We start from the raw sequence: 144179 nt of genomic DNA on the forward strand, positions 1-144179 counted from the left end.
ATATTTAATGCTCCTGTCTCCATTAATTTAAACAAAGTGGAAGCATTGAATGTTCCGCCGTCACTTTGTTTGCCATATCCACCCACTTCTACTGAAATGAACTTGCAGTTAGCATCAGCTACCCCTTGAAGCACAATCGAAAAATAATGTTTGTAGTTGTAGAACATCGTCCCCGAGTTAGAGGGACATCGAATTCGAATGTGTTTTCCATCGATACTCCCAATGCAATTGGGAAAGTTCCACATTTCCCAGTAGTCCTGCGCAATCTGTTTAAAACACTGCTCGGTCGTTGGTGGCATGTGTATCGGTTGGAGTGTTTCCCATAGTGCAAGGGACGTTTCTTTCACAATTTCCGCTGCCGTCGATCGACCGATGCGAAATGAATACGACAAGGCATAAAACGATACACCTGTAGCAAAGAACCTACAAGTATATTCAAGATGCAAAAGATTGGAAGGATACCAATGTTTTCTTGTTTACCTGAGTGTGATAATCAATTTTTCTCTAGGAAGTATCGGTTGCTGCACAAAGTTTGTCCACTGCTTAGTAAGACGTTCTTCAATAAGTCCCAGTACGTAGTTGAACGTTTCAATCCTCATCCGGGTATAGTTCCGAAATTTAGCGGGGTGTTTCACCAAGTCTGGATACAAATGATGATATTCGCCGTATATTTGCCGTTTCTGGTTGATTGGGTGTACCCCAAACTCTCGATCATCTTCAAAAAAAAATCGTCGCGCAGCATCAGAAGCAAAATATTCTTCATCAGAATCAGAATCAAAATCCATTTCTGTACAATTTTAATTAAACTGAAAACTGAAGTGCGTAGGCAATGACAATGACAATGACATATGAAGACATCCAATGAGGGGTAAACAGGTTATGCCATGTGAATTCGTCGTCTCGTTCGTTCTTTCACTATATTAATCGTTGACGAAATGTGACGTCAAACTCCGTCACCCATGTGAACAGTGGGAGAAGGGAAGTAACGACAAATTCTCTAGGCCACTCCTGTTTGCATCTCATTGCACGATATCGCTTCTGATCGCGTTCACTCTGGCTATCGAGTCGCGTTAAAAATCGCTTCCGCTTCGATCGCTTCGCGTCGCGTCGCGTCGCATCGCGAATCGCGTCTACCCTGGCCGTACCCTAAGAAGGCAAGCGCATAGCGATTAAGCTGGATTACGTTTCTGTCCGCAAGCTTGCGCTGAAGGGGTTTGATGTCATCTTCAAAATGGACCACTGTGAATTCAAGTCTGCTGATGGTGTTGTCGTGGCAGTAGGCGAAACGCATGGCAATCAATATGTGCTCAAGATAGCTGAATCGAGTATGGTTGCGACTGGAAACCATACTGCGCAGTGTCATCATACTTGGCATAGGAGAGTCGCACATCGGGACATGGATGCTGTGAGCGCTATTCAATCGAAGGGATTGGCGGAAGGTTTAAACATTAAGGATTGCGGTGAACGGATTATCTGTGAGTGTTGCCTTAAGGGGGGGAAGCTAGCTCGTAGCCCGTTTCCGCAGGTTACTGAGATGAAATCGAAGCAACCGCTCGACATTATCCATATGGATCTCTGCGGCCCTATGGAGAACGCGACATCGAGCGGGAATAAGTATTTTATGACCATGATCGATGATTATAGTCGTTTCTGTGAGGTGTTTCTGCTTAAGTCTAAAAGTGAAGCGGCTAGCAAGATCGAGGAGTATGTTCGCTGGACGGCGAATATTTCTGGACGGAAGGTTCGCATTGTGCGGTCGGACTGCAGCGGAGAATATATTGCCGAGAGTCTGCAGGAATTTTACAAGGCCGAGGGTATTCATGAACTGTTTTCAACTCCCTACTAGCCGCAATCCAATGGCGTAGCGGAGAGGAAGAACAGGGCTTTGCAGGAGATGGCGAATTGTATGCTGCTGGATGCGGGACTCCCAAAGCGATACTGGGGAGAAGCTGTTCTGATGGCTGCCTTCATTCAGAATCGACTGCCATCAAGAGCCATCGATCGAACGCCGTTTGAATCGTGGACTGGACTGAAGCCGGATCTCTCTCGGATTTCGTGTATTCGGCTGTGAAGCATAGGTTCATATTCCCGAAGTCAAGAGGAAGAAGTTTGACGCAAAATCGAAGAAGATGATCTTCGTAGGTTATTCGGAAAGCCACAAGGGCTACCGATTCGTGAACTGTGAGACCGACCGAGTTACCGTGAGTCGGGATGCACGGTTCATAGCACAAATGAAGTGACAGACGGAGCGGCTCGAAAGCTTTGGTGACGCACCTGCTATTGCAATTTTTCAGTGTACCACATGGCAACACTACTAACGGATTATACCACTTGGCAACACTAAATGTACTAGAATGTTTTGATTCTATCGCTTTCACTCTACTCTAAACTGAAATGCATAAAAAATGACAAAATGATACACTCTTTGCACACTGTCAAAGACCATATTGCACACAAAATCAACTATGTTCAAATCAAAACAAAAATACTAGCCCATCTGGTGGCTGATGGCAGAAGCTTCTAAGAAAATTCTATTACAGCGAACCACATTATTTTAATTGATTTCTTCGCCAGTTAGTCGTCTGTCACTTCGTTTGTGGTTCATAGAGCTGGGGAACGGATCACAACAGGAGGGGGAACGAGTGAAGCAACCGGAAGAGCCTGTGGATCAAGGTGCAGCTGAGATAGAAGAGCCAGTGGAAGCGGATTGTGAAAATGAAGTGATCATTGGACAAAGCGCAGGTAGTGAAGTGGCAGAAAAGCCTGAAGATCCCGAATCAGTATATGAAGATGCAGATGCGCATGAACTTCAGGAAGAAGAAGAGGATGACTTTTACGATATCGAAGAAGTGGAAACGTGGCCTCTGAGAAGAGAAGATCGGCGCAACCCAGACTTGCTGATTACGTTGTGGGGCAAGTCTCTCACGAAGAAGAACCCAGTGATTACCGTGAAGCGATGCGCATTCCGGAGTGGCGAGCAGCTATGCGTGAAGAAATGGAGGCGGACAAGGTGAATACGACCTGGAATCTTGTGAAACTGCCTGCCGGCAAGAATATCATTGGAGCTAAGTGGGTGTTTAAGTTAAAAAGGAACGAAACTGGCGAAGTAGTTAAGCACAAGGCACGGATCGTGGCACAAGACTACACTATGACTATTCGAAAGTATACGCTCCAGTAACCCGACAGTCGACGCTGAGGGCGATGCTTGCAGTGGCCGGGAAGAAAGAGGTGCTGTTGAAAAAGTACGACGTCAAGACGGCATACCTCAACGGGACTATCGACGAGGAGCTGTACATGCGACAGCCTCCAGGATTTGAGACAGTCGAACGAAAAATGGCGTGTAAATTACAAAAGAGCATCTACGGTTTGAGACAATCTGCTCGATGCTGGAATAAGGATTCGTGCATGCAACTCCGATTCCTGTCTGTACGTTTGTCGTTCAGATCGAGCAACCGTCTACTTACTCGTTTATGTGGACTACCTGCTGATAGGATGCACGGATGAAGCGGAAATGGACGAAATCTACCGACGACTACGAGAAAAGTTCAATATTACATCGCTCGGAGCTGTTCGATATTTCTTAGGCTACGAAATTGGACGAGATGGAAAGTATTTTTCATTGCGACTGACTCCATACATCGACTGTTTGATCAAAAGGTTCGGAATGGAGGATGCACATCCAGTGCGTACGCCTATTGATTCGGGATATACGACCTTGAACGAGGAGAGCAAGCCGTTTTCCAACAAGACTATCTACCGTAGCTTGATAGGGGCGGTGCTCTACCTGGCGGTGAACGCTAGACCTGACCTGTCGATTAGCGTCGGACTGCTCGGAAGAAAGGTGAGTGACCCGAATCAGAGCTATTTGATTGCGGCGAAGCCTGTGTTGCAGTACGTGAAGACAACGAAGGAGTATAAGCTGACGTTTGGTCCAGGCGATGGTTAGCACTTGATTGGCTATTCCGACTCGGACTGCGCTGGAGATAAGCGTACCAGGCGTCCTACATCCGGGTACGTGTTCTTTTATGGCGGAGGACCGATTTGCTGGATTAGCAAGGGTCAGGACTGCGTTGCCTTATCGTCACTCGCGGCAGAGTACAACGCGCTTACGGTGACTTGCCAAGAAGCTGTATGGCTGCGACGTTTGCTGGACGATTTGGACGAACGTCAAACCGGCGGGACTACAATGTATGAAGACAATCAAGGATGCTTGTCTTTTGCTAAGGCAGAACGTGTCAGTGGCCGCGTCAAGCACATTGATACAAAGAACCACTACGTTCGTGAACTTTGTGAGCGGAAGATAGTTCAGCTAATCTACTGTCCTACTGTTGAGATGGTGGCAGACGCTTTAACGAAGCCCCTTGGTCCGTCATTGCTGCTGAAGTTTGTAGAAAGAGTAGGGCTATCGACTTAATGAACTAGTAACGAGGTTGGTAGTCATTCAGGAGGACTGTAGGAGTGGAACGACAACCCTATCAACCTAATAGAATTAGCAAGTAATCTTCCAACACTGTATGAACATTTTTACACCGGCACATGTTGTGTGCTTGTTTTCTTTTGTATTTTTCATTCGCACGAGTTGTGCCCTCAATTTCTCAACCCAAGTGTTAACAAGAGAAGATCGAAATAAAACCACTCTTTATTCTTTCACTAAGTTTCGCGTTATTCGTTTTCTGGTGGCTTTTTATCATTTATCCAAATTCCCACGGACTCTGCGGGTGGATTCGATTCATCAAACTCGACCGATCCACAAGATTCTGACTCGATTTGAATGATTGATTCCTTTCAGGTGTGCAGAAACGAAGTCATAACCTGATCGATGGAGGAAGAAATGCCACCGTCATTCTTTGAAATCCGTCGTCGAGTTCCTAGTGCGAAATCAGAGCCATCCGTGCAAGAAGATAACTCGTAATCTCTGGATGAGCCGAATTGGAATCTGGGAATCTGTGTTGCACAGTGTAGTTGGCTCATCTACACGTCCATAGGATCTTGCGAGGCTTTTGCCAAACAGCAAATTGCTTAGGGTCGTCAAGCGGGAACCACCCCCAAGTAACCAAAAGTTCTGATAAAAGGCCATTTGTGGCTTAAGCAGCTTAGTTAGTGATGGTCTTTAGAATTCTAAGCAGCCTCATTTTTAAGTCGTTATAAGAACTTGAAAGTTCCGGTATCATAATTGAAGAGAATTCTAAGCAGCTTCTGGCGGAACTTGAACGGAACTTTTAGAAAATAAATTAAAAAAGGTTTTTGCCCTCTAAACCAATTCTATGTTTAGTTCGCACTTTTATGAAAGTTATTTCTAAAGGCAGGTATTTTTGTTTATTGATTTATCAGCATTAGTAGTTTTGGAGCTGTTTGAAGAATTAAACCCAGTCCTTCTGCGTGAGAGCCCCAGCACGAACCGCTGCGTCATCTGAAATATATTAAAGCGAGCTGTTGTCCCGCCTACTGTTGGAGTTTTCAGTGCCAGCTGACTGACTTGCATACGAAACACAATACCTTGATGAATTTGAAATTGGTATTTGCCCGCATGGTATTCCAACCCATTTGTGGCGCAGTGGTTAGCGTTAGTAGATCGCATGCCGAATACACGGGTTCGAATCCAGGAAATTACTTTTTAATTTTTTTTTTTATGTTTTAACAGAATGTTGATGCACTGCATAAATATAAGAATTATGATTTATTCGGGCCACTGATCATTTAATATTTACGTACATTAAATTTTGTTACTAATAAAGACTTGTGCGGATTGCTTCATGTGGCTTGAAAGTTCTGTCGGAACTTTATTTGAACTTTATGGAACTTGAAAGTTCTGTCGGAACTTTATTTGAACTTTATGGAACTTGAAAGTTCTGTCGGAACTTTATTTGAACTTTATGGAACTTCTGTCGGAACTTTATTTAAACTTTATGGAACTTGAAACTTCTGTTGGAGCTATATGTGAACTTTATGGAACTTGAAAGTTCGGTCGGAACTTTATTTGAACTTTATGGAACTTGATGGTTCGGTTGGAACTTTATTTGAACTTTATGGAACTTGAAAGTTCTGTCGGAACTTTATTTGAACTTTATGGAACTTGAAGGTTCGGTCGGAACTTTATTTGAACTTTACGGAACTTGAAAGTGATTTTAATCGTTGAATGCGGAACTTTTGGTTACTTGGGCCAAAACTCACTCTGCAGCGAGCCAAATTTTCTAAAATCAGCAAGGCCAGTTGACCGATCCGGAAGGCCATCCATCGCACTGGGACTGGGGCCTCTTGCGATGAACAAGTTGAACTATTGAGGTGAACCTCCGTGCATATCAAATAGCGAGTCACCTCACTAGTAGCAGAGAGTCACACGACTCGTAACGGGTGTTCAATAAAAAATGAGAATGATTTCAATACCTTTCTGTAATTAAAGTAAAGAGCGTAATTTTTTTTTCTCTCCAAGAGAATTGCTCTCTGGACCATAGGTGGAAACAGTACATTTTTTGCAAAACCATCGTCCAGAGCAAAACAAAACAGCTAGGACACGAGCAGTCGTATACTTCTACATTACAAGCAAACGGAGGAGATAGAAAATAGGAAAAATGTCGTAGCCCATTATTTTTCAAACAGTTTATTGAAATTACATTTTAGCTGCAAGCTTGCGTGTGACAGTAAATTATCAACTCCCTTATTTACGCATAATTTTAACATCTATGCTTATGAGCGCTTAGTATTCATTCTTATCTTAAAATTCTATGCAATAAACATCAAATAAATGCTATAATTAGCCAGAAATCAGCAACATTCTACATGACATAAATTTATGTCGCACGTGCCGCGGGTCTTGTCTGCTTCATTGTGCAAAAATGTTCTGTCGCCTGCAGATAGTGACGAAGAAGAAGCAAGTGTTGAAAAAGCTGTTCGACAACAAGGACGGAACAAGTTTGCGTGACGCCGGCCGAAAATATCACCTTGATTCACCGAAACCTCAAGATGGAGAGCATCTTCTGTCGGAAGAAGACTCGGTCCCACGAGTACACGGACGAAGCGATAGCGACCATGAAATCGCAGTGCCTGTGGATGACGAAGAACTACCGGGGGACATCGTTCGTGCTGGACGACGAATGTTACTTTCCGCTCTCGAAGACCCACATTCCAGAAAATGACAGCTACTATTCCAGCGGCAAGTCGGCCACACCCCCCGAAGTAAAATATAAGTTTAAGCATAAATTAAAAAAAAAAACTATGCTGTACATCGCCATACCGGACTAATTTGCGTCGTACGGCTGACCAGGGCCCCTTCTCCAATATTCATTGAAGTTTTTTTTTTTTTTTTGAAGAATAAACATTATATTTTTAATAAAAGATACTGAATTCGTTGAAAACATTTTTTTTTTACTAGCTGGCTGACTGAAAAAATTCTCATTTTTTATTGAGCACCCGTTAGAATAGGCCTGGCATAGTCACGAATCACTTTTGTCATATCACAAGAAGTAACAGAGTCACACGATTCGTAGAATATGCCTGAATGACAAGCAATAATATCTGAGGGAACACTCAGGGGAGAACGAGAAAAATTCCATACCGGAAGATCCTCGGTAAAACTGAAACCTGGTCGAAACCCCCTTTGATAATCGTTTCGTCTTTATTGATTATTTGGTGTTGGGCCATTAAGGCGAAGTACGTTAGGCTGGAGGACATTAGGCTGATGTACATTTATCAGTTATTATACATAATAAACTTGTAAATGTAGCTCAATTCTCATAGAATATCCTGCCCTATCCTTCGTTCCAAATGTAAATTTGACCATCGCATGATGCAGGATATATCTTTCCGGCCGTTCCCATTTCGGTTATGGCTTTGTTGTACGTTTTGCGCACCGGTGTCAGGAACATCTCCACTTGTAAGAAATTAATTGCAATGAAAGGCATTATTTTCAAGGGCTATTTGAAATAAAGAATCGAATCTACGTACAGTCACTCTTTCCGGAAGTCTGCTCGACTACCGTTGAAAACAGACTTCTTCAAAATTTCTTCAACAGCCCGCACAAGTTAGTCACCGTTCAGAACAGATTCGTCCCTACATATTGCAAACGTGCATAAATTGACATATTGTTTTTGAACTCCATGTACCTTCCAACCTGTTAACACCAATGGCAAACTCAACGATTTCGCCAATCGCATTCCGAACCAGATCTTCTAGGCATATGACCGACCCTCGTTGGCCTTGACAAAACCACAAGCCGCAGGGTTTTTTCACTGCAAATGAAATTGGAACGACTAAATATTCTTAGTTTGATTGATTTCATGATGCAGATTTTCGAAATGTGACATTGATTGGAGTAAACAAATGATTCATTCTTAGCAACGATTAACAAACGTATGCCCTAACGTGCCGAACAGTGTGCCATGCTGTGTTTCGGCACAGTGTTCAGAGTTAATTACCCCTTGGGCAACGCGTTGTCTTAGTCAGTGCTGTGGTTGGGGGTGGTCGTGGGCAGTGCTGATCAAAATCATTTCTTCTACACTCAAATAAGCTGAAAAAAGAAGGCAACCTTGAAGGATAAACCAACTATCTGCATGAATTTGAATTTTGACATGATAAAATGCTCTTGATCAAGGCAACCGCTGAGTTTCGAGTTCATTCAAAGATTCGTATTCATTAGAGAGGGTCTAGTATAAGAGAGGAGCGGATTCCAAACAAACTGCCTCGGCAACCTATGCCTAGATGATTTCTAGCAACACTGGCAATGCAATCAAGATAGGCACTGCTCGATTGGCTCTGGCTTTGACAATTTGTTTGGCTCAAAACCAGCCAGTCCGCTCCTCTCTTATACTAGACCCTCTCTAATGAATACGAATCTTTGAATGAACTCGAAACTCAGCGGTTGCCTTGATCAAGAGCATTTTATCATGTCAAAATTCAAATTCATGCAGATAGTTGGTTTATCCTTCAAGGTTGCCTTCTTTTTTCAGCTTATTTGAGTGTAGAAGAAATGATTTGATGAATAACTCTCTAGTATTCATTATCGCCTGTTCTGTTGTCATATCAATATTTATAATCAGCTTGGTGGGGATGATTTTGAGTATCAAATGCGAAGTCATTGTTTTCGGTTCACACAAATACACCGTTGTGGAACGTGTTACCGTATGCGTGATAATGTTTGCACCATCGTACAAATAAGGTTCCCGTTACACCTGTGCATACAATGCCTTGGTGGCAGCCTATTCGTGATTTGTCCCACGCGCAAATGTCGCAAAAAGACATTTCAATCGCCGTGGGAGTGTCCCGGTGGACCATCAAAAGGGTCTTAGACCGAGAAAAGAAGGGACAACTATCCGCGAAGGTGGCCACAGGTCTTCCGAGGTCTGCTCGGGTTCCGAGGGTTATCGCTGCGAAGGATATGTGGCCGCCATCCAGCCTCGGTCTTAATCCGCTGGATTACTCAATATGGCGCGTCATGAAGGCCAAGGCCTGTTCTAAACGCCACCCGAGTACAGTAAGTCTCAGCCAAACATTGACCCGTACCTGGAGGGAAATGGATCCAGACTACATTATTAGAACCTGCCGTGCATTCCGGAAGCGTATGGAGGCCGTAATTGCAGCAATTGGAAACTCGATCGATGATTAACATAAAGGGTGATACGGTCAAAATTTGGTCAAGGGAAAACGCGTGTAAATCGGTGAAATCGTTTATTTAAAAAATCAAATTAAATTTCTTTTACAAGTTCAATTAGTATAAAATTCAGGAAAAATATTCAGTTAGGCTTCCGCTTTTCCAAATCCAAATTGCCGGGCCTTACGCTTGACCCCTGCCATCAGATTTTGTACAGCCACCTTGTCCACCTTCTTCGCCGCAGAAAGCCAGTTAGCCTTGAACTGCTGCTCGCCCTTAGCAGTTTTTTTGGTCTTCTTTAGGTTCCGCTTGACAATAGCCAAGTATTTCTCAATTGGGCGGAGCTCTGGCGTGTTGGGAGGGTTCTTGTCCTTGGGAACCACCTGCCCGTTGTTGGCGGCGTACCACTCCAATGGCAAGATGCCAAATCCGGCCAAAACAGTACGGAACAACCGTGTTTCTTCAGGAAAGGCAGCAGACGTTTATTCAAACACTCTTTCACGTAAATTTCTTGGTTGACAGTCCCGGAAGCTATGAAAATGCTGCTTTTCAAGCCACAGGTACAGATGGCTTGCCAAACCAGATATTTCTTTGCGAACTTTGACAGTTTCATGTGCTTGAAAACATCTGCTACTTTTCCCCTTCCTTTTGCCGTATAAAACTCCTGTCCCGGAAGCTGCTTGTAGTCGGCTTTGACGTAGGTTTCGTCGTCCATTACCACGCAGTCAAACTTCGTCAGCATCGTCGTGTACAGCCTCCGGGATCGCGCTTTGGCCGTCGTATTTTGTTTATCATCGCGATTTGGAGTCACTACCTTCTTGTAAGTCGATAGTCCGGCTCGTTTTTTGGCTCGATGCACGGTTGTAGACGATACACCCAGCTTATTTGCGGCATCTCGGAGAGAGAGGTTAGGGTTTCGCTTGAAACTACCGGCAACTCTCTTTGTTGTCTCAGCGGCTTCCGGTTTTCGATTTCCCCCCGATCCAGACTTCCTGGCTGTCGACAAACGTTCCCCAAACACTTTAATTACATTTGTAACGGTTGATTTGGCAACTTTTAGCGATTTTGCCAACTTTGCGTGCGAGTAGCTCGGATTTTCGCGATGCGCGAGCAAAATTTTGATACGCTGCTCTTCTTGCTTGGACGGCATTTTGACAACTGAAGAGTGAATTCCAAAATCAAAATAGGAGCAACATTCTACACACACACACACCTTCAAAATGAGGGGTGTTCAGGTTTTTTAAATACAAAATTGAAAGAAATACGTCAAGTTGATATTGACCAAATTTTGACCGTACCACCCTTTAGTTTTAGTCTCTGAGAAACATCCCCCCTTTGAATAAATAAAAAAAAAACTCGAAAACGAAATTTTTGAGAATTTTTTTAATTTTGACATTGCTCAATGGAGCAAACATTATCACGCATATTGCTTTTAGGCTCTGCAATCGATAATATTCAAAATAATCATTTGTGGCAAAATAATTTAATTTTTATGCTTTTGAGGATCGTTTCCAATTTTGACAATTTTGGGTTGGAAACTCAAGCGTTGATGAATATCAACAAACGCGTATTCTTCGATGGATACTGAACTCATTTGTTCATTTCACTCTTCCGTTGACAGCGAAGATTTTCAAAACAATCGTAATTCATCTACACTGGGTGGAAGCGATTTCCAGTGCGTGTGAGGCTAAATGAGAAATACAGACACTGGTCGTGGTAAGTCATTGATTACTAAGCACAAAAACCAATAAATTATCTATTGCATTGATGCGTGGTATTTTCATGTTCAGATTTAAATCGGGATGTTGATTGTGCAGTAAAACAATTAATGAACGCTACAATAATGCAATCAAGCTTTAGGAATAAATATATTAAAACTTTTTTCTTAAAAACACATTCTATTCATGAATACTGTCTATAATTTCATATAGGGTGTCTTCTTTAACTTTAACGGAGCTTTACAATAAGAAAGCACTTTTTTAAATGCGTTAAAAATACAATATTTTTGGTAAAACAACAAAAGTGGCAATTAACGTAATCGTTTTTAACAATCAAATCCATTGAAGCTTACTAAATTTGATCTGCTGAGCGGGTTACACCTACTTCACTTTTGACTGCCTTGCAGCGGTCCTTGACATTTAACGAGGGGGATGAGCGGGGCTCGTCTGCTGAAACCCCCGGGCGACGTTGGTGACGAATCACCGGATTGCCTACTTGCCGTAGACAACCCCGGCAGACACCGCAGTGTTTCTGCCCACTCGAACTCACCTCTGGGACTGCCTACTTTGTCCTGCTTGACGATTAACTGCGGTGGCGAGAGCTCTACTGACTGAGCCACCGCAGTCAGGACGGCGAGTGTCTTCCGGATCCTTTGTGGTTAGTCGGGGAAGCGATTAGCTCCTTAGTGTTAGCTGGCCTACACTGTGTTGCACTCATAATGTTCATGGCCACGGAGCCGGCTTTCACTCGCGGTGCCCAAACAAATCCTGCGGACTGGCACTCGCGTCGCGGCTGGGCAAACTTTTCCCAGTTAAAGTCTGTTTTCAGGACTAATGGGAAAAAACGTCTCTGATACAAAAAAAACTCGCGTGGACTCCACTTTGGCTCGAATTGTTCTCCTTGCGTATCACAATCCCAAAACAAAACCGCCATCGCTCCTGCAACCGCGCTCGACTGTTATGTTGATTATGTTGTCGCCTTCTTTTGCAGCGGTAGGAGAAACAGGACCTAACTTTATTGAATACGCGAGACAACATGAAACGATAATTTTATTCTTAGCTAACTAAACTAACAACATAAAAATCTAAATTAAATGACGTGAAAAATCTACAAATTAAAATTATTCACGAAAGCATAGTGGTGAGTATGTTGCCGGCCGTGAAATGACAACAAAAACAAAACATAACAAACACGGCACACGCTCGTGTGAAACACGCCTAAATTACACTCGGCGGCAAAACTACACAAAACGGGATTAATTGTAACATGCAAGTTACAATCTTAAGGGCAGTTTCCGTAGCTTCAAAAAACTCAGGCTTTTGAAAGCGTTTAAAAATCTATAAGCGTGAGATTAGATCAATTCAGGACAGTTCCATATCCTTCAGGAAACAAATACGAGAACCCTTAAGATGTATCGAGAATTTCAGGGAAGTATAGAGACCTTCAGAGAAATTATGAAAACATCAGATATATTATGAATATATCAGAGAAATTATGAAAACTTCAGGAATATTTCTAGACCTTCACAGAGGTCCAAAGAACTTCAGGAAAGTTTAAAAGTGTTTAGGAGGGTTTCACTTATTTCAGAGCAGAACCAAGCTATTATAGAATTGTGAGCTTTAGGAACAAGGTCATGGAAATTGCGCAATGATTACAGAAGTTTCGAGGAAATCAGGGAAATTCCGGAATCTTCAGCAAAGCTCCGTGAGAATTTCTAGAATTTCTGACGGTCTGGTGGCGGTTCTGCTGCTACAAAGCACGGAGACTGTGCTGAGCGGTTTACGTCTTTGGCTGCTTAGCAGCTATCCTTGGCAATTAGCGGGGGATGAGCAGGGCTCCTTTGTCGAAACCCCCCGGCGATGTTGGTGACGAATCACCGAATCGCCGTATGCAACCCCGGCCGTCACCGCAGTGTTTCTGCCCAGGCGTACTACCTGCTTCGTCCTGCTTGACGATTAACTGCGGTGCCGAGACTGGCTTGATTGGCTGAGCCACCGCAGTCAGAACGGCGGATTTTTACCGGATCCTTTGTCGTAAGCCGGGGAAGCGAATAGCTCCTTAGCGTTTAGTTACCACAATGGCGATCCGACACCCTTTACATAAACAACTTTCACGGCCACGGAGCCGGCTTTCACTCGTGGTGTACAAAAAAATCTTATGGGCTGGCACTCGCGACCCGATTGGGAATTCTTCCCAATTGGAGATGAGCTGATTCGGGACACACAACTATGGAAAAACGTCTCCGACTCCGAATGGAAAAACAGACGTTCACTCCACCATGGCTCGACTTGTTCTTAATGTTCTTCGCCTTCTTTACAGCGGGAGGAGAAACGGGACCGTATTTTATTATAAACTACATTCTATGACACCTAACATAACTATTTGAATAAAATTAAGACAAAAACTACGTTCAAAAATATATATTAAAACAACAGTGGTGAGTATGTTTCATGACCGTGCGACCAAAATATAAACAAATCATGACAGACAAGACACACGCTCGTGGCAAACACGTTAAAAGGGTGGTTAATAATTGTCACCCTTGATGAGGGTTAAAATCTTCAAGACAGTTTCATTAATTTAAAAAATGCGATATCTTCAAGAAATTCCAGAGATTTTCAAAAAAATATGAAAGTTTCATGTTATTCCCAAGTAAGACAGCTCTATAGAAATATGTTGAGGCAAACAAAACCAGTCATACAAAGGTTATATAAACTGTTATAGAACACGTGTGTTGCTCGTGTTCAGTGAAGTCCCGAGTACAACGAAGACGATCAGATAGCTTCAGAGTAATCCCATTAAATTAAGGAAAATTGCAGAGACTTACAAAAAGTAAGAGGTTGTATCCAAGACAGGACCGTAGATTTGACGTAGGATTACATGCTCGTTCTCTATATTCGGCGACTGTGTCAGGGAAACCACTTTTTCCCATCACGGAAACGCCTGGTTTTCTGATGACAAAATTACGAATTTCCGTGCACAAACGAACGGAATTTTCGGTTTATTAAATAGATAATAAAAAGCGAAATTGATACGAAGATTTTTTTTTAAATTTAACATGGGCGAGATATAAATTCGATAAAATCGGTGGTCATGAAAATAACCGTTTTGTCGTAATGGTTGAGTAATGCTGGACTATTAGGGTTTTCAACACGGATGAGGCTGGCGAGCTGTATGTTGTTTGGAACGAGGGTGATGCGCTCGGCATAGATGGCCCACTGCGGTTCACGACGAGCAACTGAATTTGATCAGTAGCCATGCGGCTTCTTCCTCCTACTTCGGTGAATGGACGCTCATGTGAGCAGCAACTTGCTGCTGCGGCCAGCTTTTCGTTGTGTACTGGAAAACAATGTTCAACGTCGCGCTCCGAAAGCTGCTACTGATGACCGAACGGACACCACCACACCCGGTGATTGAAAAAGCACCGTTCGGCGAGACCGGAAGGAACTCGATATTGAAATCTGTGTTAGGGGGGAGGGGCGACCCCGGCGTAGTGGTTAACATCCTTACCTCTCACGCCAAAGTCACGAGTTCAAATCTCACCCCGGACAAGTTACGAATAACCCAAGAGTGTTATATTTCATCCGCTATTGACAGAGTTATAAGTGGTCAAAACCTGACCACTTTTCGTAACGCGGTCGGTTTTGCTTTTTTGAAATTGTACCCCCCAATTGCGCCGAAAAACGTAATCCTACGTCAAAATCCTAAAGTTTTGTGATACACTTTTCTGAAATTCTGCGAACAAGTTTCCCTAACAGCATACTTGGTGCAAAACAATTGAGACGACTTTTTCAGTCAAATCAATTTGCTGCAAGATCCTACCACAGCTTTGTGCTGCTTGGGTTTCTGATTTTCTGAGAAGAACTTCCTTAGAGTTTTGAGAAAAACTTCCATCAAGCTCTGGGATGAGCTTCCCTTAAGTTCTGAGAAAAAAAATCCATAAATTACTGGGAAGAACATCCCTGAAGTCATTGGAAAATTTTCCTAAAGTTCCTTGAAGAATTTCTCTAAAGTTCTGGGAAGAACTTCTTCTCAAGTTCTGGGAAGACATTTCTGAGGCTTTGGGAAGACAAAAGTAACGGGAAGAACATCCTTTAAGTTCTGTTGCATGAGCTTCCCTAGAGTTTTGGGAAGAAGTTCCATGAAAGTTTGAGAAAAACTTCCTTTATGTTCTGGGAAGAGCTTTTCTGAAGTTCCAAGAAGAACTTCCCTATAGGTCTGGGTAGAGCTTCCCTAAAGTTCTGGGAAGAACTTCACTGAATTTTTCTTCAGTTCTGAGTGGTCTTATATAATAAATCTTATTTGTTAACTGCAGCAGGAGGTTGTGTTTTGTGTAGGAAAAGAAATATGAGCGGGGTTCTCTCTGTGTATACTCTTTAGTATGACGCGCTTGACATAGATGGCCCACAGAAACTCACGAAGAGCTACTGATTCCGATCAATAGTGGTGCGGCTTCTTGATCCTTCTATGGATGCTCATGTGGGCTGCATTTTGCTGCTTGCAGGCAGCCTTTCGTTGTGTACTGGAGAACAATGTTCAACACCACGCGCCGAAAGCACTACTGCTGCTGCTGATGATGCCGATGACCTGACACCACCACGCACGGTAATTGGAACTGAATCCGATCAGCGGTTGAGACCATCCTTGATAGCTGCTTGCGGGGAGGCTCGTTGTGTACTGGAGAACACTACCACTCACCACGCGGTGATTGAATAAACACCGTTTGGTGAGAGCGGATGGAATTCAACTTTGAAATCTGTGTTGGGAAAATCGCCTTTCGCATGCAATCCGCGATAATATCAATTATCATAGCAACAGTTGCACATTTGTGCAATTTTCAATAATGACATTTTGAGAAATGATAAAGTCTTAAATTTAAAAGATGCGTCGATTGGTGAAAAAATCATTGAAATTGATTCAGGGGCAGTTGAGTTATAAGCGTTCAAAATCTTTCATAATTTTGTTACATGTTCCATTTTCGATTTTCACAAAGTGTACCCCCATATAGAAATCACGGACGTAGTCCTATGTCAAAAGTTCCGTGAAATAACGGAATATTTCTAGAATTCTATGAATGATCCGAAAACTTCATAAGCGTCAGGGAATTTGTAAATAATTAGGGAACCTCAGAGAAGCATAGAAAGCTTCAGGGATGTCCAGAGAAGTTCAGGTAAAATTAGTTATTCAAGCCAAAGTTCTGTGAGCGTTTATGAAGTTTAGACAACTTTAGGAATATTATGTTATTTTAAGGGTAATTCAATCAACTTCAGTAAAATTGCAGGTACTTGATACTAAAATACTGAGAAATTCAGCAATCTTTTGGACAGTTTTAATAACTTCAGGAAAGTTCTAGACTAAAGCCTGTCCACGTTAAACTTCGGATGATTTTCTGTCAGTGTAGTTTTTGAAATATTTCACGAACCGTTGAAACGGTTATCTTATATGACAGCTGCAATTCTCCACTTCATTTCGTGGTACAACGTTGTCGGTACGCGATCTCGCCAAAAAGCATGTTTGCAAATTCGGTTGCTACCATTTATCAGAAGACACGACACTCCAGCTCTGTTGTGGCCTGTTTTAGCCTCTTGTCACTATGTAAAATCCTGTCGTGGAATGGTATAATACACAAGAGGTCAAATACGTACCAAAAACAGCCAATCCGCCAAACTGTCCAGAACTTCGCCCAGTTTAAAGGTACTGGGCTCTGGTTAAGCGGAAACTATTCGAAACAAAGAGGAAAGCAAATGGCATCAATGATTTCAAGAGGAGATGGAGGCACGCCGCCAATCAGGCAAGAACCGTTGCATTGTTTTAATATTACTGATTAATATTACGGCAGAACTTTTAATATCAGCGGTTCCTGTACGATGTCTATGTCATTTTCCCACTGATATTAAGGCGGATGACATAGATATTCTAACTAAATATGTCAACTGATTCAGGCTGTGCTCCATTTGGAAATGTTTCACTAAAATTTGACACTTCGAAAATAAATTAAGATGTTCGAAAAATGTTGTTGATCGATCGATTTTCGAGAAAGCGTCTGTCAAAGTTGATTTTTTGTAGGTCAGAAATAAGTCTGCTGGAATAGACTTCTCTGACGTTTGTGAAATGCACAAGTATTAGTGCAGTACTTTGGGTAAATTATAAGTATTAGTGCAAGAAAACCTTTGAATTTACCCAAAGTTCTGCACTAATACTTATGCAATTCACAAATGTCAGAGAAGCCTATAGCAGGTTTATTTGAAAAAAATCCATCTGTCAAATTAAAGTGAAAATTTACCAAATGGAACACAGCCTCAGCATTTTGTAGGAATTGATATTGATATTTTGCAGCACTGAATCCAGCACAAACATAGTTCATTGCCCCTAGTGAATAAATTATGCGAATTTTTCATGAAATTCATTAACAGGTTGCTTCGATATTCTATCAACATGTTGGTTTCAAAATGTGCTTCAGTAATGGCCCTCTGATTTTCATCACAGCTTATAATCAATTCAGATCAACAATGCGTGTTGAACATTGCAATATATATATATGGGGGAAATGGATGTAATGTCGGCGTAAACGCCCCTAATTTGGACCCATACATAAAAACAGCAATCGACCAAATTTTCAATAGCGACCAAAAATATCCATTAGTACCGTTCCAATGACAGCAAAAAAATAATTTTAATATTACATCCATGAGGATGCACTTCAATTATGTCGAAAATCTCATGTATTTTTTATGGCCACAACAATAAACAAATGCAGTAAAAGCAGCGTAATGTCAGTTCATGCACTGTATTAATGATAATTTTGTCCTTTTTGGCAAGTAATATTACACCATATTTTCGACACCATTGAAGTGCATCCACTTTGATGTGATATTAAAATTATTTTTTTGCTGTGTAGATAAAATTGATAAATAGCTGATTGAGATAGACATTTCTCCAATTTAAGGGTACTGAAAGCGGCATGACGCAATTGCCAATCAATTACGCCTCTTCCCTCGTACGCCGTTTATTCAACCTATTGATTGCATTCATAAAAGGCAAAAGTCATTCACCGCAAGCAAGTCCGAAAATACACGCTGACAGTTTTAAAAATAAAACTATTTCCTTTCGTCTTCAATGAGTAGGATCACGGCGACCGAACGGAAATACATTTTAATTGGAAAAGATTACACTTCCGTCCCCAAACAATGGGCACCACATTAAGGCGAACAATGTTTACAACCAACCAACCAGCGTCGATATAATGGGAAAGCACAGCTTCGCAGAAATTGACGCACGTTTTGAAGAAGCACAAACAGAAACGGCAAGGAAAGAAATAAAAAAGTACAAGCTCGTGTTCATAGAAGCACGTTGTGAAATAGAAGTTTATTGTGCAGGATATTGCAGAATTGCTTCGATGAATAAACACACCTAAAGCGAACCCCACACGTATCAATATATTGACGCAAAGGGTAATTATTGACGATAATATTGATGATGTTAATACAGAAATACTGTCAATATCGGTGTATTGACGTCAATATAGAATGTCACGATTATTGTCAATAAAAGCAATCGTGTAGGGCCCACTTAACGTAAACTGAGTATCAATGAGTGGTTCAATTTCCATTGCATTTCTCTGGCAGTTTCAATTAATCAGTTTATAGCCTTCAGTTGCGTCTATTTACTACAAGCTGCATACGACAAACAGTAGGCTGCGAAATATATCAGATTCAGAGGCATCTAGAATGTCGGTACCCGGCAAAAACGAGACAGCTGGATTTCAATCTGGTTTAATTATTTAATTTAACAAGCGAATTAGTCAAAACAAATCCTAGCAATATAAGCTGTCAGTGCTAAATCCAATCCAAGGACAAGGACAAGGACAAGTTTTAACAGCAATCTTATGGTTTTGTTGATTCTGTACAAAAGCTCATTTTAGACTGTGACTCGCGTCTGATTGCAAGTCTTCCGCATTCGTGTTTTTCTAGAAAACTTTGATTTACGTTTCGTTTTACAACTCGGTTAGCTTTATTGGTTTTCAACCTTTGTCGTTGCGCTGTTTTTTGTACAAAATTGTAAGCGAACGGTTTTCTCTCAAATGATCTTTCCGCAATTACAACTTCTTGGAGTCGGTCACAGATGTGTCCCAATACTGTTGGCAACATGCAACATTTTCGCCAGCTTTAAATATAGAACTTTGCTTGTAACTGTACAACATAATTATAAGCGGAGACGTTTCTAGCACTAGTCCCCTAGTTTCATATTGTTACGCAAATAAGTGCAGAACAGGCACACGTCTATGATCGGATGAAGAGTATATTACAGATGTCCCGTTTTCAGCAGGTACAGACCGAAATGCCTGTTAAAACTTAATGGGGTTTATCAAGCATACATTTATATTCACCGCAGCAGGCGTTTACTTTCCGTTATGAGAAGTAAATATGTTTCATGCTTGCTGCGATTGATTTCGTATTATGATGTATGAAATGCTGCATTCGCAAGAAGTCGATAACGATAATTGCACTTATGAGGAGCTTCTGAGATTAGATCTGATCCATCGGTATATTAATTAATAGAGTACACAATAATACAATGATACACATGGTTGGATAACCGCTGCTAAATTACTCATAGAAATCGATAAGCAAACAACAGGCATAATGAACCACAAGGAATGTTCTTCTTCTTCTTCTTGGCTATTACGACCCCTACCAGTGTTGGAAAGTTCATTTTCAAAGAAAGTTCTTTCGCTGTTCTTTGGAGAATCATTTCGCTGAAGAACTTGCTATGCAAAAAATCACGAACGAAATTGGGAATAGAAGTTCCCGAACGAGATGGCCAAAACAAACAATTTCGGAAGAGAATTCCCAACCCTTGCTTTACGCGGTCTTACGTTTTCTTTTTTCCGATGTTCAAATACAAGTTTGATGCAACTGGTGTCAAAAAATCCTAGAAAAATATGGTAGGGTTTTTGATCTAATTTCCGTCCTACTAAGGACATCCCGCACTTTACCACGCTTTTTGGAAAAGGATTGAACAAAACATGGAATGTTTTCATCAAAGATAACTTCTAAATTTATCCACCTTTCCATACGTACCGTTGGATTTGATAAAGAGTCAAACAATGTTGAGATATTATTAAAAATCTAACACTGCTTCTTGCTTCTAAATTCGTTCTACGCGTTTCAATTCCGTCCAAACGCATTGAAACGCCATTAGATTTTCTTCGTCCTACGGATAAACGGAGAAAAAGGGGATGCGCTAGGAGCGCTTCTTTTGTTTTGAGAACAATGAGCGTAAATATGCATACAATGCGCTCTAATAGGATTTATGTTGTAGCTAATGAACTAACGCATCGGAACAAACGTATTATTGTTTTGTGCATTGTGAAATCATTGATATTATTGATGATTTCTGCTCGATAGAACGGAAATGGGCGATTACGACGAAGTAGCGCTCTTCCCTACCTCCAGTAATCGAAAAAGAAAATAGGAAAAATGTACCGGGGAAAAAAAGAGTTTGGTATAGTTTGACATGTGATATATCTCGAGATCCTAACCAGATAGAAACTTACTGTCTTGAACAAAGTTGTTCAGGAGGCTAAAGCCTAGAATTTGTGAGAAAATTCTGAACTACTGTTCGCCAGCCAAAATACCTTGACCTCCTGAACAACTTTGTCGTAGACAGTAACTTTCATCAAGATCTCGAGATATAGCATATGCGAGAAGTATACATGTATACTAACGCCACGTGGTGAGAAAATTCTTAACTACTGTTTACCAGCCAAAAAGGCTTTAACCTCCTGAACAACTTTGTCGAAGACAGTAACTTTCTATCTGGTCAGGATCTCGAAACAAGCCACATGCGAGAATTTCACTTGTATTCTAGCGCTACGTAGTGAGAAAATTTTGAACTACTGTCCACTAGCGAAAATTTTGTCACGTAGTGTGAAAATTCTGAACTATTGTGCACCAAGCAATAGACATTGACCGCATAAACAACTTTTTCGAAGACAGACGGCAGGAAACATTTGTGAAGCCGAGTTATTTACGAAAGAGAGTGTCGATGAAGAGAATCGATCAATGTAGATAGGACCTATTGAAAAGTGACGCGAGATTTGTTTTCCGTACTGAGCTCCAATGCTACCGACGCCAGGGAGGCAGCTCCCACACCTGGACCCATCAACTCAACCGGAGACCAACGGCTTTACTTCCCGAAGGAAGGCGTGATCAGAGATGTTATGCCTTAGAACATGCCGGTGGCGCCGACTGAGATTGGACCCAGGCCTGTTGGGGTGAGAGGTAATCACGCTCACCACCGGCGCCGATATCTTTCAAGGTATTATCACGGCGAATGAGAACGACCCAAATTTGAGATTATTTCTTTTTTCCTTTATTTAACGTCGGTCTCTGTTCCGCAATCTAGTGCCAATCACCGACGGACATCGATTGCCATCCATTGACGGCAACCGAATGTGCAGGAAGGCAGCTTCCACACCTGCGTAGAATATCGCACCCATTCACATCACACATTTGCCGGGACCAACGGCTTTACTTCCCTTCCGAAGGAAGACGTGACCAGAGATTTTAATGCCTCAGAACATCCCGGCGGCGCCGACTGGGATTGAACCCAGGCCAGCTGGGGTGAGAGGCAATCACGTTTACCACTACACCACCGGCGCCGCTAAAAATTTGAGATTAGTTATCTCAGAAATAAGAAATAAGGTGCAGGAACTCAGCGATGAGTAAATTTGTCTCATGGTTTACTGTGGAAAGTACAAAGTACAACGCGCGAGTACTCGTGTTACAAAAGTTGGCGCGAGTAACGGAGGGTTAAGCATGATTACATTTAGGTTGCATACATGTAGGAGTAACGCGTTATTATTGATGAAAGTATACATTTAGGTGGCATATAATACACTTGTATGAGGTTGTCGCTTTCTATAACTCTTGCTTTACGTTACTCATATCAGCAATTCAAACTATAACGGCTGTTTAAGTGTTGCGACAGGAATGAAAGGCAACACTGATTTTCTCAGCTATATTGACGTATGCTTCAAAACTGTAACAATTGTTTTAATTTAGTGAACGGTTAATTTTAGTAATTCAATGCAAACTTACATTTCGGTGGCCCTATAGAATTAATCCTTTCTATTCACCGTCCAACTTCTAGGTTACGTTTTGGTCCTAAGTAGGTTTAAGATTAATTTAGCCCCGTAACGTGGGTAGATCACCTTTTCGTGGTACGTTACGGGATGTAAGATCTACCATCGATTCCTAGTCCTGACTACTTCAAACTAGGGGAACAGGTTTTTTCAGTAATCAAAGGAACACATCTTAGTCCTTGTTACTTTTTATGCCTTGTTGATAGTGATGAGTCCTCGGGTTGCCTGGACCGAGGATGATCTTGAAACAAGGAAAAAATGAGTTAGTTAGTCTTCACCTATGTATGTGACTCCTAATCTTCTATTCGTTGTTCCCTAGTTTGAAGTGGTTAAGACTAGGGTTCTGATGCATGGTCATTATCGGTTTCATAGCTTGTTTTTGTTGTTAAGGAATCCAAATTTGACTGACAAAGGGGCGCGCCTTTGGAGGGTGTTTCGACACTCCGAAGGGTATAAATAGCGGAACCTTTCGGTTAGAATCGATTCCGTGCGATGAAGGCAAGAATGACAACTGTATCAAAACCGAATACTTCATCATTTCTCAATAGTGATGGAGTAATACGACATGCACTAAACTAAGGACACGGGATATACTACAATAGATCAAATTACTGGTCGCAGTGGTGTTATGTCCCGAACAGAGGAAAAAAAAAAAGATTAATTTAACGTTCAGGGTCTAATTTTAAGATTTCACTAAGCGTTCTTACCTTCACTAGTTTTAAGTATGTAAAGGAATGTAAATTTAGGCACTTATGCAAATAATTCATTTGCAGAACAACTGATTTTTAGTAGACTATTGAAATAGACTCCACCTAGTCTATCTGTATTGTTTATCTGTTTACTATTCTACATTTGTTTACTCGTTCTCATCGTTGCCATCAGCTTGTCAGTCAACCGGTGGAACCGGTTGAGGGTAGGGTGACCAACTCGACGGTACCGGTGTTCACATTCTCCCCCCGGTGCTTCCCACCGTATGCTGGGACAGCACCACGATCATCTACGTCGAGCACAGCAAGTCTTGATGTCGGTCGCCTGAAGGTTCCCTGTCGTGTCTGCACAGCTGCTTGGTGAACTCTGCCATCGGCTCCTTGGAAGATCTGGATCACCTTGCCTCGAACCCACTCATTACGCTTACCGTCGTCCACGACCAGTACAAGGTCTCCGATCTGCAAGGGTTTGGTTTCGCTGAACCACTTCGGTTGTCTTCTGATGACTGGTAGATACTCCACCAGAAACCGTTGCCAGAATTTGTCCAGCTGTCGTTGAATTCCTCCCCAGGTTTCCCGCAGGTTCTTCTGGGATTCTCCAACGTCGACACCACCCTGCTTTGCTCCGCTCGAGTTTCCCAGAAGGAAGTGATTTGGCGTCAAAGCTTCAGACCCCTCCGAGTCCAAGGGTAAATATGTCAGAGGCCTTGAATTAACAATGCTCTCTGCTTCTACAACCAGCGTTAACAACTCCTCATCGTGCAACTTTCCCTCTGTGTATGCATCCTTCATAGCCGCTTTGATAGACTGTACCAACCTTTCCCAAGCACCTCCCATATGCGGTGCTCCAGGAGGAATGAAACTCCATTTCGTACTTGTGTTGGTGAACGTCACCGACAGCTCCTTGCCTATCTTTTCTCGAAGAATGCGTTCTGCCCCTTGAAAGTTCGTTCCATTGTCGCTGAAGATTTCGATCGGCGATCCTCGGCGCCCGATGAATCGTCGTACACAGGATATGCAGGAAGCCGTTGACAAACTGTACGCTACCTCGAGGTGTGAGAGCGTACAGTGAGACACGTAAAGAGAGCGATCCATCTCTTCACGTTTGATCTTCCCACTTTTGTTAGAAGAGGATCAAAATAATCCAGACCCACGTAGCTAAACGGACGAACGTGCATCGCAAGACGAGCTGGAGGAAGTGCAGCCATCGGTGGATTTCTAGGAAGAGCCTTGCGGATCTTGCACAGCTGGCAGGTATACGCGACCTTCTTCACAAGCTGACGTAAGTTGGGGATGTTGTAGCGCTGACGAAGTTCGTTAACGACGGTTTCGCTATTCGCATGCCGGTAACGGCGATGATAATCTTCTATTAGAAGGTTCACCGCCCGGTGCTTTGAGGGCAAAATAATCGGAAACCGGGCATCTTAGGTCACATCCGTCGCGGCTACTATACGGCTCCGTTGTCGCATCAAACCGACGTCGTCTACTTCAGGCATCAACTTGAACAGCTTGCTTTTCCGTTCAAGGGGCACCTGGTTGTCGTTCGGCTCGGATTTATTCCGTTCGAGGGTGGCCGTTTCATCGGGATAACTCTCCCGCTGTACGAGTTTCAAAATCGTGTGCTCAGCGCCGAGTACCTCAGCTTTTGTAAGCGGTCCAAGCAACTTCTGCTCCGGTGTTATAGAGGAAACGTAAGACGTATGCTGTGATGCGTAGCATCCTCTTCCACGACGAAAATCGTTCGAAGTCCAGTACTGGTTCAACTACGATATGGAACAACACGGACGGTCTGACATCTTCGGAAGTAGATTCAGTTGACTCGGCCGCCTTTGGCCAGGCTTCTTCTGGAAGTCGCAAGAATTCTGGCCCGTCAAACCATTGGCTATTCTGGTCGAAGTAAGGTCCTCGGCCCCACTTGGTTGCCTCATCTGCTGGGTTAAGCTTGGACGGAACCCATCTCCACTCGCTTACATCTGTACTCTCCAGTATCTCTCCTACTCGATGAGCTACGAAGGGCTTGTAGCGTCGTGGGTCCGACCGGATCCATGATCACGCTGTCGTAGAGTCCGTCCAGAGGAACCTTTTAGAGAAAGTGATTGGATGATTGTTTTCTACGAATATTAGTAGACGTGTACCGAGAACGCATCCTTGCAGCTCCAACCTTGGAATGGACATCGGTTTGAGCGGTGCCACCTTGGTTTTGCCGGAAACCAGAACACAAGCAGGTGCTCCATCTCCTACGGTCGTTCGAATGTAAGCTGCACACGAGTAAGCAATCTCACTGGCGTCGACGAATACGTGAAGTTGAGCATCCTTGTACGTTTCTGTGGTGGATCTGGGAAAATAACACCTCGGTATCTTCACGGTTGAAATGAACTCGATCATCCTTGTCCAGCGATTCCAGTGCTCAAACACTTCATGGCCTACCGCTTCATCCCAGTCTGTTCCAGCCCGCCACAAATCCTGGATTAACACCTTCCCGTGAATTATGAACGGTGCGAGTAATCCCAGCGGGTCAAACAGTGACATTACGCATCGTAATACTTGACGTTTGGTCGGCCGAGCGCCGCTGTCCAGGAGGTTCCTAACTTCATCACTCATACGGGTGGAGAAACTCAATTCGTCCGATCTTGATGACCACAGCATGCCGAGTACTCGATCCACTTGTTCACCGCAATCAACATACAGGTTCTTGCTGTCGACCACCGCTGATTCCCCAAGTTTCGCCAAGACTTTTCCGCTGTTCGATCTCCAATTTCGTAGATGGAATCCTCCGTTGTGATGAACCAGTCGCACCTCTGCTGAAACCTTCTCCGCTTCACTTTCACTGCCAAAGCTGTCGAGGTAATCGTCGACGTAGTGACTCTTCAATATCCCTTCGACGGCCCTTGGGTACTGCTGGATGTGTTCCTTGGCATTCAAATTTTTCACATACTGTGTAGACGCAGGCGAGCAAGTGGCACCGAACGTCGCAACGTCCATCAGGTAAATCTCTACCGGTCCATCGGGTGTTTCACTCCACAGGAAGCGCAGCGAGTTCCTATCGGATAATCGAATGCCTAACTGATGGAACATTTGCTCTATATCTGCACTGACAGCTACGTAGTACAGACGAAAACGGAAGAGTACGGCAGGCAAGAGCGTTAGTTGGTCCGGCCCTTTCAGTAACACACTATTCAGCGATTCACCAGAAACTTTAGCCGCCGCGTCCCATACAAGTCGCACCTTTCCAGGTTTGTTTGGATTCGTAACTGCTTCCAATGGTAAGAACCAAACTTTCCTGGGATCCGCATTGTTCAAATCAGCAGGAGTTGCTTTATGTGCGAATCCTTTTTCCACGTACTCTCGGATTTGACGGCTGATGTTTTCTCGTAGAGCTGGGTTGCGAACCATCCTCCGTTGGAGACACTGATGTCTTCGCAATGCCATACCGTAGCTATCGGGTAGCTCAATCTCACCCTTCTTCCACAGTAGGCCCGTCTCGAAGTGTCTACCGACACGCTTCGTTGTTTTTTTTTTCCAATAATTCTTGAGCACGCTTTTCCTCCGCAGTGAGAGTGGTCCCGAGTTGCTGTACCCCATTCTCTTCCACAGCGAAAAACTGTTTAACACTCTCGTGCAACGCTTCGTTACTCGTAAGGGAGAACAGCCCATAATGCACCCCTGGGGTAAAATGCCCACTTATAGAAAAACAGCGATAACTTTTCCTCAGATGCATTTTCCGGGTAACGGATTGTGTTTGTTTTCAACTGGAGGTTTCGCAAATGATTCTTGATCATAAAATCATATATTGACCTACTGATTCCCTTAAAAAATAGCATTTTGTGCAAAATATGATACAGTTGTTAAAATCGTCGACTTCAAATTAAGCTTTTAACAGCATATATCGCAAAAATTGAACTAATTCACTTTTCGTATATTTTTTAGATGTTTTACTTAATGAATCACAGTTTAACACTCTATTGCGACCTTATTTCTGATGTAACATAAAGGAATAATCATCAGGCGTCAAATCACCATGAATCAGGCGTTTTGCCCCGCTATCATATTGGAACCAATTTATAAAATACCTTGAAAATCATGAAAATGCATCGTTCTGTAGTTCGAAATCACTTGATCTTCGTAGAAAACATGGTAATGAACCAAACACCATTACTTTCTTCTTGATTTTAGCTTCCATACGCCAGCAATTGACGATTTTGCTTAAACGGTGCGTTTTGCACCATCCTACCCTACATTCGCAAACATGGAAGCTGTAGTCCTCGCTGCTCGTTGAATCTTGCCACCCGTAGACGCACCATCCTAGTCGTGTTTTGACGGCAATGGGTCCTGATCCATCTCCTTCTCTCGTCTTCAATGGTACAGCAAGCTTTAAGTTGTCTAGCCCGATTAGAATCTCCGGTCTGGCGTTGTTGTAGCTTTGAATTGGCAACTTCTTCAAGTAAGCAAACTTCTTTGCTGCCTCTTCTAGTTCGAAGGACAGCTCTGAAAATATAAACACTGAAGGCAATGCACTAGATGCATTAATGGATGATGTTGAACAACTGGATGATGATTTTGGTCTTGATGAAAATGTGGAAAATGAGTAGAATTGCTTGTGAATTTAATTTAGTTTTAAGAGAAAGTTATTAAATAAATTTTATTATGACAATTAGTCAAAGAAAATTATGTTTTATTTTGTAGTATATTCATCCCTGCAGTATAAAAAATGTAGTTCAACTTAGTTAACGATGTTGATATGTGTTCAGTAAAAATAATGGAAACATAGTAAAAAAAATAATCCTTTCGACTAGCTTTAATGATTTATTTCTCGCCTTGAGTATCATAACGGCATAACTGCATTGATCGATTTGTCTTCATCGATTTTCTCTTTTGTTAATAACTTGACCAAATCGAAGCCGATCGACGTGATTTTTTTACTGACGGAAAAGGATCATAACCAGTGCTGCAAAATTTCGACACTAAAAACTGATTATAACAAAACAACCCTGGTCACTCATTTCAGCAGAGAGTCACCATCAGTAGCAATCAATATCAATTGTCAGTGACGACGAGGTGCAGTTTTTTTCATTTGCTGAATTACTATCGAAATCAAATTAATTTAGAAAAAACAGTTACATAGAACCATCAAAGTGAATACGAATCATCATCATTATCAGCCTGGAGAACAATAATGTGACACAGAATGCGCAAATTCACAGTTTTTTCACCAAGGGAATCTTTGTCACTGATAAAGAAAAGAGTGAGATTTTGACAAAGGAAATTTTGATTTTCAGTTCTATCAGTGCTGCTGCTGAAATGAATTTTGTCCACTGAAGTTTTCTCAATGAAAATGACAAATCGCAGCACTGATCATAACATCTTGTCACAGTCCAAAAATTGCGTCTATCGGTTTCGGTTTGGCCAAGTTATTAACGAAAGAGAAAATCGATCAATGCAGATACGCCCTTATGATGCTAAAGGCGAGATTTGGACGGAAAAAATATTTTCAGTAGAAGGGAGGTTCGATAGACAAATAATTCTTCATCAAAATACCTGATTGGTAAAACAATACTCTTATATCACATATATAAAAAAAAACGGGGGAGGGGTCAGGTCTTGGCTAGGAGGGGGGGGGGTTTCCACCTCCACCTTTCCTATTTAATCTTATGCACAGCAACCTTATTCTAGTTTTGATTTGCATTTGAACTGTCCCTAAAATTAAAAACAAACTTTCAAGTTTATTGTTCAGGAATAAGTAGCTCATTACTGGGTTTAATACTAGTTACACCTTCCGGATGCGATGAAAATACATAAATATGACTAATTTTATGCTTAACTTACTATAATACCATCAAAAAGTGCGGAAAAACCAATAAAATATTTTTGGCCACCACTTTGTATGGAGCCGCCCCATAGTGCGCCGGTGGTGTAGTGGTAAGCGTGACTGCTTTCTAACACCCCGATGGGTCTGGGTTCAATCCCAGCCGAGGTCGGTGGGATTTTTCTGAGGCATAAAAATCTCTGGTCACGTCTTCCTTCGGAAGGGAAGTACAGCCATTGGTCCCGGCCCATGTGTGTTTTAATGGGTGCGATATCCTACGCAGGTGTGGAAGCTGCCTTCCTGCACATTCGATTGCCGTCAATGGATGGTAATCGATGTCCGTCGGTGATTGGCACTAGATTGCGGAACAGAGACCGACGTTAAATAAAAAAACCCGAAATTATCCACCTATGGTGTGATCAGACCCTTCTTACTTATTCAAGTTTATTTATTTTATTGTCATTATCAGTGACCAAGCCCCCCGCCCCCCTGTCATCCAGTGACGCTACGCCACTGCCTGGGGGTACCCGGAATATATCCGGGTGTAGTCTATTTGGTGAGGCTACCAATCACCTTATCATCGTATTTTTATTTTATATATCACCGTCTTCGACTAGTCGTACAGACTGAACTATTTTCTTATAAACTAAAGATTGCTTCTAATCCTATTTCTAAAAACATTTTTGGTCAAATTAAAATCAAATTCGTCACAAACAACATTGAACGAGCGAAGGCACGAATCGAACGGGTTGTTGTATCCGTAGTTTGTTCTGTGGTATGGAACTGCTAATAAAGGTGAGTTCCGAAACCGTCGGGGAGGAATGTTTAGTGGGATCTGTGCGAGAAGTTCAGGACAATCAATAAATCCTCCGATGACATCAAAAATAAATAATCGCTGCATCGTAACTCGTCTGGTAGATAGTGGCTCCAATCCTATGAGCTTACATCGGTCAGAATAGGGAGGAAGATTAGACGGATCGTTCCAGGGAAGCTGTCTCAATGCAAAACGTACGAACCTTTTCTGTACCCGTTCAATGGTAAGAACATGAACTACATAGTAAGGGGCCCAAACTGGAGCAGCGTGCTCCATAATGCTACGAACCAACGAACAGTAGAGAGTTTTTAACGCGTAAATGTCGGTGAACTCGGACGCATGGCGACGGATGAATCCCAGCACAGAAAAAGCTTTGGCAGTCATAATTCCCACGTGTTCGTTGAACCTTAGTTTTGTATCGATGGTAACACCGAGTTCGCAGATGGACGAAACTCGTTCTAATTCCGCCGTTTCCATCCTGTATTGATGCAGAATGGGGCTATTGCAGCGACTGAAGGAAATAATTTTGCATTTCTTGTTGTTAACTCGCATGCCGTTATCGCTACACCATATCATCATAGTGTTGATATCCTCTTGCAGAGCAAAGCAGTCCAAGAGAGAAGCTATGACACGATAGAATTTAAGGTCATCAGCGAATGAGAGCTTGAACTAGGAAAGCCGCAAACACAGATCATTGATGAAAATGTTGAATAATAGTGGTCCCAAAACGCTTCCTTGGGTTACACCAGACGTGATGTTGAAAGAGCGGGAACGAGCCGAGTTGATCACAACATATGCGGTACGATCACATAAGTACGAAGAAATCCACTCCGTAATCCAATCTGGAAAACCTATGTGCCTCAGTTTCTCAATGAGCTGAATGTGCGGTACGGTATCAAAGGCTTTCGCGAAGTCAACATACACCGCGTCAACTTGCCGCCTCTCTTCTACTTCGCGGGACACTGTGGTGACGTAACACATGAGGTTCGTTGTTGTAGAGCGATGCTTCATGAAGCCATGCTGACCTTCGAAGATAATCGGAGACGCTACGTTGTATAAAACATTGTGCACCAGTTTTTCAAATATTTTACTGAGACAACAAAGAATAGATACTCCGCGATAGTTTGTCACCTGGTTACAGTTGCCTGACTTGTGTATAGGAACAACGTAAGCAGATTTCCAAGCCGCTGGAAAGGTCCTTTCACGAAGCGATTGATTGAATAAGTGAGCAATTGGATTCGCCAGTTCTTCGGAACAGTTTTTCAGCAGCAGAGGTGGTAAACCGTCTGTTCCGGATCCTTTTTTGATGTCAAGGTCATCGATGGCTCGTAGAACTTCTTCGGTGGAGAACTGAATGACAGGAAGGTTGATGATGTGCGACGGAATATGTGCAAAGCAGTCGCGCCTTGGTACAGGTGACACTTTGCTAAACACGCTCTCGAAGAATATGGCAAAAAGGTTAGCAGCATCCACATTTGTATTAGCCTGGAGATCATTGTAGCTAACGTTACATGGGATGCGAGTAGATGCTTTCCGATTCCTCACGAAGTCCCAGAAACACGACGGGTTTTGTTTTACTCTGTCCTGGATCCTGGATAGGTAGCGTTCATAGGTGGATAGAAGAACTGTTTTGTACTGCAGCTCCACTTCACGAAGGTACTCGCGGTCGTTCTCAGATTTCGAAAGAAAGAAACGGTGACGTGCTTTTCTGAGGATGTTGCGAAGATGTCGTAGTTCAGGGGTCCACCATGGTTTACTGGAAACTGGACTGAACGTTCGCCTTTTCCGAGGTACATAGTCGTTGAGCACTGCGTAAAGTTTTTCATAGAATGCTGATAATAATTCATCCAAAGGCTCAGATAGCAGTAAAGCTTCCCAGTCGATTGCAGCCAGAGCCGATTTCAACTGTCCAAAATCGTACGAGTGGAAATCGTAGTTAAGATTTTCGTCCGACTCATTCTCTACCACTAAATTGTCATTGCTCTCATTGAACAGCAAAACAAAAGGCACGTGGTGAATGTCAGCGGGCAGCAGAGGCGTGGAGGGTTCAACGAGGTCCAGTTGCTCTGGAAGACTGGCGAATACGAGATCGAGTAGTCTGCCATTCCCATTCACGTAGCGGTTAACTTGCTGCAAACCAGTAGCAAACATAGTTTCTATGAGTGCCTGTTCGTGTTCGGAATGAACATTCAAGGGTATGAAACCGTTTACATCTTCGTCCAACTGCCAGCGTAAATTAGGAAGGTTGAAGTCACCCAGAGACATAATGATGTCTGCTGCGGTGGCACAGTTTGCAACATGTTGCACTGCGTTAGCATGTGCAGAATAAAGGTCGGCGCTTGAGTTTGGTGGAAGGTAAATCGCAACAAGGTAAAGTGATCGAGATTCCAGTCGTACACAAACTGCGACTTGCTCAAGATGATCGCAATCCAACAGTGGCATAGCTTTGCAAACGAGATGAGTTTTGACCGCGATTAGCACTCCTCCTCCACGAGAATGCTGACTAGTCAATGCACTACGGTCGCAACGGTAAAATGTATAGTCGGACGAAAATTCAGTACTATCGATATCTGCTCGAAGCCAAGTTTCCGTGAAGACGAGCACATCGTAGTCGCAGCTGGAGAGAAGCAAACGTAACTGCACAATTTTGGTACGCATGCCTCTGACATTCTGATAGTACACCGAGATGAGGCGTTGAGATGAACTTGTTTTAGTTTCTGATCCAGAAACAACGGAGCATTGTAGGGACGTCGTAATGTTGACTGGACTCGTTGTGATAACTTCAGTGATGCATTGAAGAGCGGCTGAGTGGAACTGCGCTGACGGCCCTGGGCAGCTGGAAGCGATAGACGTTACCCGACAAGGAATGTTCTTACTGTGCGCGTACTTGCCTGCTGCGACGGAGTGGAAGACCCCTTCTCCAGCTTCGTACACAGGACCGGGATGACTGCAGGTCGCTGGCGGTGTAGGCTCGATTGTGACGAGAGGATTAGGGGCTTCCGTGAGGCTTTCAGGCATGCATCCCGGTGGCTTGAGTGTTGATGATGAGAGTGCACAGTGGTCTCCTGACATTGAGCGGCTGGAAGCGATGTGCATTACCGGAAGTGAGGTATTCAAATTGATTGTGTACTTGCCTGCGATAACGGGTTGGAAGACCCCTTCACCTGATTCGTACACAGGACCGGGATGACTGCTGGTCGCTGGCAGGAATGGCTCGACTGTGACGATAGGATTTGGGGCTTCCGTGAGGCTTGCAGGCGTGCATCCCGGTGGCTTGAGTGCTGATGATGAGAAGGTAGGAAACGATGATCGACTGAATTCGCCGAGATCCTCCGAGAAGCATCGGTGAGGTTTCGAACTTTGATCTCCTGGCGTTGAACGGCTGGAAGCGATGGGCATTACCGGAAGTGAAATGTTCAAATCGATTTTGTACTTGCCTGAAATAGCTGGTTGGAAGACCCCTTCACCGATATCGTGCACAGGACCGGGATGGCTGTAGGACGCTGGCAGGAATGGCTCGACTGTGACGATAGGATTAGGGGCTTCCATGAGGCTTTCAGGCGTGCATCCCAGTGATGAGGTGAGTTTTGGTGGAGTCGGTTGCTGCAGGTTGGGAGTCTTCAAGTAATGATTGCAATGATTAGTCTTCTGATGGCTTCCGAAAGTTTTTCGAACCATAATCTTCGAATTCTCTGAACATGATTCCTTCTGGCCATGTTGAGGGATCCAATGCCGTTGTCTTCAAATCCTGGTCGAGGCCGATTTTGAAAGAGATGAATGACAAGCCAGCGGTGTCCTTGCCCTTTGGTACCAGTTTCACCACTTCAGGATCAACGGTGGTTTCCAAGCATTCTTTCACTATCGCCGAAATCAATTCGTTCGTTGCGTCGGGACGGATGCGCGACAGGTAAAGCCAGAATTTGTCATTGCCGACAGTAGAGTTTTGAACTGTGACAATATTCTGACTTGATTCTTTCGATCCGTATTGAGCTGCTGTGTTTGCCATGTAACGTGCCTTTGGAGCTTGAGGGGGCCGGGGTTCAGGCCTTGGTAATGCAGGAGGAGCAGGAAGAGTGGCGGGTTTGGTTGAAAGCTGTTTAATTTCGGTACGTAGTTCGTTGATTGCTTCCGATAACGATGCAAGCGGAGACGGCTCATGTGAACAACACGAAATTGAACGAAAATGGCTATTTTCGAACATTTCGGCACACTTCACGCACATCCAAAATAAATTCTTCTTGTGCGACGTAAAGTAGCTTAGAAGCGCTCGTGACACACCAGCGCACGTCATGTGAAAAATTCCACCGCAGTAACCACGACAAGCCACTTGATCGATACCAACGATAGCTTGGCAACATTCTGAGCAAGCCTTCTCCATCATGTGTACCGCGTTGATGTAAACCAAAATCGCCTACCAGTATGCTTGGAAAATGATGATGTGCCCACAAAGCAATGTTGGTTCGCGCTATTCGCCAGCAGATGTCGCTTCAGGAGAGAAAATCGGCGTGGGGAGGTAATAGGCCTTTGTTGTTTAATCACACTGACGAAAACAAAACACTCGCGGAATGGGATAAAATATCACCGTAGCACAAATAAACTAGCACGTACACACACGAATTTCGTTAACCGAGCTTAACTGGACGACGTAACAACGCCGAAAAAAGAACCATTTCCAAAGCGAATGACGCACCAAGAGCTAAAATCGGCTCAGAATCAATCGAGATATGGCCCTTTCTCTGGAATCGATCCTGACGGAGGGATCTAAATGCGGTCAATTCTTTCATTCGCTCAAAACATGCCATTTGACACCTCTTTCTTCATGGCTTTTTTAACAATAGGCTTTTTATAGACTAAATGGATCATTGACCACGTTGGCCACTTCCGGAGCCACCGGAGTGCCCCCGGGGGAACCTGTACTAGGCGACAAGTTCATTTTTACACCAAAACATGTCGTGCGACCCCTCTTTCTTCATGATTTTTCATCCGTAGGCTTTCTTTAGAATTTAAATGGATTATTGATCACACTGGCCACTTCCGGAACCACTGAAGTGCCCTCGGGGAACTTTTAGTAGGGGAAAATTTCATTATTACATAAAAAAAATGCCGTGTGACACCTCTTGTGGCTTGGCAAAAAACAATACCTCAGACAGTTCTTATTTTCCTTTTCTAACCGCAAAAAAAGCATGTTTAGATATAAAAGTTGGTGATGATAAAATTTCACTGAAGTGAACATTTTTTTTAACATATCAAGTTTCATTCGTACAAACTGTTTGGTCTTTTTTTTAAATATCACAATTACAAATCTGTTTAAATCTTAAAAATCTGTTATCTGTTAATACGGAATATTGGTTTTAAAAACTCTGAAAAATCTGCAGAAATACAGATTTATCTGTAGTTTTGGTAACCTTGGTCATAGTTCGCGATCTATTTCATCACATATGGGGAACGAATATGTATATCAGTTTCTCTGAAGCTCAAACAAGAAAGATCGCTCGGGAAATAATGCCTTGCGAAAGTCCCATCGTAAAATTCTCTAGCGGTAACATCTTGCTTGCGAAAGTGAACTTTTATCGATATTCCCGTACCGCAGCCCCTTACCACTGGCATACGCTAAATTTTGTAATCAATACCTTTTCCACACATAATAAAAGAAAAAAAAAAGCAGAAACCAGAGGGAATACATTTTAATTGGCATAGATTATATATCCGGTGAATGACGATAGTCTACCCAGTACCGACAGGCGATTGTAAAGGAAACAATACTGCAGAGAGTAAAGAAAGACGAAGCCCAACGTAAAAAAAAAATCCTAGATTGTTTGCCTTCAGTTACAAACTGCAAAAAGACGAATAGTTCCTCTGTCGAACGCATGAAGAGACATCAAGTTCAAGTTCCTTTACACTGGACGATGGTTGCCTGCCATCCTTTTGATAGGATTTATCTGGGCATGGCATGAATCAAAGTAGTCGGGTCGTAAAATTGCATCCATCTAGAGCAACATGTGCAAAGGGCTTATGTTTCAAATGCAAACAATGCCACCTTCACCCAACCGGGAAATCTTAATTTATATTACAGACGAGCGCCAAATGATGCATCGGAAAAAACTCGACCTTCTCCGATTTGCATAATACTTTGCATAATTGTGTGTTTTATGAGCAATCATTCAAATTTTTGCAAAAATTCTGCCATTTTGGATATTGTTTTTGAAGGATGTTTTATGAATATCAGGAAAATTACTTGATCTGTAGAACACGTAAGGAACTTCAGGGAATGATGCACCAACATGTACTCATGAAATCTCTTTCTTTCGGATTTTGTTTCCTCCTTGAAGTTTCTTTCAACTGTTCCGTAAGAAGTTTCTTCTTCCAGAAGGTAGACTAGGGAACATGCATAAATGACATAGCATTTGAAGCGGGAGGAGAGCGAGTTTCAGAAGTTGTGATAGTTCATGTTTTAGGTATAGCAAAATACGCTACGGGGACATTGGTCAAAAATGTGCTGGCGTCAAGAGCCTGAATTTATAAAGAGACGACATCTTATCCGTCCGAACCGCAGTTTAAAGTGGAAGTGTGTCGTTTTGTTCGCGTTAATGTATAGTTTTGCATAGTGAGATAAAACAACGTGGTTTTACTTTGTACTAAAATTCTAATTTATCGTTGATTGTTTAGTTATAGCAAATCATAAGCTAAATGTAGTGTGCGGCATAGGTTAGATTTGTGTGCGTAGAAAAACAATCTAGGCCAGATAATGTGCTCGTCAAACAAAATCTGTGCTTTGTGCTTAATATTATTTCCAACAGCCGACAACTACATCCAACTTCCGACGCCATCATCTGCTTTCCCGGGACGAAAGATCCCGGTAACCGTCACCTTGTCCGGTGGATAGCGATTAAAATTCTCATCGCGTATCGGGGCTCACCGTCCGGTGAGGGCGCCACGCCACGGAGAACCTTTTTTGCCGACCATAAGTTCGAAGAGCATACCGTGGCGAACCGAAATCCATACACCTAAGAAATGAATCAAAATCCGTACATTTCATCCAAAACGCCTACTTCTTGTATGAGGTGTACGGATTTCGGTCCCCACGGTAATGCTGTGCTAAAATGTGGACAAAGTCCACTGATTGAGTGGTTGGGTGTAGGCATATAAATCGTGCGCACGTATCGTCAGATATGGACGCACAGCCAACCCATCAATAATAGACACCCGGGTGCCAAGCTTCGTCGTTTCCCGCTTGCTGCATCGTCGTGGGATTAACCGAGAAGAAATAGAAGAGCACAGCACAAATAGGAGGTAGTTGTACCGCACGCACACAAGTACAGGGCTAGGTAGATAAGTAGAATAAAGAGGAGTAGAAATACAAGAAATCAAAAATTAGTAAAAGCATGCTTTAGTTAACAAATAAATTCAACTTACCGTTTTCCGTTGTGAAGTAAATGTTTGATTTGAAATAGATGTAATGTTGTTCATCAGACCCATAAAAGAATTAGAATTCGATGAAAAAAGTATCTTTACGTTGTTTCGGGTCCGTGTAATTATGTTGTTGTCTTTCGCGTGGTCGGAATTTGACTGTTATGTTGCGTACCTCTTTTGCTGCAGCTGCGCCTCTGGCGGAAATTAAGTGAAACTACCGATGAGGAGAACTTGACGTGGAACGTCGTTTAGGGTTTGTGTATTCGTGTATTCGATGTTGTGAGAGATTATGCTGTTTCGCAATAGGGGTTTCTACTCATGTGCTCCAGTTACTATAGTAACTTACCAGCCTTAATTGTTATGATATATATCTAAGTGTGTTCACATTGTTCCTGCCTTGGCAATTCAGTATTTTAAACAGGTTTTTTAAACCTGCATGTCAGTATAACAATTGAAATCTTAAAACTAAAAACTAAAACTAAATCTTATCTAAGTATAAAGGGAATTAATCGTTGCAATTGAGGATTGCAACGATTTTTGCCTGAAATTATTAATTCTTTTGTTGGACATTTGTGCTAAAGTCTCAGCATTCGAAATTCTATGTACTTCGGTAGTACTGTACCAGGGAGGCAACTTCAAAATCATTTTCAGAACTTTGTTCTGAATCCTTTGAAGTGCTTTTTTCCTGGTAGTGCAGCAACTAGACCATATTGGCACAGCGTAAAGCATGGCCGGTCTAAAAACTTGTTTAAATATTAGAAGTTTATTCGCCAGGCAAAGTTTGGATTTTCTGTTTATAAGAGGATACAAACATTTTATATATTTGTTACATTTGGCTTGAATGCCCTCAATGTGATCTTTAAAGGTTAATTTTTGGTCAAGAACTAATCCAAGATATTTCACTTGGTTTGACCAGGAAATTGGAACTCCGTTCATAGTGACTATGTGACTACTACTAGGTTTCAAAAAGGAAGCCCTGGGCTTATGTGGAAATATTATAAGTTGAGTTTTGGAAGCGTTGGGAGAAATCTTCCATTTTTGTAAATAAGAAGAGAAAATATCTAAACTTTTCTGAAGTCTGCTGCAAATAACACGAAGACTTCTTCCTTTAGCGGAAATGCCTGTGTCATCAGCGAACAAAGATTTGTGGCAACCCTGAGGCAAATCAGTGAAGTGTTATACAATATAGGCCCAAGAATGCTACCCTGAGGAACTCCTGCTCTAACAGGTAGTCGATTAGATTTGGAATTTTTATAATTTACCTGCAGAGTTCTGTCAGTTAAATCATTTTGAACTAATTTCATAATATAAAGTGGAAAATTGAACTTTTTCAATTTAGCAATCAAACCTTCATGCCAAACACTGTCGAATGCCTTTTCTATGTCTAGAAGAGCAACTCCAGTTGAGTGGCCTTCAGATTTGTTTGAACGAATTAAATTGGTAACTCTTAAGAGTTGATGAGTAGTTGAATGCCCATGGCGAAACCCAAATTGCTCATCTGCAAAAATTGAGTTCTATTTAAAATTATCTTTTCAAAAAGTTTACTTATTGAAGAAAGCAAACTTATTGGACGGTTGCTAGAAGCTTCAGCTGGATTTTTATCCGGCTTCAAAATTGGAACAACTTTTGCATTTTTCCATTTATCAGGAAAGTATGCCAAATAGAAACATCTGTTAAATAATTTTGCCAAGAAAGACAAGGTACTCTCTGGGAGTTTTTTGATGAGGATAGAGAAAATTCCATCATCACCTGGAGCTTTCATATTTTGAAACTTTTTAGTTTATAATTAAATGGCAGGATCGCGTGTACTTTGATATTGTCTCCTACGGACATTTTTAAGACGGATCAAGAGCTGAAGATCGTCGTCTATTATAATTGAATCGAATTTAACCTCGCATTTTGGTACTGAGACAGCTCTTGCTTCGAATATAGAAGTAGTCAGAGATTCAAGAGCATAATTAACATCATTTTTGGTTTGCATTATATTCCATAAATGTTCGATAATGCTCCCAATCAACTCTATGGTAATTGAAAGTAGAGCTGTTGGGATTACAAATTATTTCTTTGGATATCATGACATGAATCAGTTAAGACCAAATCAATAGTTGAGGGATTTCTTGCTGAAGAAAAGCATGTTGGGCTGTTTGGATATTAAATAGTGTAATGACCTGCAGAACAATCATCAAACAGAATATTACCATTGGAATTTCTTTGAGCATTATTCCATGAGCGGTGTTTTGCATTAAAATCACCAATAATGAAGAATTTAGACCTATGACGGGTAAGTTTCTGGAGGTCACCCTTGAGAAAATTCTTTTGCTGGCCTACGGATTGGAATGGCACATAGGCAGCTATAAACGTAAGTTGTACAAATTTTGTTTCAACAGAAACTCCCAAGGTTTCAAAAACTTTGGTTTCAAATGAAGAAAGAATTTTATGTTTGATTCGTCTATGAAGAATGATGGCAACGCCACCACAGGGACCATCAAGACGATCATTTCTATAAATTAAATAATTTGAGTCCTTCTTAACCTTATGGCCAGGTTTAAGGAACGTTTCAGTTATAACGGCAATATGCACGTTATGAACTCTTAAAAAGTAAAATAGCTCGTCTTCATTATCTTTAAGAGATCGAGCATTCCAATTTAAAATATTTAATGCTTTAAAATCCATTACTGAATTTTAAAGTCATGACAATATTATTTGCAAATTTTACTCCAGTTTGAATAGCATCAAACATGGAGTTAGATTTAAGCACATCAGAAATCATGTCAATTAATGATTTCTGTAAAAATTCCATTTTAGGGGCAGTAATGCTTCCTTAGTCAAAATTGTCAAAATTTCCGTTAGAATTACTTTGGTTAGTATTTTGATTTCTACCCGTTGCAATAGCAGCATAGGTAGCTCCATTAACTCGCTGAACATTGTTAGCAGCGAGGGGAGTAGGTACAGATGAAAAATTTGAAGCAGGGGTGATATTTGTACGTACGGGTACGAATGTAGGATTTATTCCTCGCTGACCGTTGTTAACAGCAGAGGAATTTGTACCTGGTCGGAAACGTGGAGCGTTTCCTACCTGTCGGTTAGAACGAGATTGTAGGATCGCTTTGCGAGTCTTACATTCCCAAAAATTGGATTTGTGGTTTTCACCACAATTTGAACATTTAAATTTCTTAGGATCTTCCTTCACAGGACAGTCGTCCTTTGCGTGAGAGGCATCACCACAATTCATGCATTTAGCTGGCATGTAGCAATTTTTAGTTCCGTGACCCCATCCCTGGCACTTACGGCACTGAGTAAGGTTTTGGAAATTTCCTCCAGTCTTCCTGAAGTGTTCCCACTTCACTCGGACATGGAGCATAAGGCTAGCTTTTTCTAAGGCCTTAAGGTTGTTTAGTTCACTAGACTTGAAGTGAACTAAATAAAAATCATTAGAAATCCCGTTGCGCGAATCGCCAGGACGGGATTTCATTTTCATTTTGATTACTTGGAGTGGCACAACTCCAAGTATTTTTGCCAGTTCATCTTTGATCTGATCCAGGGATTCACCACATGACAACCTTGAACACGCGTTCAGTTTTGGTGTCGTAAGTAAAAAATTTGTGCTGCTTCTCAGTAAGATACTTGAGAAGACATTTAAATCCGTCCAAGGTTTCAGCCAATACACGGCATTCACCCCGACGTCCAATTTGTAGTGAAAACTTAACTTTCACGAAATTCAAAAGTTCCATGCGAAGAGCATGGAAATCGGTAGTGGTTATCACAATAGGGGGAATCTTTTCCTTCTTGGCATTAAGCCGGGAAAGTTTACTAGAATTTTTCTTGGATGATGGATCATTCTCATCATCCGTGAGCAAATCAAATTGATTACTCAAATTAATTTCATCAGAAGGGGGGTCAAGAGTTTGCCCCTTTCTTTTGCGTTTAGGCGCCATGGCGGCAGTAAATTTTTATCCAAATCGACTTCCAAGCAGATTACTATAAGAATCTGAAGGATCGAAGAGGAATTTTCCAAATCGATATCCAAGAAGGATTACCTCGGGTAGGGTCCAAACAAGGATCGAAGAGGAATAAGAGTTGAACAAGGTAGAAAATTTTTACAGGTTGAGCACTGAAAAGTGCTGTTTAAATTTGTTGTAACACTTCCTTCAGCAAAAAGCAAATAGATCCGCACGGCAAGAGAGCACGATGTGGACTGAAAAGGCACCTGATATTTTTTTAAGCACCTGTGAATATTGCAGTGTTACCTTTGCAGTCTGAAATAGTTGAGAATTCTGATTTGGTATAGCTTTAAGAATTTTAAGGTAATTTTGAAAATAGTTTACAGTGAAGTGTGAGTATTTATGCAGTCTGTTCAACCTCTGGTTGAAGACGGCGTCAATTGTCTTTTAAAAACTCTGATGACAGTTGCATGGAGTTGGTTGGAAATGGTAACATGAAGCTTTAGTGTGATGATTTATTAGCTAGAGAATGATCTTTAGAAGAGGGAAGGTGGATAGTTCCGTTAGAGTACGGCAGTATGAAAATTGAATAGAAGTTGAAAATGAGCGAAGGGCCATTAAAGCGACAGTTTTCAAGATAGACGCACATTTTTTGCCTAGCCCGTACGATGTACGCGGGGACTTGAAGTATGTCTCCAAGTCCACAGTCCAGTCTCGCAAACGTGGGGCTTTAGGTAGTGATGAAAACGTCTCTCTCTCTCTCTCTCTCTCTCTCTCTCTCTCTCTCTCTCTCTCTCTCTCTCTCTCTCTCTCTCTCTCTCTCTCTCTCTCTCTCTCTCTCTCCTCTCTCTCTCTCTCTCTCTCTCTCTCTCTCTCTCTCTCTCTCTCTCTCTCTCTCTCTCTCTCTCTCTCTCTCTCTCTCTCTCTCTCTCTCCTCTCTCTCTCTCTCTCTCTCTCTCTCTCTCTCTCTCTCTCTCTCTCTCTTTCTCTCTCTCTCTCTCTCTCTCTCTCTCTCTCTCTCTCTCTCTCTCTCTCTCTCTCTCTCTCTCTCTCTCTCTCTCTCTCTTCTCTCTCTCTCTCTCTCTCTCTCTCTCTCTCTCTCTCTCTCTCTCTCTCTCTCTCTCTCTCTCTCTCTCTCTCTCTTCTCTCTCTCTCTCTCTCTCTCTCTCTCTCTCTCTCTCTCTCTCTCTCTCTCTCTCTCTCTCTCTCTCTCTCTCTCTCTCTCTCTCTCTCTCTCTCTCTCTCTCTCTCTCTCTCTCTCTCTCTCTCTCTCTCTCTCTCTCTCTCTCTCTTTCTTCTCTCTCTCTCTCTCTCTCTCTCTCTCTTTCTCTCTCTCCTTGCAACTTGTTTTGAAAAAATGATAATCCATTCCCAAATGTTACGCGATCATTATTCATGTGTTCATTTTTAGTAAACAGGTCTACCTGTTCGGTGAAGCAGTTGTATCTGGGGTGCGTTTTTTATCTTCGACTGCATTTGTGTTACCGCGAGGCAATTAATTTAAAACCAAAACCATAAGATAACCACATAGTTGCTTCTCGTTTGCATAGCCCTAGCTGACGTTGATACCAAGGCCAAGAATATGAAATGAAAAGTAGGGCAAAAAGAGCGAGAGCTCGTTTTACATAATCTAACTGCAGTATTTACTTAGGAACGTTTCTGCGTTCAAGTAGGATAAACACGCCCACGCATGGCATGCTTGCGCATCTAGATTACGTTTAGCTTTCCCTCTCTGTTTATCCTTAACGAAGGATATAATTATAATGTTTAAACGTTACAAATGTCTCATTCTTATTTGTAGAGCCATATCAGATCTGAGTTACAAAAAGAAATAAACTTACAAGATAAACCCGAGAAATCCCAGATCTGAGAGGGCATAGTATATAAGATCCAAATAACACAAATTTACCCTTTCAAGGGCGATCGAAATCCTAGCTAATAGAATAGGCAAAATTAGGTCAAAAGTCCGGTATTGAAAGGGATATGTAAAACCCTGGACGAACCAAGTAAAAGTTTTACATAATTATAAGTTGCTAATGCAACACGTAGCTGTAAGATCACTTTGTACAATTTTGTTGAATAAAATTAAGTTTCATAGGTTACTCCAGATTCTTCTCTTTTTTGAATCCGAAAGAACTTTCGGCCTAGAAGTGAAAACTTCTCTCCTTAACCGGGGAAAAAAGTAGCTCCAAGAATCGAGAAACAGTGTCTGACCTGAAAGTGAAAGACTCTCCCTAACCGGAGAAGAAAGTAGCTAAAGGCGGCGACATTTCATGGTGGCTCCAGAGAGGAATCTTGGAGGACGTTTTCCGACGTTTTGAGCCCGCGAACTTCCAGTCAGTCGAAATCTGACTGCAAAGAACCGCAAAGTTGGCGGTTTAAGTGGGCCGTTGAGCCAAAGTGTCAATCTGACAAAGTGTGGCGTTAAGCAAATAGCAGTCAGTCGAAATCTGACTGCAAAGGACCGCAAAGTTGGCGGTTTAAGTGGGCCGTTGAGCCAAAGTGTCAATCTGACAAAGTGTGGCGTTAAGCCAAATAGCAGTCAGTCGAAATCTGACTGCAAAGAACCGCAAAGTTAGCGGTTTAAGTGGGCCGTTGAGCCAAAGTGTCAATCTGACAAAGTGTGGCGTTAAGCCAAATAGCAGTCAGTCGAAATCTGACTGCAAAGAACCGCAAAGTTGGCGGTTTAAGTGGGCCGTTGAGCCAAAGTGTCAATCTGACAAAGTGTGGCGTTAAGCCAAATAGCAGTCAGTCGAAATCTGACTGTAAAGAACCGCAAGTTGGCATTTCCAGTGGGCCTTTGTGCCAAATAGTGTGGCGTTAAGCCAAATAGCAGTCAGTCGAAATCTGACTGTAAAGAACCGCAAGTTGGCAGTTCCAGTGGGCCTTTGTGCCAAATAGTGTGGCGTTAAGCCAAATAGCAGTCAGTCGAAATCTGACTGCAAAGAACCGCAAAGTTGGCGTTTTAAGTGGGCCGTTGAGCCAAAGTGCAAATCTGACAAAGGTCAGATAGTGCGAACATTTGGGCTCGTCAAAGCCAAGTAGGCTTATAGCCAAGTGATCTGAAAAGTTTCAGAAAATCCGGACATCGGTGGAAGTGGACATGAACGATTTGCAAAAAGAAATTGATGAATTGGTCGAGTATTTCAACGAAATCGACATTCAGGTTGCAAAATTAAAAAAAGTAAAGAAATATAAAAAGTGGCTAAATGAACCCTTTCCAAAGGGAGTGTATTGTGTAAGCAAGGCGTTTCCAGTGACCTTGTGGCGCGGTACCGATAAAGAAAAAGTGTTCCGGCAACATATTAGCAAATTCACTTTACACCACGCCACAAAGAAGTAGCTCAAGCCAGAGTAATAAAACGCCGCACTTTCCCACGGCTGAAGGCCAGAAGCAGACCACAAGCAACAAGGCTACAAGTTCATCAAATCCGGACTCCCACGGCTGAAGGCCGAAAATATCACAAAAGCTATAGGCCAACCGAAATCCTAGAAGGACGTCCAGTGGCAAGGAGCAGACCAATGGCGAGCTGTTAGGCCATTAATATCAACAAAGTTCAAATTAAAGTGTGAGTAAAATCAGAGTTGACGCTATTATATTATCAGGTAGAAATTTATAAATTAAAAAAAAAAAAACAAGATGAGTGAAAAATTTGTTGTTAATAAAAACGGACACTGTCGTCTTTGTTTTGAGAAAGACGACAGTGATAACATGGTGGCCTGCGACGATTGCGATCGCTGGTTCCACCTGACCTGTGTAGGATTAGATCACATACCGAAGAAAAAAGAGCCTTGGACATGTACAAAATGTACTAAGATTAGAGTCCATTTGGCTACACAGGAAGAGCAAATACAAACTCTTCAAAACAGGAAAGAATACAAGACTAATGCAGATAGCCAAGTAGAAGCTTTCGAAGCGATCATTAAAAAAATTAATGGTATCAATGCTAGCGGACAAAACACAACGGAAAAATACATTTTAAGACAGTCATTACTGGAGTTGCCATATTTTGATGGAAACTTCAAAGCTTGGCCAAGATTTAAAAAAACATACCTCGAAACCACACAGCGGGGAAATTTTTCGGACCTTGAAAATTTACACCGTATACAGAAAAGTCTAAAAGGAGATGCATTGCGCGCGGTTAGCGCACTTCTTCTCGACTCCGATAATGTGGATTTGATAATACGAAAATTAGAGGACCAATTTGGAAGTGTAGAATTGGTTTATTCTGGATTATTGCAAGAGGTTCTTGCAACTAGAAATCCTCGTTTTGAAACCCCAAAAACAATGGTGGATTTCATCTCTGCAATTGGGAATTTGGTAATTAATATGACGTGTCTTGATCATAAGGAATATCTAAATGATCAAAGATTAATTAGAGATCTGGCGGGAAAATTACCCAATGGGCTGCATCAACAATGGTTGATGCATGTAAATGAAAATAAGACATTGTCAACTATATTAAATCCATTTATCGCTCCAACACTATGTGATTTCTATGAATGGTTAAAGCCCCAAGAAAAACTGGCTACAATGTTGATAGCTGATAAGGGGATTAAAAATGAAAAGTTTTCCAGATTGGAAAGACCCGATAGAGTGAACTACCACAGTACAGGGTATCCTAAGTGCCTTAAGTGTGGACAAAATCACCGATTAACAGGATGCAATGAATTTAGAGGATTGTCTTCCGAAGAAAGAAGACAGTTTATAATGAAGAAGAAACTTTGTTTTTCATGTTGCAATCCAAATCATATATTAAAGGATTGTAGAGTAGCACGACCATGCAATATTGACGGATGTACCAGTAAACATAATCGATTGCTACATCCAAGAACTGATAAAAAAGAAAAATTAAGGAAAAGTTCTGAAACCACTATTGCGTCTGACAAAGTAAACTGTCACGTACAAAAACACAACATGGTGTATTATCAAATTTTGCCTGTTACTTTGAACAACGGAAAAGACAGTTTAAAAACTCACGTATTTTTCGATTCAGGTTCATCGGTAAGCTTAATTCATAATAGCGTAGTTGAACGATTGAATATTTCAGGATTTAATAAGCCTATGACTATAGCTTGGACAAACGGAGAGGTCCAAGAAGAAACTAAGAGTATGACCGTTCAAGTCCATATCAAAGGTGAAAACGAGAAATCGTTTTTGCTTAAGGATTTACGTACAATTAATGAACTGGCTTTACCCATGCAATCTATTGATTCAAAACAAATACAAGAACAGTTCCCATATCTAAAGGGAATAGAACTGCAATCCTACGATAAGGCAGTCCCAACGATATTATTAGGATTACCACATGCATATCTCTTTAAGGGTATTGAAGAAAGATCGCGTGGATTTTCTGAACCTATTGCCAAGAAAACAAAGTTGGGATGGGTTATATTCGGTACCAGCCGAAATAACACCGAAAACAAAAATCATGTGTTTGTAATGAATGAGGTGAATGAAGAAGAAAAAACAATGAAGGAGATAATGGCAGATTACTTCTCTACAGAAGCCTTTGGCGTAAAGGTACCTCAGAGCGAATTAATATCAAAATTAGACGAACGCGCTCTAAAAATTATGCAAGAAACATGGAAACCAACTGATAAGGGTTACGAAATCGGCCTCTTGTGGAAAAATGATAAGGTCGAATTTCCAAATAGTTTTTCTACGGCTCTGAATCGCTTTCTGTTATTAGAAAAGAAATTAGAGAAGGATTCTTCTTTAAAAGAATGGTATAGTACACAAATTGATGAGTATGTAAGGAAAGGATATCTTAAAAAGTTAAGTCCTGATGAGTATATGATTGATACTGCGAGAACCTTTTACATACCTCATTTTATAACTATCAACCAAAGTAAACAACCGCCTAAACCAAGAATGGTATTTGATGCGGCAACTAAGATTGATGGAGTTTCTTTAAATTCACAATTATTAGCAGGACCTGACATGACAGAGTCAGCTCTTGATATAAAGATGAGATTTAGAGAAGGTCCAATAGCAATAACCGGGGATATTCAGGAGGCCTTCCATCAGGTGAAAATCAGAAAAGAAGATCGAGAATCACAAAGAATGGTATCTCGAAAGCAACCTAATACAAGATTGGACATCTATGAAATGCAAGTAATGACCTTTGGAGCTACTTGCTCACCAGCTTGTATGCAATTTGTCAAGAATGAAAATGCTAAACAATTCATAAATGAAAGACCTAAAGCAGTTGAGGCTATAATTAAAAATCACTATGTAGATGATTATTTAGACAGCTTCAACGAAGTAAAAGAAGCTGTAAAAACTGTATCAGACATCATTCAGATACATGATAAAGCTAACTTCCGAATAAGGAATTTTATATCAAATTCGAAGTCCTGCTTGAAGCAATTACCAAATGATAGAATCTCTCCAATAAAGGAAGTGAAACTGGATGATAACGAAAATGTATATGAAAAGGTCCTGGGTATGTATTGGGACACGCAAAACGATAAACTTACATTTAAAATCAACATTCCCAATTTAGTAATGTTGGAACCGACAAAAAGACAAGTGTTGTCTTTTATTATGAGTGTGTATGATCCTCTTGGGTTAATCGCACATATAACAATCGAATCTAAAATAATAATGCAAGATTTATGGCGACGTGGTATAGACTGGGATGATAAAATTCCCGATGACATAAATAAGACTTGGCAAACCTGGATTAATAGATTGTCTTCCCTATCTAAGATAAAAATCCCAAGATGTTACTCTTATTTTAAAGGCGTGATACGTCGAGAACTTCATGTTTTTTGCGACGCCTCACTGAACGCTTTCGCTACTGTTATATATATGAGAACAGTAAGCAAAGACGGCATTGATGTAACGATTGTTGCTGCCAAATCAAAGGTTGCTCCCACGAAAATAATGTCAATACCTCGTTTAGAACTACAAGCTGCTGTATTAGGGACAAGATTATCTAATACAGTACAGAGAGCATTAAGACTACAAATAGACCAGGTTATATACTGGTCCGATTCAAAAACAGTCATAAGTTGGATCAAATCTGAATTAAGAAAGTTCAAACAATTCGTTCAATACCGTGTTAGTGAAATCCTCGAAAGCACCGTTGAATCACAATGGAAATATATTAGTTCAGCAGCAAACCCGGCTGATGAAGGAACTAAAGTAAGGCAATCGAAATCGTCTTGGATTGAAGGACCCGCGTTTTTGAAGCTGGACGAGAAACATTGGCCATCCGTGAATGGGGACAATCATAGTTCAGACTTAAGTCATGAAGAATTACGTCCCGTACATTCGATAAAGGGCATAAGCAAACCAAATTTAGATTGGCTGAACGTTAAATGGTGTTCGGATTGGGACCGTTTAAAGAGGTCTGTATGCATTACAATAAAATATATAGAGTGGCTTAGGTCTAAAACAAACAAAGAATTGAGATTCGATAAGACCATCAGTGCTGTTGATATGGAAAGGGCAGAAATTTTGCTGATTCTGAAAACTCAATGGGATGCATTTCCAGATGAGTTAACGGAACTCAATGTTAAACAGACGGTTGACAAATCTAGCAAAATACGAACGCTAACACCATTCCTAGATCAAAATGGTACAATAAAATCAGAAACACGATATAAGGATGCAGAGTGCGTTCCTTATGCGGCTCGATATCCTTACATACTTCCAGCAAAGCATCATGTAGTTGATTTAATATTGAAAAATCAACATGAACAGTTTAAACATAAAAAAATGAAGGCTACGATAGCAGCAGTGCAACAAAAATATCATGTTATCCAAATAGATGCTGGAATGAAGAGGACAATAAAAAAAATGTCAACATTGTAAAAATGAAAATGCGAAGATAAATACCCCTAAAATGGCACCTCTACCTGAGTGTCGATTGCAACCGTTCGTGAAACCATTCACCCATACCGGAGTAGATTACTTTGGGCCGTACAATGTGTCCATCGGACGGAGAACAGAAAAACGATGGGGAGCATTGTTTACATGTATGACAACAAGGGCAGTATATCTTGAAATAGCCCATGATCTGTCTGCAGATGCATTTTTATTATGCTTGAACTCAGTGCAGAACAGACGAGGCAGAATAAAATTCCTTTATAGCGACAACGGTACTAATTTTGTAGGAGCTGACAATGAACTAAAAAAGATTCAGCACAGACTTGCGTCAAGAGGAATTGAATGGCATTTCAACCCTCCATCATCTCCACACTTTGGTGGAGCATGGGAAAGGTTGGTTCAAGAAGTTAAAAGTCTTTTACCAAATCAAACTATGCCAGAACACACATTCCGTGCGTTATTAACAGAAATCGAAAATATAATAAATAGTAGACCTTTGACGAAAATATCTTTAGATGCCACGGATGACGAACCACTCACTCCAAACCACTTCCTAATTGGTTGTGCCGGCGGTGCCGAACCATCATTGAATGATGTGTCGAAGGCAGAGGCCACTAGACAACAATGGAAGAAAGTGCAGTCTATGGCTAAAACTTACTGGGATAGGTGGTTACACGAATACCTTCCTTCATTAGCCAAAAGATCAAAATGGTCGGAAGCTGTGAAAAATGTAAAGGAAGGAGACATCGTTATGATTGCTGAAGATGATCAAAAGGCAAAGTGGAAAAAGGGAGTTGTTTTGAAAACACATGTAGGCAAGGATGGTCAGGTAAGATCGGCTGTTGTGAAAACAGCCTCTGGAGAATACACTCGACCAGTAGTTAAATTGGCTATTATGGATGTTGAGCCGCCAGGAGAAGCTTCTTCAAATGAAGACAATAAAAAAGAACAAGTAGCATCAAAACGGGTGTTGAAACACCAAGATGTTGAAACTATCATTAAAAAAGATTGCTTTGTGGGAATGATACAAAAAGTAAATGACGAAACACTCGCGGAATAACGATCATATATAAGTAAACCTAGAAGGATTTACGGGCTCCGGAATGTTACCGCGAGGCAATTAATTTAAAACCAAAACCATAAGATAACCACATAGTTGCATCTCGTTTGCATAGCCCTAGCTGACGTTGATACCAAGGCCAAGAATATGAAATGAAAAGTAGGGCAAAAAGAGCGAGAGCTCGTTTTACATAATCTAACTGCAGTATTTACTTAGGAACGTTTCTGCGTTCAAGTAGGATAAACACGCCCACGCATGGCATGCTTGCGCATCTAGATTACGTTTAGCTTTCCCTCTCTGTTTATCCTTAACGAAGGATATAATTATAATGTTTAAACGTTACAAATGTCTCATTCTTATTTGTAGAGCCATATCAGATCTGAGTTACAAAAAGAAATAAACTTACAAGATAACCCGAGAAATCCCAGATCTGAGAGGGCATAGTATATAAGATCCAAATAACACAAATTTACCCTTTCAAGGGCGATCGAAATCCTAGCTAATAGAATAGGCAAAATTAGGTCAAAAGTCCGGTATTGAAAGGGATATGTAAAACCCTGGACGAACCAAGTAAAAGTTTTACATAATTATAAGTTGCTAATGCAACACGTAGCTGTAAGATCACTTTGTACAATTTTGTTGAATAAAATTAAGTTTCATAGGTTACTCCAGATTCTTCTCTTTTTTGAATCCGAAAGAACTTTCGGCCTAGAAGTGAAAACTTCTCTCCTTAACCGGGGAAAAAAGTAGCTCCTAGAATCGAGAAACAGTGTCTGACCTGAAAGTGAAAGACTCTCCCTAACCGGAGAAGAAAGTAGCTAAAGGCGGCGACAATTTGTGATAAAGCCCCTAAAAGAGTCAGTGTTGACAGTTGTGAAGGAAGTACCGGCAGAGGAAGGATCAGTTTTTCGGTGCAATGCTGATCCTGACGCCAAGTGCACATATGATTAGAAAAAAATGATAGCGGGGAACTTCAAGCGGCACATGGTGTCACACCATGCTGTGGTAGCCAAAAGCACAGAACAGAAGGGGAAGTGCAAACCAAGTGGCACGTTTTAAGCGATGCGTTGTGGTAGTGTTCCACATGAGCTTTCTATGCGCACTCACACTGTCATAGCATGCTGCCTATATTAACTGCCTTCTACCGCTAGGTGCGCTAGTGTTCGCCAATGAATAGTGGAGCCACTTTTTGATCCGAAGTTCCACTTCTGTTCTCTGCCAAAAGTTTGGGGTTTTGCGAAAGTGAAGACGCTGAAGATGATGTGAGATTCTCGGACTAGAACTATGCCAAAACTCTTCTTAAGCCACTATATCAGGCAGCCGGGGTACCCTTTACAAGAGCTTATATTTCAAGCCTGGTTGAGCAAGGGGCTAGTAAAACTAAACAACTTATGCATGCAAAGGGGCGACTGTTTAACCTGAAGATAGATTCAGCGTCACGCCGGGATCGTCACATTTTTGCCATAAACGCACAGTGACGGATGAGAATGAGACTGTTGAAATCATTCATTTGGGTAAGTACCGAGAACAATCATTTTTAAAACTGAAAAAGAAATATAAAATAATCTATTGCGGTTTGAATAACAAATAACGTAACGTATGTGGAGAGAGGGTGATTTTTCGTTACTCATTATTACATAGGGGGTGAGGAATATCGGGTCAGATGAGAGAAGTGAACCACCGAAATGAAAACTTTTTATAAATAAACTTTCGGAGATTGAAATTCCAAAATTATACCGGTTATTGGACATTTTTTGTCCAATTTTTTGAAACTTATTTATTAAAATAGGAGTGACATTCTTGCTCTACGTAAGGTTGCATTTCAAGAAGTGGATCTTAAGCCACACACTTGGAAATACCTAATCTTACACGTAACGGAATGAATTTTTGACATAAAGGATGAGATGTAAACCAACATGTCTTGTAAAATTAAGTGCTCCGATAATGAAAAGTTCGAAAGTACGTTTGATTGAGCTGAATTTCGCGTCTATTATGACTCAATTTTATGTCAAAATTGACGCTCGTATATGTAAGTCTCAGAACACCTAAATTTACATTAATTTTTCTAATTGTGCAGTTAAATAAAGGATGTAACTATTGTCGAATTAATCAATTATAGCGGTGCCTAAGTACAAATAAAAAACAAAGCACTTCGTGAGCTACAGTACTAAATTTAGTACATTTAATTTTATGCGACACTACTTTACAGAAAGTGTCCATCTTTCCCTCACTACCCTCAAGTTGCCTCGTTAGAGCAAAACCGTCCTTTTGTTGCAAACCATTTTACCTCCCACACCAAAATTCAGGTGAACATTGCTCAGTGGGTGAAGACCGAGGTGAAGACAGCAAATCTCAATCAGTAAAAATAACAACAATAACCTTCACCAATGAAACAGAACGCTGACTGCGGCAGGTAGAGAGAAAAACAACTCCCTTTCCCTCTCTTGTGTCTCCGCATCCGTACAAAATAGCCAGTAAAATCATAGAGAAAACTCTAAGACCAAAAGGTCCCGAAGAAACGTGCTCAACTCTTTGGCTCAGCTCTGGTACTCTCTTCGGTCCCAAGCTGATCGATGCACCCCTCGAAACATAAGAAAATCTACGAACCCCTCATTTTATCTGTCAGACATTCATAGCGAATCAAAACAAACATAGCGTAGTACTAGAATGGGGGTGCGTTAGTCGATTTGCTTGGGACCAATAGGCTAATCAAGTAGTGAGCCAATTTGAAATCGAAACTAACGATTTTAAATTGGTTCACTACTTGACTAGCCTATTGGTCTCAAGCAAACGCTTAACGTATCCCATTCTAGTCGAAATTCTAGTACTCCTCAATGTTTGTTTTGATTCGCTATGAAAGTTTGACAGATAAATTGAGGGGTTAGTGGATTTTCCTATGTTTCGAGGGGTGAATCGATTAGCTTGGGACTGAAGAGAGCACAAGAGCTGGGCCAAAAAGTTGAGCACGTTTCTTTGGGACCTTCTAGTCTTAGAGTTGCCTCTATGGTAATACCATAGAGGTAACTCTAAGACCACTGGGTCCCGAAGAAAATCATTATTATTTTTGGCTCACTCAGTACCAGAACAACGGTCCCAAGCAGTCCCAAGCTATTTCACTCACCCCTGCATGTTCTGCATGAATCCACACACCCCTGATGTTATCTGTCAAACTTTCATAGCGAATCAAAACAAACATAGTGTAGTAATAGAATTTCAACTAGAATAGGGTACGTTAATCGTTTGCTTGGGACCAATAGGCTACTAAAGTGGTGAGCCAATCTAAAATCGTTAGTTTCGTATTGATTGTTGGTAATACCAAAGATGAATACTAAGATAAAACTGTCGGAAGAAACTTTCTATTTTAGTGTCCTCTTTCACGGTCCCTTTCATCTAATTAATACCCCCCGTATTCAAGGTAATTTTGTGGTTTTGCTGCCCCTTCGGTAGAGATGAAATTTTGCGCGCATTTTTATCAAAACAATCACACAAAAATCAGAGATGTCCCATTTTTTAATTAGTCGATTAACAACTAATCGATTATTTTTTGTTCGCTGTGCTGCCAATGAGAGTGCAGCGCATGTTTGAAACGATCGGTGATGATCCTCTGGAGATGTTAATGCTTATATCAAAGATGAATATTGTCGCTAGACTTGAAAACCGAAATGACAACTCGCGACAATCGATTTTACTCTTGTTGTGTACGTTAAAGATAATTTCCATCTAGTGCGAACTATAGCGCATCATTTGACGAATATAGCGCACTAGATGCGTCTAGCGATAATACCATGACATAACCGATTACAAATATTTTACTTTTCGGTTCGTTAATCGATTAATCGATTATTCGCATGAAAATCGGTCATCACTAGATGAATGTGAAACGTCATTTCAAATATAAGGACCGTACACACTTATTCTGGTCAACTCATAATTGAGTCGAATGTACTCATCTCAGCGGCAAGTAGGGCTACCTTAAAATTTTGTAGCCTTATGTTGACTCACTTTTGAGTAAACGACGTTCTCACGTAGACTGAGTCAAATCCACTCGCCGGTATTTTCAGTTGCAGGGAGGGTTTTTGTTTTGATTTTTATTCAAGGAAATGGAAATTGCCTGCTCCGGAAATTCTGAGAACCACTAAATCGATTGGCTATGAAATGGCTGCTAAATACATGTATTTCTTTATTTTTAAAACTAATTTATTCAATTTAAATCAATGTTGTTCTGACAGCTAGAAGCTTGACTATAGTTACTTATAGAAATGAGACGATAGGGTAAGATGAACAGTTTTGTATGAAACAAATACATTCTGATAATTAATAACACGAACGATTAACTGAATTAAACTGAATTAATAATTCAAATCAATCAAAACTGTGTTGATAATTTTTTTTTTTTTTTCTAACTGTCATCTGGCTCAGACCTATCGATCCATAAAGCCAAGTCTTGTGAATGAATAGTCTTGTGTTGCCAAAACCATCGATTGAAACGAACTCGAACTTTTGATGCCCCTTTAGTGTTTTTAGTGGTAAATACTCTTCGTTTATGTTAATATTCCATTAGATATATTTATATGTATTTTTTTTTTTTATCAAAAATCGAAGTTAATCCTTAAGACTCAAACATTCTGTTTTATTGTTTTCAGGTATTCAACTATTGCCGTATATTCTGCTTCATTTTTTTTGGCTAGAATTAATTGAATGGGAGTGTTGTTTAATAAAATTGGAAACCCAGTTCTAATCGAATGGTATTTTGGACAATCGTACAGTATGTGCCATAGGTTCTCTGTCACGTCACATTGGTCACAACGATCATTTGGAATCAGTTTCCATGTAGCTAGTCTGTCCTTTGTTGTCATGTGTCCCGACCTGATGCGTGATAACATGATGGTGTCTAAAGTTTCAAAGCTCATTTTTTTAAACCAGGGTGACAAAGAAGTTTGTTTAGCATGTTCAAAGTGAAATTTGCCTTTTTCAGATGAAATTTGTGAGTATTGATCTTGCCAGATGCTTTCTGTTTCTTTCTTAAGAATATTAATCAAATCTTGTAAGGTAAAATTAAACTGTTCTATAGTGTTTCGAGTTGTTCCAAGCTTGGCCGCATGATCCGCTCTGTCATTACCGACTAAATCTATGTGGCCAGGAATCCACTGAATATAGACTGTTTCTATTGATGATTTCTCAACTATATTTATTAGCTGTTTGATCAAATAATTTTCGCTTTGATTGGGGTTGTTAATTAATGTGCAAGCACACTTCGAATCTGTGAAAATAGCTAATTTCTTTATATTTTTGGTTTCCGCGTATTCTATTGCTTTGATTATTGCTACTATTTCAGTATTCATAATTGTAAAACCTGTTTTTAATCTTTGGCTAAAGGATATTTTTTCTTGAGAATCATATAAACCAATACCTGGAATGTAATTTAATAATGAGCCATCTGTATACAGCTGATAAGTGTTTTTGTATTTTGTCTGGATTAGATCTGTAATTATTTGTCTTTGGGTTGATGTTGAAAAAAATGATTTTTTTAGGTTATCTATTGCATCATTAACCTTGAGTTTATTTCCTAATGTAAGTTCACTTATTATTTCTATATTGTCAGCTAGTTGATAGAAGTGGAAATTATTAATTGAAGCGATCTTTTCTATGAAGGATGTATGTCTAGGTAGATAGTTAAGTTGCATTAATTCTGAAAGATTTTTTACTATTGGACTATTTTTAAAGTATAATGTTTTCGTTAATTCTTTCAGAGCTAAGATTTCTGCTCTTAGCTTTAATGGTAGTTCACCTGATTCATATAAAACTACATGATTTGGAGTTGATTTTAATAGTCTCATGGAAGTTCTTAGTGCTAAGAGATAAACTGTTTCTAGCTTTGCAAAATTGGTTTTAGCAGCTGCGGCTACTAATGTAATTCCGTAATCTAAGTGTGGTCTAACTATTGCTTTAGTTATCCTTAACATCTCTTCCGGATGAGCTCCACTACGTTTCTTGGAGATCATTTTAAGAATATTTATTTTCTTTTTTGCTTTGATAGCAGTCTGTTCTATATGTCTATTGAATAACAATTTGTGATCTAAATGGATTCCCAAAAATTTATGACTTTCTATTATAGGTACTGATGTATTATTGATTCTTACATTTATGTTTGGGTTAAATTTATTTGTGAAAAGCATTGTGGCTGATTTGTGTGGATTTAATTCAAAACCTAGTTTCCTGAATTCTATTGTTAATTTGGATAAAAATATGTTCATTTTATTAGATACTACTGCTGCACTGAAACCTATAATTACTGCCGTGAAATCATCTGCAAATTGTATCAATGTTCCGTCTTCCTGAATTATTTTATGTACAGTTTTGGTGTATAGGTTAAATAAAATAGGGGATAATGGACACCCTTGAGGTAGTCCACTATTAGTTATGTGTGTAATTTCAGTACCATCATTTAATTTTAAGATAGTTTTTCTGTTTCTAAGGTAATGGTATATCCAGTTTATTATATAATTAGGGATACTTTCTTTTCGAAGCGTTTCTAAGAGTTTATCTACGTTGACATTATCAAAAGCTTTTGACAAATCTAGAAATGTCGCAACCATAACTAGGCCTTCTCTTTTTGACTGTTGTACTATAGAAACCAAGTAATTGACGCAATTAATTGCTGATACATTTTTTCGAAATCCAAAAGAATTAATTGGAAGGATGTTATTGTCTGTTATGTACTCGTTCAATTCCTTTTTGACTGTACAGTTAATGAGTTTTAATAACACATTCATCATAGCTAATGGTCTGTACGAATTACATTCATTCGGATCTTTACCTGTCTTCAGTAGAGCGACTATATTGATTGCTCTCCATTCTTCTGGTATATTACCTGAATTAAGAACTTCATTCAAGAGCTCAGAGATTCATATTTGTAAATTTAGATTGATACGTTTTAGTATATAAAATGAGAGAAGATCTGGTCCTGGGGTTGAATGATCTTTTTTTGAATAAACGATCCTTCTTATATCTCTGAAATCTATTCTTATCTGCTGCTGTGTTGTAATTGGAATATAGTTGATTTCGGATGATATTGTAGGGAAGTTAACATGCATAAATTGTGTTGCCAGTTGTCTGTCGTTTAGTAATATTAAATTATTTTTAGATGGACGTCCTCCTCCTATCAGCTTGACTGTATTCCACAACTCTTTCTGAGACATATCTGGATTTATAGAGTTAATTAGTTCCTTCCAGCTTTTTCTCTTTTCGCTTCTTATTTTTCTCTTTAATATTGCTCTTTCTCTTTTAAAATCTTTTAAATTTTGGATTGTTTGATTTTTATTAAATTCCTTTAATTTTTTGTTTTTTGATTCTAGTATTTCCTCAATTTCTTTAGTCCACCAAGGTTTAGGTATTCGTTTAACCTTTCCTATTTTTAAATTATATTTTTAAGAATTAATTTGTTCTGCTATTATTGGGGAAATATCTTCAGGTTTGTGAATCATTTGCGGCTGTATTTGATTTATTTTCTCTACTGCTTGATTTTTGTTAAAGAATTCTACATTGGTTTGATTATTGGGAGCTGAGTTTTCTATTTCTATTTTGATGATTTTGTGATTACTGAAAAAATCTTGATCTAATACTGTCCATTCTGATTTGCAAGCTATTGAAGGTGATGCAAAAGTTAGATCTATTGCTGAGGGGAGTGTATTTGGTGGTTTAATCAATGTACTGGAGCCGTTATTAAGTAGAACTAAGTCTCTGTTTTCAAGTAAATGGTCTATTAATTCACCTCTAGGACAATTAGGGTGATTTGGGTTCCATAATTTATTATGTGCATTAAAGTCTCCTGCTAATATGGTTGGTTTATTATGTTTTTCTATTATGTCTAAAAGTTTCTTAAGTGGATTTTTAATATCATTATTATTTATGGGCAAAGGGGGTATGTACGTTGATATTATGAGCATTTTTGGAATGGTATTCAAAGTTTCTATTGCTATTGCTTCTATTGGATTTATTGAAGGTAATTTAAATTCATGTATTGCAATATCATTTTTAATTAGGAAGCCAACTCCACCATAACCAGTCGGCCTGACTTCCTTTAAAAATTTGAATCCTGGAAAATTAAAGTTCTCTCCTGGTTTAAGCCATATTTCACTTAATATAGCTATGTCAACAGTTTCTTTATTAAGAAAATTCTTTATCATTTCTCGTGTGTCCATAGGTCGTATGCTTGTAACGTTATTCTGTATTATAGTTATCTTTTTATAATTCTTCTGATCCATTGTTTGAATTTGAGTTTGACATGGTTTCCTGTTGCGCTTTATCTAATATTTCCGGGTTTATGATTGAATCTAACTGATTACTTATGTTGATTAATAACAAATCCTGTTCTATTGTCTCTGTTTTGTCGGTATTTTCACAAAATTGTGCTTTGAATTGCCTGAATCTTTTCAACTATACCTGTCAAATTCAACTGTGCGATCAATTCTTGTTTAATTTGGTGTGCTAATCTTTCTATTTCAGTGGTTGCATATGGATTAGGATTGAAAATATGAGGAATTTCTTCAATTTTTTCCGGCTGCGGGAATTTGTTTTGTTGTATATTTCGGTTCGATTTATCTCTCAAAAATCCTCCCCTTGACCATTTCCAATTTCCTTCCGAGCCTTTCGTCAAGTTATTACTCAATGTTCCAGTCCTGACATTACTCGAAGATCCACCTTCGGAAGTAGCATCCTTATTTTTGTAATTCCAGTCTGTAATATCATTTTCGGTATTTCTATTCGGCAACGAAGGATAGTCTTTATTCGAATTCAGTCTACTTTGTACTGACTTTTTCTTCCTCGGATATTTTTGTTCCGCCTCAAAGAATGAGGTTTTGTTTTCTGCCATTTCAATTCTTATTTTATCTTGCCTGTCTCTTTCCGGACAATTTTTATCTGATGCCTTATGGGCTCCTCCACAGTTTATACATTTCAATACTTCTGTCTCACATTCCTCTTCGTCATGTTCAAGTCCACATTTGCAACATTTTACTGAGTTTGCCTTACAAAACTTCTTACTGTGTCCGTACCTCCAACATTTGTAGCAAATTCTCAGAGGAAACACATATGCTTCGCAGTGAGCATTCACTCCATAAATTTCCACTGATTTTGGCAGATGTTGTCCCTTCGCGTATATCTTTATCGAATATGTTGGAACTAAATTCATTTCGGATGTCTTTTTCATAATTCGTTCAACCTTTTCTATTTTAATATTTCCACTGTACATGTTTTTCAATATATCATCCTCCGTCAATGATTTTGCAACATCCCTGACCACTCCTATCGTTTGCTTAAATCTGGCCGGTACATAAACCTTAAACTTAAACTCTTCTGTCAATAGCTTAGAATTAATCAACTGTTCTGCGTCCCTAGGTTTATGAAATGTTAATTGAAAACGACCTCTACCCACTGCTTTCATCTCTTTGTAATTGTCCACCTTTATGTTCATGAGCATCTTAGCAACCTCCATCGGATGCGGGTATTGATCTTTACTGTTTTGATATTTACGAGTTGGGGTTTGCTCATCTGTTTCTCTTTCGATAAAAAAGGTGGTAAACACCGTATTTTTCACCCAGCCATCTTTATACTCCTCATCAGTTCGGTCCTTATTTTGTCGTAGTGTTAGTTTACCATTATTTGTACCTGATGTACCTGCTGTTCGTTGCTGTGTGTTTATGTTAGTCAATGTACTTGTTGTTTGATGTAGTGTGTTTGTGTGAATCGATTTGTCTGTCCTGTTCTCATTTTGTGAATCGCCATTTTGATTTTGAGCTGTGAGCGTGTTAGTGTTCCTACCTTGCATTGTCTTGTTCCTCTTGTTGTCGCCGCCATTTTCTATGTCATATTTATTAAAATTGTTTGACCTCAGTTTCCTTTTCTCTGGTACAATGGTGAATCCCTTCTCCAAGGGATCATCACCATTCCGTCCGTCTTCGTCCTCAACTTCCATTTTCAGCTCCTAGGCATACGCCGCACGGATGTCCCTACCCCGATCAATCAAAGTCTCCAAATTCCCTTATGTACTGGCAATCGTCTTAACCCTAAACAATAATATGAATGGAGTACTTACTTACTAATTATATCAATAAAAAATTAACACTAGGGATATGTACAACACTATTTACACTTTTGGATTATCAAAATCTGATTATATGTGGAAAAATTCGACGCGATAAAAAAATTCACAAGCCTTGTTCTATTTCTCGATGTTGTCCTTTCGAACGATGAACAGCGAATGTGTGTGTTGATAATTTGCTCATAGATAGAAAATTTCGCATGTCCCATTCCGACACCGTACTTTTGGGTGTCTTCCGCAAACTGTTCTACAGCCCGCAAAAGGCGCCACCGAAGCAAACGTCATTCCAGCCCAGCTGTTATACGCCACAACCAAAACCAACACACACAGGCACGTAGCAAGCTGTCAAAACAAAAAAAACGAGCCCCTGGAAAGCTTTCCTACAATCCAACTGTCAACGATGCATCCAAACAGAGAGAAAAGGCGCCCTCACGCACACCCACCCACACACACACACACACACACACACACAACAAAGCGCGTTCGTGTCGTCAAAATAACACCACCAGCCAATGTATTGGTGAGCACTCACCCAGGAAAGTGAGGAAAAAGTCCACTCGATTGTGTGCTTTGAACTTTTTTCCCAACCGCGGATACAGACACACAGTGACGGACGATTGCGGATTTTTCTGTAAATATTTACGCCAATTTGTCGCGCTCGAAAGTGATCAAAGTGATGCGTAAAGTGCGCCCCAAGTCGTTCAGCGTCGGAAGCGAATGAATTCGGTCGGTTCCGGGCGGGATTCCGTGGTGAAAAAGTGAATTTTCCGTGTGGCCCCTTTCCACAGTCCCCGACGACGGACGACGATTGCTCTGTGGTGAGCCAAGTTGTGTATTTGACAGACGGAGTTGGCTACGCGAGACGCCATTTTAGAATCTTTATTTTGGATCGGGGGTCTGAATATTGTGCTGAGTGAAGTGAAAATTTTCAGCGGATAATTCGTGCTGGGAAGTGAAGAACGGTGTTACGTAAATTTGGTTAGGTGTTTTTGGAGAAGAATTGGAAGTGCGATAAGTGTATTGAACGGGGGCAATGAGAGTGGGCAGTGAAGAAAATGCATTCGGTGATGGTTGCAATCAGGAGGTGGGGTGGTGGAACCAGTAAAGCGTGGCAAGGTGAAGAGTGTTGATTTAGGTAAGAATCGTGTGCGCCCGCTTTCAAGTGACCTGGATTTTTGCTTTTCGAAATGGAATTTTTATTAGCAAGTTGTATCTGTGTACAACAAGGCAACCAGTTTGCCTAGGTCCGGAGTACAGTTAACCGAGAGGAAAGAGGGAGAGAGAGAGATAGAGAGTGAATTGCAGTGCGAGAAACAAGTGAGCCAGTGATGTTTTTATCATCAAAAGTTTACATTGGATGTGTGTTTTTGCTGCAAATGCATATCTCATTAGGTTGAGGTTATGCCCCAAATGACCGCAGCTTTCCGAATGTCTGTCTGTCTGTCAATCTGTCTCACTGTCATTCTCTGTTAATTAAGCATGTTGTTATCTTTTTTGTGCAGAATCGTCCATTTGACTCAAGGCTGCCCAAATGCCGTCATTTGGATCTGTCGTGTTCTAAATGTTGACGACAGCTGCGTCAGCGTTGACCCCCTTTCTACAGTAAAGAGGAACTGTTACGTAGTAACGGTCTACTTTGATCGATCCAAATGGCGATAATCCAAAGCAAGCTTCCAAATTTGGAGATTCCGTTCGTTTCGGAATCGATCCAATCTAAATTTAACAACTGACATGAACAGAAGACAGTCGATTGGACCCATTAAACTAAACTTCTCCGAAAAGTTCATTATACCTAGTTTCAATTAGTTGAAGCTGCACGCAAAACAACTGCTAGTTTTCCAACTTTCTGCATCAGCATTGCCAACCACTTCGCCTCGGTGGGCGTTGGTATTGTTGTTGTTTTAACCCTTTTCTTTACCTGGCAATGCACAACCGACTTCGCATCACGGAATGCACTTGTGCTGGTGTGCGTGAGCGCTCAAAGCAAGCAGAAAGCCCATACGTCATCAGATCCGTATAGTTGCGGCTTTTATTCAGGTTTTGCGCTCGAAGCGCGCGCTCTTCACAGCCTAACCCAAAGAAGAGATAAATAAATAACTCTCGAAGTGAAGAGTTCGCTCAAGCGTGGGGACCAAAACAATTTCTGACAAACAGAAGAATTGTATGGGTAGCTATGACTTCCGAACTGAAATGAAAGACGAGGAAAGGAATTTCGAATACGCGCGCGCTCGGGTATTTTAAGATGCAGTCAAGTAGGTAGAGTTGCAATTTTTAGATAGAGTGCACTGCACACACTATGCTTTGCTGGCCGCGTAAATTTTCCTCGGGTGGTTTATTTCGCGCTGCAACCACTGACTGGCTGGTGGCACCATCACCAGAAAGAGAAAGGTAACAACTGCGAGCAGAAACATGCAAGACCGACGATGCGACGCGTCGAAAACAGAATCAGGTTCGACGACCTTCCCTAGATCGGAGAAATCCCAAGTGTCGGTGCAGGTCTCCGATTGTTTTGTTGGGCGTTTCGAATGTGTGCTTTAATTTAAATTAATCAACAAATCTTAAACAATCTTCGGGTGTGCCCAGAATTGCATCAAAAGCGAATATGGGGAAAGTTTTCGGATCGATCGATTTTATCTAGTATGTTGCCGTTTTCAATGTTCCAGCTCATTCTGAGTAAACCTTACGGAGCCGATTACTGAATGTCATCGTCATCTATGTCGATGAAGATGAAAACCCTAATCCAATTTGCTGCATCCAAACAATTATTGGAATAGTTCTATAGTTTGGGTTATCGTTCGGGTATGGTGTTTTTAGGGAATCTGACCGCAAGCGTGTTGTATCTTTATTTTCGATTGTACTGGCCCATATTATGATCATTTAGTGGTGATAAATAAATTTATTTGTATAATTGACCGGCATGTGGGCCACGGGACAATCCTTCAGAAGATAAGGAACATCCGTAAATGTAGTTAATTAATGTAACACTAGAGCTCAGTAAGCTATTAACAAATCAGTGGTTGTGGTGATGAATGACTTTATTTGAATCTGGGACTGGAAGACAGACCTTGGACGCTAGGGATGGTCCTTCGGGAGATCCAAAACATCCGGAAAAATGGTCAGCTCTAGATACTTTCTAGAGCTCTGCAAGAAAGATGACAATTGACATGGTTTGCCTTGACTATGACCGTTAGCTCAAATGAGTGACCAAAGCAGAATTGTCAATATCACCGTGTATTGTCGAGATTTTGCAGCACTGCTCCTAACAACAAACTAGCGGAAAACATATCCACCGTCTCTGGGGCTATCATCAAAGTTTTCTCCACAACTAGTGCCTCTTTCACGTCGCTTTGTCGCTTTGGAACAGAACGTTCACTGGTTCACCCTTTATTTCGAGGATTACGGCCCGTAGGGATAAGTTTGACAACAACCTGACAGCTGCAGCTTTGCATGTGATCCAAGTTCACTAGTGCAGGAACGAAAATCACGATTATGGGTTCATGATATCAGGAATTCATGATTTTATTTTGTATTCTGCTGATCGCTGATGAAAATTGGGAACTAAGTCACGACTTCGAAAGAACTAGTAGTTCAGCTTATCGTGATTTGTTGTTCACGAATATCGGAACGGTTTTTTTTTTTTGACGTACCACTACGTCTCAGATTTCTATATGGGGGTACACTTTGTGGAAACCGAAAATGGAACATGTAACAAAATTATGAAAGATTTTGAACGTTAATAACTCAGTTGTCCCTGGACCAATTTCAACAATTTTATCACCAATCGATCAGAAATATTCCTGCGCATCTGTTTAATTTAAGCTTTTATCATTTTTCAAAATTGCTCGAATGTGCAACTGTTGCTGTGATAGTTAAAATTATCACCGATTGCCTGCGAAAAGCGATTTCCCTAACACAGATTTCAAAGTTGAATTCCATCCGGTCTCACCAAACGGTGTTTATTGTTCTCCAGTACACAAGGCTGCCCCAACCGCTGATCGGATTCAGTTCCAATCCCCGTGTGTGGTGGTGTCTTGTTGTCGGCATCAGCAGCAGCAGCAGCAGTGCTTTCGGCACGTGGCGTTGAACATTGTTCTTCAGTACACAACGAAAGGCTGCCTGCAAGCAGCGAGCTGCAGCCCACATGAGCATTAATAGAAAAAGGAAGAAGCCGCACCGCTATTGATCGGATCAGTAGCTCTTCGTGAGTCGCTGTGGGTCATCTATGCCAAGCGCGTCATACTAAAGAGTGTAATCAGAGCGAACCCCGCTCAAATTCCTATTCCTACACAAAACACAAGCTCCTGCTGCAGTTAACAAATAACATTTATGATATATGACCACGTAGTCCTACGTCACCATTGCGTACAACCCCATAGGGCTGTCCCTTGTAGTTTTTTGCGTGTAGAATCAGAAAGTATTACGACATTCACTCTTACGTTAAAGTTGCGAAAACGATTGCAAAACATTGTGTTTTGGAAGAAAGAGCATTTTAACCGATTTTGAATGAATCAATTAGTGGTACATTCATTCACTCGAGTGAGAAGAGAAATTGCCATGGTTGGAAGCTAAAAGATAGTTGAACAAGTGTTGATTCTACCAAGCAGATGACTGCACATATACTCAGAATTGACAGCAGTAGAGCGAATCAGGTGAGAAACTGAAAGAATATTGTGTGGGGTCGTGATTATTATTTGACAGTTCGCATGATTACAGCTGTAATCCTCTGCTTATTTACATTTGGTCCCACCCTATATATATACCGTAGCCATGCTACACAGCCCTACTCAACTCTATACAACTTGTGCCTTGCCCGCCTCGCTGTTCGCCCAACCCCGCATCCGCTCACTTGACCGCGCAGCACTGAGCTCCGGCCTCTTTCGTATCTTGACAGCTGTGAAGGTAAGACGTGCGTCCCGTCGTGAAGGGGAAAACCTAGGGCAAAATGGCTGGTCTCCGACAGCGTAAATTGCACATTGGCGATCCTGCCAGGCTGCTGAATATTCAGCAGAAAAGAATTAATTTGATTTAATCATTTTTACTGTCGGAAATCAGCCATTCTGTTGTAATTGTGTTCACTGGAAATTTGTTTTTGTGAGTGATTTTTTTTTTCAATGGTCGAAAAGTGAAATTTATCAACGCTACAGAAGAAGGGAAAACAGTCTAGTTTACGGAAGAATCGATTTTTCTCGGTTGCTTTTCCCTTCGAGATTAACAGTACTCTAAAAATCGCGCGAATCAACCTAAAGTGATGTTTGCACATATGTAACTACCGGTAGTGGCTAAACGGTGACTTGGCAGCGGATCGAGACGACCGCGTTTGTATGATCTGGTAGCGGGTCGAGACGACCGCGATGGGCTACTTTAGTAGCAAATTAAGTTTTCGGTAGCGGATCGGGACGACCGCGATTAATATTTTTGGAAGGATTAATTGGAAAGCGGATCGGGACGACCGCGTAATATGAATTTGGTAGCGGATCGAGACGACCGCGCAAGGAAAACATGGTAGCGGATCGAGACGACCGCGCGGAAAAAAAATATGGTTGTGATTCAGACAATCGCTAGATAAATTAACACAGGAGTAAATTAACAGTTACTGGTTGACAGTAGAACGGTTGATGGAGATTGAAAATGCCACAAGCCAGGATAAGCAGCTTACGGAGGTGGTAGATGCTCTGGAAACGGACGTTTGGCCAGCGCATCTAAAGCAATTTCAAGTGCTAGGCAGCGACTTGACCATGCGCGATGGAATGCTGAGCAAAATGGGTTGTGCAGTAATACCCGAATGCCTACGCCAGAAAACCCTGGCGGTTGCTCACGAGGGCCATCCATCGACAGCAAAATTTAAGAGCATTTTGAGAGAGCGTGTTTGGTGGCCCGGTATGACGAAGGATGCAGAGGCATGGGTGACATCATGTGCCGTTTGTGCAACCAACGGCAGGCCCGAACGGCCCACTCCCATGGCTTGAGTTTTCGCACCAAAAGCGGTGTGGGAGACCATTGGCTTGGATTTCAACGGCCCCTATGCGAAATTCGGAGGTATCTCGATTCTAGTCATTGTGGATTATCGTTCTAGATATGTGATCGCCAAGCCCGTGAGATCTACGAGCTTCGAGCATACCCGAAAAATTTTGGAAGAAGTCTTTGAGAAGGAAGGCTATCCGAAGAACATGAAATCGGACAATGCCCCCCCCCCCTTTAATGGGGATGACTACAGGGAGTACTGCCTGAAGCGTGGCATCAATGCCACCTTTTCCACGCCGTTATATCCCCAACAAAACGGCTTAGCAGAGAGTTGCATGAAGTTGGTGAATAAGGCAATGAGTGCTGCATCGGCAAGCGGAAAAAGCTATGGAGAAGAATTGACTGCAGCGGTTCATGCTTATAACGCAGCTGCCCACTCCGTGACGGGCGTACCACCGGAGGAAGTGATGACGGGTCGGAAGATCAAACGTGGGCTTCCTCTGCTGTGCCGTGGAAAGGCCACCTTCGACGACAACCTGCTCAACGCAAAGGATATGAAATTAAAAATCGAGGCGAAGATACGAGAAGACACAAAACGAGGGGCTCGTCGATGCCGTATTAAACTCGGAGACACGGTTGTTGTAGAGCGTCAGTCTCGATCAAAAGGAGAATCGCGGTTTGATCCCCGCAAGTATACGGTTACAGATGAACGAAACGGAATGCTTGTTTTGACCGATGAAAACGGCCAGATTTTAAAGAGACACGTGTCACAGACGAAGCAAGTCTACGACTGAAAGGACCCTGAAGAAGTCGTTCGCTCGGAATATCCCAAAGATTGCCGCATTGCTCAGGAAGTTATTCCAGCTTCTTCGCAGACAGAAAGCCCACAACCTGGCGTGACTGAGCGTCCGGTTCGAGCAAGAAGAATGCCGGAGTATTTGAAGAACTACGTAAGTGTTTTGGAAGAAGAATAAGGATAACACTGACTTTGTTTATTTTTGTTTGATCTTTGCTGAATAAATGAGGAAAAGTCTGTTAGTTTTTCGAATGTTTTTGCTTCCATCCCTGGATTTACCTTTTTTTTTGGAAGAGGGGTGATGTGTGGGGTCGTGATTATTATTTGACAGTTCGCATGATTACAGCTGTAACCCTCTGCTTATTTACATTTGGTCCCACCCTATATATATACCGTAGCCATGCTACACAGCCCTACTCAACTCTATACAACTTGTGCCTTGCCCGCCTCGCTGTTCGCCCAACCCCGCATCCGCTCACTTGACCGCGCAGCACTGAGCTCCGGCCTCTTTCGTATCTTGGCAGCTGTGAAGGTAAGACGTGCGTCCCGTCGTGAAGGGGAAAACCTAGGGCAAAATGGCTGGTCTCCGACAGCGTAAATTGCACAAATATGAAAAACGTTCTCACCGAGTGCAAGCTCGAAAATGGTAGATTGAAGACTGAACGATTTAGAAAAAGCAGCGGTAAATTGGTTTTGTCTTAGATTCACCCAATTTGGATTAATGTTATCTACTAAAAAATAGCTAAACTATGTTAAAGCTAGGAAGAAAATGATTGATTCGCTCTACTAAGCGACCGCTTAGCTATTTTTAATGTACTTGAAAACGACTCAGCAATTAGCCACGGTAGGCTCAGCTGTCAATTTCAATTATCAAATATCTTCACCGAATCCAATTGATTCGAGAAAAAAATTAAAATGATATAAATAGGCAATACGTCTACTAAACACTTGAAAGTTTTAGGTTGAACGAAATTATTAGTTTTGACCTGAGAGGAGTCACTCGAAATGGTTGTCGAAAGAAAATTCCAACGATCACGACCAACACAAAGACATACGTCGCTTAAACAGATTCGGTCGAAAGATAAAGAATTACGATCAACACTCAAAACAAGCGTAACTTAAAGCGAAGACAACAAATCGCTGAAAGGCTAGCCAAATTTATTCAATAACCATTAATGATTATAGTTGAAGATACTAAGCGTCAAATAATAGACGAGAGATAAGTGGTAATTTTATACGATAGATGAGGAGATGAAAGTACGGCAGTGTGAAAATTGTATATAGAGAGTAGAAAGCAAATTTGAGGAAGGTACGTATTGGGTTGATCATCTCTCTTTACCAAACTCCCTAGTTGAACAGAGATGATGAGAGGTGATTGTAAACATACTCTTATGACTCCAATGACATCAAAATAGACGGGTCAGAGGGAAAGCAGCAAAATCATATTGGACCGTTTGACTTGAAATTGATAAGTTTCTTACTTGATAACCATTTTAAAGCTTATTCCGAACTTTACGCAATATCGGCTCAATCATTCAATTGTAAACAAATCATGAGAAAGTCGCGTACGAGTTCTCACTTCTGCTCTGGAAAAGTGCACCAATTTGTGAGCGGCGTTCAGAGGATGTTAACAAAGGCAAGAAAATTGATATTTTTCAAGTAAAATAACTTGAAAATTGAAAGTGATCGACTCTCACCGATGTGAAATTCAGAAGCTATTTAAATCATTGAAACAAGATCATTTTCCTGATAGATGTATCAAATTCCCGACTTTTTCTCAGTTTTTCCTGATTCAATTGCCACCCTGGGCTGGGCTATCCATTTGGATTATGCAGACATTTTTATTTTCAGCCAATTTCCACAAACCTTCCTCTAAATATCGAGGGGGCGGCACATTTAAATCTCAATTCTAGCTGCTCGAAAAATCTCACACTAGCAAATAAATCTTCGAAAAATCTTCTCGCATCATCTTTTTGCAGGAAATCTTCAGAATCATCATCAATCTTCTTTCTATCTACTCAGCGTGCACGCAGCTAATCACACCAAAACAAAATCTTTCCTGCATCGTACATAGAGTCGTCCCCCTCGCTAAATAAAATGTTTTTCAATTTCGTGTCAATTTCGATCATTGATATTCCTTAGTGCGATATGCTAGACATTAATGGGTCATGAGATTGTGGGACATACATGAGTTAGATAGGGTTATTCCACCAAAATTCATAGCTCCATTCGAAGTTCAGCAGTCGGTAAGCTGGACAGATTCTCACAAACATCGCAAACATTTGCAACGCCACTGCCAAGTACATCTTCGAACACTTAACCGCACAACTGAAACGCCCACCGTCTGCTTTCTAGACAGAAACCCCACGTAACAGCTGTATGGCGGATCGCACTTGACCCTGACCGAGGAGCCTTCCCGACTTGTTCCCATTTAGCACCCATTTAGATAAATAAAAAAACGAGAGACTCACGTGACGACTTGTTGAAAACCGTGATGCAACAGATGGACGAAACGTACACATATAACGAACGACCTTGCAGCAGCAGAAGCACTACATTAGCAGGCACTTATACAACGTCCCAACTAAAGCCCCGGTGATTTATGATCCTGATCCCTTCCTCTCATAAATTACCACCCGAGGCCCATGCTAACGAAACAGAAGGCCGCTTATCTTGTCTTCCTGTGAGGGATATAAGTCTTCCGGAGAACACACACAGGCACTCACATACTCACACGCAACAAGAACCTAACCGCCTTAAGCGTATCCTTTTCTCCGGAATGGACTTTTCCACTTTCATCATCTTGCGTCGTTCTTGGGGTGTGTTTCACTTGGCACTGGAACAATGGCCGGCCATTAATCAAGCAGTTTCTCTTCTCGTCTTAAGGAGTCAAGTTTGCCTACACGGTCGATCCGACCGACTCATGATTTCCAGAAAAAACTTCTCGAATACATATGAGGGAAATCCATGAAAATTTTACTCAGTCTAGGAATATACTAATACTATCGACTTTCCTCATATTCGAGCACGTCCGTCGAAAGTAACTCAGAGACTGAGTCAAGTTTTTCCATACCAATTTAGCTTAGTTTCATAAAAAGTGGACTTACTCAGTACTATGCGTGACTCCACTTTTCACGAAACTGAGTAACATTTGTATGCGAAAAAAGAGAGTTAGTCAACTTGACTCAGTCTCTGAGTTACTTTTTACGAAAATCGAGTCGATCTGATCGACCGTGTAGTAATGAAGGCTGGTAGTCCGTAGTGAAGAACTGAGCCCCGAACCCAGCCCAAGGATTTATGCCACTCACTTTCTCTCGATTACTTCTCAATAGTGCTGATGCCGCTGCTGTCTACCTAGATATACTTATCCCTACTCAAATTGATACCGTTGTTATGGATCCGGCTCGGTTGCCTACGTGAGAATGCCTTGAGATGGCATGGCATAACAAGTAGCCGAGCTTTAATAGTGCTGTAAAAAAATGGGTAATTTTTCATTTGCTGAAATTGACCAATGAGAGTTCAGTGATCCCATAACAAATAAGGACATAGGAATTTGTCACCGATGATTCCCAGGAAAAAACAAGAGTCAGTTGGAAAAGTTCGATACAGAAATATTGTATGGGGAAGTAGAATTTGCTTTCTGATAGGTACATGGCACCGAGAAAGTTTATACTGAATGAAATGAAATATCAATTAGGGGAAATGGCTCTAATGTTGGCCTATGGAGCTAAGATTGGGCCCATCGCTAAAAATCTGCTATTTATCAATTTTATCTAGATGAACGGGACGCTATTGGAAATTTAGTCGATTGCTGAATTTATGTATGGGTCCAAATTAGGGGCATTTGGTCCATTTCCCCAACTATTATTATTATCTTTATTACAGAGAATATCAGCCAATACTCATCTCTTTATGCAACATCAATGTATCCGCATTAAAAAAAAAAACAAATAGGTTGAACAGCAATGGATGCGACATTGAAAGAATCTACCCTAGGGTGAACAAGGTAGCCACTGAACCGTGAAAGTCGGGAATTAACGGGGAATCGAAAACATCTGGGAAATAACCGGGAATTTTGTTTAGAACCTTACGATCTTTTGTTGTACCAATATTAATCGAATTCAAGCTCAACATTGCATTAGGTCCTAAGTAACATTGATCGATTCTCTTCGTCGACTTTCTCTTTCGTTAATAACCTGAGCACATACCCGTTTCTTGTTGTAATTGTCGTATTAGATATAAGCTTCTTTCATCAATCTGTGTGCTGAAAATACCTGGCAATGTTTTTACATGGCCGTGGGGATACAAAGAGAAAGTCGACGAAGAGAATCTCTCAATGTTACTTAGGACTTAATACAATGTTCAGCTTGAATTTAGTTCATAAACATTCTAGGTTCAATTTCTTGAATATTTTTACACCCCAAAATTTTTTTACTTTTATATAGTACAAAAAATTAAGTCAGATATCTAGTAAAAATATCAATGTCCTAAAGTCTGGCATTTTGAATACCTTACCCTTGACAAACAGACGTACTTCTTCATTGTGCATCTTCGTTGACGCATTTAACGGTTGATTTGAATATTATCAGTTTCGCGAACTACACGCCGCAGCGCTGGCATCGGATCACTTTGACGTTTCTATACATACTATAGAGCTTTTATGTAATATTTATTGCGAGTTAGCGAGCAAGCTTGTTTCCCGCGAGAAGCCCGAGAGATGTCGTTACTGAGGTCCTATGTTTGGAGATACTATGTTTTCAAGAAAAACTTGTTCAAAGAGTTACGTCTGTTCGTCTGTGGTTAAACTTATAGTTCCATAATATTAAACAGTTTCCTAAGACCAGGATCTTGCAATTTGCTCTCAATCGAAGTTTCACAAGCTTAAGAATTTTTGTTAATCCTCGATCTTGAATTTCTTATGCACGGAATCTTGAAAAAAATCCATGATTGAATCTACTAAATTTTTTCTTATGAACTCATCTCTGGATACCTTTGCAAATTTGTCAAGGATTTGCTGAGGATCATTCCAAAATGTCTTCAGAATTGCTTTTATTTTCAGGTTTTGCCTCAATAATCTTATGATGCTGTCCGGTATTTCCTAGAAATTGTCTCCATCACAATCTCGGAATTCTGTGCAGAACACTTATGGAATTTCTTCCAGAAAGCTCTTGAAATTCACTCTTAATTTATCTTCGTATTCTTAATCATTCTCATGAGAATTTGTTTAATCTGTGGCGGGATGTGTGCCGTTGAGCCAATAGAGTTGTTACATTCAAAGTGTTTGTATGTTACTTCATACGCGAAGTTTGCGATTTTCAGAATTGGTTGAAAATGCTTACTAACATGAAGCTTTAGTGTGATAATTTATTAGCTAGAGAATGGTCTTAGAAGAGCGTAGGTAGATAGTTCCGTTAGAGTACGGCAGTATGAAAATTGAATAGAAGTTAAAAATGAGCGAAGGGCCATTCATGCGACAACTATCTACCTACCCTCTTCTAAGACCATTCTCTAGCTAATAAATTATCACACTAAAGCTTCATGTTAGATAGCATTTCCAACCAACTCCAATAGAGTTGTGTTTATTCATCATCAACTGATACTGAGAAGCTAGAGTGGTACAGGCACACAAGATCAGCAGGAGGGTGGCGGGACATTAGGCATAAGTATCATAGGGATAGGTACGGTTGGCATACGTAAAGGCTGACTAAAAGTAAATTGGTACGCGCAAAAAGACCTGTAATTCGTGATTCAATGAGTCCATTAATGGTTGCTTTACAGTACTTTTATTAAAACTTCAAAGTTACAGCATTAGATGGTTACATTTCTCCAGTTCAGACCATCAGCGCCCGCATATTTTAAACGGACACGGAATCAGCGCATTTCTTCCATTTTGCCCGCATTTGCTGGATGACCTTGACTGCGCCGCCGGTTTGGTCGAAATTCCGGGCAATTAGGAGGATTCATTGGGGACAAAACCGATCTTGTTGGCAGAATACCACTCCAGAACCACCTTGGTGTAGTGGCAGCTGGCCAAATCGGGCGGTTGAAAGGCAGTACACGCTTTTTCAGGCATTCTTCGATGTAAACTTAGGATGTCATCGTCGAGGACGTGACGAATGGTTCCGTTTTCAGGCAACAACTGCAACTCGCTTGCCAAATCATGGCCTTCTTCGCGAACTTGAATCTTCCCGGCATATCCCCACGTCCAGTTGCGATGTAAAAATTTTGACCGGGAATCTGCTTAAAATCGAGTTTGACGTATGTTTCGTCATCGACCACTTTTTTTCGTTTCTTTCCTTTCCACACTCAGGGTTTCCTTGTAGGTTCTGAGCACTCGGAAAACTGTTGTTTTCGGCATCTTCAGCACTTTAGCCAGCTTGGAACCGGACCGCTCCGGATTTTCCAGGTGTTTGTGCACAATTTTTTTTTCTTTCGAGTTCCATTATTTCTGAACGCGATCGACTACTTTGATCAAACTTGCACCAGTTGTTCTCTATAGAAGTGTCAAAGATTTTCGATTCCCAACACTAGTGGCGGGCTAGCGGCGCGAGGAGCGTACCAATTTACTTTTAGTCAGCCTTTATGTTAGGCATACAGACGTTAAGCATAACAGACCTAACGACCAATTTGCCTAACATCTTTATGCCAATCGTCTATTATGCCTAATATACGTAAGCCTAGCGTCCGTATGCCTAACATATTTATCCCAAATAGGGTGTTGTCCAGCAGGAGACAACTGTGTATAACGTTTGCGAATTGAATGGCGTGTTCGGTGAAATCGCTTGTCCTACACGTTATTAGCCTTACCGGTACCCGTAGTATAATTGACAATGCGCCCGTAATGGGATTTATTTGATTCAAATCCCACCGGTTACCACATCACTTTGCTTCTCTGTATCCTCTCTTCGAATAAAATCTCTTCATAATTTTCATTAGAACTCATTTGGAATCCTCGGAAATCTCTGATATGCCATTTACAATTAAGATATGAATTGTCCCACAATTTCCTTGGATTTCACCTCAGCATTATTCTCAAAATGTCTTCAAAAGGATCTCTTGAAATTCTCTTAACCTCGGAAATTTCTTCAGATACTATTGCTCAAAATGTCTTGCCAAACTCCTTGATATTCCCTCAAAATTCTTATGCATTCTCTAAGGAATTCCCTTGAAACTAGCATAAATTCTCCTAAGATTTTTTTAAGCTATCTAAAGAGTTAGATGTCCATGGAATTAATCTATATTATCCATATTTTCTTGCAGCTCTCCTCAAAATTTCTCATTGATTTATTGATTAATGGACAACACACAAAACCCAGTAGACCAGTACAGAAATTTACTATTACGAAAAGTTCCACTCGCTGGAGTGAGAATGAAACCCTCGCTTCGTGGCACACATAATACGCCTGAACGTCGAGTGACACCGCCAACCGCACGATTACGAAACACATGACCAATTTCTAAGAAAATTTATACGGGCTTTTGAGGATAACCAGCGAATCCAAACACATAAAGCAACCAACGATACAGACAAAACGGTTGCTACGACTACCATGACAAACTCGCTCTAGAACATAGCTGGATCCGAGTGGTAGAAGGATAATGATATATTGCTTGCCTGCTTTGTTGCAATATACACGGATGAGGACACAGCTTGATATGAATCGAGAAAAGACATAACAAAAAAATTCCCATTAACACACGTGTATCATCTTCGGCTTTACTTCGTGAAGCAGCTTGCCAACAATTTGCTCGTTTCCTTCCACCGCCCCGAGTTAGTTGTGTCGCACGGGCTGCTTGTCATAAAAAAGAACGAAGAAGATTATATCATTATTGCTTTTCACTTCTGACATAGCGTTATTATTCGGTTCGTTGATCGCTTGTCATTTTGTCATTTGGAGATATTTTTGATTCCTTGAGGATAACTTCAAATTAATACTGAAGAGTTTAACAAGAGAATTCAGAGCAGAGTTTCATGGAAATTCCGAGAAGAATGTTTGATGTCCGTTTTGTAACTTGAACAGTGCTTAGTCCACTATCCCGAATTTGTAGTATTAATACGCATCGTTCTTACTGCTGTTTTTCAGCATCGCTTGCTTACTCTCCACTGTTCTTCTCGGCATTCGGGGACGCCTCATCCATCTCCATCACCTCTTCTTCCAGCACCTCAACCGCTTCAACTGTGTCTTTGTTGCTTGGCGGTACCGATTCTTTCTTTATTCCGTTGTTGATTTTCCTCTTCCTTTTGTTGTTGTACTGTCTGCTTCCGGACTTTCGCTTGGGGCAGGAATTCATCCGATGCCCCTCCATCTTACAAAGGAAATACATGTTTTCGTTCCCTCGGTAGAATATGTTCCCCTTCCGATTGAGGAAATGTAGCGAGTGGTAAATCTAATTTTTTAAATCCATATAAACGCCTCGTACACCTGTGTACATGTCGAGGCTCAAGATAGCATACTTGACATCATCGTATTTCCCTAGCATCAACGATAGATCGCAATCCGGGACTTCTGGTGGAAGATCGTACACTCTCGCGTATTGAACAGTGCCTCCCGCAGGCAACATGCGTACCTTGACTGATTTCCCATAAGCAAAATGGACAATTAATTTCGCACGCTTTTGCAACAAGCAATGAAACAGCGATTCCTCTGACTTGAACTGATTGAAAAAAAAAAAAAAAAAAAAAAAAAAAAAAATTAAGAAAAATTGAGTACCCTTAAGATGTTCCGTGAATTTCAGGGAAGTACTGTGACCATCAAAGAATTTATGAAAACTTCAGAAATATTTCAGGAACTTCACAGAAGTCCAAAGAATTTTCGTGGAAATTTTCTTCAATATAATTAAGAGCTTTAGGGAAGCTTTGAGAACACCAAGACTGATCAGAGAATCAAACGGCATTTCAAATAATTTCAAGAAAATTTTAGAAACCTTAAAGAAGTTCCGGAAACTTCAGCAAAGCTCCGATAGAACTTCTGGAACGTGATAAAAATTATATGAACATCCGGAAAACGTTAGAGTATGTTAAGGGTGTTATATCATGGAGATTTCAAGAACATTAAAAATGCGAAAGTTTAGCTAAGTTGATTAAAGAATATCAACGAAGTTCCATTAATTAAAAAAAAGCTGCGAGAGCTTTTAGCAAGCAGTGATAAATACCTTCAAGAAATTCCAGAGAACAGAGAACAGAGAATTTAGTTAGTTTCATGATATTCAGCGATGTTCCGAGTATTTAGCTTCAGAATAATTCCATTAACTTGAGAAAATTTGCAGAGACTTACAAGGAATTCCGTGGTATTATGGGGTATTCGAAGAATTCTAGGATTGATCCAAAAATGTCCGGGAATTGTAAATATATATACAATATATCAGAAAATTTGCCGAATTATTAAACAAATTTAGAGAACTTTGGGTAAGCATAGCTCAGGGAAAATAAGTTAGCGTTTTTAATGGAAACAATATTTAAGGAAAATTGTCGAAACTTCAAGGCAAATCAATTAATTTCAGTAAAGTTGCGGGTTCTTAAAATATACTGATCAATTGAAGGCTGTCCAAAGAACTTTAAAGAAATTCATTAATCGTTTAGGTACTTTTAATAACACCAGGAAAATCTAGACTATTGAAGAAGTTTTAAATTAGTGTCGATAATTTAATGGAAGTTTTATGAACTTCAGAAAAATCATAAAACTATATTAATTATTTCGTTATAATTCTATGAAAATTACGGGAACTTCACAGAAGGACAGTGGTCTTCAGAAACATTTCGAGAACTTTATAGAAATCTACGGAGCTTAAGGGGAGATCCGCGAACTTCAGGAATTTGTATGAACATTATCATAATACGGGAGCATTTTAAAAGAAGTTTAGTAAGCTCCGAAAATTGGACGAATTTCAGGGAGAGGTCAGTTCCATTAGTTTCAGAAAATTAGTGGGAAATTTAAAGCAGTTCCAAGCTTTTCGGATAACTTCAGAGACGTTAAAAGGTTAATTGAGGTCTTCGCATAAGTTCAGAAGTTCACTGAAGCTTAAACATTTTAAGGACGGTTCAATGAAATTCAGCGCAGTACAACAAACTTCATGAGAACTGCAAAAACGTTAGAGCAGTTTTGAGAATTTCTGAAAAAAAAAACAGAGAGAACAGTTTCTTTAACATTAGAGAAGTCACATAAAGTTTAAAAAAGTTTAGAGAACTTCAGCGAATTGTTAAACCTTTAGAGGAGATTCATGATCGTTAGAAAAATTAAGGAAACTTTAGAAAGTCCTATAAAGTTAAGGGAAGTTTAAGAATTTGATGAGTAGTTTTGAGAGCATCAGGCTAGTTTCTCAAACTAAAAAAAAACTTCAAGGCTGACCTGCAGGACAAATTTGGGAAGTTCTCAGAATAGTCCATTCCATATTCAATGGTAATTTCGATGAAACTATCCTCCGACCTCAATTTTTTTTTTGACGTAGAACTACGTCTTTGTCGACTATACTGGGGTACAAATTAAAAAATATGTGTAGTGAAATAGTGTTAGGTTTTGAACGCTTGTAACTTTGTCATTTATAGATGTAATTAAAATCCAAATGCACCAATCGATAGAATATTACTTAACGAATCTGCTGAAATAAACACTTGTCCAATTTTTAATCAAACAACTTTTGAAAATGCGCAAATGAAAATGTTATCACTGTTTTCATGAACTAAACGTTTTCCCCAAACCCAGTCATCATAAACGAATACCACTTGGTTGCACATCATTCTGCTTGAAAAGATATAAAACAGCGCTGCTTTCCTGACTCTGACTCGGACGGCGTGGCACTAGGTCCTACAGCAAGCAGGACCAAGTCAGCGGCTAAAGGTGGATAACGGCGTGAACATGACCACCACAATGAGGAATGAGACTTGGAAAATTATGTATGTAAACCCCCCCCCCCCCCTTAACAACAACCTCTCCCCCCCTTAATAACAACCTCTCCACCCCCTCAACAACAACCCGAAAAAGACATGGACTTTGACGATCACTTTTTTCCGGGCAATACATTTTAAGCAAACCACAATTAAGGGCTGTTCATTAACTGCGTAGACAGTTTTTTTGGGATTCTTGTATAATAGTCAAAAATGCATGGCAAACATCAATTTTGCGTGGTTCTACGTCATATTGCGGTCGTGTCTAGGACACAACCCTTTAATTTTTTTAGTTTTCCTCGGAATTACCTTGAAATTATCCACAATAAGACACCCTTTGAAAAGATTATCAGAATATTCATTGAATTCATTTCAGATTTCCTTTTGAGTTTCACTCCTTTCCTTGGAATTCTACTCACATTGAAAGTCTTCTAAGAATTCATTGGCATTTCTACTCACAAATTCCTTAGATTTCTTCTCATAATTTGTTTGGCAAACTCTCCTGAATTTATTTTCCGAATTCCTTTGAAGATGTCGTGGAGTTATTCTCAGATTTAATTGTACTCCTTCTTTTAGTATTAAAAAAAATAAAATTCAAAGATTTATGCTCCGAACTTGTTTTCCCCCACAAACTTTATGAAATTATCCTCATAATACCCTTGGAATTTTCCTTTGAAGTTCACAGGAGTTGTGCTCCTCAGAAATTCTTAAGAATTTTCAATAAAAATTACTTTCAATTCAATTCAGGGTCACTTTTTAGTCACCATTTTTATAACTATAAATCACTATTTAGTCACTTAAAGAAATATAACATGGTCACTAAAATCACTATTTTTGACAGCAGTGATGGCTACCAGCCCTGATTATACCTACACTGCAGTAAAGGTCCACTTAACATTCACCTGAAAAGGAACCTAGATATTATCCATCGTACTTTTCAGGTGAAAATTAAGTGTTTTGGGAATGACAATCTGATCCATGTGATTTGTATAGAAATCAAGTCATTTTCACGTTAATTTTATCGAAATAGGTTTCACTTAAAAGCTACAGGAATTTTCAAGTAAATGTATGTAACTGGATTTTAAAGGAATACTCAAGTGAAAAGGTGGCAGATTTCATGTTAATGTTCATTTTTTTATTAAATGTATAATAAACAATGCATTCAAGTTTAGGCAGGCCAGGAAAAACAGTTCAGTGATATTCGATGTTGTTCAATTATAGATAGGAGGATAATTTCGTCCGTAAATTTAGTTTCATTTTTTTATTAGATTACAATTCACTCTATCTCACAGATTTCCATTTTCATTAATCAGATTTTTGTTGTTGCTGTTGATTAACATTGTGCTTTCCTTGCTGTTCAATGAGTTTATAGTCACTATTTTCTATATGAAATAATGGAAACAGGAAACTAACTATTGCTGCATTGACATCATCAAATATCGATTTAACTTCCGTTTGTCAATGTCGATGTCGATTGAGATTTGAGGAGCTCAAACAATCTGATTTCGGATTCTGTAATTTAATTTTGGATTTGATAAATAAGGATTACATTATTAATATTAAACTTCAAGTAGACTGGGCTGGAGATCTGAATTTGTCCACAAATTTGTTTTTGTCGTTTCACTGAACTTATGAATAAGCAAAGAAAATGTTCACTTCACACGAATGCGAATTCGTAAAAACTACGTAAATTTCACATCACTTTCATCAGTATGACACTTCAACTCGACCAGTCAATTCAGTTGAATTCATTACCATTGAACACTGTGGAGTGAAAATTTCAAATTTTGCATCAGTCTAATGGACACCGAAAACGATCATGCAAAACTAAACCCATCTTATTCACGAGATTCCACCGTGCAAAGTAAAATCAACGGTAAAAAATGTAATAACCATCAGCGAAAAAACCTTGCTCCAAACAGAGAACCCAACTTCCAAACGCACAAAAACTGCAAATTCAGCTGTTTGATGCCATGACGATAAAAGTGCACCTTTTCCATACATGCGGCAATTTACCTACACGATAGAAGTGTATGCCAACCACGCAAATGAAATACAATTCAGTGCCAACATTTCAAAAGGGCGAAATTGTTTTTTTTTCAAAGCTTTTATTTGCGATGAATGGGTGGTTGAAGTCATTGCAGTTTCGCCCTAATGAAATGTTGACACTGATTTTATTAGGTTCGCTTTATTGTTTGTATCGTTTTCTCCTGCCGTCGGCAACAGCTACAAATGCACTCTCCCTCTCTCTCCGTCCTTCTCTTCTACCCTGGACCACAGGTTTTCTGTTTCAATTTGCCGCCAATAAATTACATTTGGTTGCAAATTTTGCACATCGCTTTTTTGTTTTAGTAAGCTCCTTATTTCAGAAGAAAAATCTAATTTCTTTTCTCCCTCCGGTCGTTTTTTTTTCAGGACAATTTAAATATCGGTAATCCAATTACCAGTAGTGGTGCGAGGGTTGCCACCCTCAGTCAGTGCAACAGAACAAACAGGCAGAAGTGAACGGAGCAACCGCCGACAAAGCCGTCGACCTTGGCTGCCATGACGACGGTGAAAAGCACGCCGCCGGTGGAATCGAAACCACCCGGCAAGTCACCGCTGTCGTCGTCGTCCTCTTCAACCTCCTCGTCGGATTCGGACGATGGGTCGGATTCGTCGTCCGATTCCGACTCCTCGTCGGTGGCTTCGACGAGCAAAACCAGCAGCAAGCAGAGCACCGACAAGCAGCAGCAATTTAGCGTCATGAGGTAGGTACAGAGCAGGCTCAAAGACTTATTTGAGTAATTGAATCGATTCTTGAGCTGGGTTTCATTTGGGAATGAAGACTTTAATTCTTTTTTTTTTAATTTACCCCGAATTTCAGTAGATCCGTGAACTGCCCATAATCGCAAGTCAGTCCCATATGTAAAAAACTGGAAATGAGAAAACGGCGTTCAAAGATTTTTCAAGTTTTCTGATTTGACACTTATGTTGGAGGGATAAATTTAATAATAAACGTACAATGTGATAGAATGTATCTATGTTTACCCAAAAATATTGGAAAAATATCGTAAAATTTTAATTTCATGGCCAAAATCTGAGTGGGGCTGACTTGCGATTACATTTAACGTGAATGAGAAAAATAACCGCAAGTCAGTAACAATTCCATGACGATGCTGCATTAGTTTAGCACAGCATTGAACAGTAGAAAGATACCATGGTCCTATAGAACGTTATTGAATGTTTCTGGATTTGCTCCGGTGGTTCCAGAGAAATGGCCGAAACATACTCCGGTGAGTATGGGTCTTCATCAGACAAGAGCTTTTCATAAACGTGCCAAACCCACCATGCGATAAATCAATTTACATGAGAATTCAAGAATAAGATCAATAAGAGTCATGATGAGTGACCAGCACCATGTTGGCCTCACCCGGACATGTTCCGGGTATCCCCGGGGAAGTGGTAAATCCGTTTTAAATCAAAATCCATAAAGCGATACATCAAATCACATGATAATTCAAAGCCATATCGATTGGCGGTCAAACTGAGTATCGTAAGAACTATATTGGCCACATCCGGACAGGTTCCAGATACCATAGGGGAAGTGAATCTCATGATGCGATGTGTTGTCTAACATTTCTAACATATTTTTTTCTAATGGGACTGACTTGCGGTTGCTTTTCGCTGTGGGACAATTTGACTTGGTATTGTTTTTCAATTTTCTTGAACAAACCACCTTTTTTCAATAGCACATCTCTGATGGGACTGACTTGCGATTACCGGCAGAGAAATTCATTCAAGTCATGAAAATTGTTCAGCGTGAAATCTTGGATCTTGATATTCAACCTTCTGTCATTCATCATTGCTACATATAAGGTCTTCTTCTTCCTGGGAAGCGAATTGCCTTTTGTTTCTGCTTTCTCCCATTCCTTCCGTTCCTTAATGGGAAGCTTATCCAACAACCATCGCTCTGTTCTTCACCCTGTTGCCATTGTCGTAGCTAATGGGGGTGCCAGGGAGGCAGGCCCCCTCCAGAATTATCTAGGCCGCCCCTCCAGATAAATTGTCTAGCTACGCCAATGCCTGTTGCTTTTCGATGTTCTATTTTTTATCTTCCTTTTCATGCTGTTTCCGGGCCCTCCATTTGGGTTAGGAGTTCATCTGGTGCCCCTCCATCTTGCATACGAAGCACTTGTTTTTGATCCCATAGTAGAATTTGTTCCCCTTCTGATTGAAGAAATGAAGAGAAGAGGGAATCTCCCTTCTCACGTCTATATACCCAATTCGTGCACCGGTGCGTATCAGGGGCCTCCCTTAGGTCAGTCGGTAAAGGTGCAGCTATAAAGGATGACCATGCTGGCAGCGGCTGGGTTTGATTCCCGGTTCGGTCTAGAAATTTTTCGGGTTGGAAATTTGTACTTGCCCCGCAATAATGCTATTGCAAAAATGGTGCAGGCTTAATATAGGGCTTATATATAGGAGGAATGGATGAAAGGTGTCGTATGCCCAATCTACAAAAAGGGCGACAAGTTGGATTGCTGCAACTACCGTGCGATCACACTGCTGAGCGCCACCTACAAGGTACTTTCACAAATTCTATGCCGCCGCTGTCACCATTTGCAAGAGAGTTCGTGGGGCAATACCAGGCGGGATTCATGGGTGCCCGCGCTACCACGGACCAAATTTTCGCGATTCGGCAGGTGCTGCAGAAATGCCGCGAATACAACGCGCCCACACATCATTTGTTCATCGATTTCAAATCCGCATACGACACAATCGATTGAGCTCATCTATGGCAGATTATGCACGAGTACGGATTTCCGGATAAACTGACGCGATTGGTCAAGGCGACGATGAATCGAGAGATGTGCGTTGTTCGAGTATCGGGGACACTCTGGAGTCCCTTTGAATCTCGAAGGGGGCTACGACAAGGTGATGGACTTTCGTATCTGCTATTCAGAGCTGGAATAGACACGAGTGGCACGATCTTCAGGAAGTCCATCCAGCTTCTTGGCTTCGCCGATGACATTGACATCATGGCACGGAACTTTGAGACGATGGCGGAAACGTACATCAGGCTGAAGAGGTTCTAGGGAAGTCAATGTTAGCCTCCCACCCCGAGTTCAGATTGACGGTGACGAAATCGAGGTGGTCGATGAGTTCGTGTATTTGGAGAGACCTGGACTATGCTCGTGAGAAACCAACGCGCGCCCTTGGTGTTTTCGAACAGAAAGTGTTGCGTACCATCTACGGTGGAGTGCACCACGAATTGCTCCAGCTGCTGGGACAACCATCAATCGTACACATTGCAAAAATTGGGCGACTACTGTGGGTTGGGCGCATCGTAAGAATGCCGCACGACGACCCAGTGAAAATGGTGCTCGAAAGCGACCCAACACCCAAAAAGAAAAAGAGGTGCGCAGTGGGCAAGGTGACCAAGTAAAAGGGACCCTTCGCAGACTACTAGTTTGGCGAAGTAAGGCAATAGATCGAGTAGAGTGAAGACGACTTCTTCGGACAGCAGAGGATAACAAGGCCTTAGCCTGATTGGTAAGCAAAGGCAAGTATGTTCCCGTATTCAGTCTGTTTTTCTTCAAGCATTGAGATTCTTTGCCCAATCACAGACGCTATATGCAACAATTGTCGATGGTCATCATTGAGATCCTGTAGTAACTTTCACGTAAGCTTTATTCACTGCGACCGCTACTTGCAAATCTAATATGGCCTATTGCAAAAGAACATCACTGTGTACAGGTACCGTACTGAAAAGTTCAATACTACGTTTCAGTGAAGTTTATCGCATCAAATCATCACGCATGTTCAGAGGCTTGCTGCAAATTCAATTCGTCCAGCATCCCCAATTGACATCATCAGCCATCAAATATCTTCCATGTCGTTCCTTAAGGTGTTCCTTCACTCGATTGAGTGCCGCTATTGATTCTGCACCTGATCGATCTGTTGTCTGGGAGCGAAGCAATTGGCTTTCGACTAAGTGTTGACACTGCATCAGAATACTTATCTAGTCTAGTCTAGTCTAGTCTACACATACACAGCCAGTACTTGAAAGAATCCTGGAAAATGATACATCTATCATTTTTCTTGTCATTATTAATGCTTGCTGCACATCAAGGATGTGAAACAAACAATAAAGCGGCCAGGCCTACTGTGTAGCGTTAAGTTAATTTTTGTGGAAGTGAATGTTTACCATGTCTACTTAATAAGTATAGACAGTGGTTAACATTTAATCCACAGGTAATCAAAGAGCGGGGACATACCGTACCAACCGCTCCGTATGCAGGATTTGAAAATAGGCTATATAAATCGTTGGGAGTGACAGAGCTAAGAAAGTTAATGTACACTCCTTGATTGTCCGATCTCCTGGGATGGAACACAGGTATTTACCCCTTGTGTTCGAGCGTACAGTCCTCCCTCCGTACAAGCGTGGACGGCACCGCCAACCCACTGCCATCCCTCAATCGATCCAGCCGACCTCAGTCGAAGGACAACAGAGAGCGGTGTGCGGACGTAACCTATACGGAGGGAATGCTGTATTCGCCTAGGTTATAGCGCCCTTGCTCGCTACCATTTTCTTCTAGCGGTTGGGACCTGAGCACTAACTCTTGTCCTAGCCCTATATGGCATATGGTTATAGCGCCATTACTCGCTTTCTGAAAAGAGAAGAAGGGAAGGGAAGGAGAGGAAAAGGACTTGGGAAAAGGAAATGCGGAATTCCTTTCCTCATTAGTATTTGTATCGTCAACTTTTATGAAAACTATAATATAATATTAATATAATATAATATAATATAATATAATATTTTCCATGTCGTTCCTTAAGGTGTTCCTTCACTCGATTGTGTGACGCTATTGATTCTGCACCTGATCGATCTGTTGACTGGGAGCGAAGCAATTGGCTTTCGACTAAGTGTTGACACTGCATCAGAATACTTATACAACATTACTGTTACATCCTTCGTCACCCAGTTCCAGAGTGTATGTCTGTCAACCTTGGAGGGCATAGTGCTCCGCTTGCTAATTTTATCGTGGAAAACCATAAACTTATCACGATCTCATCTGGAAAAAACAACACCACGATGAATAAATTTTGAGTAATATTGCCAATTTTTTTCCAGCGATTTCTTCCACAGAGCCTCCGGAAACGAGTTCAAAAAAACTGTGACATATAAACCGATATTGTTCGCCGTTTTCCTTAGATTCACGCGATAGCTTGTTTAGGTCAGTAAGAAAGCTTCGTTTCCCCGATTTGTTTACCTTTCGCTGAAATTGAACTGTTTCATTGCCAATTAACCACTTCATTCGAGCACTTAAAATGACGTTTCCTACCACTCGAACTTTGAAATAAAACATTATTTTGAGATTTTTCCTTCTAGAACCTCGAGAAAAGTAGCCAAAATTTGTGCGTTTCATAAGGGCATCTTTAGCGGCGATCCAATTGGTTGGTTTGGTCTAAAATTTTGGAACAGACCCAGACCGAGCCCTTGCACTGGTGGTCTATATTTTGTTTTAAACTACTTCTAAAATGTAATTTTTCTAAACCAGTATAATTCTCGATCTATTTTGAACTGATTTGGATCAAGGCAAGCACTGTTCCAAACTAGTTTGACAGCTGTCGCACACGAGATTTTGTTTTGTTTTGTTTCGTTGTTGGGGTTTTTTCTGCAACACAAACCGATTTAGTTCCTCGATTTTCTAAGAAACGTGGGCGGAACAATCGAGTGACATTGGTGTAGTTCCAGCTCTATCACGCTATCGGTGCTGCTGTTGCTGCCGGCCCTGTCGTCGCAGCTGCGAAAGGATCACAAGGGAAACATTCGGACGCTTCTGTTCTGCAGAATTTTTTCGGGCATGTTATGGAAGCTCCCAGGGAAGTGGCCAGTTGCTGACTTGGTCCAAAACTCATCATGTGGCACATCAAATTACATTAGATTTCAAAAGCAATATCAATGGCAGTCAAATATAATGCACAGAATCATGTTGACCCTATCGGATATGTTCCGGGCACCTCCAAGGAAATGGCCAGTTTCTGATTTAATCCAAAACCCATCATGATCCACATAGCAAATCACATTAGATTTCAAAACCAAGATCAATGGAAGTCAAATAATGTGGCCAGGACCACCTTTCTTACTTCCAGGCATCTTTCAGCAACCCCTAGGGAAGTGACTAGTTTCTGATATGGTCCAAACTCTGTGATTTGATAAATACAATCTCACAGAAATTGAAAAACAAGATCAGTTTAAGTCAAATATGGTGTCCAGATCCACATTGGCCACATTCTGGTATGTTCCGGGTACCCCCAGATAATTGTCCAGTTTCTGATTAGGGCCAAAACCCAACACGCAACAACATACCAGACAAATTTCAATAAATACAGGTTTTTATTATTATTTCACTGGGAAGCACGAGAAGCAGGAGGACGAGCAGTTCAAGGCTTTTTGTTAAAGCCGTACATGAATCCCGGCGACAGCCATCGGAGGTCAATTTCACGGTAATTGCCGGATAAAAACCGTGTACGAATGCGCAAGAGATTAAAAAATGGCTGACCACGGATGTGAGTTGGTTATTACTCGGGTTTTGACGTTTGTAATAGAACGGCCAAAAATAGACCAACTGGTGCGTACGCACACAGTTTGATCTATTTTGGCTTGATCTTTTAAATTTTAGCTGGTTCAAATGTGACATAAATTTGGATCTAGATCAGACCACCGCTAAAGATGCCCTAAAAAATAGAAATAAAGGTGGTCCAGTTTTATGAAATCGCTGGTAGAAAGTCACGCCAAAACTGCTTGACAAAGTGGTAAATTATAGCTATTAAAATGTTAAATTTATTCATCCGTTTTGATGGTCCAGGTTCTGTAGGCGGATCTCCAGGACTCTCATAATCATTCTGGCTATCAAAAACATGGTGCCCTTCGAATTCATCAAGGAATTCCACGTCGTGTTCGATGGCATAGCTTGAATTACATTGATCTTCGGTTAGTTTTGAGGTGGCTGTATCATCACCATCAGGATAAGATGAAACAGTGGGTCGATTTTCCGAAACTGTAACGTTCAATCCGTCAGTAACACCGTTGCCATCGTCGGCATTGCAGAAAAACTTTCTCCTGTGTTCAGGTTTCCACGAAACGCGTATTCTTTTGTTGAATCGTTCATTTTTCAGTTTTCCCGATTCCGAGTAGTAGCGAACACAACATACATGGGCCGGGACCAGCGGCTTTACTTCCCTTCCGAAGGAAGACGTGACCAGAGATTTTTATGCCTCAGAAAAATCCCACCGACCTCGGCTGGGATTGGACCCAGACCCATTGGGGTGAGAAAGCAGTCACGCTTACCACTACACCACCGGCGCCGGCTCAAAATCGATTTGATTGGAACGGAGTCGCTTTTTTTTATTCATTTTATTTATTTGTAAGGCTCAACTGTCGAAATCAACTCTACGGAGCCAATAGTCTAGGGAATAAGTTTACAATTCATTAAAGGGTGATACGGTCAAAATTTGGTCAAGGGAAAACGCGTGTAAATCGGTGAAATCGTTTATTTAAAAAATCAAATTAAATTTCCTTTTCAAGTTCAATTAGTATAAAATTCAGGAAAAATATTCAGTTAGGCTTCCGCTTTTCCAAATCCGAATTGCCGGGCCTTACGCTTGACCCCTGCCATCAGATTTTGTACAGCCACCTTGTCCACCTTCTTCGCCGCAGAAAGCCAGTTTGCCTTGAACTGCTGCTCGCCCTTAGCAGTTTTTTTTTGTCTTCTTTAGGTTCCGCTTGACAATAGCCCAGTATTTCTCAATTGGGCGGAGCTCTGGCGTGTTGGGAGGGTTCTTGTCCTTGGGAACCACCTGCACGTTGTTGGCGGCGTACCACTCCATGGCCTTTTTACCGTAATGGCAAGATGCCAAATCCGGCCAAAACAGTACGGAACAACCGTGTTTCTTCAGGAAAGGCAGCAGACGTTTATTCAAACACTCTTTCACGTAAATTTCTTGGTTGACAGTCCCGGAAGCTATGAAAATGCTGCTTTTCAAGCCACAGGTACAGATGGCTTGCCAAACCAGATATTTATTTGCGAACTTTGACAGTTTCATGTGCTTGAAAACATCTGCTACCTTTCCCCTTCCTTTTGCCGTATAAAACTCCTGTCCCGGAAGCTGCTTGTAGTCGGCTTTGACGTAGGTTTCGTCGTCCATTACCACGCAGTCAAACTTCGTCAGCATCGTCGTGTACAGCCTCCGGGATCGCGCTTTGGCCGTCGTATTTTGTTTATGATCGCGATTTGGAGTCACTACCTTCTTGTAAGTCGATAGTCCGGCTCGTTTTTTGGCTCGATGCACGGTTGTAGACGATACACCCAGCTTATTTGTGGCATCTCGAAGAGAGAGGTTAGGGTTTCGCTTGAAACTACCGGCAACTCTCTTTGTCGTCTCAGCGGCTTCCGGTTTTCGATTTCCCCCCGATCCAGACTTCCTGGCTGTCGACAAACGTTCCCCAAACACTTTAATTACATTTTTAACGGTTGATTTGGCAACTTTTAGCGATTTTGCCAACTTTGCGTGCGAGTAGCTCGGATTTTCGCGATGCGCGAGCAAAATTTTGATACGCTGCTCTTCTTGCTTGGACGGCATTTTGACAACTGAAGAGTGAATTCCAAAATCAAAATAGGAGCAAAATTCTACACACACATACCTTCAAAATGAGGGGTGTTCAGGTTTTTTAAATGCAAAATTGAAAGAAATACGTCAAGTTGATATTGACCAAATTTTGACCGTATCACCCTTTAGAATTAAAAGTTATTCGGATTCAGGGCCGAAGCGTGGTGAGTTGGGGCGTAAAGTGGTGAATTTTCACTGGCGTGCTTCTGTAGTTTTTGTTGTTCTTTGATCAGTTTGGTGTGTATTTTCACGTGCTCTGTCCAATTTCCAACTGTTTGTTTGTGTCGCTGCTGGTAGTGTAGGACCGTCTGTTTCTGTTGATTATTCTGCTGCCCTCCTTTATCCACTTCTAAGTCCAGGGTCGTAATTGGAGCTACAACTGCATCCTTTTCTTATTCTGCTTCTTTTTCTTCTTCTTCTTCTAGCATCTCTATTTCGAGTTCTACTGTCTGTTTGTCCGAAGTACTCGTTCCTGCGAGAACGGCAGCAAATGTGTTGTTTTTTCGCCCAGCACCTTCTTCTGTTTCTCCTGTCGATTTGTTCTTCCTCTTTCCGCATGCATTTTTTTGGCGAAACAGCGAAACTATTACATCATTATTTCGTACATCAGCTTGAATTACGTTGATCAATATTACATTTTTTTTACATGTGTATGTCTATTGAGTAGTCCTTTAGTTTTCTACTAACGTAGCATTAACCAGATTAAAATAAAATGCTCCATTTGCAAAATAAAAGAATTTTAAGATTGCACTCGTTTACCTCACCGTGTAAAATTTTGAAACCATCATCCCTCTCATAGCTCTTCTATTCTCCACTAGTGCCAACTTTGATTTGCCAATAGAGATTGCTAAAGTATGATTGTGTTAGTGATTTGTTTTTATCGGGAAATTTTTTCGCCATGAAGTTTTTTTTTTCTCCCGATGAAAACATTTTGCGTATTCGTTATACGTGACGTAGTGTGCGTACGATAAACGTCAGCAATCTCTATAGGCATTTTTAATAGAAACTAAGCGATCGATTCAACCTCTGGTGGTGAATATGAGAACGCCAAAAAGAGTGTTGTGAGCAGAATTTCTTTCCGAGAGACATTGGAAGCGGAACACTTTTTCACTTTTCCTGATAAATTGATTCATCTTAAATGCTCAAAAACTTGATCTATAGTTGAAAAATTTAATTCTGCATCGTTTTTGCAAGGATTCTGCTAGTGTACAGGAATATTTTTGTTGAGGAAAATGCAAAATTCCATCGATGTGCTTCAGCTTACTCCGATCCCTCGATTCTTCTACCACCTTGATAGCAGATTGGTTGTCCTCAAAATATAGAACAGGTGTCTTTATCTGGAAAGCCAACTCGGTGAGAAGCCGCACAATCCATATTCCTTCGCAAGTGGCTTCACAAAGAGCTATCAACTCAGCCTCTGTTGACGAAAGCGATACAGTCCGTTGTATTCTGGTCGCCCATGTTGTTGTACATCCGAATACTTTGAATAAGTATCCTGAAACTGATCGCCGGTCGACAATGTCATTCGCCCAATCGGCATCACAATACGCCACCAGGAAAGCTGCACTATCATCTCCGTTGTATTCCAGTCCGACATCCACTGAGCCCTTGACATACCGCAACACACGTTTCAAATATGTCCAATGTTCCTCTGTCGGACAGCTTTGGAATTGGCTAAAATAGTTAACCGCAGCTGACAGATCTGGACGAGTGGTTAACGTTACATACATCAAGCAACCTATTAACTCCCTGTATGGCTTCGACGTACGCTGCGATTCCTCTCCTTTCTCCAGTCGAAGGCGACTATCCATCGGAAAGGAACTTGGCTTGCACTCGGACATGTTGAACCGTGCTAGCGGATCCAGTAGATACCTTTGTTGGCTAATCCGCAGAACTCTCCGCTCAATGGCCCTTGTAATTCTCATACCAAGGAAACTCGTCACCTCTCCAGAATCCGTCATATCGAACTCCTTCGACAATGAACTCTTTACCGCTAGAATCTCCTTCAGCTCGTGTCCAATCACCAAAATATCATCCACGTACAGGATCAAGAAAATCTTCATTCGTCCATCGCCACGTACATACAAACACTGGTCACCATTCGTTCTCCGGAATCGAAGCTGTGTGACGAAACGGTGGAACCTATTGTTCCACGCTTTCGAAGCCTGCTTGAGACCATAGAGAGATCGATTCAGTCGGCAGACTAGACCATCTCCGCGCTTGAACCCCTCAGGGGCTGAGCCATGAATATTTCCTCGGTCACATCTCCATTGAGGAACGCTGTCCGAACGTCCATTTGATGGACCAGCATTCGCTCCTGATTGGCGACAGCTAGCATCATCCTCAACGTGTCCAACTTCGCGACCGGCGAGTAGGTCTCGGTATAGTCAAACCCGAATCGTTGGCTGAAGCCGCGCGCAACCAATTGAGCTTTGTATCGATCTGGTTCCTGGCCTTCTCCAGGTTTGATCCGAAAAACCCACTTACACGTGATTGCCTCTCGCTCTTTCGGAAGCTTCATGAGCGTCCACGTTTTATTCTTCAGCAGCGAGTTCATCTCCTCCTAGACAGCTACTTTCCACTTCGATCAGTCGGGTCTCTTCTTCAATTCAACAATAGTACTTGGCAAGTTTCCGACGTACTCCATAGCACCGAGAGCGAAACCGGCGAACGTCATATCATAGTCCTTATGCCACCCAGGTGGCCGGCGATTGCGACCAGATGGCTCAGAACCATGAGACTGCTCTTCAACTTCCTCTTCTCCGATCAAGCTATCGAAAACATCGGACTCTTCGTTGCTTTCACCTTCGCCTGGTTGCTCCTGATCTACGATCTGTTCATCATCACTGTCACCAAGCTCCTCATCAAAACGACCACCATCATCGTCAGCTTCAGCAAACGAATCAACCGGAATCCGAACTGTCTTAATTAATCTGGTCGGCCTCTGCTCGATGTTGATGTTTTGAACGTTTTCGTCGATGACAACATCACGAACTGTTACGATTGATGGGTATCCCAAATACGGTAGCCATTTATGCCATACCCGACGAACATACCCTTCCAGGCTTTCTCGTCAAGCTTTCGTCGGTGCTCCTTCGAAATATGGCAATAAGCCGAAGAGCCAAACACCCGGAGCTTCGAAACGTCAGGCTTTCTATCTTCCCACATTTCGAACGGTGTCATCCCGTCGCCAATAGCCCTTGCTGGACTTCTGTTTGTCAGGAACGCAGCGGTCTGCACCGCCTCTCCCCAGAACGCACGATCAACTCCAGAATCAAACAACATCGAACGGGCTTTCTCCTCCAACGTTCGATTGATTCGTTCGGCGACGCCGTTCTGTTCCGGCGTGTAAGGTACCGTATACTCCAGCTTGATGCCTTTGCCCTTGCAGAAAGATCGCAACTCCTTGCTGACATATTCTCCGCCATTGTCAGAACGCAACCGAGAAATCATCACCCCGAACTTTGCTGTCATTTCCGCTTCGTACTGTTTAAAGCAACCTGCTACTTCATCTTTTGACCGGATCGGAAACACCACAGTAAACCGCGTCCAGTCATCGATAAAAGTTGTGAAGTACCTGTCACCATCCCAACCAGTTGGTGTTACTGGCCCACAGACATCGGAGTGGACCAGCTCCAGAACCCGACTCGAACGTCGCTCCTCTCGCAGAGTGGATGGATTTCTGGTTTGCTTCGCTGCCATGCACGGTTCGCAAATAACCGAAGATTTGTCACCGCTGTAACCCTTCATGCCTTTCACCATGCCATTCTTCATCAAGCTCGACAGGTTGCTCTCGCCAAGATGGCCGTAGCGGCGGTGCCACAATTCCGTCGCCTTGCAAATCTTCCCCGAAAAATATACAGCATCGCACTCATCTTGTGTGTAGAAGTTTAACACGTAGAGTTTCTCGTTCCTTTGACCAGTAGCCACGACCACCGAATCCTTCAGAATCTCAACCTTGCCTTCTTGAAACACCACCTTCATTCCAGCCGATTCGATCTTGCTCATCGAGAACAAGTTGCACCGTGCCTCCGGAATGTAGACAACACCAGTCACAGTTGCATCGATAGTTTTATCGCCGATCACCGACACAACGGGAACGTCGCCGGCATATTTTGCCGTCACCCATTCACCACTCTTCGCTACGGCAATCTTCATGGGTTGGTCAAGCTCCAGTTTCGAGAAAAGCTTTCTGTCGTTACAGATGTGTTCGGTGGCCCCCGAATCAATTCGGATTTTGTTTTCCTGGCACAGCGACGCTTGGCTATCCGTGAGGAACATCACACCGCTTTTCTTGCCCTCCGCAACGTGAGCACTAGACTTACCGGAGGATTTGTTTTCAACTTTCTTCCTCTCAGGACAGTCAGCAAGCTTATGTCCCTCCTTCTGGCAACCAAAACATCTGAAGACTTTCTTCTTTTGCTTTTGTTTGCGACCTGCACTTCCAGAAAACGCCGCCGAGTCGTTCTTCGCCTCTTTGACATCCGATGCTGCTCCTTTCCGCTTGATTTCCTCGTCGAGAAGACGGCATTTTACGAAGTCCATCGTCAGCTGTTCTTCCGGTTGGGATTCAATCGAAGTGACAACAGCATCGTACTGCGATCCGAGCGAAAGCCACAATCGACACACGACATCGATATCATCGATCTGTCCTCCAGCATTCTTGTACATCCGCATCATTCGGTCAAATTGCACGAAATGCTCCTGCAGCGATCCAGACGTGTACCGTAACTCATGCAGTTGCCGATTCAGATGCATCCGCTTCGCCACACTCTTCCGTTCGAAGATTTTCACATCTGCTTGGGGGTTGTTTTTCCTTGCAGGTGCTCCAACTGATCGTCGTGAATCCGAGAGACGATCATTGATTTGCAGTGTTTCTCCTTCTTCTGCCGTTTCTCCAGGGCTTTCATCTTCTGTTGCTGCACTTCCGCCGTGTCCGCATCTTCGATTTTCAATTCCGCCACATTCTCAATTTCGTTCTCGATGCATTCCACCAAGTCGAACTCCTCCAACAAGGTCAGCATACGAAATTTCCATGCGGGGAAATTCGTCCCGTCGAACAACGCCACGCGATGGCAGACTTCCTTCTCGTCGCCAATTCTTTGCACTCGAAATAACGACCGAAAAACTTACAATCCGACCGATCCGCGACCAGGAACCGTTCCTGGGCCCATAACCTAATGGGCAGAAGGACTTTCGAAAAGAAAATACGCCGATTTATAGTGGAAAATGCGAAAGAAAAACTTGTATTAACTTGCTTACAGTTGTTCGATTGTTTTTGTTTTTTACATGACTGACAGAAGCACTCGTGGTGCGAAATACATTCATAATGTGATTTAGGCAGAAGGCTCATAAATTATACCCTAATACCCTCTACGTTGCGTTGGTGGTGCTTTAAAAAGGTCTATTGTTTTGATGAATCTGTAACTGTCACTTGACTTTCATCATCATTGCGCCTATATTTTGACAGCTTGGTCAAACATAATAATATGTCGTTTTCGTTTTTGCAGTATAGCTACACCGGTGCTACACTGCCGTACACCGGGTGTAGGTATAGGATGCACCCTTGTTTACAAACAAATGATGTTGAGCTATCAAAGACTGGCGCTTATTCCTGCTTACACTACACCGGTGCTACACCGCAAAAACGAAAACGACAATAGCTAACGATGTTTGAGGATTTTTCGTGGAAGGAACAATATCCATAAAAATTTAAACTTTAGTTAAGTTGAACGTATGTTGGGCTTATTGGGTTTTCTCGGTTTTCTCCTGTTACTATTAAAATTCCTGAATATTTTCAGATTTTCCCAGTTCGCTGGCCACCCTGCACTAATAAACATTTTCAAGATACCTTAGTTCAGTATTTTACATTTATGATGTGATTTTTGATATCCTGGGGTTTTGAAAAATTACTTAAAATATAATAAATCGAGATACCAGATTTGAAAAAAATGCGGTTACAACTTACAAAACCCGAACTAAAATTGGAGTTGTATAACTTGAGAAAATGGATCTCGGATTTGTACAAATTTTCAATATTCGTAAGCATTGAAATGTTTAAAATTTCGAACCCACCAAGATCCCGAGTATGCTAAACTTATGACAAAATTCGATATAACAGTGTTTGCAGAGAACAACTAATGCGTTGGATTTTGAGATGTACTTTCCTTGTTTCATTCATTGGTGTAACACCAATAGAGTTGCAACCTTGAATTATTACCTTATTCCAAAAGCCATCTGACTCACCAAACCACGGTAATCCAAACATTTGAATTGATTTGGGAGATGCACTGCATCTAACCAAATCAATGCAATTAATAAACCAATTAAAGATTCGCATTAACACATGTTTGGTTTGCGACGGGTGGTGGTTTCCATTATCCGCATTGTATCAACATGAATATTTGTCACTGCAGTGTGCTTGTTGATAATTAAATCATAGCCTCTGGTCATGTTCCGCTCCGCTCGATGGTGAACCTGCAAACCAAAGTGCATAACTCTTCCCCCCCCCCCCTCCATTGACCATGATTTCTTCGACTGATAATCACGGTTATGACCACGACACAAATCAAGCGGATAAACTGTTTTCTGTTGCGGTACCCCGAAGCATTCGTGAATTAATTTGATAAATTGGCGAAACTATTCAAAGCATCCTTCCGATAACGGTTTGCATTTTCCTCTTTGCAGTTCGGACAGTGCTGGTTTGCGGATGAAAATCGCCATACCGCGTAGCAATCAATCCAACTCCACACCTACGCCATCTCCTTCGGGTGGCGGCGGATCGAACCGTCCAGGTTCGTCGGCAAGCGACGTACTAAACCGGGCTATAGCGTCGACGCCCACTGCCGCAGCGGCTAGTCCAGTTCCAACGGCAACGACGACACCGACGACGACGACGACGACGGCGGCGGTGACAACGGCGACGACGACGACGACGACCAGCGAAGGTAAGTCCACTCAACAGACGGACACTGTATCCCCTACGAAAAAGAAGACCAGAAAGAGCAGCAAGAGCGAATCCAGTTCGGAGACTTCGTCGTATTTCTCGAACTTGAGCGACAGCGATAGCGACAGTAGCAGCTCGGACAACCACAACAGCGGAGGAAAGCGGGGGAACAGTTCTTCCGGAAGCGGACAGAAGAAGCAAAAGTTTATCAAACGGAAGAAGGTAAGTTGTCGGGATTGTGACTACAAAGCCAAGACACTAACGGTACTTCCATTTCAGAGCAATCGAAGCGTTTCAACGAGCAGTAGCAGCGACGGTAGTGACGACTCCAGCGATTCCGACTCCAGTAGCGACGAGAATGCGGACGACAGTAAAGATCAGAGTCAGGAATCGCGAATACCTGAGGGAAACAGCTCTACTCCACTGTCTACATCTACACCGGCAAAGTCATCTCCGGCTACATCTACGCCGGTATCGATGATGCCTCCGGCAAGTGCAGTCCCAGATGCAGACGTTGGTTCATCTTCCGACAACGAACTTCCTGCACTGGTCAACGCAGCAATCATGCGAGTTGCCGAGAGTGGATCCGACAACGAGAGCATCCGGGGTCCGTCGTCTGCCATCCCACAGTACACTTCCAGTCTGCTGCGAGAGTTCGTTGCCAAGACGGCAATGCTCGGCAGCGTAGGAAACTCATCTGAGGCAGCATCGACGACGGGTCAGACGGAGGCCCACCACAAAATTAAGACTGAATCTCCGATGGCAACTGGTCCGGTAGCATCTGCCAGTAGCACCGGGAACGTAAACGGGGTGCCTTCGAAGACTGAATCAACGGCACCAATCGTGCCGATCAAGCGACGAGGCCGACCACCGAAGACGGTCATCAACCCGGCAGCAGTAACAGCTACGACCGCAAAAGCGAACACGCCCACGGTCAGTGAATCTCCGGACTCGGGAATACTGTCGACGCACAGTTCAACCGGTTCGCCCAAAACGGACAAGAAGGCTTCGGCGGCTGCAAGTCAAAAGCGACGAACGGAACCGGAGCCCAGCGGTAGCGGAATGAGCAGTAAAAACGCAGCCGCTCCCACCCTCACCAAGTACACCCTATCCAGTTTGGATCGCAATACCTACGCTACGGAAAGGGTACTGTATCCTCCGAGGGGCAAAAAGAAGACTGGCCGACCTCCTAAGGAGAAACAACCGCAACAGGTGGTGCCACCACCTGCGGAAGACAATCTGGATCCTCTGTGGAAAAAAATCGACATCAGCAAAAAATTCCACGAACCGAGGTTGAGTGGCTACAAAAGCGACGGCGGACATTCGACGATCTGCTGCAGCAAACGGCTGGCATCGCAGAGTGGCTACATCAGTGACTACGGCGGAAGCAGTCATCGGAGAAATCGGCTCTCCGGGTACAAATCCGACTGTAGCACAAAATCTCGAAAAAGTTGCGGTTACAAGAGTGACTACAGCGTCAAGGCGAAGAGCTGCGGCTACCGAAGTGACTGCAGTACCCGCCATCGGAAGCAGGTCCGACGGAAACGGCGCAAGAAGCTGGCTCCGAACAACAACAACCTGAACAACAAAAACTTCAATCAAAGCAGCAAGTCTTCAAGCGTTAGCGAGCAAGACATCCTACAGTTGGCAGGTCTTACGCTTGGAAGCACCAGCGAGGAGAGTAGCAGCAGCCAAGAATCCCTATCATCGATCAACACCACAACTCCCTTCAACAAAGCCCTTCGTATCTCCCAGGATCCATTCACCACCGCCACTGCCGCCACCGCCACCAACAAAAGCACCATTCCATCTCTGATCACCTCGAAGAACCGTGTCAACCCACTGCTTCCGATCAACAACTTCCGGGGAATCTTCTCGTCCGTCAGTAAGTTCGGCAACCAAGACACTTTCGGTTCCAGCATCGGCCCGAAGAACTCGTTCGCCGCCTTCCTGAGAAACAACCGCAATAAAGACAATGGTAAAGTTACGGTCAGGAAACTCCCACTCTCCAAAGCGAACGTGATCAGGAACTCCGAAGAGTGCAGCAAGCGGTTCCAACGATCCACCAGCCAAGATCTACTGATTCGAATCACGAATGCCGACATCCCAAAGCCTTCCCCGGCGAAATCCGTGTGCTCCAAGCGCAGTCGAAGGAAGAGCTGCCACAGCGATAAACTGGACAGCGTGTCGGTGAAGAGCTGCGGAACGATTCGCCAGCGACGGATGAGTACGATGAGCCGATGCAGTAGCAGGTCAGCCGGTTCGAGGCACCCGTGGAGAAAGAAAAAACGAAAGCGACTCAGGTCCAGCTCCGTGGCAGGAAAGGCATCGACCGACATCAAGCTGGGACTGGAGATCGAACGGTTAAGTGAATCGTTCGGGACTCAGTGTCGGATCAATGCAAAAGATGGAGTGCTGGGAATCGGGGCGGCTGCGCTGGCGGGAGCCGCTGCGAAGAATCAACCGAAGGGACGCTCTATGAAGAAGCGAAAGGCTTCGGAACACGTTGAATCACCTTCCACGACTACCGCAGGCACCAAGCGGCGGAACAAGAAATCCATCCCAACGCAAAGTCCCGATGATCATAAGCTTCCGCTGAAGAAGCGTCATTATCTGCTCAGTGAGCAGACGGCCAAGGGAAGCGATAGCGGAGCGGAGAGAGATGATACCAGGAGTCATACTGTGATCAATCCGTGTGCCACGGTCGGTGGACGCGTGCACAATGCAGCTGCTGCGTCCACCTCATCTACGTCCGCTTCGGTAACTACCGTTAAGGATCCGACCAAGGCAGTAACGCCGAAGAAGCGACACCTGCTAAAATCCCCGGAACCCGTAGTCCCGGAGGAGATCGTTCAGATAAAGTCTAGCGATTCACCACTGACGTTAGATGTGAAGAGTACGGATAGCACTACGACCGAAGCTACCGGTAGTCACAAGAAGCACGATGCAATCACCCGCAAAAAGAACCGGTTGGAAGGTCTGGTCTCGAAAATCCAACCGACCGCCACGGTTACGGCTATCCTAGCGGACAACAACATTCTGGCAGCAGCGAGCCATCGCTCAACACCACCCACCCGTCCATCTGTGATCCAGACTTCTACTACCGCTGCGACTGCTTCTACTTCGTCCTCCACGGTGGCAAATATCCCTCCCCCAGGAATTTTCGAACCAACGGTTGATCTGGAACTTGCCATCCCCACTTCCATTCCTTCGCTGATAGCTAAGGTAGAACTGTTGGACTCGCCTCGGCTCAAGGATGACATTGCCAAGCTAGAGGGTGAAGACGCTTCCAAGAAAAATTCGGAAAAGGTTATCGAGACACTTCTCACCAAGACGGGAGCACATCTGTTGTTGAAAAAGAAGCGAAAGAAACCCAATCGAACGGGTTTCCCCTCCGTAAAACGGAAGAAGAAGAAGCTGTTCGAAAAGGAACCTTCCGAGGAGGAAAACAAACCGGAAGTGGGTCCGGAGTTGTTCGACTCATCCAACCTAACGAAGCATGTTCCATCGGAAGTGGAGAAGACGGTATCCAAGCAAGTTCCCCAGAAGGAGGTATCTGCGAAGAATTGTGATCGGGTGCCAAAGGAGGGTGAACCGACGGACAGTTTTATCGAGAGGAATACCAGGCCACGGCTGTCGGTGGTTAGCTTGGAACGACTACAGGGCAAAATACCGATGAGTGGACGGGAGGTCACAAGTCCAACGACTCCTCCGGCAACCGGTGCAGGAAGGGGTAGGAAAGCGGCGATTGCGGTCGTCACTGCTCAGCCTCCCGAAGCCCCACCTCCAGCGACGTCATCCGAACGAAGGCAACTACGAGAGAAGTCCAAGGATAAGAGTGAACCTGAGAAAAAGGAAGAACCGAAGAAGAAGGAAGAACCGAAGACGAAAGAGAAGAAATTCCGACAAGAACCACTACTATCGGTTAAGATCAGTCGAAAGGAAGTTATGGAGAAGATTGTCAAGAGCAAGGAGAAGCATTCGGAGCCGGAACCTCTTGCGAATGTTCCTAAACCGATTGAGAAGTTAGCTAAGCATATATTGGATAAGGAGAACAAGAAGCAAGTGGCCCCACCGGTGAAGAAGGGCAAAGTTCTTGCCGAGGAGAACGCTCCGTCCATTCCTACACCAGCTCCTACGCCCACCGCACTTCCCATTCGGAGAACCCGTAGCAGTTCGATCGCACTGGATCCTGCTGAGCTGGCCAAAAAGACTGCCACTCAGGAAAGTGAAATCGTTCTGAAGAATGCCGTCATTAAGTTGCAACCCTGTATGATCTCTAACGAGGACTCCGATTCCCTGGATTCCATGCCGCTATTGAAGCGCCTTCATTCCCGATCCGTATCTCGGCAGCAACAATCTGCCACCCCGGACGCAGCACTAATAATGTCCCCGAAAACTCCAACCCGATCGAGAGGACGTCCCAGAACGGCATCGCCTACGCCAGCTACAAAAACGACTTCAATTCCGGTTACTCCGACTCTCTCCGAACAATTGAACAAACTACGCCGTTCTCGGATGAGCGTTGTCGATACTACGAAACGTCCCGTAGAACCTGAACCCCCGACAACTCCACGAACTAAGGAAACCCGTTCGGCAGCGGCCAGGAAATCCTTCTCCAAGGATACAGCCGTCATCGACCAACCGCCGCAGAAACCTCCACCGAAGCAGCAGTACGACATTCCACCGGTGAAGATCATCATCTCGAAGAAAGATCAGAAGGCTGTGGCTACGGCGGTTGCTGTTGAGAGAAAGTTGTTGAAAGAGAAAAGTCCCGTGCCGGCGTTCATCGAGGAAATGTCCAAAGATAGGACAAGGTGTCGCAGTTCCAGCCGAATCGATGCCGTGGTCGATAAGATCCGCAAGGAGCAACAGAAGAGCGTGGAAGAACCGGTTGCTTTAGCTCCACTTCCTCCCCCACCTCCACCTCCTCCTCCGCTGAAGATGAAGCGAGGAAAGAGCGACGAACTGAAGCTGGACGTTGAGAAGCCAACCAAGAAGCAGAAGAAGAATGACTCGATTGCAATTGCTCAGGAAGTTGTCGTTCCGCTGGTTCCGGTGGATGTCCAGCAATACGAGATGCGAGAATCCGTGACGCAACTTGCCAGCATACAACCGGCATCGTTGACGGAGTATTTGGAACATGATCCTTTGCCGGCGGAGGAAGGTCCTGCGGATTACTTCCGTGACGAGACTCCTTCGCCTCCGGTGGATGGCAAGAACAAGAAAGTCCCCCGGAAGAAGTATATTACGGCAGGTTTGTTTTCCGATTGCTACAAAGACGATGGCAAGACTGTCGGTCGAAATGGTCCCAAGGTTCAACCGGAATCATTGCTACCACCGCCGGCGTACTGTGAGCGATTCCTACGACGAACGCAACGCGACTACCAGCTTCCGTACGACTTGTGGTGGCTGCACGAGAATGGCAAGCTGACGGCCAGGCATGCGATCGCCAGCTGGAATTATCGAAAGATTCGTACTAATGTGTACTACGACGTGAAGCCGAATCCGTCCACGGATCATCCGCAGTGTAACTGCAAGCCGGATAGCGGCTGCCAGGATGACTGTCTCAATCGGCTGGTGTACGTAGAATGCAGTCCGGAGAACTGTCCGTGTGGAGAACGATGCAAGAATACGAAGATCCAACGGCACGAGTATGCCGCGGGGTTGGAACGGTTCATGACCGAGCAAAAGGGCTGGGGAATTCGGCCCAAGGAGGGCGTTAAGAAGGGATTGTTCATCATGGAATATCTGGGTGAGGTCGTGACGGAGAAGGAGTTTAAGGAACGCATGCGGACGATCTATCTGAACGATACGCATCACTATTGTCTGAACCTGACGGGAGGATTGGTGATCGACGGCCATCGAATGGGAAGCGATTGTAGATTCGTGAATCACTCCTGCGCGCCAAATTGCGAAATGCAGAAGTGGTCTGTGAATGGGTTGTTTAGGATGGCACTGTTCGCATCCCGGGATATTCCAGCGAACGAGGAGTTAACGTACGACTACAACTTTTCGCTGTTCAATCCGACGGAAGGTCAACCGTGCAAGTGTGGTTCGGAGCAGTGTCGCGGGGTAATCGGTGGCAAGTCCCAGCGGGTGAAACCTCTTCCGGCTGCATCGGAGGGGAAGAAACAGGAAACTGCTACCGATGCGTCGAACACTGCAGCTGCACCGACGGATCACAGTCCCCGTACAGCGGCCCGGTCCCGAAAGCGACAGGCAAAGAAGAACGCTCCGTTGACACAGCTGAATGGTCAACCGCTGCCGAACTTTGTACCGCCGACGGTGAAGGAGCGAGGCTTGATCGTAGAACATCACTGTTTCTTGATGCGGAATCTCAACAAAATACGGAAACTGAAGGAACGTTCACCGGAGCTTACGTCTGCGGCAAATGCGGCAAGTCCAGCCCCGGGAGCGAGTGCTCCACAGGCGGCTGGGGCGGGTGGGAAACCTTCGCTTGCTTCACAGATATCGGCACTGCGTTGCCCGAGGAACATCCGCACGCGTGGACTGGCATTCGTCGAGGATGATCCTGAGCTGGAAAAGGTCGCCCGGATTGCTGTGGCCCTAAAGGAGATTTGCATCGAGATTGCCAGCTTGAAAGGTGAGTTGTGAATGGGATTGATTCCAGGACAGGTGGTTGAGAATATGTTCATTTTTGTTTTGCAGATGAACGAGGTCATTTCTACCTGAACCGGTTGGCGCTTCCATCGAAGAAGAAGGTCCCTCTGTACTACGAGCGGATTCCTCGGCCGATTGACCTGGCGCACATCCAGGGTAACATCGAACAGGGAACGTACAAACAACCGAAGGCTTTCGAAGACGATCTGCTGATCATGTTGAGCAATGCGGTCAAGTACTACGGGATCAGTTCCCCCGAAGGCGTTGCTTCCGAGAAGCTAAAGGAGCACTACTACATCTGCAAGCAGCGTCAGGTGGACAGGTTGATCGCGTACGTCGGTGAACAGAACGAACTGCTGCGAGGGTTCATTCCAAAGACGGAACCGGAACCGGTAGTGCCAATCAAGGGACGCGGAAAGTTTAAGAAGCAGGAACAAGCGGAGGACATCATCCGGTGCATCTGTGGACTGTTCAAAGACGAAGGGCTGATGATTCAGTGTTCAAAGTGTCTGGTTTGGCAGCATATCGAATGTACCAAGGCGGATCCTGCGGTGGACAACTATCTGTGCGAGAAATGCCAACCGCGGAAGGTGAACTATGAGATTCCATTGAACGAGTTCACCGAGGAAGGCTATCAGTATTACATTTCGTTGATGAGAGGTAACCTGCAAATTCGACAGACGGATACGGTTTATGTGCTGAGGGACATTCCGATGTCACCGGATCCGAAAAACCCGGATGGACCGCCGCGGAAGCACACGTATGACACGATCGGCAAGGTGGACTACGCCGAGTGCGACATCTTTCGGGTGGAGAGTCTGTGGAAGGATAAGGAAGGTCGACGGTTTGTCTACGGGCATCATTATCTGAGGCCGCACGAGACGTACCACGAACCAACACGGCGCTTCTACCCGAACGAGGTTATGCGTGTGCCGCTGTACGAGGTGATACCGATCGAGCTGGTTATGGAGCGATGCTGGGTGTTGGATCCGACGACCTTCTGCAAAGGACGTCCGGTGGACAGTTCCGAACCGCACGTGTACATTTGCGAACTGAGGGTGGACAAGAGCGCACGATTGTTCTCCAAGATATCGCGACATGCGCATCCGGTTTGCATGAAATCCTATGCGTTCCACAAATTTGAGCAGAAGCTGAAGATCGCCAAGACCTTTGCGGTTGGTATTGTGTGTTGGGTCTCTCGGATCCGTCTGTATTAATCCAATAATTTTCAACAATTTTAGCCTCACGATCTGGGATCGCTAGCGCATCTGCTCGCCGCCAAGGATAACCGCAAGAAGGGTAAGAAGGAAGACTCTGCTTCCTCTACATCCGTAACGCCCACCGTAGCTGCCAAGAAGATGACCCCGATCATTCAACTGCTACCGCCTCCACCGAAGGTAAGTTCTCATTCCTCAAAGCTTTTCGCGCTCATACATCACTCGCTTTCGTCTCACAAAACACACTCACAAGCCGGTCACATGTGTTGGTGCTTTTATAAAAAAGGGGAAACAAACACACACTGTCACAACAATCAATGCGTCTCATCACTCTTTTCATTCGCAATCGCAGCAAGCTTTAAAAATCACTGCATCAGCTTAGTACTCATGTTCATGAAATGGCACTCATCATAGCAAGCGTTCGTCTCCCGTTACTCTATTTGTGATAACAGTGTCTTAGCCATCAATGTTCTTTCTCCTTCTTCTTTTTCTGTTTTTGTATGGTAAAAACAAATGTTGTGTACAAATACAAAGACTGACAGCAACAACCCCGAAGGAGCTCTAGTCCTACCTTCAACCGAGGTAATTGAAAGCTCCTCTTACCAAGAAGCCCCGATCCAAAAAAAAAAGGCATTGACTTTGCTTCCGTGGCCATGGCTAACCTAAAATCTTTTCCCCTTTACTTCCGCCTACTCTTAGACCCTCGCCGAAAAGCGCAACCGCCTGGAGGTAGTCCTCGGACGCCTGATGATCAAACTGAACTCCAACCCGGCGGCACTGCCCCCGGTGGACATCAGCTACCTGTTGACCGGCCGCGGAGCCCGACTACGACGCACCATTGCCAACGCCACGCCCGTTCCGATTATTTGAGAGTGGGTTAAGAAGCGCAAAAAGCGCCGCAAATGGAAACGGTGTTACGATTGAATGGCGAAGGTGGCGCCACCATCGTCATCGTCGTCGTCGTCGCCTGCGATTTATGCAATTATCATCATCATCATTATATATCATTTTTGCAAACGAAAAAAAATCATCATTATTATTATTATTGTACATAGCAACCAACTTCGATACATACGAGTTTCCTTTTTAAGGTTATGTTTGTATATCATCCATTGAATGCACTTCGCGCTAAGTTATTTAATTTATTTATGCAACACACATTCGAAGAAGGTTTTGTTTAGAACAAACGGGCGTTGTTTTTTTTTTTTGTTTACGATTTCCTCTCATGTTTCCTGTTTTGAAATCATTTTCTTTTGCTTGTTTTTTTTTCTTCTTGCAATTGTTTCACTAGTTAATGTCGTTGTAATGACACAGCAGATTAAGGGATTTCTGTTTCAATCAAAGCATGCAAAATGTAGCAAAAACACAAACAACACGGCAATTGAAAAACGGCACACTCATTCAATCAGTTTAGAACAGAAGAAAGTACATAAGTATTAATCCAACTGCATCTCTAGGCAATTTTCCTTCAATAAGTAATAAAGTAAAGCAAATAAATTGAAGATAAGCATGGATGAACGAAAAAGTGAGCGAGATATTAGTGTAGAACAAGTATAACATAATAGTTTTGAATGCAAAACACAATGGACTGACAGTTAATGATAGGGTTTAACAAAAAAAACGGATGAATTAATATATTTGGACAGAGCAAAAAAGAAGAAAGAAAGAAAACTAGGCATAAGTGAAATGCAACTTTTTTTACGTCTTGAAAGCTATATTAGAATTTTAAATTTACTAGCAGAACTGTACTACTATTCAATAAAGTTTAAAGTAGAACGAGAGAGATTGTGGAATGTATGGAAAATATAGGAAGGAAAATCCGGACACTCATACCTTCACTGACAGTACATAAACAACACTGAGCACACTCACATACAGACAAGCAGATCGATTATCGAAAAGATAGAGAACTTTAACTAAATCCCTTTAAGGTGGTGTAGAGAATTGAAATTAAAAGAAAACTAATTTGAACCACCGGTGAGTTCTACCTTTATCCGAAAAACCTTATTACGCTTATAACGGATGTCACTTCACGGTGAAAACTTGTCACTTGTCGTTACGGTGAATCGATTTCCATTTGAATTGTACGGCAATCACGGCTCTTATTCTGATTTGTCTTAACTCTTTCCGTTTTTCAAATGCTGACCCCTTGGGAGGTGTGTTATGTTTGAATTGAAAAAAAGTGAAAACCTACCTAACTACGAGTATAACTTAACTGACGTGCTAGATCACGTATGATCTGATGATTTGATCTCAGATAGGTGTCTCTGAACCTTTCCAGGATGAATACTCTCCGTTCTTCTAACGTCTGAATTCCAGCCAGGAGGTGATCTCAGAAGTTCTTATTCGTGGGGGACTGTTTAGGACCATTCTAAGGATCTTGTTCTGGATCCTTTGGAGTTTAAGGTGATGGCATTTGGCACAACACAACGGGAAGGATGATTTGTTTGTAAACAGCAAGCTAATTTTTCAGGGATAGAGTAGACCTCCTGTTGATGAGTGGATACAGTGATCTTATCAAGATGTTTCTGTCTAGAGCCAACGTAGCAGAGGAGTGCGAATCGCATAGGAAACGGAAGCTGCACGATAGGAAGCTAAACAAACTACGACACGAGTCTCAACGGAGACGGACGACACACCGAACGAGTGAGCAGATCCCATCCACCATCACCAGCACGCCGAGGGTTCACTGCATTGATGGGTTGGTTGTTAACCGATCGACGACCGCATTCACGGAAGAACAATTGACAAATCTCAACAAGGGGCTAGGATACGCCGTTACAACCAAGCCAGAACTGGAGCAGATCATCATTGACATAGAGACAGCGATTACCAAGACACTTTCAACATCATCACAGAATACGGTCAGCACTATCACATCGAACATAATCAAGAACGGACAGGAACAAAGTCGTAGATTAACAACGGACCGTATAGACAGCTTCAAGTAGACCCCTTGCAGAACATAGTTAAAGCGCGTGGAGAAAGCACTGAAGGAGTGCAAATCAATATTAGGAGATGGAGCAGGTCGTTTACGGGAATCCAATCCCATTCTACCCAGGATCAAAAGTCTCCCCAAAGTATGTTCAAATGAAAATGCCTTAATTTGCATTGTGAAAAACCCGTATTCTGATGTAAACAAGCGGTTTGGTTGACTTTTCCTCTCGAAATCGCCTGGTACCCTCTACATTGGTGGTGCACTGAAAAAGCCTATACATAAGTTTAAAACTTTATCCCATAAATGTTCATGTAAAATTCAAAACCATTGCAGTTAAAGTTCACGCGTTGACCATTTTTGGCAGTGGCGTAGCCCTATCCTCAATCTACCTGTTCAACAACTCTCAAAACGTAAACAAGTAACTCAATGTTGGTTCCAATGAATACAAATCTATGAAGAAGAACCCTTAGCATTTCGAAAATTATTTGAATGTAAACATGACCCTAAATAACGTTTTAAAAGTTGTTGAACAGGTAACAAGTGAGATTACGCGACGCCACTGATTTTTGATAAGGTCAATTTATGGTTCGCGTTTATGCGGATAGGCAAAAGTAAGGCAGGTGGTGTTCATTTGAAGCTCTAATAACTTTTCGGGGTTAACTCGGATTCACATCCGGTCGTCATCAAAACGTTCCCAATATTCCAAAGGTAATACATTTTGTACACGAATAAAATCAGCCAACTAAAGCTCCACCTAGAGCCTCGAATTTGAAAGTGGCTCGTTCCCCCATACATTTTGTCGATTTTTCCCATACAAACTTTTAGTTTTAATTTCGAGTCTACTAAATTTACTTGAAATTTAAAAATTCAATTTGAGCTCAAATCGACCTCAGAATAAAAGTTTTTCAAGAAAATCGTTACAAGAGATAATTTGCCAAGTATTTTGAAGCAGATTTCCATCCACTACAGTCGCTATATTTACAGTCTGGCGGGGAGAATTTCGGGATCCAATTGAGCTTGTCAAATAGCGGAACCAATCGAACACCAGCAGCATTCGAAGATTCGAAGCTCGCCTAAGCAAAACAAAGCCAGAAGTGGCTTGGGGAAAGTATTCCTTATTCCATGATGCTTAAAAATTTGCATTCGGTTGACAAGGAATGAACTATCTTAGTTAAGTTTATAAAATCATATCAGCACAGTTGCCACTAAACAGTTGTGCTGACCAGTGCTGTTAATTCTCAAAATCAATTGAACATTTTCGATGAAAATGAGAAAAGCAGCTATCCGCTATCAAAGGGGACCTCCTTCGAATGGGTGATATCAGTTGCTTAGTCATTTGACGAAGGCATGGATCATTCTCATTTGAGAAACGCTTGATATCATTCAATTAAGTGCAACCAGTTTTCCGGCGAAAAAGCTAAGCCAACCCGACACCAACCTGATTTCTACCAAACCCCAGCCCGACATTGACCCGGCATAAACCTAAAATTGACCCCACTACAACACGACATTGTGTCGACATTGAACTTAAATTTGCTTTACATTGATCCGACCTCGGGTCGACTTGCCTGTTCGGGACCATATTGCTGGGTTTCTTCCATACTAAAGTGACTAAATTGACAGTGACAATGAGCTTCGAATGAGAAAGGGGCTCTTCAAATTATGGTCATGTGAGAATTCGTTTTCACAGAATTGATTGAATGGTTGTATTGGTTCATCTTCAATCGAATGATATGAAAATTAACAGCACTGGGGTGGCATTGCGCATCTCGATTCGAGAAAATTCAAACTCGAATCGAGTTAAGTTTGGCATTACGTATTTTTGTCGACTTCATCATTCTAACGTACTAGATTTCGAGTAAAGTATGTACTAGGTCAACTCGAAGAGAAGTCGACAGTGAGCATGCATAAGGGCGAATACGCGATGATCGATTCTCTTCATCGATTTTCTCTTTGCATTGCTACAGCTAAGCGAAACAATTTTCTAGAATTTGTTCAATGCAGAGTAGTAACAGGTTGTATTGGCTATCAAAAGCAACAGCAAACGCACCGAGAAACGTTAAATCTAGCGAGTCATTAACAAAAGAGAAAATCGACGAAGAGAATCGATCATCGCGTATAGGCCCTTATGCATGCTCACTGTCGAAGTGTCAAATATATTTGTTTACAAACAAAATAAAAGTGCTCCGCTGTACATGTAGATATAGTTTTCTGATAAAATATTAAAATTGATTAAAAAGAAACCTGCAATATTTTTTTACGATAGTGATACTGACGAAGAAAGTACGCTGATTCCGCAGAGACGTGAGCTAAGGGTTAACAGTGACCCTTTTTCCTTTGATCCTAATTATGTTTTCGATTTGACCATTAATTATTGTTTTACTGTTAAAGGTTCCGGCAGTACTTCAGGTTGAGCCGCGAAGCTTTTAAATTTCTGTTGGATACAACGTTGTTCCCGCCAACTTCCAGATGCACTGCTATTCCTGCTGTATTGAAACTAGTGACCACAATCAATCTCCTTGCTAGTGGGTCATATCAAGTGAATGTAGGAGGAAGCTTTTTGCTTGGAATGGCCAACCAACAGTTTCATTAGTGTTTAATGTTGGAGAGAAATTTATACGAAAACTTGATAAAATTAGATCCAGTATCGTTGAGTGACACAAAACAACATTTTTTTGTCAATTTCAAAATCCCAGGTGTAGTGGGGTGTATTGATGGTATTCATATACCAATTTTGAGATCTACACAGGATGAACACATGTATTTTAATGGGAAAGGGTTTCACAGTATCAACTATATGATGGTAAGTAGCATGAGTGTGGAGCATGAGTGAAGCATGTGTGAAGCATGAGTGAAGAGCGTTATCCTCCATTGTAACGATGAGTAAAATAGCGTTATTGGTAACGCCACGAGTTGGGATAACGAGTTAAGCTGGTCACACTATAATAGCGAATGACACCTATTCGGGAACCGCGAAGTGATCGTGGTGTTGTGTTCGGCAGCAATGCTGAGTATAGCCAACAATCAATTCGAAACTAACGATTTTAAATTGGCTCACCGCTTGACTAGCCTATTGGTCCCAAGCAAACGATTAACGTATCCCATTCTAGTCAAAATTCTACACGGTTAGAAAAAAGTACCCAAAAATAAGTTCTTTTCACTCATCTCGGCACTATAGTGCAGGAACCCAAAAGTAGGTAAAGCGGGTCAAAGTAATTTTCATTTACTTGTGTGCAATTCGTATGGAATTTTCCACTAGCTTTCAATCCAAAAGTAAGTTAGTTGTACCCAACAGCAGGTAAATATGATTATACTCAACGTTGGGTTCCCACACTTTACTACCCCTGTTGGGTGGTTTTGCTCCTCAGTTTTTAACAACATTAGAAGGAGGAAAGGAGACAAACTAGTCAAAATTAGGTAAAAGTGAACTGGCCGTTGGGTACTTTTTTCTTACCGTGTAGGACTACACTATGTTTGTTTTGATTCGCTATGAAAGTTTGACAGACAAAATGAGGGGTTCATGGATTTTCTTATGTTTCAAGGGGTGCATCGATTAGCTTGGTACCGAAGATAGTACCAGAGCTGAGCCAAAAAGTTGAGCACGTATCTTCGGGTCCTTCTGGTCTTAGAGTTACCTCTATGGTATAGCGGAGGGTATTCAAGTATAGACGATTGTTCGGTACGGACGCTTTCACGGAGCTCTAGGGATTATTAGAGCCAGTGAGAGAAGGCACGAGTTGGATTTTACATCCATGAATCCCGATAGAAATTCCACTTGCGAGGAGTTGATGCTCAATGCATTTCGAGGCGATTCCGTAGTCCGAAAATAAAATTTGATTAATTATTGAGTTTATTAAAAAAAAACTTTATGTTTATACTCACATATTGGTTCGTCCCAGGGGAACGACACTCATTTGGATGTATTTTTTCAGTCTAGTAATTACTTGGGATTTTCGGGGGAAACATAATTGATGGGATTTTTTTGAGTGTGTCGTGTTGACGAAAATAGAGCAGGGATAGAAAAAATAGATGGGAATTGACAAATCCATGTTTCAACCGACCACCGTGACGCTGCAATCGCAGCGGTGATAAGTCCGAAATAATGTGTCAAACTGAATACATTTTTGAAATTTCAACCAAAACACTATTATTTTCTATTTATTCTAGCGAGTTTCTGTGGAAGTCAAAACATGATCCGAGCAAAAAAGTAGTACTCGTAATAATGGTATATAATGCTGAATTTTATCGTGCTTTGTTTCGAAAATATCTTCCAAATAAACAAACATTATCCAAATCACCCAAATCGTCCACCGACTAAATCTATTGCCATTTAAAAATTAATTTCAGCCGGTGAATTAATCAGCAGATTAAATCGTTTTTCGTGCTACACCGAGCAATCGGCCTGTTTAATAGTTTTTCGTCGATTGATTTAGTCGGCCAACTTTGTCTGCTGTTTAATCGGTAGATGATTTCAAACCTTAACATGTTTTCAGTAATTTATAAGTCTTGAAGTAGCTTTTTATTTAAGAACAATGCATTACAAAATAGTTTTATGCATTTTGTACAAGATTCATCCATGTTGACAAGAAATTTTCATGAAATTACATTGAAATTATATAATTTTGCAAACAATCAATGAAATTTTCAAGGGCTGTCACAGACTTATCACCGTCGGTTAGTGCTTATTCCTGCCACCAGGCGCACAGGAGTTATATTGGATTTCTCAATAGATCAAGCAATTGATGTGATGTGACGTAACGCTTAAAGGGGGAGAGGGGGTCACCTATATCATTACGAATGATACATAGGGGAGGAGAAGTAAAGCTTTGCGTTACGTAACAAAGAGAACATTTTGTTTTTTTTTTTTGGTTCTTGATGTAAAGTTCGAAAATGCAGGTCTTTTTTGACGTTTTTGGCAACGATAACGAAGGCTGTCATCACTAAATCTTGCTTTGCAAAATGGATAGGTTTTAATTTTATAAAATGAGATTTTTGCTATCCTTAATCTTTTGAAAAGGAGGTACTCGATGGTACGCTGATCTTTTGTTTTTGTTTTGAATATTAATAATATAATTACCTTAGAATAAAAAATACAAAACGGAAACAAAAATTAATTAAATGAAACGGCGGGGGGGGGGTTTGTAGAGCATTACGTAATAAATAGAGGGGGGTCATTTTCAGTGTAACGTTTTGTTCCAAACGGGGGGGGGGGGTCAAAAATATTGATTTTTAGCGAAGCGGAATTAATGGACACCGCCCAACTATAATAACCAAAGCTCTCAGCTCAAGTGCAGAAAACGGTTCTGTACCGAATAGGTCGAAACTGCACAGTAGGAGGAACGGGTGATGGCGATGGTTTACAAGGTTCCGGTTAATATTCCCAGCTGTATTTGGACGGGAATTTGATTCGCAATATTCTCGCACAGAAATACATCAGCCGGTGGGTGTCTTACTTCACCATTAGCTTTTTCTTATCCGAACCCGACCAGCAGCAGAGACGCGTAAAACTTGGGCCGAGTGGAATAAATGACCTGAATTCGTTTTCCACCTGCTTGTCGTAGGGGGTTTCATAGAGATTAGTGACGTTTAACGCACGCACACTAGCGGAAGTAAAGCCGTGTAAAGTTGTTTATTATTTTCCTCTGGCTAACCTAAAGAATGTATGAAAGTAGACCTCGGATATTCACTAACACGCTCTCACATATCGCAGCAATACAACCGGACGTGAAAATCTCAATTGGTAAGGCTTTTCCCGGGGCTAGAATCAGCAGTTCGAACGAAATCAACAGTTGCTTCGCGCCTGTTCGGCAACTACCATGCTACAACACACAGACACCTGGGCTCTTATCCGTCGAATTCGATCGGTTTGAGTCCGGGAAATGGATGTGCGTTGCCGTCTCCTTCGTGATGCACTTGATGTTTTTTGCCCCCGAGACCGATTGTAGACGAGTGGTCCGTCATCTTTTTTTAGTTTTCGCACCGATTTTTTACCGGTATGACCAGCTGACATATGTACGTGGTGTTTGTTGTAAACTGACAGTGAGTATGGCGGAGTGCTTCACGGTCGACCTGAAAACTTCGAGAAACTGCACGGCTTGCTTGAAAATTTGTGTGCATGCAGAAGGGATAAGTTGATAATAGAAAGAATAGATAGGATGGATTGAAATTTTGTGCACGTTGAAAATTATATGAGAGGTTTGGGTAAAAATGGGATAATCCTGAAGTGTCGTTCCCCCTGGTTCGTCCACGGTAGAAATCAAATAAAAGCAATTAAATTCGTTTTACGTATTTCACGTTTTTCTCGCACTCACGACGAACAACTCCAACTTGTCGAGATATTTGTTTTCGATTCGCGCTCAAAATTGCTCGAACATAATGTTACGCAATGCCGAATTATGCTCGAAGATCTAGTCCTTGAAGAAGACCTTGTGCGTTTCACTCGTTTCGAACTCGATTCGGTAATGTCAAATGTGGTCGAAACGAAAAACAAATCTAGATAGAGCTGGAATTAGGGCTCAACAGCCTTTGTAAACAATGACTTTTATCGATGATTTCTAGGAACTCAAGACATGCCCACGTAATCCTCATAACCGACGGGTAGGGGAAGTCGTCCCCTACCCGATGGTGTTGTTGATTTGCGTTGGTTAGCCTTAACTTTCTAGAAATCATCGAAAGAAGTCATTGTTTACAAAAGCTGTTACGCCCTAATTCCAGCTCTATCTAGAAATACTCGAATCGAGATGCGCAATGCCACCCCTAGTGCTGACTTGTTTGCAACTTATTCCAGACCGATTCCACGCCAAAACGGTCGGTCACCGAACTCGACTGTCTTCGATCTGGATGGCACTTGGCACATATTTTCAGTATGATAGACCCAGTATTTTCCGTAGGTGAGAAGACCATTTTGACTCAAGACTAATTTTTCAAAAGAGTCTATGGGTTTTCTCACACACATTATTTAAAAAAAAAATGTAGTACGGAAACAGTTGATTATAGGGAAAATTAACTAAGAAAGAGTTCTAGGGAACTAATTAGGCTATATGAAAAAAAATACACTGAAATTTTTTGTCGGTTTTTACAAAAACTAAATGATAAGAAAACTTAAAATTAAAATAACTTAAAGACGTTTTTTTTATTTTTTTTTAAACTTTAAGCAATAGTGGACCTATTGAAAGCAATTTCAGGATGGAGCAACAAGTAATACAAAATTTATACGAAGAGCGCCTTTTGAAGCATTTTTGAAACTTTGATTATTTACAACAAAAAGTACAGTTTGATTTAAAATTTAAAAATTATTTGAAATCATAGCGCGCATTCCAATAATCTACCTAAATGATTTTTGAAAATTTCATCATAATCAAATAATTTCAGAAAATATGCCCTTTTCGTAAGTTATTCGTGATTCTCCATCAAAATGATAAGTTTTATACATTTTAAACGGTATGTTGACACAATGATTTGAAGGTAAAAAATTTGTGTATCTTGCAGTGGAGTTTCCTTAACCTCAATCTACCTGTGCACCAACTCTCAAAACATAAACAATTATCAAAAAATTTCAACCGATTCGAGTATGAATATGGCATTAAATCTGGTTTTGAAAGTTGATGCACTGCACAGGTAAAAAGCGAGGTTACGCGACGCCCTTGGTATCTTGCAAAACATATCATTGCAGATGGAGAAACATAATTAACTGATAAAAAAGGAAATTTTCAAAAAAAAAAAATATGAGGAAACGAAATTTGAAATATTCCTAAAACGGTAACATTTTGGTAGATCATCGATAGATTATAAAATGTTTATAATAATATTTTGTCATCAAACTATACTCTTTGTTGCAGTTTCAAAAATACCCCAAAATTTGCTCGCAGTAAAAAAATAAATAAAAGTTGCTCCATCCTGGAGTTGTTTTCAAAACATACGCTTGTACTTCAAATTTTTATAAAAAAAATCAAAAATATGTTAAGGTGTTTTTTTTATAAAACGAATAAAAAATGTCAGTGAATATTTTTTCATTAAGCCTAATTAGTTCCCTACAACTCTTTCCAAGTCAATTTTTATTTTCAAGCAACTGTTTTTTTTTTTTAAATAATACGTGTACAAAAACACATAGGGTCTTTTAAAAAATTATTCTCGATTCAAAATGGTCTTCTCACCTGCAGAAAATACTGGGTCTCTCATAGTTAAAATATGTGCCAAGTGTTACCCAAATCGAAGATGGTCGAGCATGATTTCAAGTTTCAAGCAAGGTGCAGCAACTTGTTGTGATGGAAGTGAGCGAGGGGGACGACTCTATCTACGCTGCAAGAAAGATTGTGTTTTGCTGTAGTAGATAGAAAAAAAGATTTATGACGATTCTGAAGATTTCTTGCAAAAAGATGATGCACGAGTAGATGCGAGAAATGAAAGTAGATTTTTCGAATATTGATTTTTTGAGCATCTGAGATTTAGATGTGTCGCCCCCCTCGGAAGTGAGCTACTTGGGTTGTTGGCCGTCATATCTTGAATGGGTTCCCTTTCTTGCTAGATGGAATTTCTCTCCGCGACTACAACTTCAACTAGTTTTACAGATTTCATCAAACGGGCACACCTAATGACGAAAGAATTAGTCAATTTCATTATCACATAAAAAAGTTCTAGTTTGTCATAGTAGCCTGGGGTCCAATTTACTACAAGGTACAGACCAAGGGTAAAAAATATTGATTGATATAAACTGAAATATTGAATCTCCCTAAAATCGAATTATTAAGAGTTGACTGTACACAGCAAAAAAAAAATATTTTGATATCACATCAAAGTGGATGCACTTTAATCGTGTCAAAAATATAGTGTAATATTACTTGCCAAAAAGGACAAAATTATCTTTAATACAGTGCATGAACTGACATTACGCTGCATTTGTTTATTTTTGTGGCCGTAAAAATTAAATGAGATTTTTGACATGATTGAAGTGCATCCTCTTGGATGTAATATTAAAATTTATTTTTTGCTGTGTATTATGAAAACGAGCTCTGTGAAGATTACAATATTATACTATTTGTTCGACAAAAACAAACAATTTCCTGTCCTAGCCACAACACACGTGCTTCCATCAAATCATACATCATGATCGTAAATACAAATTCTCCCAAAAGCGCAAAAAGAAAAACCGCAAAACATGACTCTTACCGTCTTGCCACCACACACATCGATTGATGACTGAAGTGCACCAACTGTCTTCTTATCCAGTCTTTCAATCGCCATATCACGGTGCACGATGACTAAAGTCGAACCACACCGTCGTATTCCTGGAAGCCGCACATGAACCAGCACTTTAATGCGCGGCAGATCAGGATGAACGAACAGTCCACTACTCATCGATGCCGTCATAACCGTTCCATCACCATCATAAACCGGCAAGGCGTTGCTGAATGATGACCGAATCCAAGTGACGATCGCAGCCAGCTGTGTGCGCCTGTCCTGTATATTTATGCAGATGGAGTCGCACGGTTGTTAGTAGCAACCGCATCCAAGGTAGCCGGGTCGTGATGGTGCCCACAGAGCCGGTACAGACTAGAGAGGGTCTCGTATAAGAGAGGAGCGGATTCAAAACAAGCTGCCTTGGGTGGTTTCTAGCAACACTACCAACCCAAGTAACAATTTTGGTTTTATGAGTTCTGGAGACTAAGATTTAGACTTGTAGAATGCTATAAAACCGCGATAAAACCTGCAATGTTACTTGGGAATGCAGTCAAGATTCTTGAGCAGTGTCTGATTTAATCATTTACCATCACAACATGCAAGGAATAGCGCTTCAACGAAGTGTAGTTGAATTTGTTTGTTTTGAAAATCTTTGCGATATAAACAAATGACTTCATTATACTTCAACGGATACACGTTTGTTGATATTCACTAGAAATACTAAGAGGGAGAGATGGGCGGAGAGAATGTTTTGAGTCAAATGAACTGTCAAAATCTGAGCCAAACGAACATTCCAATTGATTTTTCCGATGATTTATCATTCTTACTAGATTAAATGTGAGAGTATTGCAATCGAACAGAAATTCAATCACCTTTATGTTTCGTGTGCTTCTCAAATTCAACTCGTTTTTGGAATCAATAGCAATATTCTAATTCTATTAATTATTTGATCTTAGTTGGTTAATTAATAGCACCAAGAAATGTGCAAAATATTGCGATGCAATCAATTATTATTTTGCACGTAAATCGATTAAAAAGTAAAAGTCATGTGAAATTCTAGCTTCTAGCAAGGGTTGCAAGATAATTTAGGTACAAATCCCTGCTGCCGAATTGTATTTTGTTTTCTCCGCCCATCTCTCCCTCTGAGTATTTTTAATATTCACCAGTAAATTGATTATCAAACCCAAAATTGTCAAAATCAGAAGCGATCCTCAAAATTATGGTTGTCTTCATCGATTGGCTCTGGCGTTGACAGTCTTATACTAGACTCTCTCTAGTGCAGACCTGTGTACACTCGCATACACGAGCACGGGATTGGAAAACGCTTAGCATTTAGATTCTAAACAAACGATCATTAATCTCAACCCCTCGGGGCGATAATCAACGCAACAACCGGTCGGTATCATCGATTGGTCCTGATTCTACTCACGGTAATTATACGAGTGCATTCTACTACGGAGAGTTGTACGCCCGTCATTGATGAACGGAGCGAGCGCATCCAATCGCGCTGAAACTTTCAATTTGAATATTCAATTCCGCAGCAGCAAAGTTCAAGATCCCGCTCTCCCCTCTTCTCCCCGTTCCCACAGCCCATCGCTTCAGAGATTCAGGAAATTATGAATCATCCCTAGCTTCGGTGGAATATGAATTTTAAACGGATTAATAACTTGGCATCGGGGCAACATGGTGGCGGTGGGCACTAGTAATAAAATGGTTGACGACAAAAATGTCATAAAGGTATGAATTTTATGAGCAATATGTGACATTATAGTTATTGGTAAGAGGATCGTAAAGTATCGAACAGGAAGGAATAGGCCATTAGATCACCACCTGACCACCCCCCCCCCCCCTCGTTCATCCATGGGGAAGGAAGTGTGTAGTGACAATTGACCGATTCGTTAGGGATAATCAATTTCAAACATGAATATGTGATCGAATTTGGAGGACATGATGACAGTTTGGGCGGAATCGTGTCGAATTTGAACTTTTCGAAAAAAAAATCTTTATTCTAATTTTATGATTCAAAACAGCCGCTGGATGATCACAATCAGCTAGCGATGTAAATTTGTTTTCGGAACAGGTCATTACGATCAAGACGTGATTGCCTACACGGTAAGAAAAAAGAACCCAACGGCCAGTTCACTTTTACCTACTTTTGACTAGTTGGTCTCCTTTTCTCCTTCTAATGTTGTCAAAAACGGAGGAGCAAAACCACCCAACAGAAGTGATAAAGTGTGGTAACCCAACGTTGAGATTAATCATATTTACCTACCTTAGGGTAAAACTCACTTACCTTTGGGTAGAAAGCGAGTGGAAGATTCCATTCGAATTGCACACAAGTAAATGAAAACTACTTTGACCCGGTGTAGCAATCGTCCGGGTCGTTGACGGTTGACTTTGATGTCCGCACTGCAACTGTTCTCACCTTTCCATCCGGCCCTTGGTAGATCTTCGCTACAACTCCTTTCGGCCAGCTTCCTCGGTGTAGCGATTCGTCCACTATCATCCCTAGATCACCGACGTGATAATCGTGGTAATTCCTGTTGTCCGGCCACTTGCGGCTTCTGATCAACTCCGGACGGAACGAGGCTATCCACCTGCGCCAGAAACGATCCGCGTAGATCTGAGAGTGCTTGTAGGCAGCACGACAGTTAAGATCTCGTTCATCAAAGTTATGGTCGAACTGGATTGAATTGTTCAGGCCAAGCAGCAACATGTTTGGTGTTATCGGTTCAGGGTCCAGGGGGTCATCCGGAACGTGTGTCAAAGGTCTATTGTTTACGGTGTTCATTGCCTCGCACAAAGCAGTACGGAGCACCAAGTCCGTAGGGTGCCTATCCCGTAACATTGCACATCGTCCAACCAGCGAGAGAAAATGTTGAAGTCGATTACGACATCTTCCTTCATCAAAGCGGCCTTGTGTCGAAACCCACATATGCTTGCTGAATGCAGGCAGTTTTTCAGTCAGGTGTGAGATGAGTTCCGGATTCATCAAGTAATTATCCGCCTTGACATTCTGCATCGCAACCTTGGTTCCAATCACCGCGTTGTAGAAAACACGAAAGGACTCGATGTTTCCCTCCTTGATGCTCTCCAGGTTTCTCAGTGTTTCCAATCTATTCGCCACCATCCTCATGATCTGCTGTACATTATCAGGAAATGAAAGCAATGATTCCTCGGTCTTGCGCGCTTTACCTTGCAGCGACTTATTCAACCACCTCAGGTTATCGCGATCGGTCAGCTTAAACTCTTCAGTGGACATTTTGAATTCGCTCTCGAAAATCGTCCACTCCATTACGTCACCAGAAAACGAAGGCAGGTTTTTTACGTTTCGACTCTGCAACGCCTTGAAAGCCTGAGACAAGATTTCATTCACTCCTGGCTCAGGTGCAGGTACATGATTTCTTGCTCCAGGTTCGTGAAATAATGGTCGAGCCAATTGGTGAGACGGCTCAATGTTTGCATTATCTGTCTTCATTCTTGACCATTTTCAAACATGTCTCGATGTACTGGTGCACGCACTCGATCTGCTGGAGATGCTCGAGTCGTGACTTGAACCAGACCTCAGTTCATTCTTCTTTGATTCGCGTTCATGCTTTCGCTTTAGGAATTGCACTTTCCTCTGTTCCGTCTTCAGCGCTAGGTCTTGTTGAATCTGCAACGCAGCCAGTTGCTTTTCAGCCAGGATCCTGTCCCGTTCGATCGAAGTCTTTAGGTCTTCTTCCCCAATCTGCTCCTCCAACAACAGGGCTCTGAGTTGGCTATCAGCTTCGCTGATTTTGGAAGACCGCCTTCTACTTGAACGTCGATCAGACGAGGGAGCTCCATTTGTACCACGGAAACTAGCGACAGATACCTTATCCGTGCGGTTTTCATTTGAAGCTGGAACGGACTCACCGTTCCTGGATTGCAGGTTCGATTGATCTTGCGGATTGCTGTTGACTGGAGGAGTTCGATACATGTTCGAATGACGCGGGAGTCCCACGAGAAAGTTTTCGAATCGTCTCGGTACTGCGCCCCGAGTTTCTCTATTGGAGCGGCGTAACTGCGGTTCCATATAAACTGTCGTTTGACATTCGAAGGACCAAAATGTAGCAAACGTCCTGGTCGTTGACGGCCGGGTGTTTGCTCACCTGTCTGCAGAAGTTCGTGTCCAGGCTATTTGTTGGGGAAGGAATTTCAGTTTATTCGCCAGGGGTTCCCTCAGCAAAAGACGACACGAACTGACCCCTTTTTGGCACAATAATTTCAACGAGATTAACTATTTTTATTTTATTGAGGAAAACTTCTTACAAACTTGGAGACATGTCAACTAATTTTTTCACTCCCGCTTCCCGTTCTTTTTTAACACCCGCTTGTTACGATCTTTTTTGTTGTTGCTATGGTTACGCTCAGGAGTGGCAGTGTTAGCAACACCCGGTTTACCTACTTTTGGGTTCCTACACTATAGTGCCGAGATGAGTGAAAAGAACTTTCTTTTGGGTACTTTTTTCTTACCGTGTGCGGTACACTGAGAAAAAAGTTTGTTTTTCTTGATTTGTCCGTCGATCTACGTTTTGGCACACGGTACGTGAAATTACAGTAATAGCAACAATCAATACGAAACTAACGATTTTAAATTGGCTCGCTACTTGACTAGCCTATTGGTCCCAAGCAAACGATTAACGTACCCTATTCTAGTCTAAATTCTAGAACTACGCAATGTTTGTTTTGGTTCGCTATGAAAGTTTGACAGATAAAATTAGGGACTAGTGGATTTTCCTATGTTTCGAGGGGTGAATCGATTAGCTTGGGACCGAAGAGAGTACCAGAGCTGAGCCAAAAAGTTGAGCACGTTATTTCGGGACCTTCTAGTCTTAGAGTTACCTCTATGGTAATAGCATAGAGGTAACTCTAAGCCCAAAGGGTCCCGAAGAAACGTGCTCAACTTTTTGGCTCAGCTCTGGTACTCTCTTCGGTCCCAAGCTAATCAAAACATAGGAAAATCCACGAACCCCTAGTTTCATCTGTCAAATTTTCATAGCGAATCGAATTAAACATAGTGTAGTACTAGAATTTCGACTAGAATGGGGTACGTTCATCGATGTACTTGGGACCGATAGGCTAGTCAAGTAGTGAGCCAATTTAAAATCGTTAGTTTCCACCGGTTGGTAATAGGTTCAAGCGAAAAAAAATACTGCACGAATCTTGAGTGTGGAGGGCAGGGGTTGAAACGGTTGACGTTTTTTACTACACACGCTTTGTTGTCGTGCGCGACAGTCTGTTTGTAGGTAGAATAACGGTAGAATAACATTCGAGCTAAAAGAAAATTATCAAATAACTATCATATGGCATGTGTGATTTCGTTCTGCCTCCTCAATTTGGTGAAAATTAAACCATTTTTGATCAGAAATGTTATTCCCCCTTATTCTGCGAGTCACGTGACTCTCTGTCACCGGTGAGGTGACAATTGTCACCTCGTGTGAGGTGACTCTCCATGTAAATCAAATGGAGAGTCACCTCACACGAGGTGACTATTGTCACCTCACCGGTGAGAGAGAGTCACGTGACTCGCAGAATAAGGGGGATTACTAGGACAGCACTGCTTGCTATTTTCAGAAATCACACAAGCCCAACATTAGCAGCTCTTAAAGGGTGATACGGTCAAAATTTGGTCAATATCAACTTGACGTATTTCTTTCAATTTTGCATTTAAAAAACCTGAACACCCCTCATTTTGAAGGTGTGTGTGTGTAGAATGTTGCTCATATTTTGATTTTGGAATTCACTCTTCAGTTGTCAAAATGCCGTCCAAGCAAGAAGAGCAGCGTATCAAAATTTTGCTCGCGCATCGCGAAAATCCGAGCTACTCGCACGCAAAGTTGGCAAAATCGCTAAAAGTTGCCAAATCAACCGTTACAAATGTAATTAAAGTGTTTGGGGAACGTTTGTCGACAGCCAGGAAGTCTGGATCGGGGGGAAATCGAAAACCGGAAGCCGCTGAGACGAAAAAGAGAGTTGCCGGTAGTTTCAAGCGAAACCCTAACCTCTCTCTCCGAGATGCCGCAAATAAGCTGGGTGTATCGTCTACAACCGTGCATCGAGCCAAAAAACGAGCCGGACTATCGACTTACAAGAAGGTAGTGACTCCAAATCGCGATGATAAACAAAATACGACAGCCAAAGCGAGATCCCGGAGGCTGTACACGTCGATGCTGACGAAGTTTGACTGCGTGGTAATGGACGACGAAACCTACGTCAAAGCCGACTACAAGCAGCTTCCGGGACAGGAGTTTTATACGGCAAAAAGAAGGGGAAAGGTAGCAGATGTTTTCAAGCACATGAAACTGTCAAAGTTCGCAAAGAAATATCTGGTTTGGCAAGCCATCTGTACCTGTGGCTTGAAAAGCAGCATTTTCATAGCTTCCGGGACTGTCAACCAAGAAATTTACGTGAAAGAGTGTTTGAATAAACGTCTGCTGCCTTTCCTGAAGAAACACGGTTGTTCCGTACTGTTTTGGCCGGATTTGGCATCTTGCCATTACGGTAAAAAGGCCATGGAGTGGTACGCCGCCAACAACGTGCAGGTGGTTCCCAAGGACAAGAACCCTCCCAACACGCCAGAGCTCCGCCCAATTGAGAAATACTGGGCTATTGTCAAGCGGAACCTAAAGAAGACAAAAAAAAACTGCTAAGGGCGAGCAGCAGTTCAAGGCAAACTGGCTTTCTGCGGCGAAGAAGGTGGACAAGGTGGCTGTACAAAATCTGATGGCAGGGGTCAAGCGTAAGGCCCGGCAATTCGGATTTGGAAAAGCGGAAGCCTAACTGAATATTTTTCCTGAATTTTATACCAATTGAACTTGAAAAAGAAATTTAATTTGATTTTTTAAATAAACGATTTCACCGATTTACACGCGTTTTCCCTTGACCAAATTTTGACCGTATCACCCTTTATTATGAGAAAAACTAAAATACATACATTCGTGACGGTCTTCGGCGACAGTGTCGTATGACAGAGCCTGTCATATGACATTTTATTTTGGTACTGTACTATGATCAAGGAATAAAAAATATCTCCAAATGACAAAATGACAAGCGATCAACGAACCGAATAATAACGCTATGTCAGAAGTGGAAAGCAATAATGATATAATCTTCTTCCTTCTTTTTCATGACAAGCAGCCCTTGCGACACAACTCACTCGGGGCGGTAGAAAGAAACGAGCAAATTGTTGGCAAGCTGCTTCACGAAGTAAAGCCGAAGATGATACACGTGTGTTAGTGGGAATTTTTTTGTTATGTCTTTTCTCGATTCATATCAAGCTATGTCCTCATCCGTGTATATTGCAACAAAGCAGGGAAGCAATATATCATTATCCTTCTACCACTCGGATCGAGCTATGTTACAGAGCGAGTTTGTCATGGTAGTCGTAGCAACCGTTTTGTCTGTATCGTTGGTTGCTTTATGTGTTTGGACTCGCTGACTATGATAGCTTGTTTTGCAAGTGTCGGAGGCAAAGGCAGTCGATTATCACAGAAAAAGTGTCGACTACAGTGACCGTTTAGAAGCCTGGTGGATAGACATGAGATTAAGCTCATGATATTCTGCTGTAAGCAAAAACGGTCGCTCTAAGGCCGCTGAGCCCATCATATCACCTCACACCACTTATGATCGAGTTGTTGTAGCCGGCACCGACGATAACGACGACAGATTTTAACAAAACACGATAAGCAAGCAATGTGACTATGATACTATGATGATATGATGGGACCTGAGTTCGATCACACGATTTTCTGCATAGTAAGCAAAAACGACTGTCTCAGGCAGCCGAGCCCTTCATATTAGAACACACCTGAACAAGTCACTGCCAACGATTTTACAAACCCGTTTCGATTAGGTCTTTATGTTAGATGGTAACAGAATCTACAAGGCCTTCGTTGATTTTTGATAATTAATTTGAATATTTTTCAATTACGTATTATAAGTCTAGTGGTGTAGACTGAAACACAGCGAATCCAAAACGGAACCATCTTCCCTAATAAACAAATACCATTTTTATGGAGCAGGGAAAAGCCCGCTGGAGTAGAGCACTACAATGTAGCCCATCCTCCAGCAGGCATAAAACCTCCTTATCTTTTCTTAAATTACAAAAAAATAAGTTCAATGATATTTTCACATGACACGAGACATCTGCAGTGAGTTTGCACTCCCTGCACAGATGAGGTTATGAAAGTTTTTCTAATATTTATACAGATAGGCAGTTAGGTAGTATCTAAGGACGATTGTCGGTGCACAGTTCAACAGGTGAAGGTGGACAGTAGACTGAGGCAAAATTTGAAATTTCCGCTCCACAGTGTTCAAACGGTATCAAATCGGGTCCTGATTAGCCTCCGAAAGTTTAAACTCATTTGATAAGAAACTGACTTGGCACAAACCATTTGAAGTTTATATGGAGATTACTATGGGAAAATAAAACTTTTTGTTCATTGTCTTTTAACCTTTTTGCATATTATACTGTTAACAAATTCTATTGCTATTCTTATGGAAATTTTTATCAGCTACAACTTTGCAGAAAATCGTTTTTCAGCCAAACGTCAAATTAAATAGTTATTAATTGTTTAAGAGATTGATAATCTTATGGCAAGATTAAGCAACTGTATTGTGAGCAACACTGTATTCTGCAGTATGACATAGTAGCCATGATTTTGGTCCTCTATTCTACGCGTCATGAACACCAATGTTGCCTGCTGAACAGTTGATTTAGCATAATCATAAGACATCAGTGACTTGAATCATTAATAACTTTTGTTCCTTACGTTTGATCGAAAACTGGTCTTCAACAAAGTTGTAGCTGTGAAGCTTCAAGAAGCTCAGCTATCATTTTTTAAAGTAGAGTGAACTGGTGAATTTTGAGATACATATGAATCGAAATTATGGTTTCTCCATAGTAATTCCCATATAAACTTCAAATGGTTTGTGCCAAGTCAGTTTCTCACTAAATGAGTTCAAATTTTGGAAGGCTAATCAGGGCCCAATTTGGAACCGTTTAAGCACTGTGGAGCGAAAATTTCAAATTTTGCATCAGTCTAGTGGAAAGTTGCTAGTGAACGAAACGTGAACTGCGATGAATCGGCCAGACGTCGAAGGTATATGATGCTAAGCTAAAGATGTCGCAGGGCCGGTGGGAGCGTCGACTCACCTAGACATTGGAAGCTTAGGATACCATGCTGACAGAGAGTTGGTGATCAATCAGACCGAAGGGCAGATGACGATCGCTGGGAGCGTTGGCACACCTAAACGTCAGGAACGAAGGATGCCATTTGTTGTACAAATAATTAGGGGCGCAGTATCACTGGCGGCCAGACATATACCAGTCTAAGTTACCTGACAGAGACCTGGTGATCAACCAGATCGAAGATGATGGCCGCTTGGAGCGTCGACTCAGTTACATGTCAGGGCGTAGGATGCCATGCTATCAATGATGCTGACAGAGAGCTGATGTTCAAACCGATCGAATGACAGATGAGTGCCGGTGGGAACGTCGACTAGACGTCGGAAACGTAGGATGCCATAGATGCCAAGTTAGCGATGTCACCGAGAAGCAGATATTTCGGATCTGGAACTGGTGTTCAACCAGACCGAAGATGATGGCGGCTGGGAGCGTCGAATCAGTTACATGTCGGGGCGTAGGATGCCATGCTATCAAAGATGATGACAGAGAGCTGATGTTCAACCCGATCGAATGACAGATGAGGGCCGGTGGGAGCATCGACTCCACTAGACGTCGAAATCGTAGGATGCCTTGGATGCCAAGCTGACAGAGATCTGGTGTTGAACCAGACCAAAGGACAGATGAAGGCAGCTGGGAGCGTTGACTCAGATAGACATCGGAAGCGTAGGATGCCATGCTGATAGAGAGCTGGTGGTCATTCAGACCGATGAGCGCAGTGACGACCGCTGAGAGCGTTGGATTGGAACAGCTAATCGTCGGAAGCATAGGATGCCAAACCATCAATCATGTGGATCTGGAACCATTTGTTGGACAAATCGCAGTCTGGCGGCTTCGGCCAGACATATACCAGTCTTAGTAGTCTGGCAGAGAACTGGTGTTCAACCAGGGAGAAGGCAAGATATGGCCGCTGGCGATTTACGTCAACGTAGATAGATGTCGTTTGATGTTCGCCTTGAACAATTCGATGGATTGCTGTTGTTTGATTACTGTTGGGATCTTGTTGTACAGTTTACCACCATGGTAACCAAACAGTTTTATTTTTTCGAGTTCTGAATGGGGTCGGACCAATCGAATGTTACCGTTGAATCTACTGCATCTTTTTGAGAGGTTCATTGTGACTGCCATGTTGTGATGTGTGGCTGGATTTGTTACAATGCTGCATGTGTGTTAATGTCTGCAACACTTGAATTCCTCGAATTAGTGAAAGCGAATTCCGCAGGTCATTGTACAGCGGTTCCGTTGGGTAAAGGTGCGGTTTTTTTAAAAGATGACTTTCAGGCAGCGGTTTTGTAGTATCTAATGTTCTCGTAGCCTGGACATGCTTGCGGTTCCCAAAAACCCGCTAAATATTGTAGCCGCGAGTGAACCGATGAATAATACAAGTTCATCATCCTACCATAAACGAACTGTATCCCGGATGTGTAAACTATCCCACAAATGGTTTGAATGATACCGGATCCTTTTTATCCGGGACAGAAATCCACTGTGACCAGTTATTTGATCTACTTGACTAGCCTATTGGTCCCAAGCACATCTTTAAGCGTACCCCATTCTAGTCGAAATTCTAGTACTACACTATGGGTGTTTTGATTCGCTATGAAAGTTTGACGGATAAAATGAGGGGTTCGTGGATTTTCCTATGTTTCGAGGGGTGCCTCGGTTAGCTTGGGACCGAAAAAAGTACCAGAGCTGAGCCAAAAAGTTGAGCTCGTTTCTTCGGGACCTTCTGGTCTTAGAGTTACCTCTATGGTATTACTCCATCACTATTGAGAAATGATGAAGTATTCGATTTTGATACAGGTTGCCATTCTTGCCTTTATCGCAAGGATCCGACTCTAATTGTAAGGTCCTGCTCTTTACACACTTGGGAGTGTTGGAACACTCTTAGCTCAGTCGGTAAAGGCGCAGCTACAAAGTAAGACAATGCTGGAGGTGGCTGGGTTCGATTCCCGGTTCGGTCTAGGAATTTTTCGGGTTGGAAAATTTCTCGACTTCCCTGGGCATAGAAGTATGATAGGACTTGCCACACAATCATATCAATGCAAAAATGGTACAGGCATCGAAAGCTTTCAATTAATAACTGTGGAAGTGCATCTAGAACATTAAGTTGAGAAGAAGAAGAATAAGAAGAAGAAGAAGAAGAATAAGAAGAAGAAGAAGAAGAAGAAGAAGAAGAAGAGTGTTGGAACACCCTCCAAAGGTACGCCACTTTGTCAGTCAAAAACAGATTCCTTCGCAACAAAACCAAGCAATAACCATGCATCAGAACCCTAGTCTTAACCACTTCAACCTAGGGAACAACGAATAGAACATTAGGAATCACATAGATGACGACTAACTTATCTTTTTCCTGGTTTCAAGATCATCCTCGGTGGACAAAGCCGAGTTTTGGCACTATCAACAAGGCATAAATAGTAAAAAGGACTAAGATGTGTTCCTTTGCTTACAAAAACAATCCTGTTCCGCTAGTTTGAAGTAGATTGGACAAGGCATCGGGGGTAGATCTCGCGATATCGAAATGCTTTTCCTTGAAATATATTTTTTGACGTAGAACTACGTCTGTGATTTCTATATGGGGGTACACTTAGTGAAAATCGAAAATGGAACATGTAACTAAATTATGAAAGATTTTGAACGTTAATTACTCAGCTGCCCCTGGACCAATTTCAAAATTTTTATCACCAATCGATCAGAAATATGTCAACGCATCTGTTAAATTTAAAACATTATCATTTTTCAAAATGTCACTATTGAAAATTGCACGAATGTGCAACTGTTGCTATGATAATTAAAATTATCACCGTTTTCCTGCGAAAAGTGATTTCCCTAACACAGATTTCAAAGTTGAATTCCATCCGGTCTCACCAAACGGTGTTTATTCAATAGCATCCATAGGAGGAGGAAGAAGCCGCACCGCTATTGATCGGAATCAGTAGCTCTTCGTGAATCGCTGTGGGCCATCTATGTCAAGCGCGTCATACTAATGAGTATAAACAGAGATAACCCCGCTCAAATTCATATTCCTACACAAAACACAAGCTCCTGCTGCAGTTAACAAATAAGATTTATTATATAAGAACACGTAGTCCTACGTCCCCATTGCGAAAATATAGGGCTGTCCCTTGTAGTTTTTCGAAACTTGAGACCTCAATTGACGACGACAATTTTGGGCCGGCCGGAGCCGCAAAACGACAGCGGTCAAGAAAGTGGTGGACGCTTTGTGCTAGTCACGACTGTCGGATCTTCGGAATTGAAAGGCGCTAAGCGCAAAGCCATTCCAAGCGACGAACAGACGAAGAACACCAACGGGAGATCAAAGCCATGAAGCAGCTGTACAAACCGCCGACGGTAGAGGAAATCAATCGGTTGAAGGAAACGGAATATTTCTACCACTCGAATCTGTTCCGGCTGCAGGTGGAAGAGATACTAAGCGAGGTGAAGGTGAAATTCAAGGTGTTAAATTATATTGAGCGTTAGTTGGGCGATTTCCGGAAGTTTTTGAGGACGGTAAAAGATGCGGACAATGAACGATCTCTGAAAGAGGTGAATCACGAAGGAGTTGATTGCCAGACATCGTCGCCGAGACTGGATGATTCAAATCGCCATTGGTAGGGGTGGTGAGCTTCAATGTTCGGAAGCACGGCTCTACGACGGTGGGGGAGACTTTGTGCGATGGAACGATGGAGAACGGGTTCATGATGCGATCTGGGTATTCTTCTCGAATCTTCGAGATCAGTAGCATGCCCATGCCTGTGGAGCGGAAGGTATTTTTACTACTGAATTCCACCAACGTTACAAAAGATTTAAAATTTACCTGAGCCAGTTCCACCGCCGAGCGAGTGCGTAACCTGAAAGCCCTGCAGACAATCGCCGCAACCCTCGGATTCCTTACGGACAACATCCAGCACAGAATCCACCAGTTCGGCACCCTTGGTGTAGTGTCGTTTGACCCAGTTGTTTCCAACACCGGATTGTCCGAAAACGAAGTTATTCGTTCGGAACTGCTGTCCAAATGGTCCCGCTCGGACCGAATCCATAGTTCCCGGTTCAAGGTTGATCAGAGCCGCTCATGTTGAGATTGATTGAGTGGTGTTGCTGATTTGCTGAGCGATTGCCCTTATTTTTTCATGTACCTACTTCTTCGGACAGGCAATAGGATGTGCGCTGACTGTGGCTTTGTGGAATTCTATTCGATTTTGAAGAATCACTGGCGGGACTTGATGGAGATTCACGGTTGTGGTTTGTAAAAAATTGGATTGTATTGTGGCAACATCAATAACAAATTCTTACACATACACACTGCGCAGGCGCAGAAAAAGTTCAGTGTTGCCAGTAACTTTAAAGATCATACAAATTGTACCCAGGGGTGCCAAACAGCGCCAATGACTGCGCCCGGGTGTGCCCAAGTTTGATTTTGGCACACTGAGTAGAGTGACCAACCCCTTGGAATCGCATAAAAGCACGTTGCATACAAGCTTGCAATCAATTTCGTTATTTGTGCAAATTATAGCTTAAAGTCAAACCAGGGGAGATTTAACGTGGTGACCAAAGCAGCCCAATAACTTTCAATCTTGAATGGCAATTGAAAAAGTTAATGTTTATGAAACTCAAGTATATTTGAACATGTTTCCAGAATCCTGAACTTGTAAAAATAATATTGTTTTGCTGAGTTAGGGGGGGGGGGGGGAAGAGACCAGTCCTGCCCCTCTCTGTCTACGCCTATGCATCAGCCTCATCTATGCCCCCAAATGATTTCCCATGATGCATTACGGAAGTAAACTGAACTTGAGATGTTTGCGAGGATCGCTCATAGATTCAATCGAACAAACGATCCGCTTCAAAATATACCAGAATAGAGACAATAATCAACACAAGATCGCCATTTGTGAAAGCCGCCTGCCTGGCTTAGAACAATCGATTGTGACTGCATTACTATATGAATCGAAACCCATGTAGCCAGCAAGTCTATCGAGAAATATTTCAAGGCTCTGCACGACGACGGCGTTCCTGAGTTGCCTTTTTTTTCACTCCAATCATGTAGCTGCTGTTGCTGCTAGCTGCTGCTAGTTACAATTGCTTTTCGTGATGCCAACCTTCTCGGATTCATGGCGAATGGTAATGGCAACATTCGAAAAATATTCACGTTTCTCTGTTGTTTTGCTTTTTTTTTTCTTCTCTCCATGGCTGGAATCGGAGTTCCAAAGGAAATACCCAGCGATAAAACATTAAGGTTAGGTTTTTTATTCGCTCGCAGCAGAAAATCTTCTGCAGCACGACAATCTAGTGTGCAGCGACTGAATCCGAAGCCTTCGGCGCTTTGGCAAACAAAATATGTGGAACAAAGTAGCCGATGCTTTTTCCGTCTGTTGTAAAAATGCATGGAGGTTGATTGAGCTATAAAGCTAATTAGCTTAAAAGACCCGCTTCCGGCATCTGGCGTAATCTGTCCTTCTAACCTAATTTCTAGCTGCTGTTAGGTCGTTAACTGCATTAAAAGCGCTCTTGAGAAGTTACATTTAGTTTGATTGATTTTGAATACTCTCAGTGTGCATTTAACATCAATGACACAACAGGAACCTTCCAAATATACTAAACGATTTCAGCTCAGTTTGTTGCATTCAAATTATACGCCACACAATTTCAATAAGCTCAAATCATCATTTTCGGCAAAAACTAAATATGCAAAATTGCTACTTCCGAACCTCGCTTTGTCTTCGCGCTTAACAAGCACCTGTCAAAGCAAAGCAAAATTAAATGTTCTCACCTTAATTTCTATCCTCCCTCCAAGGTGGTCTTGCCGATGGTTGCAGCTTATAATTTGGAAGTCCCATCCGTCTGTCCGTCTGTCTGTCCGTGCAGTTAACCTATGCACACACACACACACTCGCGTCTACAACGATTAATGAGCACCTCATCTGCGCACTCTTCTCCTTCGCCTTCGCCCGTTCTACTGATTATTAATTTAACCTGCCGCAGTAGGCCATGACATGCTCATCCGACGACGGCGACCCTTGTTCATAATGCTAATCAGCTCGCGTACGTCTCTTTTCCTATGTAGGACCCCCACTTGACGCGCGGCGATGCACTTTTGACCCCCGCTCGTGAGCACCGCAACCGACAGACAGAACTTCGAAGGGCCGTATTCAATATAAATCGACACGAACCTTTTCCCTCTTCGCACCTTGATTGTGATTATGGAAATTTCGTAGATTTTAGACAGCCTAATGACCGACTGCGATTCGGATGATTTGATGAAAAATGATGGTTGCCTGATCTGCGAGCAAAGCCGGACAAATTACCATCGATTATCATATTTGTCTCGGCCTCCGCGTCAAATGAGCCGTTAAAATTGTAGCCCCTTTGCAATCATATTATGGCATGTTGAGGTAGGAAATCGATAATATATGCACTCATTAAGGACAACACCATCAACCATCGACGATTGATGATTGTTTACAATCCCTCATCAGCATGATTCATGTGCAGATGCTGTTTCCTTCGAATCAAACAAATGACAGCTGTCAACAGTGCGAGACCGGGGGACCGGGCGCAGCTTATTTCGGCGACCTCCAACGACGGAAAGCTCTTACAAAATGGGTACAACATCGTTTGGACATTTCAATTTTCGGAAAAGAATAATTTGCCTGTTTACATCATGTGACAACCGTTTGGATGGACCGAGCGGGCCCGCAAACGACGTAGTAGCATGCGTGGAGTGGGAGGTTTGAAGTGTTTGCTTCTTGCTTTGTTTATAAACATTTTTCAACAAAGTTGTCGGAGAATGTTCGATCGTAGTAAGCCGAGGCAGTGCGGTGGAGCATTTTGGGTTTGGAGATGGATGAAATAATCCAAGTAATTTGCTCGTTCGGACGTTTTATGTTAGCATGCATTGTGTACATGGATCTCGAGAGTCAAACTGGGATGACTAAGTCAACGGGGACGGTCGGACATTGTATTATGTTGAAGAGCACTGTTGAAACCAAACAATTTTTAAAAGCAGTCCTCGTCTAATGATGATTCAGAATGCTACCAAATAATGAATACGTTCATACAAGTTAATTTAAGAAGTTCAAGGGTGTAACCTTAGTGCAGCAAAATTTCAGGAATTTCCAAGGAATCATAAAAAGCCTTAGAGAACTTGAGGGAAGTTCAGTACCTATTAGAGTGGTTCAAAATATCGGTTTTGCTCCACCAAACTTAATCGATTTCAAATCAGGTCCTGGTAATGCTCCCAAATTTTGAACTTACTGGATGTGAGCTCCAAGGCTGTAACAAGATTTTCAAAATTTGATCCGCGAAAAACGCGATTTCGCAAAAAAAAATACCATTTGTATTACTATTACATGGCATTTGAAGCTTATTGCTTATAGCATATTCAAGGGGTATTCAACTCTGCAAACCTAAACACTGAGTGATTGAGCTGTGCCGAAAGCTGTGTTAAGCGCTGTGCCGAACGTGACTTGATAGTGTCACTCAAAGTGTGCCTATCAAGGTGTCAATATTCCATGAGTTTGGCAACCCCGAAAGCTATAACTTTTGTGATTGTGTTTACATCCTCAATTTCTCTTATGGATCATGGTAAGCAATCAGCTTCCATCAGGGAGATGGAAGAGGAAGTGGAAGCCATACAACCTGTACGGTGTTTAAGCAAATTGGACCCGTCCACCGGATTCCGGATCGATGAAGTGCTGAGTCCTTGCAGTTGTACAGAAACGAAGGCGTAGCCCGATCAATAATGGATTAAATTGCCACCTGTTGCCTGCCTATCAAATTCTTCTCGAGCCTCGATTTTTTTTCAGTAATGGCCACCCATCGCACTGAGGTCCTTTGATACGATCTACTTCAACAGAAAGATGGTAACATAGATGCATCTGCAAAATAACCGGATCTGGTGACGGTATCGTGGAATAGAATAGAATGTAATTGCATTTCTAACTGCGCGTTCCTATAAATCTTACACTATTGCGCTAAGGCAATCGCACACCGGCCTACGTCTGATGGAATGTGTGGGGTTAATACAAGGCGTAGGTCACTCCGCACACCAATCTTAAGCCATATTTTTTTTTTCAGTGTGCCGCAAGTGTGCCGATTGTGCCGGTAATAGAGCAAGCTGCGATTGTTTATAGAATACCCATCCCGGCAACCCGGTATTTCTGACACCTTGAATGTTTTGGTTTGAAATCGAAAGGATAAATCGGTTTAGCGGCATTTCGGATTTAAATCTATAAGTGAACCGAGAAGTGAACTGCTGGTCTCAGTTCCTCTGGTATATTTAATTAGAGGATGTTCCTGAGTATACAGCCAAACAGCACGTAATGTTGTGAACAACTTCAGTGACCAGCAGTGCACCCATTTTATTTACAACAATCAAATGCCTACGAGATTGTGCCGAAGGTGACTTACCCCTTGGGTTAATACGTATTGACATCCCACAGCAGTAGCGGAACTTCTTTCAAAATTATATGGACATCCCTATAAAGTTCTGTGGTTATCCTATCGAAGTCCAGTATACTATCCGGATATACACGAGAATATTTAGTCCAAAAATAAGATGCATTTTCTGCCCTAATAAAATTTGTATGGTTATTTTTATACGGAAAATCAATAGCTTGGTATTACAGTCAAAGTAAAAAACCGACATCCACCGCCATTTTGGAATCCAATATGGTGAAAAAAAAAACTCCAATATGGCGGCCTTCTTCTTCTTCGCATTTCAAGCTTATTGCATATCGCATATTAGCTTATTGCGTGCTCTCAACTTAGTGTTGTAGATGCACTTCCACAGTTATTAATTGAAAGCTTTCGATGCCTGTACCATTTATGCATTGGTATATTAATTGTGTGGCAACTCCAATCATACTTCTATGCTCAGGGAAGTCGAGAATTGTTTCAACCCGAAAAATTCCTAGACCGGACCGGGAATCGAACCCAGCCACCTCCAGCATGGTCTTACTTTGTAGCTGCGCCTTTACCGACTGAGCTAAGGGAGGCCCCTATGGCGGCCCCCGGACATTGTATATGCATTAAAACTCATGCAATATGAGTATCTCTGAATGGGCTCGATGAGTAGAATTGGAAAATGGACATCCATCGCCATTTTGGAGTCCAAGATGGCGGACCAAAATCCAATATGGCGGCCCCCGGACATTGTATTTGCATTTAAACCCATGCAATATGGATATCTATGGAATGGGCTCGATGAGTAGAAGTGGAAAATCAACATCCACCGCCATTTTGGAATCCCAGATGGTGGACCAAAATCCAATATGGCGACCACCGGATAGCGTCTATGGATTTAAACCCATGCAATATGGGTATCTATGCAATGGGCTCAATGAGTATAAATGGAAATTCGACATCCACCAACATTTTGAAATCCAGGATGGCGGACCAAAATCCAATATGGCGGCCTACGGACAAGGTTGCAAAGACTCATTTCAGCTAAAATAATGTTTTTCGGAATAATAAAACCAAAAGATGGTATGATGGCATGTTTTACTTGTAACTTACAAGAAGAGGTTACAAAGTATGCGTTGGAAACATAAAACCTGTAGTGAGTGAGTGAGTGAGTGAGTGAGTGAGTGAGTTTGTGAAAAATCGCTGATTGTGACTCTCATGAAGTGAAATAAACAGGTTTAATATGTCAAACACATTCTTTGCAATCTCTTCTTGTATCCTACCAATTCAAAATTTGATCATGGCATCTAATTATTTCATAATTTAGAAAAACATTGTTTTAGCTGAAATGAGTCTTTGCAACCTTGCCTACGGACAGAGTATATGCATTTAAACTCATACAATATGTGTATCTATAGAACGGGCTCAATGAGTAGAAGTGTAAAATCGACATCCGTCGCCATTTTAGAATCCAAGATGGCAGACCAAAATCCAATATGGCGTCCCCAGACAACGTATATGCATTTAAACCCATGAAATATGGATATCTATGGAATGGGCTCAATGAGTAGAAGTGGAAAATCGACATCCGTCGGCATTTTAGAATCCAATATGGTGGACCAAAATCCAATATGGCGACCTCCGGACAGCGTATATACATTTAAACCCTTGCAATATGGGTATCTATGGAATGGGCTCGAGGAGTAAAAATGTAAAATCGACATCTACCGCCATTTTGAAATCCAAGATGGCGAACCAAAATCCAATATGGCGGCCTCCAGACAGCGTATTTTCATTAAAACCCATGCAATATGGGTATCTATGGAATGGGCGCGATGAGTAGAAATGATAAATCGACGATATTGGGAATCGAAAATCACGGTTGATATTGGTCGAAAATCACGTGTCATTTTCGTGGTGTTGATGGCTTGTGATATTGGTGCCTGAGATTTTAGGTGATATTGATCTTGAAAGATAGCATATTTTTATTTTCTGGTCTTGATTTTAGCCAACACTGTTCATGATCATGGGATCCAACCAGTATGCACCGTAGGAATCACTCAACGACTTCGCCGATCGCATTCCGAACTGTACCGTCGTATTGGATGACCAGACTTTTGACCAACTGTCGCTGGAACTAACCCGTTTCAGCCGTATCAACGGCCTTATCGACAAGACACTCTCAACCGGTCACTTGATAGAACTTTATTGAAGTGAAGCCCGAATAGAAGCTGTTTTGGATGAAAACACGAGCCGCTGGATTTTTTGCTGTGAATCGGATGAGACGGACGGAGTTTCGCTAGAATTGAAGGGATTCACCGAACTAATTACAGATTTTTTTTTCGAACGCTCCCCGAAACCGGTTTATTGTTCTTAAATTCTTGATTGAAGCGTTGTTTTACTAGTTTTAGGTATGACAACAAATTCACTCCCTAGCTTCACTTTTGAGCAAACAAAGTGTTCAACCGAGTACGATGTCAACTCTGGAACAATGTCAACTGGCAGCTTTTGCAGGTGTTAGAAGCAAAAATGTTGTAAACATTGCTGAGCAAGCGAATGACGTTGTCACGGCAGTACAACATTCGATACTGCAAATGGTAAACGTGTCGTCACAGAAAACAGCTGTTTCGTGTAAAAATATAAACATTGTGATGAAAGGCGAACACCACTAAACATTTCCATATTTCACTAATACCAATAAGCCGGTTGGGCCAGATCTTGTATAATTGACATCGAACCGAGTACACTGTACCAAACCACCGTCCTCTGTTCAAATGAAACCTCAGACCATTCAATTCGAAACATCGAAATCGCCTTTTCGAATGATAGCTGCAACCGGATGATGGTTGTTTTGAAATCAGATGATTTTCCTCCCGAATACAGGATGAACATTGTTATGAAAAGGGATAGGGCCTTCAGTTGGAATGCGTAATGCTCTCTGCAGAATGATAGTCATCTTAAATTGAAATGCATTTTGTATTGGTTCAGCCCCTTAACGCAAATCATTCAAAACGATTTAGTAAATAATTCTATCGTACGTCATTTGCTGCTCTGAGTGGACAAACTAAGTGGAAGCATAACCATCGCTATCAGATGTGGTATGAACATTACTAAAGCGTGGAAACCGTAAATTCAAGATAGAGCTGGAATTAGGACATAACAGCTTTTTTAAACAATGATTTTTTTCGATGATGTCTTGAAAGTCAAGGCTCGCCCACGCAAATCATCATCACCATCAGGTAGAGTAAGACTTCTTCTACCCGACGGTAATGTTGAGTTTGTTGAGAGAAGTCATTGTTTACAAAAGCTGTTACGCCCATATTCCAGGTCTATCTAGAATTGTCTATTTCGTGGTGGAGAAAGTGTCATCTACCAACACTATATTTTTGTATCCATGATGAATGGCTGTTCATGGCTATTCAATATGGAAATGTAAACAATCGAATTTAATGAACTAATCTAAAGCATTTGCAAGTCATTATTTTTCTTCTTCTTCGCATTTCAAGCTTATTGCATATCGCATATTAGCTTATTGCGTGCTCTCAACTTAGTGTTCTAGATGCACTTCCACAGTCATTAATTGAGAGCTTTCGATGCCTGTACCATTTTTGCATTGGTATAATTGTGTGGCAAGTGCAATCATACTTCTATACCCAGGGAAGTCGAGAAATTTTCCAACCCGAAAAATTCCTAGACCAGACCGGGAATCGAACCCAGCCACCTCCAGCATGGTCTTGATTTGTAGCTGCACCTTTACCGACTGAGCTAAGGGAGGCAAGTCATCCTATCCTTAAATTGTTGTCCTGTGAGCCCAGTATGTTTTACAGTCAATTTTCAAATAAATAAAATATCATCCTTTATTTGGAGGACAGCCATATGGATACTCATCAGTTGATGACGAATTAAACCATAAGGAAATCATCCGAAATTCGACAGCATATTGTTAAAGGGCTCGAGCAATACAATAATCAGTTGAAGAATTGCAGATGTTTTCGTTCAGTGTAGGCAACGATTGGCTAAACGTAAACACTCAACAGTGATGCCGTTTCATATTAAAGTCAGGAATCCTTATTGCCGGGGTAACGGGGGCGTTAATAAGGAACCGCGAATAAGGATAACTACAGCTTATGGAATTTTCACTAATAGGGGCTGTGGTGGATTATCTCATTTGTTTCAATATATAAAGCTGTACTATCTTCGACAAAGTTGTTGTACTGGGGAACACCAACAAGCCTGTGCCATTAGATTCAGATTTGATTGGGAATTTCTCCACTAGAGGCGCTTCATTTTCATATTACTTAGGCCTACGTCAACAATCACAACATTAAAAATAGCCGATTTTTTGTAAAAATGTGACCACACAATTCGAGTTTTTTCCGATTCGTCATTTGGCGTGGAACTGATCAAACTTGTTCGTAATTAGTACAACATCACCTAATCATTCGATGAAGTCATGATTCGTTTGTTTTTTTTTTTTTGTAATTGCATTCAATACTTCATCAACGCACCCCTTTTCATCGCGCACAAATCAACGCAAATTAATTCCAACCGAAAAGGTCAAGTTCAATCCTGCACTCCCGCATTCTGACACAAAACGATCATTTATTTCAAATTTATAAAAATATTACCATGACTTCACTCTCCGATGCATAAGCCACATATGATCGTTCAATTTTTTTTTTGTTCGTTTTCGTCACATACGTTTGTGCAATCACCGACCCATTACATGTACCTTTTGTCCAACCCACTTTTATGCAAATTTTTCGCACGGTGTCGATTGCAATCGATTCAATAGATCAATTTTGATCTAAATAGTAACAGCAGCAGCAGCAGCAGCAGTATATGCCACGCTTTCAGGGACTTCCCCACCACCAGCAGCAGCAGCAACACCGTTCACTCGGCTAGCTGCTATCATCAATTGAAGTATGTGCGAACAAAATTTTTGCAATCTAGTCGCCGGTGCCGCGCCGTTCGAAATATGGGTCACTTTGATGTTTGAACATCGTGTGCAGTGTACTCTTGCTCGCGTTAATTCTTGGCATCCGTTGGAAATACTAATCACGACGGTAGTAGGCTGATGATACACCGATGCCCGTTGATGACAGTTCGAATCCAGCAGCCAGCTCCCAGGAGATGCATGCTGCTTTTGAGGGTGGTGTGCCGCAATATTTCCTGGCTCGAGGGTACTAATTATATATTCATTAGGGTCTTTTTTTATCTGGCGAGTGAACAGCGGCTCATTTCTATGTCTTTTACGATAGAACCACTTGGCTGCTGCTGCGGTTGATCCGAACCGATCCGATCTGCTCACGGCTTGTGTTTGTTTATTAATTTATCTTGGCGTTAATTTGTTGAATGCTAATGTGCATACACGCTCGCTGCCATACAGCACAGGCGGAGACGGAGCGGGAGGGGTAAAATAATGGCCGAACGAATGCCAATTATATTCTTAAACTGACTGTCCTTTGGCTATTCAATCAACAAAACGTAATAATTAAATGACACCGTTAATTGAAACTGTCGACCAAATTACACATGACACTCAGTGGAAGAGTTCAAACGGCTGATGCAGTGGGTTCAGGCGGAAGCCATCTTCGATTTGGGTTTTTGTACTTCAGTCAGTGGCTACTTGGATGCGCTTGTGATTCGCGTCATTCTACTCGACGAAAATGGAGAATATTCAAATTAGCGTCAAACAAATCACATACTTAACTGGCCTAACATTAGTCACGTGTGGATCGTGTCAAGTCAAGTCAAGAGTATGCATAGTATTTTTACGGTTTAAGCACGAATCGATCGTTAATCGCGTGGCTGCTATTCTGGGCTGTTCTCGGTGTTGGATTCTATTCATCAGCGGCTAGCGAGGGGGTCATTAAATGGGGATTTGTGATGGTTAATTTGTTGCTACATTCCCTATTTGGAGTTGACAGGAGATGGGAATCATGGAAATGGCTGGGTTGACTGTGTTTATAAACAATTGGAAAATGTGACACAAATTGCGAGGTTATTAACGACTGCTAGGTTTTCTGTTGAAATCTAGAATGATGGCATGATTTTGAAGTATTGATTAGTTTACTTCATGCTTGAAATAGTTTCACACTATAGGCATTCCACGAAGGCTCGCGAATCGATCCTGAACGATCATAAAATAAGTAAAAACTACAAGGGACAGCCCTATGGGGTTGTACGCAATGGTGACGTAGGAGTACGTGGTATTATATAATATATGTTATAAATGTTAACTGCAGCAGGAGCTTGTGTTTTGTGTAGGAATAGGAATTCGAGCGAGGTTCGCTATGTTTACACACTTTTGTATGACGCATTTGACATAGATGGTCCACAGCTACTCACGAAGATCTATTGATTCCGATCAATAGCGGTGCGGCTTCTTCCTCCTTCAATGGATGCTCATGTGGGCTGCAGCTCGCTGCTTGCAGGCAGCCTTTCATTGTGAACCGGAGAACACCACCACTTACCACGCAGTGATTTAATAAACACCGTTTGGTGAGAGCGGATGGAATTCAACTTTGAAATCTGTGTTAGGGAAATCGCTTTTCGCAGGCAATCGGTGATAATTTGAATAATCATAGCAACAGTTACACATTTGTACAATTTTTAATAGTGACATTTTGAAAATGATAATGTCTTAAATTTAACAGATGCGTTGACCGGGAGGGAACTGGAAGAGAGAAGGACAAGGGTGGCAACACCTATTCCTCTGTGGACAACGAGGGAAAGAAGGGACTGCAAGATATCGGGACGGACAAGGGATGTTACGCCCATTCTCCGAAGGACTTCGAGGGAAACAAGCTTAACAACATGATGCACAACAATTTTTCTTCAGTTGCTGGGACATCTCTGCCTCGGATGGGTGGAACGCCTCCGCCTGCTCTGGGTGTGGCTCTATCTCATCCAACCACGTTACAAAATACCGCATCGGAGACAATAAACATCACATGCATGCCGAAAGCAAACCACTACCGCACAGCCGTTGGGACATCCCTGCCCTGGGTGGGCGGAACGCCTCCGCCTGCCCCTGGTGGGGCTCTGTTTTATTCTGGGCGCAGCGAACCGTTGAATCCTTCTCATACGGTTGATGAAACACTCGACATCAGTCGCGTGGACCTAAATATGGCACTGGAGCCGACTAGCATCATCAGCACACACAACACCGATCGCACCGCCGTTGGGACATCCCTGCCCTGGGTGGGCGGAATGCCTCCGATTGCCCCCGGTGGGGCTCTGTCTCATTCAATCAGCGGCCCAAGTCCATCGGCGACTTCCACTACCACGTCATCAACGCCAAGATCGCTTCGACCCAACGGAACCCCCCCGCCTGGCTTTTGCGGGCCTCCGTCTGATGCTGACCCATCCAACCACACAGCCGAGAACCACCTGAACCTCTTTTCGCCCGTTGGAACATCCCTGCCTCTGGTGGGAGGAATCCCTCACCCTGCCTCTGGTGGGGCTCCGTCTCATTTGGATCGTTTTTCGAGCCCATCAACAGCTACAGCCGCTACATCAACGCCCTGGACTTTTGGATCCCCCCGCCTGGATACCGCGGATCTCCGTCTGACATGGACACCACGAGCAACGCAGTGGGCGACGCGGATGACTTCGACGCCTCGGATCGTTATGATATCCGGCACTCCGCTAATCTGAGCCACGAAAGTGTCGACTCGGCAACCGCCTTTCCGAAGCCAGCTTGACCGGAGCCCGTCAACTCTCTGACTCAATGGAACATTAATGGGTTTCTCCAGCACGATATTGACCAGCCTGTTAACCCGAGTGGCCGTCAAAACCGTGACAACGTCGAGTCTACCATCTTGTACCCCACGCCTGCACTGCCCAAGCCGGTGAACCTTGTTCTCCAGTGGAATATAAACGGATTCTATGGCCACCTAGGGGAATTGGAGCTCCTCTGTCAAAGCGATGCCCCCTGGATAATCGCTCTACAAGAGGTCAACAAAGTCACAACCGACCAACTCAATCGTTCGCTGGGAGGAAGATACGATTGGAGTTACAAGCGCTGCGCCAATTTCAGGCACTCCGTGGCCATCGGGGTGCTTAGGAGCATTCCACACGAAGTTCTTGACCTCCAAACTGACCTGCCAATCGTCGGCGTCCGCCTTAAGAACGCCGCTAACTTAGCTATCGGCTGTGCGTACCTGCCCTGCGGACGGATAGCCAATCTGGAGAGAGACTTAAGTGCAGTTATTTCCAAGTTTCCGGGACCGCGGCTTTTCGTCGGCGACATCAACGGGCACCATCCGAACTGAGGCAGCCCTCGCCCAGATCCCAGAGGTTCTATCCTGGCGAGCATTTTTGAGAGAGAGGACTTGGTGGTGCTGAACGATGGCGCTCCCACCTTTTTTAATGGACGGCACACCACCGCGATCGAGGGGGACGACTCTATCTACGATGCAGAAAAGATTGTGTTTTGCTGTGGCTAGCTGCACGCACGCTGAGTAGATAAAAGGAAGATTTATGTCGATTTTGACGATTTCCTGCAAAGATATATATAAAAGATGAAGCACGATGCAAGTAGATGCGAGAAATGAAAGATGATTTTTCGAAGATTGATTCGCTAGTGTGAGATGTTTTGAGCATCTAGAATTGAGATTTAGATGTGTCGCCCCCCTCGACCGCGATCGACATTGCCACTGCCAGCCGATCTATAGTGGACAGGGCACAGTGGAATATCAGTACCGACCTGCACTGTAGTGACCACTACCCGATCCGCATACAGCTTTCCGTAGGTGCGGTTCCCCCAACGACTCGGAGACCCAGGTGGTGCTTCGAGGAAGCCGACTGGGACGCCTTCAGGGAGAAATCCGACGCTCTCTTTCAGCAACGCGATCCGAACGACATCTCCAGCTTCACGGAAGTACTCTACGACGCTGCAACACTATCCATCCCAAGGACTAGTAGCGTACTCGGGCGAAAAGCCCTACGTTGGTGGAACGAGGATACCAAATGTGCGGTAAAAGCGCGACGCAAAGCCTTACGCCGGCTTAAGCGCCTAGCCTTAGACGATCCTGGTAGGGAGGAAGCGCTGAAGGTCTACCGAGAACGCCATCTCTCGTGCAGACAGGTGATCCGTGACGCAAAGCGATCCAGCTGGATGGATTTCCTGGATTCAATCGACGAATCCCAATCGTCGAGCGACTTGTGGAATCGCGTCAACGCTCTGAGTGGCAAGCGGCGGTCTACTCCACCTACTATCCAAGCTCATGGCACCACGATCTCAGAACCGAAGGACATCGCTGACAATTTAGGGAACCATTTTGCCGGCCTGTCCGCTGTCAGTGGCTACGACAGCGATTTCGTCCAGCGCGTCAAACCTTCCACAAGCAGCATTCGTGACCTGCGAATTCCACCCGATGTCCCTTCCCTCCAGATCAACGATGCTCTTACCTTCCGGGAGCTTCAGTTTGGCCTCGGCAGCAGTACTGGTAAATCTGCCGGGCCGCACGAGATTGGATACCCGGTGTTAAAAAACCTCTCCCTCGACGGAAAAACGAGGCTACTCGCCCTCTTCAACGACCTATGGTTCACTGACTCGTATCCGGACCTCTGGAAACAAAGCCTGGTAGTGTCCATTCCGAAGAACAACGCGGCGAGGGGAGCAGCCTCCTCCTTTAGGCCGATTGCGCTCACTTGCTGCGCGGCAAAAGTGATGGAGAGAATGGTAAATCGTCGACTTAGGCAGTTCCTGGAGTCTAACAGTCTCCTTGACGAACGGCAGCATGCATTCCGGCAAGGACATGGCTCCTCCACTTACTTTGCAGCCCTCGGGAATGTACTCAAGGAAGCCCAGGACAACACCGACTCCCAGAGAACATCAAGGAGCTACTTGGCAACGACCCCTCGACGCTGGCTGCGCTGATTGCTTTCTTGAAGGACACCCACCTGTACAACCAAATTTAGCACTCTCGTTGTTGGCTGCGCTGTCCGTGTTCTTCCACCTTCCTATTTTCCTGCCGTCGGGGTATCTCTGCCGGACTGGGGCACTGTCTCTTACGGTGGAGCTCTACCTTGTTCGCGCATCCATTCCTCACCACAGTCCCGATGTAACTCCCATTTTACATAATTTTTTTTTTTTTTAATGTTGTCTCAGAGCCAGTTTTACGTTACGTTAATGTTAGACTGAAACGTTTCCTTAGAGGCAAGCCCTAAGCCTGACCTTCTACTATCAAATGTGATGAACTAGCCTATGGCTAATAAAAAAAAAAGATGCCTTGACATATTTCTGATCGATTGATGAAAAAATTATTGAAATTGATCGATTGGCAGCTGAGTTATTACCGTTCAAAATCTTTCATAATTTTGTTACATGTTCCATTTTCGGTTTTCACAAAGTGTACCGCCATATAGAAATCACAGACGTAGGCCTACGTCAAAATGAAATTTTATGGTATCAATTCTTCATATTGGGTCACGACTTATTTTCCAACAGGGCCTGTGTAAAAACAGTACTAATGAGTTAAAATATAAATATTGTCGAAACAGTTTGTTCGATTGATGTGGTGTCGTCTGCAAAGTTGTAGATATAAATTTGGCAGGTCTGCAAAAAAATATATACACTGTGATCATTTTTGTTTATTTCGATGACAAAAATTAGATTAGTTATAGAAAATTTAATTCCTCAAAAAGCTCAATTTTGAAAAAAATTTGGTGGTAGCATATAAGTTAATAATGTTTGCTACGAAATTTGGTAAAAAAGCAATGATTTTATTTGAAAATTTCGCGTTTTTAAAATTTTTATTTAACACTCCGAACACGATGCCTCCGAAAAACTATGCTACTGCTATTGCTTGGCCATTTTTGACGAGGGGGGCGATACATCTAAATCTCAAGTCTAGATGCTCAACAAATCTCCCACTCAATCTTTGAAAAATCTTCTTGCATTTCTCGCATCTACTTGCATCGCGCATCATCTTTTTGCAGGAAATCTACAGAATCGACGTCAATCTTCTTTCTATCTAATCAGCGTGCGCCCAGCTAGCCACAGCAAAACACAATCTTTCCTACATCGTAGATAGAGTCGTCCCCCTCGATTTTTGATGAATTTCTAAAAAATGTGGTACCTCCAAAGAGTAAGTCACTCAGTACAGTGTGCCGAAAGTAGATTCGGCACACCTGCGGCACAATCTCGTAGGCATTGGATTGATCATTAATTAAATTGGAAGCACTGCTGGACAGCTGTCATTGAAGTTGTTCACAACATTCACTGTGTATTTCAGAAACATACT

General features: G+C 42.2%; 2 protein-coding genes across 3 annotated transcripts; both read left to right on the forward strand.

Annotated features, from left to right (window-relative positions):
• The first annotated feature begins 33545 nt into the window (after window positions 1–33545).
• Window positions 33546–66877, forward strand: LOC135716037 (uncharacterized protein K02A2.6-like). The gene is made up of 2 exons (XM_065238890.1): window positions 33546–33679; window positions 66196–66877. Exons 1-2 carry the CDS (start codon window positions 33546–33548, stop codon window positions 66875–66877), a joined length of 816 nt encoding a protein of 271 aa, XP_065094962.1.
• On the forward strand, window positions 60705–105172 carry ash1 (histone-lysine N-methyltransferase ash1). Of its 2 annotated transcripts, XM_065238978.1 has the most exons (8): window positions 60705–61257; window positions 80177–80511; window positions 95102–95582; window positions 95640–101967; window positions 102033–103159; window positions 103226–103381; window positions 103736–103783; window positions 103901–105172. In XM_065238978.1, exons 2-8 carry the CDS (start codon window positions 80306–80308, stop codon window positions 104069–104071), a joined length of 8517 nt encoding a protein of 2838 aa, XP_065095050.1. In that variant the 5' UTR covers window positions 60705–61257; window positions 80177–80305; the 3' UTR covers window positions 104072–105172. The 2 variants fall into 2 exon arrangements, with proteins under 2 accessions (XP_065095050.1, XP_065095051.1); XM_065238979.1 differs by lacking the exon at window positions 103736–103783.
• The last annotated feature ends 39007 nt before the right edge of the window (window positions 105173–144179 follow it).

The sequence above is a fragment of the Ochlerotatus camptorhynchus genome, unplaced genomic scaffold (genome assembly GCF_037179485.1).
Source record: "Ochlerotatus camptorhynchus isolate MF236.1 unplaced genomic scaffold, CSIRO-AGI_Acam_v1.1 ptg000046l, whole genome shotgun sequence".
NCBI lineage: Eukaryota > Metazoa > Arthropoda > Insecta > Diptera > Culicidae > Ochlerotatus > Ochlerotatus camptorhynchus.

What these genes read in the sequence shown, in the direction of transcription:
- ash1 (XM_065238978.1), top strand. Translation starts at nt 80,306, where the DNA reads ATGACGACGGTGAAAAGCACGCCGCCGGTGGAATCGAAACCACCCGGC. An exon ending in TGCTACCGCCTCCACCGAAG is followed by an intron (nt 103,382 to 103,735) that starts GTAAGTTCTCAT and finishes ACAAATACAAAG; the next exon opens with ACTGACAGCAACAACCCCGA. An exon ending in TAGTCCTACCTTCAACCGAG is followed by an intron (nt 103,784 to 103,900) that starts GTAATTGAAAGC and finishes GCCTACTCTTAG; the next exon opens with ACCCTCGCCGAAAAGCGCAA.
- LOC135716037 (XM_065238890.1), top strand. Translation starts at nt 33,546, where the DNA reads ATGAATGACAAGCCAGCGGTGTCCTTGCCCTTTGGTACCAGTTTCACC. An exon ending in TCGGGACGGATGCGCGACAG is followed by an intron (nt 33,680 to 66,195) that starts GTAAAGCCAGAA and finishes TTATCGTTCTAG; the next exon opens with ATATGTGATCGCCAAGCCCG.